The 144,179-nt window shown below is 41.3% G+C and overlaps 1 long non-coding RNA gene across 1 annotated transcript; it reads right to left on the bottom strand.

The window, feature by feature from the left end:
• Positions 1–65,183: 65,183 nt before the first annotated feature.
• Positions 65,184–124,605, bottom strand: LOC122553232 (uncharacterized). The gene is made up of 3 exons (XR_006312656.2): positions 124,501–124,605; positions 72,300–72,357; positions 65,184–66,784 (listed from the first exon to the last, which is right to left on the bottom strand). It is a non-coding gene; the product is annotated as an uncharacterized LOC122553232 (long non-coding RNA).
• Between the last annotated feature and the right edge of the window lie 19,574 nt (positions 124,606–144,179).

Genomic DNA, 144,179 nt, shown 5'->3' with positions numbered 1-144,179 from the left:
TTACTGAGACAGGAAGTTTAAGTTTTAGGGAGAGCCGAATAGGCTGGAACTTACTTTTTACTGGCGCACAGGAGATTCAGCAGTGATCTTATAGAGGTTTATAAAAGTATATGGGATATAGACAAGGTGAATAGCAAAGATCTTTCTCCTGGGGTGAGGATGTTCAAATTTAAGAGGCATATTTTTAAGATGAGAAGAGAAAGATTTAAAAAGGACCTGAGGGGCACCATTTCACACAAAGGTTGGTCTCTGGAATGAATTGCCAGAGGAAGTGGTAGACGCAGGTACAGTTACAACATTTAAAAGAATTTGGATAGAAACTGATTTGAATTGGCAAGGTTTAGAAGGATATGGGCCAAATTCAGTCAAATGGGCCTAGTTTACTCCAGACCATGCTTGATTGATATGGACAGGTTGGACCGAAATGAATGTTTCTGTTCTGTATGACTCTATAACTGGCCATCCTGGAACTCTCTCTCTGTGATTTCAACAATCTCTGGATTTTTGCTTACATGGTCTTTCCCCTCAACGACCATCTCCCATTACTCAATCCCGATCTGATTCTACACCCATCACTGTTCATAATCTCTTCCTTTCTGCCTACACTTTCTTTGTTGATATCCTGTCTAACAGACAGCCACTTGGTTAATTAGGTCAGTTGTTAGATGCGTAAAACTATTAAAAGACTTTCTTCTGAGTCGTCCATCCAGAAACCCTCCCTCAACCTTGTAGAAAGCATACCTCAGGGCCATACCGATAGACAAATCTCATCTAAGGTAAGAATTCAAACGTAGGCAACCAGCCCCAATTGTATAACCCAAATTATTCATTCAAATAAATATTTCAATAAAGTATTACGTAAGTTGAAGTGACAAAGAACTATTGCCTGCTTTCGATCATAATATGAAGTTTGACTCAGATCTAACATTTCCAGCAATTAACTGTGCAAGAAAACTCATTAAAGAAATTAGTAAATGTTCTGAGCTTGAAAGTTTCTAACATTCACAGCTTGCATTTCTGACAGTAATCAGTCTGAGTCTCAGTTGTGGGCAAGCATGAAGTTGAGATGAGTAAAGTTGTCTCCCCATTACATAGAAGCTTTAACAGTAACTGCAATATCGATCATCATGCGAATTAATCGCCTTCCCACTTCAAATCTCAGCAAGCAAGTAACTTATTAGTTGGTTTGGAGACTGTTACTAATGAGGAAATGTCCAATGTTTCCAGTTTTAATGAAGCCTGAAGGGACTCATAACTACAATGACCCTGTCTGTACATCATTTTGTCAGTAATTGAGACTAATAAGAGGCATAATATATTCCCTATATGGATGGTATTCAGTAGTACTTTGTTAGGGTGACAATAAATTAATCCAATAATCAAAATGATCAATAGTTGACTTTAAGACTAAACAAGCATTTTAAAATGATCCCACTGAAAGGGGTAACGGTGGTTTTGGAGAGCTTTGCAGGTGTGTGGTATCTTAGTATGTTACTGAACTAATAGTTCAGAGTCCTCAATTAATGATTGATCCATGTGTTCAAATGTTATCATTGTAACTGGAAATTTAAAAGCAATTAATTAAATGTATAATGGAATAAAAGACTGATATCAATAATGATGACAATGCATGTATTGGATTATTGTAAAAGCCCATCTAGTTCACAAATATCTGTCAGTTACTTACATACCCTGGCCTACAAGTGACTCCAGAACACAGTAACTTGGTTAAATCTTATCTGCCCTTTGAAATTTATTGAGTTGTATTCAAGAAGGCAATTCATCACCATCACCATATCCTAAGAACAGTCAGGCCTATACACTGCCATGACATCATGATGTTATGTTTCACCATCTTCAGTAATTCTATCAGTCGAATGGAATGACTGCAGTCTTCAGTGAGACAGTTATATATGTGCAAAAATACTTTAGCGTCAGTAAGCACAAGACTCAGACTGTTTGTGTGCATATTGTAGCCTTGCTAGTAGTTAGTGTTGTAAAAATAAACTTCAAGATTTCTGACTCAAGAAAACACAAGTTTATGTCATGTAGATTACCATATATTAAACCACAAATGGAATTAATCAATACATGCTGATTTTTCTGATGACACCATGTCCCATGAATAAACAGACTTTTCATCTCTAATCATTCTTTCATGGAAGATAATGTTATTTTTAATAATAGAAGTACAGTGTCACAAGTTTGACTATCTGAAAACTGGAGTTAGCTAAACATTCATATAAGTTCCATCCTCCAATGTGAATTGATATCAAATGACAAAAATAATTTGCTGGAGCAATTCTTGTCAGGTGTTGCCATTGGCATGGTGGCGTGCCGGATGAGTCAGTGAGTTTGCGGGCCAGCATTTTCACATGCATCCAGTGGTGTGAACAATCCTTGACGCTGCTTAGAACATCCATGCTTTGAATCTAGCGCAGACTGGGAAACCATGTGCTTTCCTTGTCACGTTGTTTGTATTTTTAAAAGTGTTATTCCTTTTCTATTATGTATTTTTTTTGCAATCTTTAATACAAATAAACTGATTCAGGTGATTTTATGTAATTCCTATTAATCTAGTAAAAGTTTCATTTTCTTACCCTCAAAACTGGAAAGATCTAAAATCCAACCCTGACTTGGTCCTAGTGATGCTAGTTTTGAGACACTGTACCTGTAATTTCAGTGTTGTAGACATGTCATTTCTAGTCACTACTGACCTTTCGACTTGTTCAAGTTTGAGCTGAAAAATGTGTTGCTGAAAAAGCGCAGCAAGTCAGGCAGCATCCAAGGAGCAGGAGAATTGACGTTTCGGACATAAGCCCTTCGGCAGCATCCAAGGAGCAGGAGAATCGACGTTTCGGGCATAGGCCCTCCCTCCATTTTTCAGCTCTGATCTCCAGCATCTGCAGTCCTCACTTTCTCCTACTTGTTCAAGTTTGGCAGGTTACAGGGTGACTTCAGTGATTTTAATAGAATCTGATTATTTGGACTGACCCAGCGATTGATCTGGAGTCTCTCAGCCCTAAGCAAAATCATTACAGATCAATGATAGTACCCACCAGCGATGTGCACAAAGATTACCTTCTAATGCTAAGGTTTTATTTGATAGAATTGTATTTTGTTCTCTGCTACAGCCAGAAAAATTTTACAAATGCATCATATATCCATTGATATCATATTTGCATATATGCGCAATCAACAATAAAAAAAGTTAATTCAGGCATTTGATTTGTCTTATAAAGTAATAAAGTTTGTGGGCGAAAAGTCCAAGTTTTACTTTTGAAAACCTTGCCAGAGAGATTCCCATATCTTTAATGCCTGGGTTGTGTCTAAAACATGGGGTGGTGTGTAGTAGGATTAAAATGAATTAACGTACTGAGCAACAAATTTCCACATGAACCAAGTTCTCAGCGGCTCTATCCTGGTAGCTAAAAGTCGAGGTGGAGCCATAAATACCTCACGTCTCTCCATTAATCGGGGTCAGAGGATTCCAATCCTGACCCCATCAACCCAAGATGTTTTTGTCCTTGACAACTGGTTTCTGTTCTCACCCACCCAACATGGTTTATAGAAACTGAGTATACGTTAAAGAATTCCTTAGCTGCAGTCAGGAAAGGTGAAAGTAAGTATTTCAGCACCCACTTAACAATGGTCAATTTCAGTTCTCAGCCTTAAACATTTCAATATTTAAAAAATTAATATAACCTGATAATTGCAATTTGCAATGTTATCAACACATTTGACATTTATCAAAAATTTTCTCTTGTTGTTTTATCAGTTGCTAATGCCCTTTGCAAAGTTTATCATTGAAATTTCTTATCAACTTAAGACTCTTGCTCATGAAAGGAGAGAATAAACTGGAAGCCTGTATGTATTATGTATTATTATGCATTGGTTTACTAACAATTGGTTTATTGATGGATTTACTGGTATATTTTGTGAAGACTGGACTCCATCTTTGACAATGCAGTATTTTGAGAAATTCTAAAATTCATACTGTAATTTTGAACAGATGTCTCTACATAATCAAAATGTTTGGATTAGATGCTTAGATGACTAGTGTTTCGATTCATGAAGGAAGAATTGTGAATACTCCGATACAGAAACCCACATGAAAACATCTGTGTAATGAAGTTGATCATAGATACACCCTCTGAGTCAAGAAAGCATCCAGGTTCTATGAAAGATTATGAATGGCAGTTCATTCAACTCGTTTTAAAATAACAAGACAACCAAGACAAAACTCAGTCAGTGACTGAGCTGTAAGCTGTAGCAGTGATATATCATTTTTTATTTGTCTCGGCTACATGAACAACGAAGGACATTGAAATCAAGTCTAAGTCTTTAAACTCTTTACAGCAGTTAGGGTAATGCCATTGGTGGAAAATGTTATGCGAGTTCTTGCAGCAGGTGCCTAATATACCTTTAAGGAAAAAGCTTGTGAAACCAACACCATACCATAGCATGTGACCTAATGCTATAAATGATGTGGAGGTACCGTTGTTGGACTGGGTTGGACAAAGTTAAAAATCACACAACACCAGGTTATAGTTCAACAGGTTTATTTGATAGTGCCAGCTTTTAGAGCACTACTCCTTCATCAGGTAGCTGTGGAGCAGGATCATAGGACACAAAATTTATAGCAAAAGATCCCAGTGTCATGCAATTGAAACGATATGTTGAACAAACCTAAATTGCTGTTAAGTCTTTCATCTTTTAGAATGGGTTGCAGATTTTGATTCATTAATATGTAAATCTCAGAACTTCTTTCAAGTCACATTCCAGAGAAAACTTAAGGTTTTATAAAAAAAGGTGGCATCTCAGCTCAGACAATGCATTGAAGTTGTGAGGTTAGAGTCTGTATGTATTCCAATCTTGAGTCAGACTGGTTCTAGTTCCAAAGTAGGAATCTATAAAATTCATATGGATTGACTCCCAACAGATCGTGTGCTTTTTGAACAAAGTATAATGTATTTGCAACTACAATTCTACAAATCAAATTCACCCCATAGACTTGTATGTGTGCGCGTGTGTATGTCAGGGAGAGAGAGAGAGAGAGAGTGTGTGTGTTTGTGTGTGTGCGCGCGTGCGTTTGTGTGTGTGTGCGCACACGTACACACGCAGCCCATTCTAAAAGATGCAAGACAACAGCAATCTAGGTTTGTCCAATATATCACATCAGTTGTATGACACTATGATCTTTTGCTATAACTCATGTATCCGGTGATCCTGCTCCACTAGCTACTTCATGAAGGAGCAGTGCTCCAAAAGCTGGTACTACCAAATAAACCTGTTGGACTATAACCTGGTGTTGTGTGATTTTGAACCAACTGCCATACATCCAATTTGCTTGAGCTCAGATATGCAATTGCCTGAGATTGTGGTTTGCATATATCAATATCAGTGTAATAAAACTTCATTGAATTCTTCAAAACAATGAGACCCACATCCCGTCCTTATTATGAGAAGTAATACAAGTATCATGGTGTGATAGTCACAGATCATCAATAAATCATACCCCACTTCATGTCAGGAAGCTCTTAGTGGGGGATTTTTGGGCTATCCCTCGACATTGCAAAGGCAGTGCAAGCCTGAACTGAAAGATTTGTGGATCACCAGGATTTGGAAGTTGAACCCTATCACATTTTCAGGATGAGCTACCAACACATTCATAGGCACAACTAGAGGAAACTGGAGGCTGAAGCTTTTTTCATTTCCATTCATTGCTTGGTCAGCAGTAAATTCAAATTTTGTCTTTAGATTATTTGTTTTGCAATCTACATCCAACTATACCAGAATAGACTGCAAGATATTTTGAACACTAAATTCTCTAAGAGTTGCAGAACAGGAAGATCCTACCGCATGAACACTCAACACCCAAAACAGAAATTGCTGGAGAAACCCAACAGTTCTAGCAGCTCCTGTGGAAAGAAAACAGAGGTAATATTTTGGATCCAGTAACCCTTTGTCAGTGCTGTTTCTTGCGCTGATATTAAAGGAAATGATTGTTTTTAAAACATAGGCTGTTGTAGGGCTAGGAGAAAGTGACGACTGCAGATGCTGGAGATCAGAGTCGAGAGTGTGGTGCTGGAAAAGCACAGCAAGTCAGGCAGCATCCGAGGAGCAGGTGAATTGACGTTTCAGGCATAAGCCCTTTATCAGGAATGAGTCCTTCTCTGTTGTAGGATTAGTAGAAAGAGTAGCATTTGATAATTGGTTAAGTTTAGCTGTAAACACAGAAAGCATATGCACTGATTAATCTAATGTTGTATTATTCTGCTTAGCTGTAACCAACGCAGATTTTAGTTTGTTAATATCATGTGACTTTGCTTAGCCTCACTTGACAAAGAAATGCATCATGGGAAGAGAGTGAAGACAAAACACTGACGTTTTGGGAAGATAGCTACAAGGTCAAGGGGCCTTATTTGCATTTAACATTCAGGCTTCAAAGTTGCCTAAAGCAGTGTTGAGATTTCCTTAGCTCATTAGGAGCCCTTATCAAGAAATTGTGGTCACACCTGTACGATTGCCCTGGTATTACTTTAATTTGTCTTAGAAGTGAAGCAAGTGACTAAATGTAACTTTTGCATAGAGATAACATTGTAGAGTTTGTAATTGTATAATCGTGTTGTCCATGCTTTGGATACTTCAACCAGTTTATATATTAAAAACAATTTACTCAAATGCTTTTGTTGGTGACCTGGATAACGGGACATAGAATTTGAAGTTCAACTTGATTTTATTAACAAAATATTCCTTATTAAAACACTATCGGGGGCACTTCTGAAATTGCCACAATATTTACTCTCTGTCTAGCTCTATTCATTTGGGAAAGGATATAACCCAATGATTTACGTGTTTGAGCTGGACTGTTGGAATCTCCTTTTCTGATGTAGGGCAGGCTCTCTTCCATGAAGGTGGGTCAGGGCATACCTTCTCCTAGGTGTCCTTGGGTTGCCATATAGTCTTCTGCGAGGTAAAAACAATGACTGCAGATGCTGGAAACCAGATTCTGGATTAGTGGTGCTGGAAGAGCACAGCAGTTCAGGCCACATCCAAGGAGCAGCGAAATCGACGTTTCAGGCAAAACCCTTCATTAGGAATAAAGACAGTGAGCCTGAAGCATGGAGAGATAAGCTAGAGCTTATCAGGGCTCTAGCTTATCTCTCCATGCTTCAGACTCACTGCCTTTATTCCTGATGAAGGGCTTTTGCCTGAAACGTCGATTTCACTGCTCCTTGGATGCTGCCTGAACTGCTGTGCTCTTCCAGCACCACTGATCCAGAATATAGTCTTCTGCAACAAGTGTTGCTGTAAGTCTTTGCTGCAAATCTTCACTGATGCTTCACTGCCTCTTCAATAAGGGGCTGGCTTCCAGGTATGTGTGCTTTAATGCCCTTCACACTCATCATTCTAGAATGTTCTATGGTCTTTGGCCAATGAGGTCATGATCTACAGTTGACATAAATGATTCAAAGTTAAAAGCTGTTGCTACACAATGGGATACAAATGGTGACTGTCCACACCTACTTGTGATAAACTGGTTTCTCTGTGCTCCTCTTTGATAAGTGTATTATTTGCAGACATTGAACTATTGATTTTGAGTTTCAGTAAATATCCAGTCAGTAGGAGGTGTAAATTAGCTAGTAGTTTCATATCTTGAGTGGGAGGGTGGTGCAGACATGGCTATGTACATGCAAAGAACAACCCAGAGTCCTGAATTTTGTTTAAGTAGAAATCACAAAGGGACACTTAAACCTTAGCATGTGTGTAGGCATACATTTCAGAAGTCCATTTTGCACAAAATCTTTACCTTGAAAGTCAGGAATATGATACAAAGTTAAAAATCACACAACACCAGGTCACAGTCCCAAGAGGTTTATTTGGAAACACGAGCTTTCGGAGCGCTGCTCCTTCATCAGGTGACAACCAGCTGATGAAGGAGCGGCGCTCCAAAAGCTAGTGCTTCCAAATAAACCTGTTGGACTATAACCTGGTGTTGTGTGATTTTAACTTTGTACACCCCTCTACAACACCAGCATCTCCAAATCAGGAATATCATATAATTCCTGGATATGACATGCCCTTGACATCTGATTGTGTTACTATCACTGAATCCCCCACTACCAAATCATGGAGGTTGCAATTGACCAGAAAGGTAACTGCAGGAGCAGGTCAGGGGCTGGCAATTCTGTGCTGAGTAACTTATTTCCTGAAGCAAACAAAGGCAGAAATTTCTGGAGAAACTCAACAGATCTGGTCAGCATCCATGGAGAGAAAGCAGGGTTAATGTTTTGAGTCCAATGACCCTTCTTCGGAACTGAAGGTTTATTTTTAGATTCCTGTCCACCAATTGCAAGACACAAGTCAGAAATGTGATGAAATCCTCTCCACCTGCCTAAATGCTCAAGAGGTTGCAAGGCAAACTTCATCACTTGGTTGTCAGCCCATCCAGATATCACAGGACTGTTAGAAATTACTCTGAGTTTATGAGGTCAAATTCCTAAAAACTTGGTCGACAAGTTATGGTTTAAGGACTATCTTAAAAGGCGGAACGTGAGTTAGGGAGGCAGAGGTATACAAGGGAATTCAAGAGGTTGGCAAAGGAAGATATGGCCATCAGCAGTGGGGTGACCAAAACCAGACTTGCTTCATAAGTCAGAATTCTATGAATGCAGATATCTCAGAAAGTTGAGAGGTTAGAAGAGATTACAGAAACAGGGAGGATAAAGTGGTGGAGAGATTTGAAAGCAATTCTGAGAATTTTCAAACCAAGACACTTGTTTGACCACGAGAACCAATGTAGGTAAGCAGGTAAAAGGCTGATAGGGGAACAGGACTTGCTGCAATTTAAGACATAGGCATCAGAAATTGAGACAAACTCCAGTTTACAGTGGATAATATGTGGGAGAACAGCCAGGAGTACAGGTATGAATGACAGTTTCAGTGGCAGATGAGCTGAGACACAATGGAATCAGGTAATATTATCGAAGATGATCTTTGTGATGGCAAGAATAATATCAATATACTCCACCACACTCTCAGTTATTGTTAGTGTCACACTCAGCCCTCAGTCCCTCCACATACTTGGTTATGGAAGGTACATCACCCAAATACAGTGCTAATAATTACAAACATCCCACCCTCCCTCTTTCAGGATAATAGAAAAGTGAAGATCAGGACTCGCAGAGAATAAGGACACTTCCATCTCCAAAGCCCAATGTAGGAAGTGTTCGGATACATCATGGTTGGCTACCAATCTTCCACAGGGCCCATTGCATCTGACGAAGGTGTGATACCTTGCTTTATGCCTCTTATAAAGACATAATCAGAGCTGGATTAAACAGGAAAGTAATTCTGAATGATTGTAATTGACTCATAAAAACCAAAATTATTAAAAATTTGAAATGAAAATAGAAAGTAGGAGAATGCTATAGTCATAGAATCATACAGAACGGAAACAGACCCTTCAGTCTAACCCATCCATTCTGAGTAGGTTTCCTCTACTGATGAAGTCCCATTTGTAGGGGAGAACAGCAGGGTGTATGAAATTGCCTTATTTAGTGCCAAATATAACCATGTTCCAGAAGACTTGTGTCCCTTTGCTCCTGTGACCCAGATGCTCCAACACACATTTATTCAACATTGTTGAACCAGCTCAGTTCAACCCATTGAGGTGATGTGAGGAAGCCAAATGAGGGCATTGCATGTCAAGTTTTCCTTTTTATTAAAACTGAATGATAAGACAAACTGCAAAATTGGCTCTGCAACAATGTTATTCATGTGATGATTCAAGCTAAATGCTGGCCTCCAAGGTAAGTGCATTAACAGTATCTGAAAGTGAATATTCACAGAATCATAGCAGTGTTACAGTACAAAGAAACCATTCTACCCATTATACCTGAATCTGACCTTTAAGTGAGCACCAGTACCCCGTGCCAATCTCCTGCTTTCTCCCCATTCTGCTTCTGATGAGCGACTTGGTGAAGGTACCAAACTTACGTGCTCAGTCTAATCCAATCAGTACTCAGTCCACTTTTGTTTATCATTGAAATAAATGACTTAGATGCAAATATAGAAGCATGGTTAGTAAGTTTGTGGATGACACCAAGATTGGTTGGATAGTGGACAGTGAAGAAGGTTATCTAAGATTACAAAGAGATCTTGATCAGTTGGGTCAATGGGCTGTAGAATGGCAGATGGAGTTCAATTGGTTGCATGCAAAGTATTGAATTTTAGTAAAACAAAGAAAGGCAAGACTTATACAATTAAAAGTGGGGCCTTCTGTATTGCAGTACAGAAAAGACCTAGGGATTCAGGTACATAGTTTTTTTGAAGTTTGTATCACATATAGATAAGATGGTTAAGATGATGCATCTCACACCTGCCTTTATTGCTCAGACCTTTGAGTAAAGGAGTTGGGGCATCATTTTGAGATTGTAGAGGACGTTAGGGTGGCCTCTTTTGGAGTACTATGTTAAGTTCTGGTCTCCCTGTTAGAGAAATGATATTATTAAGCTGGCGAGGGGTCAGAAGAGATTTATCGGGATGTTTAAAGGGAATAGAGAGTTTGAGTTATAAAGAGATGCTGTATAGGCTGGGACATTTTTCACTGGAGTGTAGGAGTTTGAGAGGTGACTTTATCGAACTTTATAAATCTTGAGGAGTATGGATAAGGTGAATGACAGGTGTCTTTTCACTAGAGTGAGGGTTTTCATGACTAGAGGCATATTTTTAAAGTGAGAAAGAAAAAGCTTTAAAAAGCCATGAGAGAATGGTTAGACAGAGAATGGTTCAGTGTTGAATGAACTTCCAGAGGAAGTGGTGGAAGGGGGTACAGTTACAAATGTTAAAAGACATTTAGACAATGACACGAATAAGAAATGTTTGAAAGGATATGGGCCAAGCGCAGGCAGGTGGGACTAGTTTAGCTTGGGATTATGGTCAGCACACTGCTTGGACCATAATGTCTGTTTACGTGTTGTATGACTTTATGACTCTATAACAAAACCCTCCAAGGTGTCTCTGAGTTGGTGTGGGTTGCAGGAGACATTTCTTCTGAGACATCAGTGCTTTTTTGCTCAGTACTGGTGGTGGAGATGGTTTGTATGGAAGGTCTCTTCATGAGGCACGGATATCTCACTTGTCCCTGCAAGAGTCGGAAGTGAGAATGTTGTGAGCAGAGGGCAGATGTTGTTTCATGCTAGCATTAAAAACACACAGCCACAGAACGGGAGATATGTATACAGCAATCAACAGTTCTTACATGGTTACAGAGACATGAATATTGCTGGAATGGTCTCAGTCTTCACTAGCAAGGGCTGAACTCCTCTCCTTGTATGGAGCAATGAGCTGAATGTCAGGCACCCTACCACCCATCCTGGCCCTTTCTGCACTCTTATGGGTCATTTTCTCCTGGGATAGAATAAAGGGAAGGATTGAAGGAGATGAAAGTGGGTGGTGTAGGCATTAACACTGATGTAGATGGGGGTGTGAAGGTGTTTATGAGTGCTGAGTGGGTCAGTGGGCAGTGCAGGGTTGATACATGGTTGGTAAGAAGGGGCTCTGTGTAGGAGGTGGCATAGGTAGTCAAAACGAGTGAGGGAAGATGTTGCAGGCAACAGTGAGAAAGGTAGACCATATGCCTTGGTGAAAGCTGTGGGCAACATATTGAGTGAGTAGGAAGAAAAAAGATGCTGGTTTTTCAACTGGTAATTGACTTCATTCCGACACTGCTATGTGTTCTTCTGGACTGTGGAGACTTTGGTCTGAGCTGACAGAGTCCTTGAGGGGAGATGACAGCCCTCCTTTGTGTGACCCTATTCACCAGGATCTCGAGGTATCTGCCAAGTGGGATACCAATTTCCCTTTGTCTGCCATAATATCTAAGAGACTGCATGCAGGAAAGTTCCAGAATGCCAGTACTTGCTTGGCTGTCTTTTGAATATGGTACTAGCACGAAAGATGCCAGGGTATCCCACTGGTGAATATTTCCAGCTGTGGTGAGTGGGAGAATTGGACAAGAGGGTGCAGTGTGAATTAATGGAGTGAGCATGGGTTGATTGGATGAGAAAACTCTCTAGATCTTGTGGTGAGAAACTCTGTGAAATTTGATATAAATGGCACTTAACCAAGCCATGCTAAGATTCAGCCCATAATCTGGATTAACTATATAGTTTGCTTCAGTTAAAAATTGTGATTTTATGAATATTTAAAGTATTCCATTTTGTAATCTGAAGCTGAGTTCAACTATGAATATATAATTGAATTGACAATATTTATTGGTAGCTCTCCAAAGAAATACGTTTATTCATTATTGTTGTGGAATGATGAGGTAGCCATAGAGTCATAGAGATGTACTGCACGGAAACAGACCTTTTGGTCCAACCTGTCCATGCCGACCAGATATCCCAACCTGATCTAGTCCCACCTGCCAGCACCCGGCCTATATCCCTTCAAACCCTTCCTATTCATATACCCATCCAGATGCCTTTCAAATGTTGCAATTGTATCAGTCTCCATCACTTCCTCTGGCAGCTCATTCCATACATGTACCACCCTCTGTGTGAAAAAATTACCCCTTAGGTCTCTTTTATATCTTTCCCCTCTCACCCTAAACCTATGCCCTCTAGTTCTGGACTCCCCGACCCCAGGGAAAAGACTTTGCCTATTTATCCTATCCATGCCCCTCATAATTTTGTAAACCTCTATAAGGTCACCCCTCAGCCTCCCACGCTCCAGGAAAAACAGCCCCAGCCTGTTCAGCCTCTCCCTAAATCTCAAATCCTCCAACCCTGGCAACATCCTCGTAAATCTTTTCTGAACCCTTTCAAGTTTTACAACATCTTTTTGATAGGAAGGAGACCAGAATTGCACGCAATATTCCAACAGTGATCTAACCAATGTCCTGTACAGCCGCAACATGACCTCCCAACTCCTGTACTCAATACTCTGACCAATGAAGGAAAGCATACCAACCACCTTCTTCACTATCCTATCTACCTGTGACTCTACTTTCAAGGACTCTACTTTCTACTGCAAGGTCTTTTTGTTCAGCAACACTCCTGAGCTAGCTCATATTAAAAGGACATGGCTATATTCTATGACTTTCTCTGTGGGCAGTTAATTTGGCTTCTTCATGCTGAGGTATTCAACATCTCCCAGCCTGGTGACATCATGAGAATCAACATTTTAAAAAAAAACATAAAAGAGATCCACTAAAAGAGACAGAACAACACTAACAATCCACAATTTTCTATAACTTTTGAGGAGGCATGTTGATTTTGCATAAAACTTAATTCAGTACAAATATGAGTTCAATGCAAATTTTGAGTTGGTTATTCAATATGTGTTTACCATCAATATCATAATTGTATGAGAGATGCTGATTAAATGAATACTATTGTCGGTAAGGCATTTACATAAGCATGTTTCTCATTTGATTGCTGTTGAAATTGTAAGGATGCTAGTCAAGCAATTCAGGGCACCCAACACCATAGAAGGCATGATTTTGGCTGCAAATTTCTGATAATTGTATTTTCAAGTAGGTTTCCTGAAAATCTTAGGAAACTTCACTTTTCAGCAGGAATAAAATTAAAGATCACATAACATCAGGTTATAGTCCAACAGGTTTATTTGGAAGCACGAGCATCCTGGTGAAGGAGCAGTGTTCCAAAAGCTAGTGCTCCCAATAAAACCTGGTGGACTATAACCTGGTGTTGTGCGATTTTTAACTTTGTCCACCCCAATCCAACACCAACTCCTCCACATCATTTTGGCAGGGACTGAGAGCTAAACATTGCCAAACTGCATCTTACTTTTAAGAATGGCGACTATCTTTGAACATCCCTTCCCCCAGATATTGGTACAGTATATGGAATTCACTATATAGCGAATTGAAGATGAGCTCATTCAACATTGCATTCTGTATGTAATCCTCTGAAAATATTCCATGCAAAAGTCCTCAAAAAGGAAGACAAAACAGTCCCAGTGAACCAAGTAAAGGGAATCTTGGTAGAAGATCATTCCTAAGAGAGCTACAGTGATCTCTAAATGACTATCTGAGAGGAAATGCATAATTTAATTAAAACAGTTTTGCATAAAATTCTCAATAACTGTGTTGGATTCCATGTGAGATTGTGTCCATTTTAATTCCCAGTTTCTGAACTTTAGAGGTAAAGTTGCATAAAGATCACAGAGGAAGTGAAAAACAAATTAGAGGCAAGCAGAAAATCTGAGAAGAGACTCGTAGGTAATATAAAATTGAACCTAGAAGTCTTCAAAGGATGCAGTAATAGTAAAAGGGGAGTGAAAGAGGTGTGGGTATGAATAGGGTCCAAAAAGCGATGATATCAATACGGGATAAAATGATTACTTTTCATCCGTCCTTACCAAACAAAATGATCTGTAACTGTCATTATAAACGAGGAGGTAGCTTTATTATTATTAGTTTTGTTATTGTCATTATTTTTATTCATTTATTTATTCATGGAATGCAGTCGTCACTAACTAGGCTAATATTTATTTCCCATCCCTAATTGCCCAGTGCGCAGTTAGGAGACAACGATATTGCTGTGTATCTGGAGTCACATGAAGGCCAGTCCATAATGAATGGCAGATTTCCATTTGTAAAGGACATTAGTGAACCCGATAGGTTCTTACAACAATCAATCATGGTTGGATGATTACCTTTAGCCTGGTTTTTATTTTATTCCAGAGTTTTATTGATTTCAAATTTCACCTTCTGTGATAGGATAATTCAATCCCTCATGCCCAGAACATTAGCCTGGGTCACCTGCTTACAGTTGAGACAGTAGATGGTTTTAAAAAATAATAAAGAGGACTCTGAACAAAGGTTGACGATAATTAAATCACCAGGACTGCATAGGATGCTGAAAGCATTAAAATGGAACTTGTGAAGGTACTGAAATGATGTAGGCGCAACATATTATTCATATTATTTGGAAATTTGGATTGTAAAGTGGAGACCAATGAATCCTTGGTTTGAATTTTGCAAAGGTGACTGTTTTTTCAAGCAGTCAGAAAGTAATTTGAAACAGTGAACTGAATATATAACTTCTAAGGAAGCACGCAAGTTAAATTCCCAACAAGATACCTGCAAAGTTAGTTGATGAAATGTTCATAATGCTGAGTTTTATAATAAAAATAATTGGTTCAGAACACTAGTTGTTAGAGTTCAGTTCAGAAGTGTCAGGTTTCAGTTCAGTATAGCAGTTTCAGTCTAGCAGAAAGGCAGTTTGTTAATTTTGTAGGAATATCCTTGCTATCAGAACCAGAGGAATTCAGACCATAGAACTGGGAAAATTATCTGAGAATCAGATAAGTAAGAGGCAAGATAAAACTGACACTTCACTGTGCATGAGTTTCTGTGGAATGTTGTTGGGAAAAGGGATGACATTTTTTGCTGTTTATATTAAGATATTTTCAAATTGTCTTCTACAGCTTTTTAAAGCTGCAATGAACCTTTGTTGCTTTGTTAACAGAGCATTGTCTGTCTCATGTCAATATACTCAGTGACAAAGCACCACGTAAGCAAACCATGTAGAAGTAAAACTTGATTTATCAAGCCAGATTATGCTCTGGGATCTAACTTGCCCACTACCACCATCAACTGGGTCCATCACACTGATCATCATTTCCCAAGATCCTCCTTAGATACAGGCTTGGCCAGTGGATTGAAAGATTGCAAATGTAGCAACTTTGTTCAAAAAAAGTGTATGAATAAAACCAGGCTAGTCAGTTTAACCTTGGCCCAGGCTTTAGAAATATTAATCTAAGAGAAGATTGTCAGACCACAAGTGTGAACTAAAGAAAATCAGCATGAATTTGATAAAGGAAAAAAGTGTTTAATGAACAAATAACTTAATATTTTGATGAGGAAATGGAGAGAGTATTTGAGAGTGACACGGTTGATTTGGTGCACATGAACTCCCAAAAGGTAGACTTGTCAGCAAACTTGAAGCATATGGAATGAAAGTGACAAACGCAGTTTGAAGATAAAGATGTCTAACTGAGAGGAAACAGAGTGGTGGTGAATGGCTGGATGGTCAGTTGGCTGGAGTGAAGCAGGAGCAGCCTGAAACCTGAGCAGGGGTGACCAGTGGGCTGCAGTGAAGATTACCGCTGAGGTTTGGAAACCGCTGGAGTGCAGTCAGACCATGTGGAAGCCCTTATAGAAAGATTGTAATGTCTAACTTTTAGCTTTATTTCTTGTTTTCCTACCTTGTACTTATACTATGTATATCTATAATGTAGTGTAACTTTTTCTTTATTTTCTCGATTGTTTTGGACTTAAGATTTGTACCTCGGGACTCTGTACTTAAGATGGTGCTGTGTTGGCTACATTGTAGACTTTTCATTGTATTCCTGTTCTTTTATAACTTTAGTACACGTGATAATAAACCTAATTCTAATTCATACTGAAGGAAGCTATGCAGTGGAGTTCTCCAGGAGTTGGGAATAATGCCACTGCTTTCTTGATATATATTAATGACCTAGACATGGCTACATAGGACACAAGTTTAAAGCTTGCAGATGGCACATAGTTCGGAATTTCAGCAGTGATTCATGGTTTACTCCTTACAATAGTGTTCAGAGGGTTTGGAGGATGCTTATGGTTTTTGAAGTTGTGTTCAGTTGTTTGAAACAAAAGAGGATGCCAAGTTGCAAAATGGTACCTATGACATTAACATAGTAAATTTATCTTTGAAACCGAGATTAATCTGTCGCCATCACACTGTAAGGCAGTATATTCTATCTCTTAACTATTCACTACATTAAAAACATTTTCCTTTGTACTTATGTTGGTTCATTTGATATTTATCTTAAATCACTGCCCTCTGGTTTGGCTACTGGAAGTGCATTTCAGGGCTATACAACAGAGTGCAGGCGTAGGACTAATCAAGCTGCTCTTCCAGTGAGCTAATGCAAACTTAACAGGACAAATTATTTCCTGCCATTTCCTGCCATTTGGGGACGGCACGGTGGTTCAGTGGTTAGCACTGCTGCCTCACAGCTCCAGGGACCCGGGTTCAATTCCCACCTCGGGCAACTGTCTGTGTGGAGTTTGCACATTCTCCCCGTGTCTGTGTGGGTTTCCCCTGAGTGCTCTGGTTTCCTACTACAGTCCAAAGATGTGCAGGTTAGGTGAATTGGCCATGCTAAATTGCCCGTAGTGTTAGGTGGATTAGTCAGGGGTAAATATAGGGGGGTGGGTTTCTCTTCGGAGGGTCAGTGTGGACTTGTTGGACCGAAGGGCTTGTTTCCACACTGTAGGTAATCTAATCCTATGATTCCATTATAGGAACCAGAATTTTTGGCATTGGCCTGCATAATTCACTGCTGATGGGGATACATGAGCTGAAAGTTGTAGAACTGGAATGTTGTCCGGTTCCTGCATAAGGCTACATTAAAATATATGATGCTTGTATCATGAAGTTTGAAATCTTATGAAAACTTCATGCTCACTTTTTTTTTAAGTCCTTGAAGACTAAACACAATGTCGGTCCTTCTTTTACAACAATGGGTGGCAAACTATGAGATGTTGCAAACATTTCTAGCTTCTGGCTGGAAGGAGCTAAACCCATAAGGTTTTTGGCTATGATCACCTTCAAGAGCACAGGGAGTTCCAACCTTGTCATATTCTCTGTTTCCCATTGTATGTTGCAACTGGTAGCAGATTACCTTTCTGAAGTGCACAACATACAGTGTTCTTCACAGACATGCAGGCCGGGAATTGCTTTCTAGGCAACCTAAGTGGATACAGTCTACTTGCTAAGAAATAGCTCCCTGTCCTTCTTCTCCCCCTTCAGCAGCTTATCTAACTCTCGCAATCTCTATTCAGTGTCCAAGCCCTGCTACATCCCAAGATAAACTCCTGTTAGTTTGCCCATGTCTGAGAGCAGCTGACTTGTGCAAGATCCTTAAAGTCAGAAAAACCTCTTTCTGCACCTGCAATGCCACTACCTGTAGAATTTTGCAACCTTAAACAACTAGAGGAAGCAACAAAATGTGTTGAATGATAGCAATAGGTGAAATAAGTCAAACAGTAATCAATCTCTATGTAGTTGATGATTTCTTTAAATAGCATTAGAAGAGGGTGGAGGATTCTTATATCCATTGACGTTTGCACATTTTGCAAGCTTAAGACAGGGTGCTGAGTTGCAAAGTTGCATGGGTTGCATCAAAAGGCCATAACACGTCGAATTTTCTCTCTGATCTGTCTGCAATACACGTTTCTGGCGTGTGCTCGTGCCCTCACCATTATGGCATTTGGAGTAATTTCCACATAGTCCTACAGATGCCAAGTTGGAGCTCCAGTGGGCACTCATAACACCCAAACAGCATGTGCCAATGTGTCTAATTTCATGTCAATATCTGTATCTATGGTGACGAGAAGATGGATTGTAATTAAAGTACCACACATATTCTTGCTTGTTGCTACCCAACTCATAAAAATAGAGTGGTTAGAGTGCTGGCTATGACATTGAAAAGTGCAAACTTGCACTGCATCATATTACATAGATAACCTTTATTTATCCTTCTATAAAGCAGCACAACTATTATATATACTAATGTAAGGTAACATTAAATTTTTGCACAAAACTTTCTCTATTTTGCACTGATAAAAATTGTGAAGACAATACAAAGTAATAAAATGTCTTCACACTCAGAAGTTTACTGTTGATGTTTTTTTTCTAGCCCTCTGGTCTGCTCACCATTTCCCCCTTCTTCTGAAGGATTACAATTCCACTGACTATATTGGCTCTCTGCTACCTCCCTGAGTCAGTTATCTATCATGTGTCAACCAAGTAATGAGAGTTGGCACAGAGCTTCAATATGGAGGTAGAAGGGACATCAAAGCTGTCCTCATTCAATATCTGCAAGTACACTTTGCAGCAGCTACTGTGATGTTGTGAGCCTTGGCTGACTTTTCCCTCTAAAACTGAAGGATACTGAACCCACTTGTTATGTCTCCATTGCTGCTTTGTTTAAAATAAGATAAGTAAACACATAGATGAATTCCATTTAGTTTGTATGGACAGTCCATTTATCCAGCGGGCCAGTGGATGGAACTTTCAAATTATTTCTAAATGACATTTGTAATAAATAAAATTTTAAAGCATGGATTTTATCATCACACAGGAGGTGCAGTTTAACTAAATATACTGTAAAATGGAAAGTGAGCATGGAGTTGGTGTATTTCATAATAAAACTACAGTTTAATCATTAACTCTATCATTATGTTGAATATATTTATTAGATCAGGGAACAATTTTTGGATGCAATTTTTGAGCATTTTTAACTCTATGAAATCATCTGCTTTACAGTAGCTAATGCAGCACTGTGACTTCTCATTTGTAAAAGTTTGTTTTCACGCCAGGGAAGCTGGGTGGAATTTTACTAGCTTTGAAAGTTCTCAGGAGCCAGACCAATTGCAGTTGACCCCATTGCTCACTTCTGCAGTGCACCATTTGTTGTAATATTATAGTTTGGTAGTCAATTCAAAGATTATCTCTGTATTCACCATTTAACCAATGTGGAATGGTATGTTCCCAAGGTAGGAGAACTACTGGGAGGGGCTGCAGCACTGAGTGGATGGCAGCTCCATTGGGAAACAAGAACAAGTGCAACATGAGGGCAACCAACAGAGGAGTTACTAGTGAAGGTATATAGAATACAGTGGTGTGTATTCTTTATAATAGAATAAAGAATATTCTGTTTCACAGCTGTTAGCACCATCAGAGTGGAGGACAATTTTGTGTTTTATACCTAACACAAAAATGCCAACTACACAAAGAAGATTTCTAACTCAATTACTTGGGTTACTTCATTTGAAGAGACAAAACTACATACATCAAAATCTGGGAGGTTAGCTAACAAAGTTAATCTTTATGACTGCTCTTATCTTCTGCCCAATGACCACATGATTATATATCACATCTCGTCTGGTGATGTACACTAGCATGATTTATGCCCCTTAAATGTGCTCCTATATATTTCAGTTATGAGTATTAAGTATAATTTCTGGAGGAAAGGGTAGTTCAGACAGCAACTTATTGCTTTAAAGTGCACAAGTGTAGTCTGCAGATGTTGCTGTCTGATTTTCAGCTGAATAATGTTAAGACCTGCTTGGTTCCCTATTATTTAAATGGCAAAGTGTGGGGCTGTATGTTAAAGCTGATAAAGTAAGCATTGTCATTTGAATGAATATTTTGAAAATAACAAGTGGATCTGTCATCACCATATTGACCACTTGCAAGGCACATAGGAATGTCTAGATATACTGTGCTAACTCACACCATTGCAGTCAATCTAGCTAGTCCCAAAGTTTGAAAGATTCCATAATCTAATATGTTTCATGCCCTTCAATTGTTTTTCTGCTAAATATCAGTCCAATTTTCACTTGAATTTGCCAACAATATCCACTTTCACTGCCTCTTCATGCAGTCTGTTTTATCTGTATTTAAAACATTATATAAGTTCTAAATTATTTGTTGATCTTCCCTTTTCTGAGTTTGAGTCTTTTTTTTCTGTGTAGAGCTGTGATATTGTCAATCATATTATTGCAATCTTGAACACCTTAATAGGATTTCCTTAAAGAAGCATTTTCTCCCATGCCCATGTAAACATTCCGAGATACTTTAGCTTCTCCATGAAGTGCCCAATTCAAAGTTTCAATTTAGTTACCTTCATTGTAACCTCCCTAATTTCCGCTGTGTCCTTTATAAAACTACAGGATGTAATGTTCGATCCCACTACAGATTGGAGATGCATAGTATGCAAGAATTGCCATGATCAAATTAGCTGTATTTGTGTTTTTATGCTTTTTAATAGATTTTCATTAAACCTTTGAATACTGAACCTATGTTTCAGGTTGTCGTTCAAACATAGTATGGAAATAAATAAAAAACAATTCTATCAACATAAACATGTATCACTTATTTTAGTAGCCCATGGAAAACTTTAGCTCCATGGCTTAGAAAATGATATAGCTTTTAGTGGCATTCCAACAGAGGTAGTCACCAATAATTTTGGATGTGACTCAAGTATGGGAATGTCAATCACAGGAATTGTTACAAGCAAATGCATGTCTTCCTGTTGGTCCCAAGAATAAACAAGTCCATGGCATGCTGTGGGTTAAAGGATATATCGTTCTCACTTCGGCTTTCATGTCTTATAAGTTGCTCGTGTCATGAGCTAGCAATTACACAATGACAATCCAATGGAATTTTAATAACCTACATAACTGGGGATCTCAGCACAGTAATATATCAGAAAAGTCTCTTTATTTACTTGTGTGCACTCTTCAGGTGATGACAACTCTTACAATATCAATGTCCACAAAAGCTTCATGGTGAAACTGACTTTGAATATTAGATAGATTTTGTCACTAAACAAGCATTATGGAACCAGCTGCTATTGACTGCTCATGAACTGGAAGAGTCATGGTTCGTAAGTTTGCAGATGACAGTAAAATTTGTGGTAGAGTGGACAGTGAAGATTATCTAAGATTAAAAAGAGATTTTGATCAATTGGGTCAATAGGCTGAGGAGAGGCAAATGGAGTTTAATTTGGATAACTATAAGGTTTTGCATTTTGGTAATACAAACCAGGGCGTGACTTGTACAATTAATGGTAGGGCCTTGGATAATGTTGCAAAACCTTGGGTTTCTGGTGCATAGTTCTTTGAAATTTGTGTCATGGTTGGACAGGGTGGTTAAGAAGGCGTATAGCAGGATTGTTTTCATTGCTCAGATCTTTGAGTATAGGAGTTGGGATGTAGTGTTGACATTGTGCAGACACTGGTGAGGTCTCTTCTGGAGTACATGTACAGTTGTGGTTATCCTGTTACAGGAAGGATATTATTAAACTGGAGAGGATTTACAAAAGATTTATACCAGGATGTTGCCTGAAATAGACTGTTTGTGATATAAAAATAGATTGGAAAGACTGGGACTTTTTCCACTGGAGCCTTGGAAGTTGAGGGCTATCCTTATTGAGATGTATAAGATCATAAGGGGCATAGATAAACTAAATGATAAAAGTCTTTTCCCTAGGGAGGAGGAGTTCAAAAGTAGGGAGCATATTTTTGAGGTGAGAAGAGAAAGATTAAAAAAAGGACAATTTTTTTTTACATAGAGTCATTCATGTGTGGAAAGAACTGCTGGAGAATGTGATGGACGCGGGTATAGTTACAACATTTAAGACATTTGGATAAGTTCATGAATAGGAAAAGTTTGGAGGGATATGGGCCAAATGCAGGCAAGTGGGACTAGCTTAGTTTCGTAACACGGTATGACTCAAGACTCTATGACTCTATAACTTTTGTGGCAAAGCAGTAATGTTAATCCAATCATTGACATCAGTCAATGGAAACGTTTTTGAAAAGCATTGATTACCTAATTTTGCAAAAGAAGGAGACTGAATAACAGTAGTGAAAACACTTCAAAGTACTTCATTAGTAATGAAATAGTTTGGGACATTGAGATCATTTAGAAACTACATAAATAGCAATTTTGTTTTTCATTTATGTGACAACATTATGCAGAATACAAGTAACAACAATGAGTCTAGATTTCTTCTTCGAATATTGTACAAGGTTCCACAAGATTTATGTAGATGGCTCAAACATAAATTCCAAGTGCTTATAGTATATTTTTTCTAAAATTCATGCCTCATTATAATTGTTTTTCCTTACTACCTGCAGATAGCTTACTGTCGTCAGGAGCTATGACCACAGGGAAGTCCATAATAGTCAATTAGATGTTTCTGTTAGAGCAATCGTATGATGTTTCTATGGACTGGCTTGTTAAACTTAAAGGATAAGTTGCCAGAGTGTGGTATGTCGGTGGGGCGGGATGATCAACAATCCAGAATTCAGTCTGATTTCCTTTTGGGGAAATGCAAGATATAAACCCAGACTCAGAGAGCAGAAAGGATGGGACTGTCCAATCTTATAACAATATTTGCTAACAATAGGGAAGTGTTCAATCTCTTGGTAATCCAATCCCTATTCTCACTGTGCACTTGATTCCAGACTCTAGACCCCTTTCTATTTTGGGGATGGTTCTAATAAGAGAGCTTGGGGGAAATGGAGAAAGGACCCTGCTACTGTTGACTCACCAGAAGTACTATAAAAGTGCTCACCTTTTTCCTATATCTGTCTTCTTGAATACTACTGAGTAGCTTGCCAGATCCTCTTTGAAGGCAAGTAGGAGCCATTCCGTTTGCTGTGACTTATAGCTTCATTATCATCATTATTGATATTAGCTTTTATTCTAGATTTTAAGCAACTAAATTTAAGTTTTGTATCTACCATGGTGGGATTTTAATTTGCTCTCAGGTCATTAATTGCTTTCTTTACCCGCTCCCAAATCACCCATTTTTGTTTGCTAACGTTCCCCCTTTAAATCAAAATGAGAACATCTGTTCCTAAATCTTCTTCAAATAGTTAGCTGATAAACTTTAATTTCCTTTGCATATGACATTTAAATTACCAATGAACTGAATACAACTTTCTTCTTAAAAACTGAAACAAAACATTTTTTAATTGACTCATGAGGTATGAACATTGCTGGTTGGGCCAATATGTCTTGCTGGTCCCTAGTTGCTCTTGGGAAGGGGTGTGCTGCCTTCCTGAACAGCCATTGGCACAATGCCATTAGGGAGAGAATTTCAGGATTTTGACCCAATGACATGGAAGGAAATGTGATATACTTCTAAGTTGGCATGATGAGTAACTTGGAAGGGATCTTGCAGACGTAAATCTGGACACCCAAATGGGGCCTTTCGATTCCGTGCTCGGTCAAATAAACACTAGCAGCTTGGTCTCTTTTAGCAAGCTTTTTATGAGGCTGGGCATAGGTTGTCCAGAACAAAGCTGGGCAATTTTTCACATTGTCAAGTAGATGCCACTGTTGCAGCTGTACTGGAACTGCTTGGCTGTCGATGCAGCATGTCATGGAGCACAAGTGCCCAGTACTATTACCAGAATGTTTATTGTATCCGTTGCTCCCAATGTGGTCTCCTCTATATTGTGGAGACTGGGCGCCTTCCCACAGAGTGCTTCAGAGAACATCTCAGGGACACCTGCACCAATTAACCCCACTCCCCGTGGCTGGATATTTCAACTTCCCCTCCCACTCTGCTGAGGACATGCAGGTTAAACACCTCTGTGTACTCTGGAAAAGCTGCACACAATCTTAAAACACAGACAACTTTTTATAGGTCTCTTAAGAAACAGAAGTCCTAATTGCAAAATTAATCCAATAATAAGAAATGATGTGACAAATAGACATAAAATTAAGCTGAAAATGTGTTGCTGGAAAAGCGCACCAGGTCAGGCAGCATCCAAGGAGCAGGAGAATCGACGTTTTGGGCATGAGCCCTTCTTCAGGAGCCTTTTTCAGCTCTGATCTCCAGCATCTGCAGTCCTCACTTTCTCCTAGAAGACACAAAATTAAGCCAATGATATTTCTTGGGAACTAACTTGGTTTCGCGTCTTCATCCCTTGTCACCTGGTTTCCAATGCCAATTTGAATACTTTAATAATGTCCTATCTTGCTTAGTTAATTTATACTATGAACAGGGCATTGTTTGTTAATCTCTTTCAGTTAGTTCAGGAATGCAGTTTTCAGCGAAGTTAGATGCCATTGCTCCTAGAAGCCATTTTGTTATGTTATTTTACGTTACTTGCATTAAGAAACCATTTTGTAATTAGTAAAAGCATGCATTAAATGGTTGCTCCTGACAACAGCCTAAATCCAGATTTTAGATCCTCACAGATAGTGGTGGTATTCCTATGCATCTGCTGCTCAAGTCCTTCTATACGGAAGTGATGATTGCTTTAAAACGTGCTGACTGAGGATCTTTAGTAAATTTCTGCAGTGCATCTCGTAGATGGTATACACTGCTGTGATTAAGCATCGATGATGGAGAGGGTGGATGTTTGTGGATGTTCTGCTAACCACGTCAGCTTTTGACCTGGATGACAGCAAACTTCTTGAATGTTTTCTGATCTGTACTCATTCAGGTAAGTGGGAAGTATTCCATTCCATTCCTGACTTGTGTCTTATAGGAGGTCAGAAAGTAGTTATTCACTGTAAGATTCCTAACCTCTGGCCTGCTCTTACTGTCGCTAACTTTACATGGCTGGTCCAGTTGAGTTTCTGGTCAGTGACAATCCACAGAATGTTAATAGTGAGGGATTGGAGATAGCTATTGTGCAGCATGAGTGTTAGTTACCAGTTTTCATCTCAAGTCTGAATATTGTCCAGGGTCTTGTTGCATTTGAACATGGGCTGCTTGAGTATCTGAAGCATTGTAAATGATGCTGAACATTGTGCAATTATCAATGAACATCCAACTTCTGACCTTATGATGGAAGGATGTTCATTGATGAAGCAGGTGAAGATGTTTCAGCCAAGGAAACTAACCTGAGGAACTCCTGCAGAGATATCCTGGCAATGACTTGCTGGACCTCCAACCAACCGTAATGACCTTCCTATATGTCAGCTATGATTTTAACCAGCAAAACGTTTTCCCACATTTGCTATTGACTCCAGTTTTGCAAATGCTATTTGATGCCACACTCAGTCAATTGTGGCACTGATGTCAAGGGCTGTCACTCTCACCTTACCTCTGGAATTCAGCTCTGTTATCTCTGTTTGAACCAAGGCTGCATTCAGGCCAGAAGCTGAATGAACCCTGTCAGAACACCAACTGGGCATCACTAAACCAGTTATTGCTCAGCATGTGCTACAACATAGCACTGTTGATGACAACTTCCTTCATTTTACTGATGATTAAAAGTAGACTGTTGGGACAGTAATTGGTTAGGTTAGATTTATCATTTCTGTGTCCAGAACAAAGCTGGGCAATTTTTCACATTGTCAAGTAGATGCCACTGTTGCTGCTGTACTGGAACTGCTTGGCTGTCGATGCAGCATGTCATGGAGCACAAGTGCCCAGTACTATTACCAGAATGTTTATTGTATCCGTTGCTCCCAATGTGGTCTCCTCTATATTGGGGAGACTGGACGACTTCCTGCAGAGTGCTTCAGAGAACATCTTAGGGACACCCGCACCAATTAACCCCACTCCCCGTGGCCGGACATTTCAACTTCCCCTCCCACTCTGCCAAGGACATGCTGGTCCTGGGCCTGGTCCACTGCCACTTCCTTGCTACCCGACGCCTGGAACACTTCAACTCCATGACATCAATGTGGACTTCACCAGTTTCCTCATTTCCCCTCCCGCCACCTTACCCCAGTTCCAACCTTCCAGCTCAGCACCATCCTCATGACCTATCCCACCTGTCAATCTTCCTTCCCACCAATCCACTCCACCCTTCTCTCTCCAACCTATCACCTTTTCCCCCACCTTTATCCACCTATTGCACCTATCACCTACTTTCTCCCCAGGCCCACCCCCTCCCATTTATCTCTCCACCCCTGAGGCTCCCAGTCTCATTCCTGATGAAGGGCTTTTGCATGCAACATCAATTTTTCCTGCTTCTCGGATGCTGCCTGACCTGCTGTGCTTTTCCAGCACCACTCTAATCTTGACTCTGATTTCCAGCATCTGCAGTACCCACTTCCGCCTATTACCAGAATGTTGTCAGGGCCCATAGGCTTTACAATAACCAGTGCCTCACCATTTCTTGATATCACATGGAGTGACATGAATTGACTGAAATCTAGCATCTTTACTGGTTGACCTCAGGAGCTGGTCAAAATCGATCAGCCACTTGACATTTCTGACTGAAGATTTTTGCAAATGCTTCGGCCTTTTTATTTGCAATGGTCTATTGATCTCCCCCATTATTGAGGAAGGGGATATTTGTGGAGCCTCCATGACCATTCATGAACTGGATGTGGCTGGACTGCAGAGCTTAAATCTGGTCCATTAGCTCTGTCTATCACTTGCTACTTATGCCATTTAGCATGCGCATAGTTCTGTTTTGCAGCTCTAGCAGGTTGACACTTCATTTTTAGATATGCCCCATCCCCCTCCTGGCATGTCCTCCTGCACTCTCCATTGAGCCAGGGTTGATCCCCAAGTTTGATGGTAATCACAGAGCGATGGTTATGCCAGGCCTTTAGGTTGCAGATTGTGCTGGTGTAAAATTCTGTTGCGGCTGATAGCCCACAACACCTCATGGATGCCCAGTCTTGAGTTGCAAGCTCTGTTTGAAGTCTGTCTCATTTAGCCTTTGTGATGGACCAGGCCAGACCCTCTCAAAACATTTCAAGGAGTGGCCCGGACCCTAACTTTGCTAGTCGTTTAAGTAGGTGTAATGTGGATATTCCAGGAGGGATGCAGCTGGTCAAACCATTTAGTTTCAAACAAAACAGAATTTATTTGCAAGATAACTGAATGTAACACAAACAAAAGAGAACAGAGTATAGAACAACTTAACCTGTCTGAAAACCCAGCAAATTATCCCAACTTAATGATGCTTGCAACAATCTCCATAAACACCCCTTGGCACAAAAGGTAAAATCAAACACAGGGTTGTACAGGAGAGAGAGAGCTGGCAGCATGGAACACCCTCTTCCATGTAACTGTTTCATGGATCAGTGGCATCAAACTGAACTGACTGCTTTCAGACTGCTAAAATTGAACCAAATCAGACGAGAGAAAAATTGAGCTGGCAGAACTGGCCATTTCCCTTTCATTATGCAAGTGTTTCTTTTAAACTTGAAAACATTCTCAAGTAGATCAACCCCAGACATTCCTGAAAAAAAACCAAGGACAACCTAACCTTGTTAAAGGAGTAGCATCATCACACATGGTGATAGTGTTATACAACACAATGGAGGTTATTCTCAATGTGAAGATGAGACTTCGTCTCCACGAGGACTGTTTGCCGTTCACTCTTAATGATACTGTCATGGACAGATGCAAACTGTAACAGATAATTACCAAGAACATTTTTCCCTCTTGTTGTTCCCTCTTCACCATCTGCTACGGACCTCGTCTTGCAGCTATGGCCTTTAGGACCTGACCTCTATCAGTAGTGTTCCTGCTGAGCCACTCTTGATGTTGGACATTGAACCCTCTACTCAAAGTGCATTATGTGCCCTTGACACCCTCACGCTTTCTTCAAATGTGATTCAGCACTGAGGAGCAATGATTCATTCACTGACGGAGGATGGCTATATGGTAATTAGCAGCATGTTTCTTTGTCCACGTTTGACCTGGTACCATGAGACTCCCAGGGAAACCCACTCTGGAATGAATGCCACTGTGCTGCCACCTCTGCTGGGTCTGTACTGCCTGTGGGGCAGGGCATACCCAGGGATAAAGATGTTGGGGCTCTGGGACATTGTGATGTATAATTTCATGAGTATAACTATGTCAGGTTGTATCTTAACTAGTATGTGAGACAGGTTTTTGACTTTTGGCACTATCTCCTAGAAAGGAGGATTTTGAGGAATTGAAAGGGCTTTTTTTGTAATTGGATGTTCAATACCTAAATCAATGCCAGGTGATCCATCTGGTTTCCTTTCTTTTCTGAGACTTTCTCATGATTTTTCCAAATGAATGACATTTCAAAGGACAGTTATGATTGAACTATATTGCTGTGCATCTGGAATCCCATGGAGGCCAGACCAGGTAAGGATGGCAGTTTTCTTCGCTACAGGACATTCATGAACCTGAGGCTTTTTCCTGCGATCAGCAATGGTTTCCTGATCACTATGGGATTGTTAATTCCAGATTTTCATTGAATTGAAATTCCACTATCTGCCATAGTGCGATTCAAATCCAGGTCTCCCAACATTCCCTTGATGTCTGGATTAATTGTCTAGTGATAATGCCACTAGGCATCTCCAGTTTGAAGAACTAATAATAACTATATAGCTTACATATAACTGTACACTATTATAAATTTTAAATATCAAATGTTTTGCTATAAACTATAATAATTTATTAAAACCATACTTTGAATAGCACAGGAACAATACCACAATTTCATCATTCTAAAACAATTGACTTATATGATACAATACATATCAGTATTAAAATTGATGCAATTTTCAGTTCAGGAAGTTAATCCATATCAAGTACCATGGCAATTAATATTAAATGACCCAGCCAAGCTCCTTACCGTTCCAACAACTAATCAACTCTTAGCTATTCATTTACAATATTAAAGTTCCTTTGTGGAGCTGCAGCACAGAATATCTTAGTTTGCAGCTTCTGAGTTTGTTCAGTACATGGAAATAACATAATATTCAGTGTATTTCATATCATTGATATATAACACACGTCATGCAAAATGTAATGCTTTACTTGTGGTGGTTGAGTTTGCTGCATTAACTATGTTATACTTTATGAATTTCTCACCATTCTGTGGAAGATTTTGTTTTAAAATCTTCCAAACTAAAAGGTTGCACCTTCTCCATCTTGCAAATCTGTTCTCCTTTTCATTGCTCTCCTTTCCAAAGTAGTGTTATGATCCCTGCAAACTGTATAATAAGGCAAGTCAGATTTTTTAAGGAAACCCAGCTTGATCGATCATATATTGAATTGTTTAACATGGTCAGCCATTGAAATATAGTCATATGTGGCTGCACGTGTTCTTTAGCAACAGAACATAAGTTTATTTTACAATGGAAAAAATATTGAGTATAAAAAATCGAAGCCATTTAGAAATATCTTAACAAAAACACAACTTAAAATTTCGACGTGTTTTTCAACTGTCAGTTTACAAATACTCAATCCCAGAGAAACTTCAATTGTATTTTCATTTCTTATGCTTTACTTAACTGATTTCTCCCAGAAATGTTTGCAACTCTGATGACCTAAATGTTTTTAAATTGAAAACCTTGAAGAGTTTTATTCAAACTCTCCTGACTTGGAACTTCATGAATGAAAACACTTGGCTATACTGAACCTTGAAAGTTGATTCTTCCCATTATGAGAAACTTTTCTTCTCTCTGAAGTGAACAATTGCAGTCAGTTCTCATGTGCTGCATACTTCAGTGCATAAGCAAACTAATACTCACATTAGTTTATTAACAGGCTTAATTTTCTGTCTCGTAAGTTACTGAGGAAGAGAAATTAGGCAGTTTTAAACAAGACTTCCAAAATTGATAAGATTGATTTGATAACAGCTCTTGGGAAGTACCTTGAGATATTTTACTCTCTGAAAGGTGTTATATAAATACAAGACTCTGTTGATAGAATGGTTTCTTACAATAGCTATTCAGTGGATAGTGGCACATACATATATGTATTTCATGTAGGTAATTGGTCTGTCTTATTGCTGGATAGCTCTTCTTGGTGATACTGTAGTGTGGCACTCCTAACAGGTACCAGCACTTCCAGGAAGTCCATAACAGTAAAGCAGCAGCATTTTTTCCTGTGACTTTCAACCATGAAATTTAATGGATGGAAAATCATGGGCAACATGCCTGCAATTTCCCAAGAATCATGTCATGCTGTGAACACCAGATTGTGGATTTACTACTAACTGTTACCTATTTCAGCAATTAAATTTAATTTGACATATATGTTCTGTTTGAGAGCAGTTTTTCTTTTCAATTCATGCTCTTGGTACAGAATTTTGAACACCTGAAATCTCTATGTGGAATTTAAGGACTAAGTTTATGTGTGTGCACGACATAAGTCTATTATGATCCTTAATCCTATAGGCCCCACTGGATTCCTTGCCCAAATTTCCATTATACATTCCTGGCATTGGAAGATCTGTGAATTAGTAATTTTTTTTTCAAAAACTTAACACCGTGAGCTTATTTTTTTTTCAAAACTGAATTATGAAGATTACTTAAGCAACTTACATAGCCTACCTAAAAATTAATCAAAGATTAGTGATAAACCAGAGGTTTGGGAAAATTGTAAAACCTAACAAAGTAGAACATTAAAATTGAAAGGGAAGAAATAAACTATGAGGGCAAACTAGAAAATAATATAAAAATGGACAGTAAAAGCTTCTTTAAATACAGAAAATAGAAAATAGAAGTCAAAGTGAGCGTAGGCTCCTTAGAGATCATGGCTGGGGAAAGAGCAATGAGGAATAAGGAAATGGCTGAGCGGTTGAAGTTTAAAAATGCATTAGTTTTAACAGTAGAGAATATGAATAGCATTCCAAGCATATTACATAGTGAAGGATCCAAGGTTGTGAGCATAACGCTATAATTTGAGAAAAAGTACAAGGTAAACTAATAGAGCTAAAGGCTGATATGTTTCCTGGACCTGATAGGTGGTATCTCAGGGTTCTAAAAGGCGAAGCTTCAGAGATCATGAGAGGAAATGGGAAAGAGTTCCCCAAAAGGCTACATTAATTATTAAAGGAATACATAATGACAAGCAGCTTAGATGCCATCCATGCTACAATGCCTCGTCCCCTTCTGTCTACACATTATGCCAATGAATGTGTAAAGACATGTAGATGTGCGTCTGACAAAAAAAAAACACTTGCATGCGCAGAGGAGACGGCTGTGAAATTGTTCAGAGAGGAAGATAGCACAATAGTTGGCTATGAGGCTGGACTGTGAAAAGAGAGTGAGGAGGCCTCGAGCTTGGTACCAACTATTGAACAGAAAGAAGGTATGTGTCAGAGGGATATGAAGAGAGATTGTGATCAATATGCATGAGCAGGTCCTTAACTTCTGAAGGGATGGCCAAATTCATCAGGGCTTTACCCTGCAGTCCATCTCTGAGGATGAGGATATGGATGCCTCTGAGGGCATACTGTCACATCGCTTCTGTAACCATCCACCAGTGCAGATATCGTCATCTTGATGGGGATATGATTGTGACTTGAGCCAGGATCATGAATCTGTTAGAACATCAGACACCAGAGCAGCTAACAGAGGCTGTGACAGTAATAGACCAAGCCAATCAAACAATTGTTAGAGGTCAGTCCCATGCTGAGCCTTGAATTGATTATTAGCCTTTGTTCATCTACATAAAAAAACTTTCTGGAGATGAAGAGCCAGACAGTGGACTGTATGGTGGATGTAGCAGAAACATTGTGAAGATAGGATACGGATGATTCAAGAATTCATCCAAACTAAAGGTTCTGCCATGTCTCTGGTAGGCAAGCTCATTGATTTCCTTCATGGAGAGGTTGGTAAGTGCTGTGACAGCTGAGTCCACAAGTCCAGTTAACAGCTGCTGAGTTTGTGCTTGGACCTTATAGACCATCACTCTCTGGACATGAGCCATAGTGATCAAGAAAGAGGGGCTGAGACCCCTGGACCACCCTCCTTTATTAATCTCCTTCACTGGTGTGGAGATGCTGGCATTGGACTAGGAAGGCCAAAAGTCACACAACATCAGGTTATAGTCCAGCAGGTTTATTTGAAATCACTTGACGAAGGTGCAGTACTCTGAAAGCTTGTGATTTGAAATAAACTTGTTCAACTATAACCTAGTGTCATGTGACTTCTGACCTTGCCCTGTTTTGGTTGTCAGGGAGACTCCATCACAATGAAGGGAGAAGAGTGCAAGGCTCCTTCTTCTAGGAGTCTCCCTACCTGTGCTTCGAGTAACCAAGGTCAAAGGTGATGCACCTGGACATAGACAGGAACCTATCAGGGCCCTCCAAGGTTTACTAAACAACAACCAAGGGGGCTGTCTCAGGCAGTACATCATTACACTGAGCAGCCTGTCTCCCTTTTAGCTCCAAACGTTGGGCTATCACTCTGGATTAACCAAAAACAAATGCAAGAACATGTGGCTGCATGATAGTTTAAATGTTACATTTCAGTTTGTCAGTGTGTGGTCAAACAGTCTTGTTCATTTTATTCATGTGCAGTTATGGCCTGTCTGTTCAGATGTGGTTAGCAGCTGGATTACATACAGAAGAAGTTGCAAGTCTGTATGGGTGAAAGGGGAGGACTGACAATATTTTGGATGACAAGGACGGAGTGGCTTATTGGAAGGTAGTGGTGCACTGTCCGATGGAGATGCAGACATCCTATTGGTGTACCCCAAGATCAAGCTGTCGGCTTCTCGGAGGCTTCATGTTTGCTCGAACTTGTTGAACAAAGGGACTAAGGACCCTCCCTCATGAATGTCTCTGTAGCCCCGATGTCTAGTAATACAACCCCAACTTGCAGACTGGCTGGTTCTGACACGTACTCCTTATTAGCTGAGGAGTGTGGTTCCTCTATGTCTGTCACTGGCAAGGTCTTCCCTTTCACTGCACAAGAGTATAGCATATGACAATCAACATTGGAAGTGCATGTTGAGTTACAAGGACAGCCGAATAAACTCGAGCATAGGAGACTGAGAGGTGACATTAAGAGGTCAATAAAATAATGAGAGGTTTCTTAATGTAAATAGACAACAGCTTTTCTCCATGGTAGGAGATTCTAAAACTCGAGAGACACAAACATGTATGTCCTTATGGAAGGACCCATAGCAATGTGGGTGACTCTCACCTGCCCTCTGGGCATTTATAGAAGGACGATGAATGCTGGTCTGGCCTTCATCCCATGAATGATTAATAGAAAAAAGACTAATGGGTGTGATCTTTCTCAATTAAAGTTCAGAAGATTGAGACATGATCTTAGAGAAACATATAAGATTCTGAGGGGGCTTGATGGGATAGATTCAGAGAAGATGTTTCCACTTGTGGAGGATGTTAGAGTCATAGAGTTATTGAGATGTCTAGCGCAGAAACAAACCCTTTGGTCCATGTTGACCAGAAATCCAAAACTAATCTAGTCCCATTCGCACACATCCCTCTGAACACTTCCGATTCATGAACCGAAACAGATACTTTTTAAATGTTGGAATTGTACCAGCCACCACAATTTCCTCTGGCAGGTCCTTCCATATAAACCCCACCCTCTGACAGCTCACTCGATACACACACCACTCTCTGGCAGCTCACTCCATACAGACACCTCCCTCTGGCAGCTCACTCCATACACATACCAACCTCTGGCAACTCACTGTATTCACACACCACTCTCTGGCAGCTCACTCCATACAGACACCTCCCTCTGGCAGCTCACTCCATACACATACCAACCTCTGGCAACTCACTGTATTCACACACCACTATCTGGCAGCTCACTGCGTACACACACCACCATCAGGCAGCTCACTCCATACACACACCACCTTCTGATAGCTCACTCAATACACACACCACCATCTGGCAGCTCAATCCAGACACACGTACCACCCTCGAGCAGCTCCATCCATACATGCACCACCCTCTGACCGCTCACAACACACACACACCACCCTCTGACAGCTCAGTCCATACACTCACCACACACTGACAGCTCATACCATACATACACCAACCTCTGACAGCTCACTTCATACACACAACACCATCTCACGGCTCACTACATACACACACCACCATCTGGCAGCTCACACCATACACACACCACAAAATGGCAGCTCACTCCATACACTCAACACCCTCTGGCAACTCACTCCATACACACACCACCATCTGGCAGCTCACTCCATACACACACCACCTTCTGAAAGCTCACTCCATACACACACTAACATCTGGCAGCTCACACCATACACACACCACAAAATGGCAGCTCACTCCATACACTCTGACAGCTCACTCCATACACACACCACCTTCTGACAGCTCACTCCATACACACACCAACTTCTGACAGCTCACTCCATTTACACACCACCATCTGGCAGCACACTCCATAAACTCGCCAACATCTGGCAGCTCACTCCATACACACACCACCTTCTGACAGCTCACTCCATACATACACCACACTCTGACAGCTCACTCTATACTCACACCACACTCTGGCAGCTCACTCCATACACACACCACACTCTGACAGCTCACCCCATACACACACCACCTTCTGACAGCTCACTCCATACACACACCAACTTCTGACAGCTCACTCCATACACACACCACCGTCTGGCAGCACACTCCATACACACACCAACTTCTGGCAGCTCACTCCATACACACACTACTCTCTGACAGCACACTCCATACACACACCACTCTCTGACAACTCAGTCCACACACACACCACCATCTGGCAGCACACTCCATAAACTCACCATCATCTGGCAGCTCACTCCATATACTCGCCACCATCTGGCTGTTCACTCCATAAACACACCACCCTCAGACAGCTCACACTATACATACACCACTCTCTGGCAGCTCACTCCATACACACACCACACTCTGACAGCTCACTCCATATACACACACCTCACTCAGACAGCTCACTACATACACACACCACCCTGTGACAACTCACTGCATATACACACCACCATCTAGCAGCACACTACATAAACTCGCCAACATCTGGCAGCTCACTCCATACACACACCACCTTCTGACAGCTCACTCCATACATACACCACACTCTGACAGCTCACTCCATACATACACCACCTTCTGACAGCTCACTCCATACGTACACCACCCTCTATCAGCTCACCCCATACACACATCACCCTCTGACAGTCCACTCCATACACACACCAACCTCTGGCAGCTCACTCCATACATACACCACCGTCTTACAGCTCACATCATACACTCACCACCTCTGGCAGCTCACTCCATACACATACCACCCTCTGACATCTCACACCATATACATACCACCCTCTGACATCTCACACCATACACACACCACACTCTGACAGCTCACTCCATACACACACCACCCACTGAGAGCTCATTCCCTACACACACCACCCTCTGGCAGCTTACTCCATGCACACACCACACTCTGGCAGCTCACTCCATACACACACCACCTTCTGACAGCTCACTCCATACACACACCACCATCAGGCAGCTCACTCCATAAACACACCACCGTTTGGCAGCACACTCCATACATACACTAACTTCTGGCAGCTCACTCCATACACAGACAACCCTCTGACAGCTCGCTCCGTACACACACCACTTTGTGATAGCTCTCTCCATACACACACCACCTTTCGACAGCTCAGTCCATACACACACCTCCCTCTGACAGCTCACTCCATACACACACCACCATCTGACAGCTTCCTCCATACACACATACCACCCACGAGCAGCTATTTCCATACATGCACCACCCTCTGACAGCTCACTCCATACACACACCACCCTCTGACAGCTCACTCCATAAGTACACCACCCTCTATCAGCTCACCCCATACACACATCACCCTCTGACAGTCCACTCCACACACACACAACCCTCTGACAGCTCACTCCATACACACACCAACCTCTGGCAGCTCACTCCATACACACACCACCTTCTGACAGCTCGCTCCGTACACACACCACTTTGTGATAGCTCTCTCCATACACACACCACCTTTCGACAGCTCAGTCCATACACACACCTCCCTCTGACAGCTCACTCCATACACACACCGCCATCTGACAGCTTCCTCCATACACACATACCACCCACTAGCAGCTATTTCCATACATGCACCACCCTCTGACAGCTCACTCCATACACACACCACCCTCTGACAGCTCACTCCATACGTACACCACCCTCTATCAGCTCACCCCATACACACATCACCCTCTGACAGTCCACTCCACACACACACAACCCTCTGACAGCTCACTCCATGCACACACCAACCTCTGGCAGCTCACTGCATACATACACCACCGTCTTACAGCTCACATCATACACTCACCACCTCTGGCAGCTCACACCATACACACACCACCCTCTGACATCTCACACCATATACATACCACCCTCTGACATCTCACACCATACACACACCACATTCTGACAGCTCACTCCATACACACACCACCCTCTGAGAGCTCATTCCCTACACACACCACCCTCTGGAAGCTTACTCCATGCACACACCACACTCTGGCAGCTCACTCCATACACACACCACCTTCTGACAGCTCACTCCATACACACACCACCATCAGGCAGCTCACTCCATAAACACACCACCGTCTGGCAGCACACTCCATACATATACCAACTTCTGGCAGCTCACTCCATATACACACAACCCTCTGACAGCTCACTCCGTACACACACCACTCTGTGATAGCTCTCTCCATACACACACCACCTTTCGACAGCTCAGTCCATACACACACCTCCCTCTGACAGCTCACTCCATACACACACCACCATCTGACAGCTTCCTCCATACACACATACCACCCACTAGCAGCTATTTCCGTACATGCACCACCCTCTGACAGCCCACTCCATGCACGCACCACAATCTGGCAGCTCACTACATGCACACACCACCCTCTGACAGCTCTCTGCATACACCCACCACCCTCTGATAGCTTCCTCCATACACACGTACCACCCTTAACAGCTCCCTCTGACAGCTCACTCCATATACACACCACCCTCTGACAGCTCACTCCATACAATTACCACCCTCTCACATGTCACTCCATACACACGCCACCCTCTGACAGCTCACTCCATACACACACCACCATATGACAGCTTCCTCCATACACACGTTCCCGCATCTAGCAGCTCATTTCATACATGCACTACCCTCTGACAGCTCACTCCATACACACACCACTCTCTGGCACCTCACTCCATACACACACCACACTCTGACAGCTCCCTCCATACACACACCTCACTCAGACAGCTCACTACATACACACACCACACTCTGGCAGCTCACTCCATACACACACCACACTCTGACAGCTCACTCCATACACACACCACCTTCTGACAGCTCACTCCATACACACACCAACTTCTGACAGCTCACTCCATATACACACCACCATCTGGCAGCACACTCCATAAACTCGCCAACATCTGGCAGCTCACTCCATACACACACCACCTTCTGACAGCTCACTCCATACATACACCACACTCTGACAGCTCACTCTATACTCACACCACACTCTGGCAGCTCACTCCACACACACACCACAGTCTGACAGCTCACCCCATACATACACCACCTTCTGACAGCTCACTCCATACACACACCAACTTCTGACAGCTCACTCCATACACACACCACCGTCTGGCAGCACACTCCATACACACACCAACTTCTGGCAGCTCACTCCATACACACACTACCCTCTGACAGCACACTCCATACACACACCACTCTCTGACAACTCAGTCCACACACACACCACCATCTGGCAGCACACTCCATAAACTCACCATCATCTGGCAGCTCACTCCATATACTCGCCACCATCTGGCTGTTCACTCCATAAACACACCACCCTCAGACAGCTCACACTATACATACACCACTCTCTGGCAGCTCACTCCATACACACACCACACTCTGACAGCTCACTCCATATACACACACCTCACTCAGACAGCTCACTACATACACACACCACCCTGTGACAACTCACTGCATATACACACCACCATCTAGCAGCACACTACATAAACTCGCCAACATCTAGCAGCTCACTCCATACACACACCACCTTCTGACAGCTCACTCCATACATACACCACCCTCTGGCAGCTTACTCCATGCACACACCACACTCTGGCAGCTCACTCCATACACACACCACCTTCTGACAGCTCACTCCATACACACACCACCATCAGGCAGCTCACTCCATAAACACACCACCGTTTGGCAGCACACTCCATACATACACCAACTTCTGGCAGCTCACTCCATACACACACCACCTTCTGACAGCTCACTCCATACATACACCACCCTCTGGCAGCTTACTCCATGCACACACCACACTCTGGCAGCTCACTCCATACACACACCACCTTCTGACAGCTCACTCCATACACACACCACCATCAGGCAGCTCACTCCATAAACACACCACCGTTTGGCAGCACACTCCATACATACACCAACTTCTGGCAGCTCACTCCATACACAGACAACCCTCTGACAGCTCACTCCATACACACACCACCCTCTGACAGCTCACTCCATACGTACACCACCCTCTATCAGCTCACCCCATACACACATCACCCTCTGACAGTCCACTCCACACACACACAACCCTCTGACAGCTCACTCCATGCACACACCAACCTCTGGCAGCTCACTGCATACATACACCACCGTCTTACAGCTCACTTCATACACTCACCACCTCTGGCAGCTCACACCATACACACACCACCCTCTGACATCTCACACCATATACATACCACCCTCTGACATCTCACACCATACACACACCACATTCTGACAGCTCACTCCATACACACACCACCCTCTGAGAGCTCATTCCCTACACACACCACCCTCTGGAAGCTTACTCCATGCACACACCACACTCTGGCAGCTCACTCCATACACACACCACCTTCTGACAGCTCACTCCATACACACACCACCATCAGGCAGCTCACTCCATAAACACACCACCGTCTGGCAGCACACTCCATACATATACCAACTTCTGGCAGCTCACTCCATACACACACAACCCTCTGACAGCTCACTCCGTACACACACCACTCTGTGATAGCTCTCTCCATACACACACCACCTTTCGACAGCTCAGTCCATACACACACCTCCCTCTGACAGCTCACTCCATACACACACCACCATCTGACAGCTTCCTCCATACACACATACCACCCACTAGCAGCTATTTCCGTACATGCACCACCCTCTGACAGCCCACTCCATACACACACCACCATCTGACAGCTCACTCCATGCACGCACCACAATCTGGCAGCTCACTACATGCACACACCACCCTCTGACAGCTCTCTGCATACACCCACCACCCTCTGATAGCTTCCTCCATACACACGTACCACCCTTAACAGCTCCCTCTGACAGCTCACTCCATATACACACCACCCTCTGACAGCTCACTCCATACAATCACCACCCTCTCACATGTCACTCCATACACACGCCACCCTCTGACAGCTCACTCCATACACACACCACCATATGACAGCTTCCTCCATACACACGTTCCCGCCTCTAGCAGCTCATTTCATACATGCACTACCCTCTGACAGCTCACTCCATACACACACCACTCTCTGGCACCTCACTCCATACACACACCACACTCTGACAGCTCACTCCATACACACACCTCACTCAGACAGCTCACTACATACACACACCACACTCTGGCAGCTCACTCCGTACACACACCACACTCTGACAGCTCACTCCATACACACACCACCTTCTGACAGCTCACTCCATACACACACCAACTTCTGACAGCTCACTCCATATACACACCACTATCTGGCAGCACACTCCATAAACTCGCCAACATCTGGCAGCTCACTCCATACACACACCACCTTCTGACAGCTCACTCCATACATACACCACACTCTGACAGCTCACTCTATACTCACACCACACTCTGGCAGCTCACTCCATACACACACCACAGTCTGACAGCTCACCCCATACATACACCACCTTCTGACAGCTCACTCCATACACACACCAACTTCTGACAGCTCACTCCATACACACACCACCGTCTGGCAGCACACTCCATACACACACTACCCTCTGACAGCACACTCCATACACACACCACTCTCTGACAACTCAGTCCACACACACACCACCATCTGGCAGCACACTCCATAAACTCACCATCATCTGGCAGCTCACTCCATATACTCGCCACCATCTGGCTGTTCACTCCATAAACACACCACCCTCAGACAGCTCACACTATACATACACCACTCTCTGGCAGCTCACTCCATACACACACCACACTCTGACAGCTCACTCCATATACACACACCTCACTCAGACAGCTCACTACATACACACACCACCCTGTGACAACTCACTGCATATACACACCACCATCTAGCAGCACACTACATAAACTCGCCAACATCTAGCAGCTCACTCCATACACACACCACCTTCTGACAGCTCACTCCATACATACACCACACTCTGACAGCTCACTCCATACATACACCACCTTCTGACAGCTCACTCCATACATACACCACCCTCTGGCAGCTTACTCCATGCACACACCACACTCTGGCAGCTCACTCCATACACACACCACCTTCTGACAGCTCACTCCATACATACACCACCTTCTGACAGCTCACTCCATACATACACCACCCTCTGGCAGCTTACTCCATGCACACACCACACTCTGGCAGCTCACTCCATACACACACCACCTTCTGACAGCTCACTCCATACACACACCACCATCAGGCAGCTCACTCCATAAACACACCACCGTTTGGCAGCACACTCCATACATACACCAACTTCTGGCAGCTCACTCCATACACAGACAACCCTCTGACAGCTCACTCCGTACACACACCACTTTGTGATAGCTCTCTCCATACACACACCACCTTTCGACAGCTCAGTCCATACACATACCTCCCTCTGACAGCTCACTCCATACACACACCACCATCTGACAGCTTCCTCCATACACACATACCACCCACGAGCAGCTATTTCCATACATGCACCACCCTCTGACAGCTCACTCCATACACACACCACCCTCTGACAGCTCACTCCATACGTACACCACCCTCTATCAGCTCACCCCATACACACATCACCCTCTGACAGTCCACTCCACACACACACAACCCTCTGACAGCTCACTCCATACACACACCAACCTCTGGCAGCTCACTCCATACACACAACACCTTCTGACAGCTCACTCCATACATACACCACACTCTGACAGCTCACTCTATACTCACACCACACTCTGGCAGCTCACTCCATACACACACCACACTCTGACAGCTCACCCCATACACACACCACCTTCTGACAGCTCACTCCATACACACACCAACTTCTGACAGCTCACTCCATACACACACCACCGTCTGGCAGCACACTCCATACACACACCACTCTCTGACAACTCAGTCCACACACACACCACCATCTGGCAGCACACTCCATAAACTCACCATCATCTGGCAGCTCACTCCATATACTCGCCACCATCTGGCTGTTCACTCCATAAACACACCACCCTCAGACAGCTCACACTATACATACACCACTCTCTGGCAGCTCACTCCATACACACACCACACTCTGACAGCTCACTCCATATACACACACCTCACTCAGACAGCTCACTACATACACACACCACCCTGTGACAACTCACTGCATATACACACCACCATCTAGCAGCACACTACATAAACTCGCCAACATCTAGCAGCTCACTCCATACACACACCACCTTCTGACAGCTCACTCCATACATACACCACACTCTGACAGCTCACTCCATACATACACCACCTTCTGACAGCTCACTCCATACATACACCACACTCTGACAGCTCACTCCATACACACACCACACTCTGGCAGCTCACTACATACACACACCACCCTGTGACAACTCACTGCATATACATACCACCATCTAGCAGCACACTACATAAACTCGCCAACATCTGGCAGCTCACTCCATACACACACCACCTTCTGACAGCTCACTCCATACACACACCACACTCTGACAGCTCACTCCATACACACGCCACCTTCTGACAGCACACTCCATACACACATTAACTTCTGATAACTTAGTCCACTCACACACCACCATCTGGCAGCACACTCCATAAACTCACCATCATCTGGCAGCTCACTCCATATACTCGCCACCCTCTGGCTGTTCACTCCATAAACACACCACCCTCAGACAGCTCACACTATACATACACCACTCTCTGACAGCTCACTGCATACACACACCACCGTCTGACAGCTTCCTCCATATACACATACCACACTCTAGCAGCTCTTTCCATACAGGCACCACGCTCTGACAGCTCACTCAATACACACACCACCGTCTGACAGATCAATCCATACACACACCACCCTCTGGCAGCTCAATGCATACACACACCCACCTCTGACAGCTCACTCCATACACACACCACCTTCTGACAGCTCACTCCATACACACGCCACATTCTGACCGCTCACTCCATACACACACCACCTTCTGACAGCTCACTCCATACACACACCACCATCTGACAGCTTCCTCCATACTCACGTACCACCCACTAGCAGCTATTTCCATACATACACCAACTTCTGACAGCTCACTCTATACACACACCACACTCTGACAGCTCAATCCATACACACACCACCCTCTGGCAGCTCACTCCATACACACACCACCCTCTGACAGCTCACTTCGTACACTCACCTCCCTCTGACAGCTCACTGCATACACACACCACTCTCTGGCAGCTCACTCCATACACATACCACCCTCTGCCAGCTCACTCCATACACACACCACCCTCTGACAGCTCACTCCATACTCACACCACTCTGTAACAGCTCACTACATACACACACCAGCCTGTGACAACTCACTCCATACACACACCACCATCTGGCAGCATAGTCCACACACACACCAACATCTGACAGCTCACTCAATGCACACACCACACTCTGACAGCTCACTCCATACATACACCAGCCTCTGACAGCTCACTCCATACACACACCACCCTCTGACAGCCCACTCCATACACACACCACCATCTGACAGCTCACTCCATGCACGCACCACAATCTGGCAGCTCACTACATGCACACACCACCCTCTGACAGCTCACTCCATAAACACACCACCCTCTGACAGCTCACTTCAGATACACACCACCCTCTTTCAGCTCACGCAATACACACACTACCCTCTGACAGCTCACTTCATAAACACACCACGCTCTGACAGCTCACTCAATACATACACCACCGTCAGACAGCTCACTCCATACACGCACCACCATCTAGCTGCACAATCCATAAACCCGTCACTATCTGGCTGCTCACTCCATACACTGACCACCCTCTGACAGCTCACTCCATACGCCCACAACCCTCTGGCAGCTCACTCCATACACACACAACCCTCTGACAGCACACTCCGTACACACACCACTTTCTGATAGCTCTCTCCATACACACACCACCTTCTAAAAGCTCACTCCATTCACACACAACCCACTGTCAGCTCACTCCATACACACCCCACCCTCTGAGAGCTCATTCCCTACACACACCACCCTCTGGAAGCTTACTCCATGCACACACCACACTCTGGCAGCTCACTCCATACACACACCACCTTCTGACAGCTCACTCCATACACACACCACCATCAGGCAGCTCACTCCATAAACACACAACCCTCTGACAGCTCACTCCGTACACACACCACTCTGTGATAGCTCTCTCCATACACACACCACCTTTCGACAGCTCAGTCCATACACACACCTCTTTCTGACAGCTCACTCCATACACACATACCACCCACGAGCAGTTATTTCCATACATGCACCACCCTCTGACAGCTCACTCCATACACTCACCAACGTCTGACAGCTCACTCCATACACACACCACCCTCTGACAGCTCTCTGCATGCACACACCACCCTCTGATAGCTTCCTCCTTACACACGTACCACCCTTAACAGCTCACCCCATACATGCATCTCCCTCTGACAGCTCACTCCATACACACACCACCCTCTGACAGCTCACTCCATACAATCACCACCCTCTCACATGTCACTCCATACACATGCAACCCTCTGACAGCTCACTCCATACACACACCACCATATGACAGCTTCCTCCATACACACGTTCCGCCTCTAGCAGCTCGTTTCATACATGCACTACCCTCTGACAGCTCACTCCATACACACACCACTCTCTGACAGCTCACTCCATACTCACACCACCCTCTGACAGCTCACTCCATACAATCACCACCCTCTCACATGTCACTCCATACACATGCCACCCTCTGACAGCTCACTCCATACACACACCACCATATGACAGCTTCCTCCATACACACGTTCCCGCCTCTAGCAGCTCGTTTCATACATGCACTACCCTCTGACAGCTCACTCCATACACACACCACTCTCTGGCAGCTCACTCCATACACACACCACACTCTGACAGCTCACTTCTACACACACCTCACTCAGACAGACAGCTCACTACATACACACACCACACTCTGACAGCTCACTCCATACACACGCCACCTTCTGACAGCTCACTCTATACACACACCACACTCTGACAGCTCACTCCATACACACGCCACCTTCTGACAGCTCACTCCATACACACACCTCCCTCTGAGAGTTCACTCCATACACACACCACCATCTGACAGCTTCCTCCATACACACGTACCACCCACTAGCAGCTATTTCCATACATGCACCAACTTCTGACAGCGCACTCCATACACACACCACTCTCTGACAGCTAACTCCATACACACACCACCCTCTGGCAACTCCCTCCAGACACTCAATACCGTCTGGCAACTCACTCCATACTCTAACCACCGACTGACAGCTCACTCTATACACACACCACACTCTGACAGCTCAATCCATACACACACCACCCTCTGGCAGCTCGCTCCATACACACACCACCCTCTGACAGCTCACTTTGTACACTCACCTCCCTCTGGCAGCTCACTGCATACACACACCACTCTCTGGCAGCTCACTCCATACACATACCACCCTCTGCCAGCTCACTCCATACACACACCACCCTCTGACAGCTCACTCCATACACACACCACCCTCTGACAGCTCAATCCATACACTCAACACCCTCTGGCAACTCACTCCATACACACACCACCCTCTGACAGCTCAATCCATACACACACCACCCTCAGACAGCTCACTCCATACACACACCACCCTCAGACAGCTCACTCCATACACACACCACCCTCTGACAGCTCAATCCATACACTCAACACCCTCTGGCAACTCACTCCATACACACACCACCTTCTGGCAACTCCCTCCAGACACTCAATACCCTCTGGCAACTCACTCCATACTCTAACCACCCACTGACAGCTCACTCTATACACACACCACACTCAGACCGCTCACTCCATACACACACCACACTCTGACATCTCACTCCATACAAACACCACTCTGTAACAGCTCACTACATACACACACCAGCCTGTGACAGCTCACTACATACACACACCAGCCTGTGACAACTACTCCATACACACACCACCATCTGGCAGCACAGTCCACACACACACCAACATCTGACAGCTCTCTCCATGCACACACCACCCTCTGACAGCTCACTCCATACATACACCAGCCTCTGACAGCTCACTCCATACACACACCTCCCTCTGACAGCCCACTCCATACACATACCACCATCTGACAGCTCACTCCATGCACGCACCACAATCTGGCAGCTCACTCCATGCACACACCACCCTCTGACAGCTCACTCCATAAACACACCACCCTCTGACAGCTTACTTCAGATACACACCACCCTCTGACAGCTCACGCAATACACACATCACCCTCTGACAGCTCACTCCATAAACACACCACCCTCTGACAGCTCACTTCATATATACACCACCCTCTGACAGCTCACGCAATACACACACCACCCTCTGACAGCTCACTTCATAAACACACCACCCTCTGACAGCTCACTCAATACATACACCACCGTCAGACAGCTCACTCCATACACGCACCACCATCTGGCAGCACAATCCATAAACCCGTCACTATCTGGCTGCTCACTCCATACACTAACCACCCTCTGACAGCTCACTCCATACATCCACAACCCTCTGGCAGCTCACTCCATACACACACAACCCTCTGACAGCACACTCCGTACACACACGACTTTCTGATAGCTCTCTCCATACACACACCACCTTCTGACAGCTCACTCCATTCACACACAACCCACTGTCAGCTCACACCATACACACACCTCCCTCTGACAGCTCACTCCATACACACACCACCATCTGACAGCTTCCTCCATACACACGTACCACCCACTAGCAGCTATTTCCATACATGCACCACCCTCTGACAGCTCACTCCATACACACACCACTCTCCGACAGCTAACTCCATAGACAAACCACCCTCTGACAGCTCACTCCATAAACACACCACCCTCTGACAGCTCTCTGTATACACACACCACCCTCTGACAGCTTCCTCCATACACACGTACCACTCTTAACAGCCCTTTCCATACATGCACCTCCCTCTGACAGCCCTCTCGATACAATCTCCACCCTCTGACATCTCACTCCATACACACACCGCAGTCTGACAGCTCATTCCTTACACACACCACCTTCTGGCAGCTCACGCCATACACTCACCACAGTCTGACAGCTCAATCCACACACACATCACCTTCTGACAGCTCACTCCATACACTCAACACCCTCTGGCAACTCACTCCGTACAATCAACACCCTCTGACAGCTCACTCTATACACACACACACCTCTGGCAGCTCACTCAATACATACACTACACTCTGACAGCTCACTCCATAAACACACCACTCTCTGTCATCTCACACTATACACACACCACCCTCTGACAGCTCACTCCATACACACACCACAATCTAGCAGCTCACTCCAAACGCACACCACCCTCTGGCAGCTCACTCCATGCACACACCACACTCTTATAGCTCACTCCATACACACACCATCCTCTGACAGCTCACTCCATACACACACCACCCTCTGACAGCTCCTTCCAGACACACACCAACCTCTGACAGCCCACTCCATATACTCACCACCCTCTGACAGCTCACTCCATACATTCACCACCCTCTGACAGCTCACTCCATACACACACCACCTTCTGACAGCTCTTTGCATACACACACCACCCTCTGAAAGCATCCTCCATACACACGTACCACTCTTAACAGCTCTTTCCATACATGCACCTCCCTCTGACTGCTCACTCCATACAATCACCACCCTCTCACATCTCACTTCATTCACACGCCACCCTCTGACCGCTCACTCCATTCACATGTCACCGTCTCACAGCTCACTCCATACACACACCACACTCTGACAGCTCACTCCATACATACACCAGTCTCTGCCAGCTCACTCCATACACACACCACCCTCTGACAGCTCACTCCATACACTTAACACCCTCTGGCAACTCACTCCATACACAAACCATCCTCCGGCAACTCAATCCATACTCTAACCACCATCTGACAGAATACTCTATACACACACAACCCTCTGGCAGCTCACTCTGAACATACACCACACTATGACAGCTCACTCCGTACACACACCACCCTCTGGCAGCTCACTCCATACACAAACCACACTCTAACAGCTCACTCCGTACACACATCTCCCTCTGGCAGCTCACTCCATACACACACAACAATCTGGCAGCTCACTCCAAACGCACAACACCCTCTGGCAGCTCACTCCATACACACACCACACTCTGACAGCTCACTCCGTACACACATCTCCCTCTGGCAGCTCACTCCATACACACACCACACTCTGACAACTCACTCCATACACACAGCACCCTCTGACAGCTCTTTCCAGACACACACCACCCTCTGACAGCACACTCCATACACTCACCACCCTCTGACAGCTCACTGCATACACACACCACCATCTGGCATTTCACTGCATACACACACCACCCTCAGACAGCTCACTCCATACACACACCACCCTCTGACAGCACACTCCATACACACACCACCCTGTGACAGCTCACTCCATACACACCCCACCATCTGGCAGCACAATCCATAAATTCGTCACTATCTGGCAGCTCACTCCATAGACACACCACACTCTGACAGCTCACTCCATACACATACCACCCTCTGACATCTCACACCATACACACACCACCCTCTGACAGCCTACTCCATACACACACCACAATCTGGCAATTCTCTTCATACTCTAACCACCTTCAGACAGCTCACTCTATACATACACCACACTCTGTCATCTCACACCATACACACACCACAATCTGGCTGTTCACTCCAAACGCACACCACTCTCTGGCAGCTCACTCCATACACACACCACCCTCTGACAGCTCACTCCATACACTCACCATCCTCTGGCAACTCACTCCATACACTCACCATCCTCTGGCAACTCACTCCATACTCTAACCACCCTCTGACAGCTCACTCTATACACACACCCACCTCTGGCAGCTCATTCCATACGTGCACCACACTCTGACAGCTCATTCCATACACACACCAGCCTATGCTAGCTCACGCCATACACACACCAGCCTCTGACAGCTCACTCTACACAAACACCCACCTCTGGCAGCTCACTCCATACATACAACATACTCTGACAGCTCACTCCATACACACACCTCCCTCTGGCAGCTCATTCCTTACGCACACCACACTCTGACAGCTCACTCCATACACAGACAACCCTCTGTCATCTCACACTATGTACACACCACCCTCGGACAGCTCACTCCATACACACACCACAATCTGACAGCTCCCTCCATACACACACCACCCTCTGACAGCTCACTCCATACACTCAACACCCTCTGGCAACTCAATCCATACTCTAACCACCCTCTGACAGCTCACTCCATACACACACCTGTCTCTGCCAGCTTACCCATACACTCAACACCCTCTGGCAACTCACTCCATACACAAACCACCCTCTGGCAACTCAATCCATACTCTAACCACCATCTGACAGATCACTCTATACACACACCCAACTCTGGCAGCTCACTCTGTACATACACCACACTCTGACAGCTCACTCTGTACACACACCTCCCCCTGGCAGCTCACTCCATAAACACACCACACTCTGACAGCTCACTCCGTACACACATCTCCCTCTGGCAGCTCACTCCTTACACACACCACACTCTGACAGCTCACTCCATACACACACACCACCCTCTGTCATCTCACACCATACACACACAACAATCTGGCAGCTCACTCCATACACACACCACACTCTGACAGCTCACTCCATACACACACCACCCTCTGACAGCTCTTTCCAGACACACACCACTCTCTGACAGCCCACTCCATACACACACCACCATCTGGCATTTCACTGCAAACACACACCACCCTCAGACAGCTCACTCCATACACACACCACCCTCTGACAGCACACTCCATACACACACCACCCTGTGACAGCTCACTCCATACACACACCACCCTCTAACAGCTCACTCCATACACACACCACCATCTGACAGCACAATCCATAAATTCGTCACTATCTGGCAGCTCACTCCATATACACACCACACTCTGACAGCTCACTCCATACACATACCACCCTCTGACATCTCACACCATACACACACCACCCTCTCACAGCTCACTCCAAACACACACCACAATCTGGCAGCTCACTCCGTACACACAACTCCCTCTGGCAGCTCACTCCGTACACACACCACACTCTGACAGCTCACTCCGTACACACACCTCCCTCTGGCAGCTCACTCCATACACACACCACTTTCTGACAGCTCACTCCATACACACACCACCCTCTGTCATCTCACACCAGACACACAGAACAATCTGGCAGCACACTCCAAACGCACACCACCCTCTGACAGCCTACTCCATACACACTCCACACTCTGACAGCTCACTCCATACACACACCACCCTCTGACAGCCCACTCCATACACTCACCACCCTCTGTTAGCTCACTCCATACACACACCTCCCTCTGACAGGTCACTCCATACACACGCCCCCTCTGACAGCTTACTCCATACACACACCTCCCTCTGACAGCTCACTCCATACACACGCCCCCTCTGGCAGCTCACTCCATACACACACCTCCCTCTGACAGGTCACTCCATACACACGCCCCCTCTGACAGCTCACTCCATACACACATACCACCCTCTCGCAGCTATTTCCATACATGTACCACCCTCTGACAGCTCATCCATACATACACCACCCTCTGGCAACTCTCTTCATACTCTAACCACCTTCTGACAGCTCACTCTATACACACAGCCGCCTCTGGCAGCTCACTCCATACATACACCACACTCTGACAGCTCACTCCGTACACACACCTCCCTCTGGCAGCTCACTCTAAACACACACCACACTCTGACAGCTCACTCCATATACACGCCACCCTCTGTCATCTCACACCATACACACACCACAATCTGGCAGCTCACTCCAAACGCACACCACCCTCTGGCTGCTCACTCCATACAGACACCACCCTCTGACAGCTCACTCCATACACACCACCCTCTGACAGTTCCTTCCAGACACATGCCACCCTCTGACAGCCCACTCATACACTCACCACCCTCTGACAGCTCACTCCATACCCACACCACCAACTGGCATTTCACTGCATACACACACCACCCTCAGACATCTCACTCCATACACACACCACCATATGACAGCTCACTCCATACACACACCACCCTCTGACAGCTCACTCCATACACTCACCACCATATGACAGCTCACTCCATACACACACCACCATATGACAGCTCGCTCCATACACACACCACCCTCTGGTAGCTCACTCCATACACACACCACCCTCTGGCAGCTCACTCCACACACACATCACCATCTGGCAGCTCACTCCATACACACACCACCATATGACAGCTCATTCCATACACACACCACCCTCTGACAGCTCACTCCATACACACACCACCCTCTGGCAGCTCACTCCGTACACACAACTCCCTCTAGCAGCTCACTCCGTACACACACCACACTCTGACAGCTCACTCCGTACACACACCTCCCTCTGGCAGCTCACTCCATACACACACCACTTTCTGACAGCTCACTCCATACACACACCACCCTCTGGCAGCTCACTCCACTCACACATCACCATCTGGCAGCTCACTCCATACACACACCACCATATGACAGCTCATTCCATACACACACCACCCTCTGACAGCTCACTCCATACACACACCACCCTCTGACAGCTCATTCCATACGCACACCTCTCTCTGGCAGCTCACTCCATACAAACACCACCCTCTGACAGCTCACTCCATACACACACCACCCTCTGGCAGCTCACTCCATACACACACCACCCTCTGGCAGCTCACTCCGTACACACACCACTGTCTGGCAATTCAATCCATACACCACCCTCTGGCAGCTCACTCCATACACTCTCCACCCTCTGACAGCCCACTCTATGCATACACCACCATCTGGCAGCTCACTCCATACTGATACCACCCTCTGGCAGCTCACTCCACACACACATCACCATCTGGCAGCTCACTCCATACACATACCACATCTGGCAGCATACTCCATACACTCACCATCCTCTGGCAACTCACTCCATACACTCACCACCCTCTGGCAGCTCCATCCACACACGCAACACCCTCTCGTAGCTCCTTCCATACACACACAACCCTCTGACAGCTCCTTCCATACACACACAACCCTCTGACAGCTCCTTCCATAAACACTCAATCCTCTGACAGCTCCTTCTATGCACACACCTCCCTCTAGCAGCTCCTCCCACACATGCACCACCCTCTGGCATCTCCTTCCATACATGCACCACCCTCTGGCAGCTCCTTCCATACACACCGGTCGCTCTTTCCACACACGGAGCACCCTCTGGCAGCTCCTTCCAGACGCGCACCAGCCCTTGCATGAAAAATTTGCCTTTTTGGTCCCTTTATGTATTTTCCCCTCTCTGCCTAACCCGATGCCCTCTAGTTCTGCACTCCCCAATCGCAGGGAAAAGACCTTGTCTATATATCCTATCCAATCCCCTCATGATTTTATAAACCTCTATAAGGTCACCCCTCAGCCTCGGACGCTCCATGGAAAACAGCCCCAGCCTATTCAGCCTCTCCCTTTCGCTCAAATCCTCCAACCTTGGCACTATTCTTGTAAATCTTTCTTTTTCCAAGGTTCTATTATCTCAGCTTTTGTCGCTCTTGAAGGATTTTCACCTGACATAATTACAGAATGATGAGAGACTCATTTAAAACAGAGAAGCAGTAGAATTGTTTTTCTCCCAGACCATAGTGAATTTCTGGAATCCTCGACTCCAGAAAGTCATGGAGGCTAGATCACTGAGAGTATTTAAAGTTGTAGCCCCCAGACACTGGGTGTCTTCTGGGTCTGCTGTATTGCAAGCTGAGACATTAACCATTGAGCAGAGATGACAATGCAAGTTTTTTTTCAGCTACTCTAGAGGAATGGACACTAAGCTTTCGGCAAAGCATTCTGCCAAAATACCATTGAACTCCTTCACATGTATTGACATTGAATGTAAACTTTCTGACAAGGATTTGACTGTTACATTGTGTAAATCCCTCAGGAGTTTTCATTATGTTGCTTCATTACCATGGTTATCTGAGTCCTCCACAGCACAATCCATTAGAAATCTCATCCATTGGTGAGTAGCTACCTGTCTTATCCTTTCCCAGTTCCCCAGCTGCAGTCCTCATGTGCAGGGCCTGGGACTGGGAGATACAGGGGCATCTCCTTGTGCTCAGATAAGGGGTGGCGCCACTATGCTTGGTCAGTGTCATGTCCCAGGGACCTAGCTGTGAACCAGGGCCTAGAATTTCAGTCCTTGCACTGTCCATGTGTCTCCGCACATGCAGCTTCAATCTCCTCGAAAGATTGTGCATTTGGCGTTAAGGGCTTGAGGGCTGAAGGAAGAGGTGCATGCAGTTTCTAAACCAGAATAGATCATGGGATGAAGGGAAAGTAGGATATGAGAAGTAAGGTTCAGTTGGAATGTGCTGTCATCTTTAATGGTTTCAGTGAGAGTTTGTCTGGTTTCTGTGGACAGATGACATTGCTTCACCTCCAAGCCTTATCAGCCTAGACTACCAGAGTATCAACCAAGGCTTCCAGGGCAGCTTCAGAAACACAATGGCATCCACAATGCATCCTTATTGTAAGATATGCAAACTGCATTTATGCAGTGCAGGCTTGCTGGAACTCATAAATAACCAAAAATGGAAAATGCTGAAGAAGCTCAGCAGGTCTGGCAACAGCTGTAGAGAGAAAAAAACCCAACAGAGTTAATGTTTTGAGTGCAATCATGCTGGTCCCAGGATTTTGCACCATTGTTTTTGATGCAGCTACTCAACACCATACTTTTATGACTGGCTGAACACTTCAACCATTCCATTGAACACGCTGTCTGAAATTTGCTTGGAATCAAAGGGCACGGGTTAATCACGCATTGCGATCTTTGCACCCGTTTTCATGTTTTATCGAAACCCACAGCCCATGCCTCTTATCATCCTTGCCACAATGTGCTAGGCCATGTAACTGCTCCCCATTTTCTCTGCTGAAAGCAGTCATGCCAATTTAGGTGAGAAATGTACTCATTATTGGCTCCATGGTCCTTATGCCTTACACTGAATATTGAATTGCAAGCTGGGGCCAGATTGAAAGCTTTGGCAGGATGCCTAGGAGTTGAGAGTTTCCAGGACTGGAATCATAATTCAATACAACAAAATCTGCCATATGATTTTCATTGGATGCTCCACACATTTGGTTTTCCGCTTTGAAACTGAAAATTGTAAATAAAAAATGAAATGATTTGCAATTTATTAGATCTGGTGGAAGCCAAGAACTACTTTGCTTCAGCAGGAACATTATGCAATGCATGAAATAGGCTGAGCTGGTACACCCTTTGGGCTGCTTGTAGAGCAAAATGCGCAAGTGGGACAAGAACCATTCACAAAATATAAATCATATTTAGGAAGATGTACTTGGTTGGTAACCAGGCTCGGTAACTTCCCCAAATCCATCCCAAACAACCCTGAGTAATCTGTCAGTCAGCAATGGTGATTATGGTTATTTCCAAGAGACTATTCAAGAGTTCAACAGAGGGTCACTCACATAATGGAATCAAAACATTGATTGATCAAATGGAAAAAAAAATACATGGGACAGATGAACACAATTTGCTGGAACTAATTTACAAACTTTAATCAATCAGTAGTTTTATGAGGAAAAATTACTTGCTATTCACCCCTTTATATGTACAGCGGCTATTTCTATTGGTTATTCCTTGTGTAATTAGAACAGGAGTGGAAATTAGTATTCAGTCATCTAAGTGACTAGATTTGGGCCATTTTAGTTTTATTTCTGAATTCCTTAATTCATTTTTGATTCACAATGATCACCTGCTAACCACAGAATAGCCTGTTTCTTACATTCCATTGCCCCATAGTTAGTGATCACATCAAACACTTCATTCGCATTGCTGGAACTAATTGGTCAAATTCAAGTTACTAACTTGTATTTGACTTACAAAAGGCACTGTATGTGAATTTCCTTGCTATTTCCTGCATATTAACATGTGCATACAAGACCAGACATTTTTTGGACAAAAAAATTGGATAGGAGCCATTTCTGTCTCCTTTACATCATTAAATCATATTCCTAGAGTTTCTTCATACTTTTCACCACCCCCACTGTCACCCCTCTCTGATCCTCCCACAAGATCCAAGTGCTTTCACTTCAATACCTGCAGCATCCAGTTTCTTTCCTGCAACATTCCCAATATGCTCAGTGTGACTCAGGCTATGATTTATGAGATACAGCTGCAGCCCGGATTAGCTGGTACAAGCCCAAGTGAGGAGTTTCTGAAACTGAAGAATCTGGAGAGTTTGAGTACCAGTTAATCTTAGCATTCCTTAAATCAATCTTTTTAGTGGATTGACTTACTCTCACTGCACCTTTCTCAAACCTGGCTTGGATCCAATGCAGTCCAACAGAATGATGCTTCTTCCTCCTGACAGCTCATCAAGTTCTAACTCAAATACGTTTGGGCAACCTCAGCCCAGTTTAGCTTGGCACAAGTCCACACAGAAAATCCTGTAATTGAGTACAAATTGGCATGAAAAATCATTATCTTAGTCAGGTTGGCAATGAGGGCAGCTGGACAAGTTTATGCTTAACCCACAGGGGGATACTCATTTGAGATTTGCCCATTGACGAGTTGGAGTAAAAGGAATTTTGTTGTGTGGCTGGCCTTCCTGAGCCTGTTCTGGGAATGTCTGATGCTGACAATGAATATGAAAAGAAGTCCCTTATGCATTTATAACCAAGCAATATATTTTCCCTAAACCACATAATCGTAGCTGGTCCATAATCCGTTTAAAGGCTGTGTTATTTTGTTACAAACCAGATTCTGTTCCAAAATGTTCAATATATATTGACCACCTGAAGCAAAGGGTTTAAGAAAATAAATTTTTTAGTATTTAAACAACAGTCTTTCTGAGAGATTAATAAATGCCTATGCAGCAACTGTATGATGAAAAAATGTTGAAATAATCTCAAACCCAATACCACAGCATATGAAAACATTGTATACAGAGATATAGATTTTCTTTTCAAAGTTTAATTTTTCCATTTACTGAACAGATATATTTACTTTTCAAGGGTACAATGCTAAAACATGTTTTCCATGACCAATGCACTTCAAGAAATAATAGCATATTATATATATAGTATTTAAATAAAAGAGTTCATTTTTGTCTCACTTGTCTCACAGCAGGTATCCTGAGCCAATTTTTTTGCCCAAAGCAATATCAGTAAAAACAATCACCTGCAAATGGCACTCCTCTTTCAGGCTCTACACAATGCACCTATTATTTATGGCAATTTCCTAGCTACACACTATTCAGAAAACAATGTGGCCATTTTGCAAGCCAGTTACTTCCAATCAGCCCTTTTCTGGTGAATGGCGATCTCTTTTTCCCTGTCTTCCCTCCCTGCTGTTAAAATTTGAAACCATCTGTATTATGAAAAATGTGATAGTAATTTGAAAGTGTTTTGAAGTAACTACCATAAAAGTAAGCACTGAGATATAATAAGGCATAGGGAGTCCATCATGTTTTCACAGCAATGTTAAAAAGGCTGGACTGGTTTTAACTCCTCTGTGGTACAGGTCAAATCTGCATGTGATAACAGAGATTGCTTGCAGATCGTCAGCTCAAAATGTTTGACTGAACCGAAGAAAGTGCAAGGTGCAAGAAAAATCTAAGGCAGAATCTTCTCATGCCCTGGGTGAAGTGGGCAATGCCGAGTAAATTGGGAAAATATGGTGAGATTGGCAGGAATGTAATTCTCGATACTAAGATAAAATAGTCTGACGCTGAAACCAATATTTGAACAGCAAGTGAAGATCTTGCTAGTGAGTAGTGCTTGTCCAACTGGCATTCATTTGCATGCTGTTTATACATAAAACACCTCCTTTATGTATACATTCCAATTATCCCATGCACTAAAGACAAACCAGAGGGCAATGCTTCCCTGATACAAACATCAGAACAGATACTGGAGTGGGGGTGGGGGGGTGCTCCAGCTCACTGTTTGCTCCATTGGGCCTTCACCTTGGCAAATAGGCTTCAAACTTCAGGACAGGATGGATGGCCGGTGCTGGTGCATAATACCCCCCGATTTGGATGCACACAGCATCTCTACCTTGCCTTGCCATTGTGTGCTTTATTCCCTCAGCCAGAGCTTAAAGACTCATAGTACTTCTGTCTTGCCTTGCCTTTTAATACAGACTCAAAGCTAGGCAGCTTTTCATACTTGTAGGCAGTGTTAAATTAGGGATTATAGACAAGTTTCTGGATGAAACTGTGTCATATCTATGTCACACCTTCCACAAGAATCAGTTGACAACATGAATGTGCTTCAAACAAATGGCAACATCTCAAAGACCAAATGGGTAATCATTGAGCAAGGGGCAAAGTCTTCTGTCAGTGGTCCTGGCACAGCAATTAAGGGCATTTTCCAATTTTATTCCAAGGGCTTAGACACACAGTTGGTTCACCGCTAGGGGTTGTCATGATGAAGAAGTCTGTTTGCTACAGTCCAGGGAGTGTCAGACCGTTCTCGGTAAGCCGTGCAGTTCCAGTTTAATAAGTCTGGAATTCATGGTTTTTCAGCCAGGGAGCTATAAACAGACCCAATAATAGATTAGTTTGGGCTGTCAGTCCACATGGATCAGGAGGTTGAGCCACAGTGAGTCCTAGCAGGCATGTCAATGGAGGGCCACTGGGAGGGCCACTGCTCAGATAAGGAGGTTGCAAAGTTGCATGCTGGGATGCAGAGGGACCAATAATTGTGAAGGAGAGAAACTTAATACATAAGCAGGGGAGATCCTTAGACAGCACCTTTGAAAACTAAGACCAGTTCTATCTAGAAAGACAAGAGTAGGCGACACATGGGAACACCACCATCTGTAAGTTCCCCTTCAAGACACCACCACCCCATTTTGAAAATACATCATCTCTCCTCTATTGTGGTTGGGTCAAAATGATGCATTGGTTACTGTAGGATGGAGAGTCATCAATGGTCAAAGCCATCTTTGCTCTGATGGGAGGACAGTGCAGCATGATGGTTAGCATGACTAAGCTCAAGGGTCAGCACTTCAGACTAATTTTGGGAGATAAAGACTTAAATGACAGAGTTGTTTGAGAATATATAGAAGCTTAGAACTGATGGGATTGGCAAGGAGTGGAAAGAAGAGTACATTTATTTTTCTTTATTATGAATGAAAGGGGGATATTTGGAGGAATGTGATTGTACATTACTGTCCTGGCTGTCTTGTTGTTGTCATGTAACCTCCACCTTGGCTGTAAGTGTCTGTGTGCATTTTGTGGCTGCTATTACACATATTACTTGTAATATTTCAGACATATCCTTACTATAGTCAGATATAAAGATGACATTTAAGAGTAATTTTCTGAGAAACTACCATTTGCATCCTTGAAAATATAAAGGAGAGTTTGCATCAAATTGTTAGACAATTGTGGTTTCCTCATTAACACAACAGCAGAACTATTCACTACTTCTTTGTACTTTTATGTTTCTTGTATTTGTACCCTTGATACTGACATTACATGTGAGCGAGGAGAGGTGTACACCATTTCTGCAAAGGATAAGTAGGCATTTTATACAAACAAATATTGTACTTATGCTCCTCAGCAGCTTGCCCACGATCAGGTAATGGATCCTCTGCTTAAATAAACGCACAATTTCCATACATGCATATTAATACATTAGTACATTGGTGAGACATGTATCTATAGGAAGTAAAAGCTTTCCTTTGCACAACATCTCAGAAACATTCCACGATGTTTATATAAAATTAATGCATTGTGCAGTTGCTTCCTATGTCGGTAAACACTGCTGTGATTACCACACAGTTCCTCAATTCACAATGTTGTAAATGACCTGTCTATCCGTTCTTGGTGTAGTTGGTTTTTTAAGCAGAATACCAGGAGAACTTCTCTTTCTTTCATTATTACATGGTATGTTAGTGTCACTAGCAAAGCTGCTATTTGTTACCCAGCCCTATTACTAAGTCACTAGTTAGACTACAGTTGGAACCTGTGAACAGTTTAGGAAACAGTTTTCCCTTTGTTTAAGGATAGATATACTAGCATTGGGGGCAGTCCAGAGAAGTTCACTGGATGATTCTAAAAGAGAGACACTATCTTATGAGGTGAGGTTGAGAATGGAATGTAGAAGAGTGAGATGCAACCTAATTAAATGTACAATTACTCAGAGAGTAGTTAATTTTTGGAATTCTTTACCACAGATGTCTGTTGAGACTGGGTCATTAAGTCTATTGAAAGCTGAGATAGACAGATTTTTATTCAATAAGGGAATCAAAGGTTATAGGAAAAAGGCAGGAAAGTGAAGATGAAGAATATCAAAGCAACCATGATTTCATTGAATGGTACAGCAGACTCGATGGGTCGAATAGCCTATCTGTGCTCCTACATTTTCTGATCTTATAGTCTAATTGCTCTTAAGCTCATTGGCTCTCGAGGCTATTCCAGAATCAACCACATTTCTGCGCATCTGGAGTCATGGGTAAAAATGACAGACTTTCTTCCTAAAAGGAGAATTGTGAACCTGATTAATTTATATGAAAACTGATAATGGTTACATGGGTCTTGGGAACTGGTTAGTTCAGTTAGCTGAACAACTATTCTGCAATTCAGAATGATGCCAACGGCGTGGATTCAAATCGTGCACCAGCTGAGGTTACCATGAAGAGCTGTCCCCTCATCTGAGGTGCGGTGATCCTGACGTTAAATCACCATAAATCATCTCTGTCTAATGAAAGAGAAGACTTATGCTCTAGTAGACCTATGGTGCCTTTACATTGGGCTAAATTTTCCATTAGTGATCAGCTAATCCATATTACAGAGGAGGAAGTGCTGGATGTCTTGAAATGCATAAAAGTAGATAAATCCCCAGGAACTGATCAGGTGTACCCTAAAACTCTGTGGGAAGCTAGGGAAGTGATTGCTGGGCCTCTTGCTGAGATATTTGTATCATTGATAGTCACAAGTGAGTTGCCGGAAGACTGGAGGTTGGCTAACGTGATGCCACTATATAAGAAAGGTGGTAAGGACAAGCCAAGGAAATATAGACCAGTGAGCCTGACATTGGTGGTGGGCAGGTTGTTGGAGGGAATCCTGAGGGACAGGATTTACATGTATTTGGAAAGGCAAGGTCTGATTAGGGATAGTCAACATGGCTTTGTGCATGGGAAATCATGTCTCACAAACTTGATTGAGTTTTTTGAAGAAGTAGCAAAGAGGATTGATGAGGCAGAGTGGTAGATGTGATCTATATGGACTTCAGTAACGCGTTCAACAAGGTTCCCCATGGAAATTTGGTTAGCAAGGTTAAATCTTATGGAATACAGGGAGAACTAGCCATTGGATACAGAACTGGCTCAAAGATAGAAGACAGAAAGTGGTGATGGAGGGTTGTTTTTCAGATTGGAGGCCTGTGACCAGTGGAGTTTCACAAGGATCAGTACTGGGTCCATTACTTTTCAAAATTTATATAAATGATTTGGATGTGAGCTTAAGAAGCATAGTTAGTAAGTTTGCAGATGACACCAAAATTGGAGGTGTAGTGGACAGCGAAGAGGGTTACCTCAGATTATAATGGGATCTTGTTCAAATGGCCAATGGGCTGAGAAGTGGAGATGGAGTTTAATTTAGATAAATGCGAGGTGCTGCATTTTAGGAAAGCAAATCTTAGCAGGACTTATACCCTTAATGGTAAGGTCCTAGGGAATGTTGCTGAACAAAGAGACCTTGGAGTGCAGGTTCATAGCTCTTTGAAAGTAGAGTTGCAGGTAGATAGGATAGTGAAGGCGGTGTTTGGTATGCTTTCATTTACTGGCCAGAGTATTGAGTACAGGAGTTGGGAGGACATGTTGCGGCTGTACAGGACATTGGTCAGACCACTGTTGGAATATTGCGTGCAATTCTCGTCTCCTTCCTACCAGAAGAATGTTGTGAAACTTGAAAGGGTTCAGAAAAGGTTTACAAGGATGTTGCCAGGGTTGGAGGGTTTGAGCTATAAGGAGCCATTGAATAGGCAAGGGCTGTTTTCCCTGGAGTGTCGGAGGCTGAGGGGTGACCTTATAGAGACTTATAAAATCATGAGGGGCATGGATAGGATAAATAGACAAGGGAGAGGGGAGTTCAGAACTAGTGGGCATAGGTTTGGGGTGAGTGGGGTAAGATATAAAGGAGACCTAAGGAGCAACTTTTTCACGGAGAGGGTGGTACGTGTATGGAATGAACTGCCAGAGGAAGTGGTGGAGGCTGGTACAATTACTACATTTAAAAGACATCTGAATGGGTATATGAATAGGAAGGGTTTGGAGGGATATGGGCTGGGTGCTGACAGTGCGACTAGATTGGTTTGGGATATCTGTTCGGCATGGACGAGTTGGACCATGCTATACATCACTATGACTCTATGACTTTAAGTGTAAATTCTGGTGAGTTTCATGGAGGATATCCCTCCGTGAGTCCTATTAACATTTATATGCAAATTTATGCTGGTCACCTCATTAAATATGCACCACACTGACAGAAGACTCTCATGTCGCATTGTGCTCAGAAGCACTGGAAAGCTTGTCAGCTGACCATTTTTGGTTCGTGTTGCATCTCGCATATTTAAACCTCAGCTGCACACAATGTCAAAAGGTGCTGTCCTGGTCTGGAGTTGTCCTCCTGCATTAGCATGGCTTCCATGGTCTAAAGGAATACACAGCAGTACCACAGGAATATTGATGACCTCGTTTGCTCTGCACAAATTAGCAGCACCTACCTTCTCTACAACCTCACACTCACCCTAAGTCTGTTATTACATCCACCTCCCACCAAGACTCAGAGTCTGCCACTCTCAATATTACATGCAGCACAGTCCCTCAATGGTTCCCTTCAATCTTCTAACCCTTTCTGCCCTGTGTTTTCTACTGTCTGCTCAGGCCACTTACTAGCTTTACCAACTGATCATAGTCCACCTTGATTGTCCATTGCTGCCAAACATGATATGCTGCCTGCTTATCTGACTGCGCTAAATGTCAAGACAAGGCAGAGTAGAGATGCTCTGGGCCACGAAGACAGCACAAAGTGAGTGAGCGCTGAGAGAGGAAGCTAGGAGCCCTGAGACACAGCCTGTCCTGATGCATGGTCTCAGTCCTTTGAGTATAAGAATTGAAAATTCATGTTCAGATTGTACAGGCCATTGGTGAGTCCTATTCTGGAGAACTGCTTTCGGTTCTGATCGTGTTGTTATAGGAAGCATATTATTAAGCTGGAGTGTGTTCAGAAGAGGTTTACCAGCTTGTTGCTGGCTCGGGAGGGTTTGAGTCATAAAGAAAGGCTGGATAGACTGGGACCTGTTTTCACTGGAGTGTGGAAGTTTGAGAGGTGACCATATAGTGGTTTATATTAATATAAGGAATATAGATAGGGTTAATGGGAGGTATCTTTTCCCTGAGATGTGGGATTTTAAGACTAGAGGGCATAATTTTAAGGTGAGAGGAGGAAGATTTAAAAATGACGTGAGAGGAAAATTTTTTCCACGAAGTATAAAGTTCATGTGTGGAATGAACTTCCTGAGGAAGTATGAATATGGGCACAGTTACAACATTTAAAAGATTTTGGATGCGTACATGAATAGGAAAGATTTGTGGGATATGGGCCAAGAGCAGGCAGGTGGGACTAGTTTATTTTGGGTTATGTTTGGCATGAACTAATTTGGATAGGACTGCCTGTTTCCGTGATGTGTGACTCTATGACTTATGATTCCATGAGATTGGTGCTTGTTTTTGTGTGCAAAGATGGCTGGTAGTATATCAAAATGAAAGGTTCTGGTGAGTTCCAAAGTGCAATATTGAAGTGCTGAAGTGTATTATAAATGAGTCTGAGATAATCCATGATGATGTTGGTGATGCTGGTGTTTGTCCTACACCAAACCCCATGGACAGAGAGCACCCATCCTGAAGCATTGGGAAATGCTGGCCAAGATGGACGCTCAGTGAAGACTCTAGTACCTGTGGCTGCCAGGTACCTCCTCAGACTGTCAGATCATATTAAAATGAGGATATCTGACATAATGATGGGATTTTAAAGCATGCATGTTGTCCCCTTGCAAGCGAGATTTTAAACTTGCCGCTAAAATCTTGGTGGAAAATCAGACTTTATTTCCTCGGTGTTGAGACTGTAATTTTTCCAATACCACCATATTTTCCCAACTGACTTGCCATTGCCCACATCATTAACAGCCTGGGAAAATTCGCAAAATGGTCATTGCAGACTAGCCGTCTCAAATTCCTGATTTTATTGAATTCAAATTATTGAGACAAATGCCTTCACAGTATTCGTCTGGAGCTCTAGATTCATAGTCCAGTGACAATACCACGATGCCACCACTGCCTCAATGTGTTCTTCTTTAAATAATATTTAGCATCCACATGAACCATCAAAACAGGCAAAAACAAACACCTGGGTGAATATCTTGTCCAAAGAATGAGATGTAATGGACCGCATTGTGTCCGAATCTGAAGTATAGCTTGAACTCAGAGGTCAGAGTGCGATTAACCATGAAGCGGATGCTTTTAATCACATTTTACCCTGTCTCTCAAAAACATCTCACAACACTCCAGATACAATAAGTGACCTGTAGATACTAACTCACTGTTGCTAAAAGCTGCATCACATAGCAGCCATTTTATGCACAGTTCGATCTCACAGAATAATCAGTGATTATACACTGAACCACACAGAGCCAGCCTGACAGATATGAATTGTTACCTTTCACCCAGTGTTTACCACAGGCTTCAACGAAAATTAGAGAGTGCTCAAATCCAAGCTGGACAGACCTGTTTTTTGCCTTGGCAACATATGTGCTCTTTATTAATCCTTCAGATACATTTCAATTAAAAGCTTTCAGTGGAACTCTCCAGATGCTGTTTGAAAATGTGCATCGATAAAAATGATCAAGGGTAAAACAGTCTTCTATTACTCTGCATCTTCGACCATTCCAATTAATTACAGTTTTACTAAATGGGGCAAAATAGAGGATGGTCTGGAATTTCCCTAGTAAGTCAGCCATTATTTTTATAGTATTATTTTGAATGGGGGCACCCAGCCGTGAAACAATCTATACAGTACATGTTCCAGGCCTCGCTGGCATATGGAAGCATTTAACAGAGCCACATCAAAACAATATGCTAATTCCTCTCCTTCAGTCTGGAACAGACTTATCAACTGCCACCAATATAAAGTTTAAATGGAATAATGTCTAATTGTCCGCATACACCACACTAAAGGATCCTTCAGGGCGTATGGTCTCTTGTGACATTCATGGAGCACTTTAGCCTTCAGTACGAATTAGTGTGTGGCCTAGTAATGTACCTTTAAGTATGTGAGGCATTTAAAGGCAGCTAGAGGTCAAGTCTGTAGCTATATAAATGACAACCTTTGAACATTTATTTTCACTTGCCACTCTGGTGGGTAAATTGGCATGCAAGAGTGGTGTATAGTTTCACTGTGGCTGTGCAGCTTTGAAATGACTGGGGTCATCAACTTACTCAATAGCACAAAATGTTTCCCATAAGGTAATCAAGTAGAGTAATATTATTCACAAAGTGATGATTTTATTTGAATCTGGCTGTCTCTGAGACAAACTGCGAAACTGAGGTGTGAACAGCTTTCTGTACCACTTTTAATATGCTATAATGCAGCAAGCATAAGACACAGTGCACTGTGTTTCTCAGAGCTCAGAATCAGATATCCATTCCCATACTATATACAGCAGGCATGGTGCTGACATCTATGTGTACACTGGAATTTCAGGCACGCAAGAATGGCAAGGAACCAGAAAATCCTGTTTAATGGAAAAGAAGCAATGCATGAACAGGTTCCTCAGCCCTGCACATATGTGTCGCAAACTCAAGTAACACATACATAATCATAGATAGATCAACACTGATGAAATAGTATACAACAGAAGACAAAGCTATTTTCTTTGGAGCTAAAAGCTGTCATAACAGGCTAGTATCAACATGTCCTTAACACAGGTCAGTACATCACTTGCCAATTTACAGTTCTGCCTGTCTAATAGTGGGGAAGAATTTCTAGCTGGGTCAGAATGAATGTGTCTGCTTAGTCCAGACATGTCATACTGTTAGACACAACTGACAGAGTCCTTGACTTTTCTGACTGACTTGCTTAATAAAGTGACCATCTCTGGTTACAGATAAAAATACTTTCTGCCCATTCCCAGTTTCCCCTCTTGGGTCTCAGCAACCAGATGTGTGTCTCTATCATTGGAATGTGAAGATAAAGAGGACAGTGCAAGGAACATGCCCTTCTAAAGAGCTTGGCCAGCTGGCAGTGACCAAGGTCATGTTAAATGTATTGCCTGCGGTGTAGTTGCTACTATTTGAAGGCATTTTTAGATTGATGGGCCTTCTTTTACTGAAGATAAATAAACCAAAGATGATAAGTTTTATACCTGTTCAGTAGCAACCTATTAATCCCACAAACTGTTGGAGAGAACCCATATTATTTACTACTTGCGTTGCAGCTGTTTTGACCAGACTATGACAAGTTTCCGAGTGTTTCATTTCATAATGTAAAAATGCTTTATTATGCATCTCATTTTTTGTGAATTAATTACATTTATTTTGTTCACAAATATTACACAATTGACAAAAAATTACATTTTGTAAGGAATTTGAAACCACAGGATTGCCATTATTTGGAGTTGTTTGTATATTTGTGCAGTGCCACATGTGTTGCACTGCTGAACTACAAAGAGTGGCAGGTAAAACAACAAAATACAATCAAGACAGCAAATGCTGAGCAATCCCTTTTTTAAGTGTTTTTATCCTTAACTCCTGTTGTTTTAAAATTATGATTGAGAGATTTGCTTTCACGTCCTACCATTGTTCACCTTCATCTTTTAAAGTAGCAAGGGATTCATTTTTAATCTAGAAAAGAAAAAATGATTTTGGTTGCAGACTTCTCTGGAAGAACTATTAGTGCTGCTTTCTGATTAACTGGTAATTTAAGTGAGACAAACACAGGCTAAGTGTTTTTTTTGTCTGAGTTAGCTACCATCTAGTGGCTTGGATGATAACATTCTGAGACCAGGCGTTTTCAAGTGATGAACAATTCTAGCATTTAAATCAATAACTGTTATATGGAGGGAGCAAAAGTCTAACAAAAGAATAATGCTTTTGCACATTTAGTTTCAGACAGAGTGGAGCAGTGGAGTAAGGCATTACCACATGCACAGAGAGGAAAATCCAAAGATGCAAGCTCTCTCGGTTGCTTCCATTCATCTTCAAGTGGCAGGCTATAACACAGGTTGATGAAGATCTGGCTATAATTCTATCATCCAAATGGTATGTGTAGAGTCTTACAGTCTGAAATGGAAAAGAACAGAAATAAATCTTAAAAAGGGAAACTAACAATTGAAAAAGTATGATGTTGAAGAAAAGAATAAAAGATCCCACTACCGAATGTAGGTGTGCTGTTCAAAAAATAAGGAAAGGAAAGTGCCATCCTTACCTGGTCTGGCTATATGTGACTCCAGGCCCAAAGCAATGTGGTTGATTCTTAACTGCACTCTGACCTGGACAATCAGTGCTGGCCCAGTTAATAATGCCCTCATCCTGTGAATGATTATTAAAAACATTTGCCCCACACAAGCATAAGTGGGCCCCTTTAGGAAGTAATCAGGTGGTGATCGAGTCCACTAGACTCACTATAAAACGTGTAACGAAGACTGATGGTGACAATTATCTAAACCTTTCATAAAACAGCCTTTGATTCTCTTCAATGGAATTTTTGAGTTTGTCTTGGTGGGAAGGTAGTATCACTAGTATTTTGTTGCCCAGCCCTAACCTTCTTGAAATTACCAAAGCTTTGCTGAGTAACAGCCCGCAATGCTGCTGTCTGTTTTGCTGCCCCACTCTTGAAAATGCCCCATTATCAGGACTTGGGATAATCTCATGGCAAGTGGCAGATTTGTAGAACCAGGAAAAGTTCCATTATACAGTTAGAATTCCTACTCTGTTGACACTCTGTGAAAGATTGTTCTCGACAGCACTAATCACCCTCCACTATATTATCCAAACAGCTATGACATATCTATGAACATAGACAGCATGTTTGTAAGCTATTCAATTATAGATAGCGTGATGGCTGAATCAGATATTTTTTGATTAGGTTAGATTCCCTACAGTGTGGAAACAGGCCCTTCGGCCCAACCAGTCCATACCGACCCTCCGAAGAGTAACCCACCCAGACCCATTTCCCTCTGACTAACGCACCCAGCGCTATGGGCAACTTAGCATGGCCAATTCACCTGACCTGCATATCTTTGGACTGTGGGAGGAAACCCAAGCACCCAGAGGAAACCCACGCAGACACGGGAGAATGTGCAAACTCCACACAGTCGTCTGAGGCTGGGATCGAACCTGGGACCTTGGTGCTGTGAGGCAGCAGTGCTAACCACTGAGCCACCATGCCACCCCAAATGCAGGAAATTGAGCTTCAGTGAGCCTAACATGATTTGAACACGCAACCTTCCAATCTGTAGTCAGACACACTGCAGTTGCACCACAAGCCCACACAGATTTTGCTCTCATCCAGTCTTTATCCAGGCACACTTGCCATTTGTAATCAGCGACAGTTCTTGTTGGTTTGGAAAGGGTAATAAGGCCAATTGGAGCAGTCCTTGATGGAAATCAGTTTTTAAAAAATACACACATCAAGAAGTGAACCCCTGGCCCTTCATGGTGCACTCAGCTCACCTCCCCATCCATTTAATCAGCTAAGCTATGAGGGAACCTACATTATATTTTGTTCACTGCAGGAGGAAGCTGTCTTGTGAACTCTTCTTCACCATTTGTTGCAATGGAAACCTGGTAAAATTGAAATGAATTGCTTTATTTGGGTAATATGGTTACAGACCCCAACACCTCCCATGGCATCCAGCACCACCCTGTCACCCCCAACCCTAGCCTCTCCACCTGGAATATTTTGTTTTCCAGTAATCAATTGGCAGAAAGAAAATTATGTGACTGAACAAAATAAACAGGCAGTTCCTCCCCCTGAGAAATAACCTAAGTTATCAAATCTATTGATTAGCACCAGAACCAATCTTTGAAACACTCGCATTGATGCTTGGAATTTTGCATTGAATGCTCAAAACAGCAATCTTCTTTTTCTTCAAAATTAAGGTTTTCATTTCAGATAACAACATTACTTTGTAGGATTTTCATCAAGGCACTTCTGTTCACAAGAAATTAGTTCTTCAATTCATTCAAAGGAAAGCTGGATAAAACTGGTATAGAAAATAAATCACTGTGGAACTGCTTACAAAAAGCAAGATTTCTTTCAGATCAAACAGTTAAAAGAAAATGTGATAGGTTGTTCAGTGGAAGGATTAGGTGAGCCTTCCTTATTGCCCAATTGTTCATAGTTAGCAGCAAATTTTTTTTAGAGATTTTACCTCAGAAAATGTATTCTGACTGAACAAAAGAGATTATTTGCATTTGAGAAAGTGAAAGAAAATTGTGTCACATTTTGGGACACCAATCACCTACTACACTCCTGTCCCATCCGTATTACACTTCTACGGAACCACAATGTGTAACAGGCATTTAGACAGACACATGAACAGGCAAGGAATAAAGGGATATGAACCACATACAGACAAATGTGATTAGTTTAGAATTGCATCATGATTGGCACAGACATGGTGGGCCAAAGGGCCTGTTTCTTTGCTGTACTGTTCCATGTTCTATATAACATCTGCCCTTTTACCTTCTCTCCCCTCAACTCCATTGACCCAAACACTGTTTCCAGGTGAAGCAGCAATTTACATTCAATTCTTTAAATATAATATACTCTGTTTACTGCTTACTTTGGTTTCCTCCCCATTGTGGAATTTGTATTCAATTTTTAAAAATCTGGAATTAAGAGTCTAATCATGACCATGAATCCATTGTTGATTGTCAGAAAAACCCATCCGGTTAACTTCCCTGATCTGGCCTACATATGACTGCAGACCCACAGCAATATGGTTGACTGTTAACTGCCCTCTGAGCAATTTGGAGTGGGGAATAAATGATCATCCTGTGAATAAATTCTAAAAATGCAGATTCAACTATTGCTTTGCGGAACATGGCCGCTCTGTCCCTAAGCATGGCCCCTAGCTTTCAATGGACTAGTAAAAAACCTTTTTCTTCCTATAGTGAGGGGCATTCATTGAGAAAGGCTGAGTCTGCAATAAACTTGGTGGCAACCTCAAACCACACTGGATTTCTACGATATCATAGCCTGCTCTGCTGGTGCCTGTGCATCCAGCAGGATCTCCAGGGTCTTACCAATATGCAAAGTATCAAATTTCTCTTGTTTGCCATGTCTGAGACAAATATCAGGAGCTGTGCAGCACAGCTCTAGCCGGACATGCTTGTCCAACTGCACAACAGACTTTTAAAGATGTTGCTACCCCAGGAGCTGTGTTCAATTCCAGGATAACTTGGCAGTGGTGAGTTGTTCTGGGAATGGTGCATGGTAAAATGGGACTAAAATTAAACAATATGGATGACTTGGCGGCATGGTAAGTAATTGATACAATGCATTTGGTAAGATATGACAAGAAAACTTACCATAAAATAACTCTAAAAGTGCAATTCAACTACTGTTTAACCAAAAAAAAAGCTTAAGATAAAACCTTTTGTTGTATTACCCATCACCGTTCTCTTTGGCTTGAGGAGAATAACTATTCTGAAATTTCATCTTTCCTCTCATTCATCAAATCAAAGAAGTTCAATCATTTTTTCACTGCACCTCACTGATTTTCAATATTTTAAAGTGGATTCAGGCAAGGTCCAGTCCTGATCATGGTAAATTATGGACTATCAATTTTCAACCTCTTTCATTTGATTTTAAAACCTCCATGGATTGGAATTGTTTTAAAAAGGAAGAATCATAGACCCAATATGATTGCAACAATCATCTGACCACAGGTTGCTGCAAGGTCAGGATACCATTATGGAATAAATGAAATTATCTGAACTGAAATTAACATTTTATCTACAGTAAGTTAAACCAATTAACTGAGTCAGGCATTGAGAATGACCCTGTTCTAATTTACACTTGTATGAGAAGTTGCATATATTAGACATGAAAAGGTTCCCTGCCAGTATCCAGCTTGGAAAGACAGTTGAGCCAGACTTGAGAATGCACAAATGAACTACATTTTAGTAGCTGTCTGTCAGAATAGCAGAGAGAAAGAAAATGGACCAGTAAAATTGGGGACTAGAAGACTCTATTTTTCTTTACTTCCTCACCATCAACTCAAAAACTAGCACTGGTGACAAAAATAATCAGAGAAACATCTATTTACAGAGAACTCAAGGACTCTATAAATTTCCCTACGGCTGTGGATTTGCGACATCATTTAAACAACCATGGTTTCAGGTTCAACCATAACAACTCAAGGACTCCAGGAACCTTTTCAAAATTCCTGTTCTTAATCTTCCTTTGTGTATTAGCCACTCTCCCTTTCTTACATTTTACACCATTTTAATTAAAATGTGATATAGCTTCATTCTAAAAGAATTTCTTTAAAAATCTTTGTTGTGCCCAACCAGGGGAATTGCAAAGATGGGAATCAGTTCACCCTTCCTAATGTTGTTGTAGTACTCCTTCTAGCATCATGTGCTGATGCAAATAGGAATTTAGATTTTACTGAGTTAGACTACTATGCCGTGTATAAATCTGCATGGCTGATTTTGCTCACAGACTACTTCAAATTCATACAACAAAAGTCAAATGACTTCCTGCAAAGGAATACATGGAGTAAATTCTCTTCTTCATTTTACAGGTGGTAATCTGGCTGAGAGAACTGCCTGTATTTTGGTTTGCAATGGAATGAAAGTGGGGAAGGGTTCTACAACAGATGGGCTACTTCAAACCCGCAGTTGCCTTCATTACAATTGCTCCCAGTCTGTTTCCATTCTCTGTTTCCCTGTTTCCAACACATCTGTTTCAAAGATGTTACAGTTCACACCTGTGCTTCAATATGCCTCCCTTCTCCTGTAACTGGGGATTTCCGTCTGCAGTGATTGATAGATATCATGTCATTGCAGCTATTACACATTAGCCCTTCCACATCTCCCAAAATCAAAACTGGTTACCTCTTGTCCACATCTTCCACTAGTCTACATACTCTCTGCACCATCTTGGCCATCCTAACATGAGCTCTCATCACCAAACACGTCCTCCCTCCCTCCTCCACTGCCTTCCCTTTATCAGCTTTCTAAAGGTGCCCCTCCTTCAGCCACATCCCATCTTGGTCCCCTCAACACTTCAACCCTTTTCAATGTAGTGTGCAACACAAAGATGCAACACCATTCTATTTTCTACTTGCAACCCACTCAAGACCCCAAGCACCTCTTTCAATTTATGACGGATTTGCTGTGCTGGGTTATTGTCCATGTGATAAAAGTGGAAATTGCTCCCCATTAAACCAAAATTGTCTCCATTTATTTAAGAATAAGAAGGCTATCTTCAGTGGACTCACTCTCGAACACCAAATGGTTTTGTGTATGGAACCATGATAAAAAACATTCTGGGGAAAACAACTGGGAGAACACCCTTTCTACAATCTGGGAGTGCAAAAGAAACAAAACATTCCAAAGGAGCTAGTGAAAATCTGTCACCAATCGGTCTGGGAAGTATGCCTGGACTAGTGAGCGAAAATTCACTTATCTTAAGTCCACAAAAATTCAGAATCAAGAAAAACATGGAGTGATCCAGCCAAAAAGAATAATACAGTTTTTTAAAAATATGTTTACTTGATCTCAAAATCGTAAATCCAATTCTTCACTGATCAAATGTAAAGGAAGATTTTCCATATCACACCTCAGCTCATGCTAGAAATCTTTTAGTTCTTCCACTTGAACTGAACAGACCAGAGAACCTGTGAGGAACAAAACATCGAGATCAGTTTGGAATGGACTCAGTGTTATATTGTCATATAATTATATATTCTGTGAATGTGAAAAGCCACACTATTTACGGGGGAATTAGCATTATATCTTAGAGAGCATCTAAGTCAGATCCAAACTCGTAAAATAAACACTGAAAATATGGGAAATAATCAGCAGGTCTGACAACATCTGATTTGATTTGATTTGATTTGACTTAAACAGTGTGAACGTTTCAAGCTGATGACCTTGAATTCGAACTATGAGAAGAGGTTTCTGCCAGATCTGTGGAATATTTCTGATCATCTCAGTTTTAATTCAGATTTCCAGCACCTGCAGTATTTAGCCCTTGTATTGGTTTTCTTGTGGCAGTTAGAAATATTCTGAAATGTTTGAATTTTGACCACTTACATCAACAATTTGTTAATGGAGCTAGGCTCACAAAAACTAATGTTAAGATTTTTTAAAAGTAAATTTTAAAAATGAATTAGGAGCTGAGTCCTGTTTGCTGACATCACCGATACCACATGGGCATGATAACTGTCTTCTTCTTGCACTCAGCATCATCCCACTCTTCCCTTCATGCCTCATTGTCATCCTCTGTCCCCATCACTAATTCTCTCTCCTCATCACCAACTGCTTCTCCCCACCAACAAACCCCTCTCCCCCATCATTGTCACACCCTCCCTATCACTGGCCTCTTCTCTGCCATCTCCCTCTTTCCCATCACCAGCTCCCTCTGTCCCATCACTGTTACCTACTTCTCCATCACCACCCTCCTCGCCCCATCACCATGCCCCTCTCTCCATCACTATCACCCTCTTCCCCATCATTGCTACCCTCTCCCCATCACAATCCCTTTCTGCCCATCATCATCACACTCCCCCAAACCCCCGTCACCGTCTCCCTCTCCCTTAAGTTCTATGAGGGTAAAGATGTACATGAATTGCCCTGCAGGGGAATTAAGCAAGCACTTTGACGGGACATAAAAAGGCTGATTAATTCGCTGCTCAATGTCAAGAAGGATGTCAGAGTTTAGCGCAAACTTGACACAGAGATTTTTGTGCAGAGTATGAAACCCATCCTTCCCAGCATGGAATTGGTGGCCAAGTCAATTCAATCATTTGCAGATCCACCCGTAATGTAGCATCTAATGGCTGAAGTCTCCACTCTGCAAAGGCTGTATCTTTTTATTTTACTTTTAATTTGATTGTAGACTGAATTGAGAAAAGGTCTGATTCACACCAAACATTGGGGAAGGAATTGCTGTACTTGTCAAAGCAAATTACTGGAACTCATTTTAAGTTGTATTTGCACTGTATCTTCATAAGTAATGGGGAAGGGTGCAAGAGGAGCAGCCTACACTGAGCTATGTATTCAGCTGGTAAGATATTGCTGATTGGTTTGTGGAATTGTGACCAATTGGTGTCAAAGATCATCAACCTGATGACAAATCTCTGTTTAGTTCCTGGGTAGCTGAGCAGTTTGTAGGTGTGAGAAGCTCTTGGACCTTTGGAATTGTTGGGTCTCTCACCTTCTCCAGTAAAATATCCAAAGTTAAAGAAAGCCGGTCATTTTCTCCCACCAGTTACTACATGCTATTGCTTTTAATCCCTAATTCATTTTATTATTTGTGAGTTGCTCACTGCTTCCTGTAAAGAAGATAGAAGTGAAAGCACCTGATGGAAAAGCTTAGGAAAGTAAAGAACTTGGGGAAATGAAAAGAAACCCTTTGTTGAATCCTGAGAACTGGCTCCACTAAACTGTTTCTCCAGGATTTTGTTCCTTCCATCCATAACACCAGTTTATTTGTCTTTATGTGAGTGTAGGAAGGTTTTAGGAAGGGGTTAGTTTTTCAAATGGTAGAGTTAAATGTTGACAGCTCATAATTATTTAACTCTGGTTAAATCTACTTATTTATAATAAATGGCAGTTCTTGTAAAATGTAGAAACAAGGCCCGTGCTTTCCGTTATACTGAGTCTATCTGACAGGTAAATTGAACACTGTGAACTTTGATAAAATTATTTAGAACAATTTTATGACAACTCTCGGACTAACAGTCTTGATATCCAGTGAAACAGAAAAGCTTCCATTACAGCATGAATAAGCAGCAACTCCACACTGTTTGAATGCTGCAGAGGAAGCTCAGCTTGTTGTCTTCTTCGACAGGATCTGCAGGTCCAACAATCTATTCTAATGTATCTTCAGGGATCTTGAGGTGCTGATCCTGTGAAAGTGGCAACATGGTACACCACTCTGTCATCGTCTCTTGGGATGATAGCATTCATTCCCTGAGAACCATCAGTCTACCAGTATATGCATGCCATCCCAGGCCCCTGGACACTTATGCAATTCAAAATTGGACCTTCTAGGGGCAGAGCCTGTCCTGGTATGAGTATTCCACAATCTCTTGAATGGAAGGTCAGTGTCTTTTCAACAACCATATTGCATTCAGTGAATTAGCTCTGTGTAATAGCATTAGGCCATGGATAAACACCTGTTTGGTTCCCCAGGTCAGTGCTTCTGGAGGTAGTATTAGTTGGAAAATAGGCAGGGCAAGACAACCTCATAGTTTCCTTATGCCAACCCAAACAACAGTCCTGCTCCTCTTGGTTCATAATCATGTGCTCCCTCCTCAGTTCTCAGGTTGAAATGGTGCTTTGGGTCTCAAAGACAGCAGCGGAGACCAATCTGCCCAATCCTCCCCTACCCCAGGATAAGTAGGTTGGTGTCCCTGTTGCCTGCAATTTAAAGTTGTACTCAAACAGGTTGGAGCATGGTGGGATGCTCTTTGCTCCATTTGAACAGCCCACGCTCTCCACCCTTTAGCCCCAGGGGGAGCCAAAGTCAAGCCTACAAGCCTTGACAGCCCCATTGAACAAAAACACAAATAAATTATGATTCACATGATCCTAAAAAATATCCTTCAAAAAGATATATTACTACTTTTTTTAGATGTGTGATTTTTAGATCCAGCATTGTTGCAGTTGCATTTTACTTTACGAATGGGCCTTGAACATTCTGAATCAGATTTCACTGAGTTAATATTAATTCATTTAGTTGTAGTGTAAAGCAAAGATGTTGAATTTCTATGCAATGCTCCATTACATGAGGATAAAGGAACAAAGGGGTGAAGGGCAGCAGCAGCACAGTGTCTTAATCAGATGCAGATGAGTCTAAGAGCATCAGAGCATCAAATCCCTGCTCTATAGCATTGTACATTTTTTAGTCAGCTGCAGAAACAGTGCAGATAGATTTGGGGCTTTATTGAAAGATCATATGGGATGACTGCAAAATCCCATTACTTGTTGATTAAGTATTGATCCTCTCAGTATTAACAAGATAGCTAATATGGTCTGACCTCTGAGACCAGTGGTTGAGAAAAAGGTAATTTACTAAAATAGGCAGGCAGATGAATAGAGCAAGGCTGGAGCTGTCCTGGCTCCTAGTTCGGTTAAAATGTCACACTCAATACTGCGATCAATGCCCACTTTATTTCCCTGCAACCACCTTATTACCATCATGAAGCTGCCTCCTTTGATGGTTTTTAATGACCCTCTGATCCGCGTGCTCCACGTCGTCAGTGGTTTCGACTTAGAGAAAGGAAGGCTGTTTTTGTGATGGAGTGCTTGAAAACGTGACACTTTGCCAGTGTGAGTGCAGCACTGAGATTCTTCAGGTCAGTGTGCTGCTACTCTGCACTTTCCCTTCATAGAATTACTCCATGAGCTTGAGTACCACAGGATACAGCCTTGCGATTTTTTCTTTGTTTATTTAATTTATTTTAAAAAACCTTTAATCCTTTGCAGATTTGTTGTGCGGTAAAGAATTAATAAATAAATTGAAGAACTCAATGAAGAAAGGGACCACACAGTGATAAATAGAATGTAATAGTTTTCCTTTGTAACATAAAGCAAACAGGTGCAATTAATGTTAAGCTTCACACAGTGTGAAGGATGGGCTGATTACTTAGCACTGGCTAATTTGCAGGATCTATTTTTTTCTCAGGAAAAGTCTACTTCGAACACTGACTACAAATAGAGAGATTTGGAAAGGGGATAGAAAGCCATAGCTAGGATGAATTCATAAAGCATATTTTGCATATTAACAAATGGTTTTGCTGGCTGATCTCCTTAGGTCCCAAGGGTTAATCTACAAGACTGTTGTAAGTCAAGAATGGGAGGCACATAAATCTGTCTGCTGTACTGGAGCATACTGGTACTGAATACAACTCAAACTGTGCTCAAGACATGAAAGACAATTTTTTTGGAAAAAAATGAACGAAATGTATAATCAGGATAATAAAAACCAAAGGAAAGGGGTGCTGTAGTGTGCCTTTCCAGGTTCTTGTATATATACTGTTATCCATAAAAAATTGCAAAGATGTTATCTCCCTCCTTGTTGATAGCCCTGGGAATGAATGTCCTTTTCAGTTTCTGGAATCTCATGGTTTAACAGAGAGAGTCAATAAATGCATGGTCAGTCCAGCCATGGAATCTGAATTAACCACTCCCCTTCACTTGTTGCATCTGTACGTTCTGCAAAAATGTTGCATGCATTTAACTATCGCTGCCAGTGGGGCAAGACACTGAAAGTAGAGAGATAAATTTAAATGACAAGCCATGTTTTATTTCACAATTTTATTTGCATTAACAACAATAATATAAATATAAACCTGATTACCATCGTCAACCTGATGCAGAAATACTGCCGTGGAGTTCAAATGGTTCATGAATTTCAAAGAGAGATGACATATCTTTTAATTTCAGAGTTTAAGATCCAAGCTACATATTTACATACTCTAGCTCTGAACAGAAAGCATGCAGCATTCTGACAAATATAAAACAAAAAACACTTCAAAATACTGAAGCTGTGAGCTTTTAAATAGTGTACAACTGAAACATGAAGATATATGAAAAATAAATCAATTAAAAAGCAAAATGCATTAATGTAAAGTGTTACTTGATCTTTAGTTCTTTGAAATTTCAGTGTAATGATTAGACTGAGGATTTTTCAGTACTGCATGTGGATTTCCACAAGATTCAAAATTCGAGAACAGAAAAGAAATTCTTCATCTCAATAAACTGCCTGTTACGTTCCCACAGTGGTATGTTTGAAATATTAAATACAGAGACGATCCTAGAGACTGGAACATCCTGTGATGCCACAATCAAAGAATGCCTAAAATCCTCTCAATGATTAACTTCAATTCATGGTCAGTTAAAATCAAATTAGATTCTGTTCTTTCCATCCCATTGCCTGTTAAATCATTGAGTGAAAAGGGCAAATCAGTACAAATCAAGTCTTATCATCTCTAATCAGTTTACATTAGCAATACAAGTTTCCAATCATTCTTCTTATAATCCAAAATAAGTAGACCATGTTGCAAAAAAATTTTCTTTTGCTTGTAAAACAGTAACAATGAAAATTAAGGAGATCTATTATGACTAATGATTCAACTATCAAATATGAGTTGTGCCAAAGAAGACTATTTTGCTTATAATCATGTGGATTTAGGTTTAATTTAGATTTATAATTTAACATGTTTTAAATGTCTATGACTTGATTTTAGGTGTTGAGTATATTTAAGAGTTTAATGTGCTTCTATTGCAGGAGGGAGTGGGCAAGGAGAAATTAACTGCGGAGATTGTGGAGTACAAGATAGCCTTGTGTGCAACAATGATCTTATAGCCTCTTAGAGAGCCCTCTTTACTTTAATTGCATGTTAGCTAGTGATTGGTTTAGTAATAAATGTGCAACAATTCTTTTTTCTTAAATAAATATGCTGAGTGGTAACTTACAAAGTTGGCTGCACTGAGCTAATGTTAGACATTAAAGTGCAAAATTGAAACATGAACCAAATCCACTTGACCCGACTTGTCAGCTTTAGATTTAAATAAGGCAGCTCCAAGGACAGATAACAAGCTGGACTGCAGGAAGTGGGCTGGTCTTTTAAGTGTCATAGGGTTTTCATTTTAATGTGCATTCCGTTCTTGACCACATTAGGTTGGGTTTTCCGGGCCTTGGCATCTCAGCAACTTAAAGAAGGCCAGAAGGGTTGAATCCATGGGCCTAGAGTTTACAGGAACCATGGTCCCTGCACCCTACCTAAGCAGTTGACAGGGAGCCCACAATGAACCTTATGACCATCTTGAAGCAGTTTAATACTGGCAGCAACTTTACTTATTTTAAGGTGAGTCTTCTAACTCTCTCTTCACAGTACTGCAGATAGCTGAGGAGCCCAGCTAAGTTTAGGGTCAGGAAGCATTGGGCTCTGCCAAAGTAGCCCAATGAATGGGGAGAGGCAGGAGTGAGGAGGGCTGGAGTCAAGAAAGGGCTAGAGAAGTTTAAAGGGGATTGGGGATTGCCTCTGATGGGCTGGAGGACCTCCTTACCTTACACAGCTAAAGCTTCCATGCTTGTCACATGAGGTAGTTCCCCTTCCAAAGGCAGGTAGGCCTTTTTTTAAATATTGCATACAGGGATGGTGTGGACTTCTAAATGGGCAGACAGTCACCAATCTGTTTTTAAATGTAGACCTTCATCTTTGAACCCAGCAGCGAGCGAGAATAAAATCTAACATGGCAGATAAAACTGCTCAGTTCCAATATTGCTTGTGGACCATGAGGAGTTGCAGTGCGTCCTCCAAGCACAACAGGTGACACTGCCAACTCACTACTCTGATTGATCTGCTCTCTCTGCCAACCACCACTTGCTACACCCACCAGTGCCACACCCCTTGACAAATATCAGGCCCATACACATGATTGGCAGCCGCTGCAACATCATTGGAGTTCTTATCTGAAAATTCAATCTCCAGATCATTCAAATCATCTGTGGAATCAGGATGTTCCTTTGATCTATACTTCTCTCCTCAAAAGTCCCGACTCAATCCTTCAAAGGTCTACACTCCACTCTTCAAAGATTCAGACTCCACTCTTCAGAGATTCAGACTGAATCCTGAAAGATCCAGATGCCACTATTGAAAGATCCAGATGCTATTACTGAAAGATCTAGATTCCCTATAAACAATTATCAATAAGCTCTAAGGTCACCTGACTTCGTATCTGCTTATGTGGATCAGCATTAAATTTTGCCTGGCAACACTCCTGAGAAGTGCCCTGGTAAAGGAGCTAAGCAGATGCAATTGTTAGCAAGAAACATTTTGGACTTCAAATCCTCTACCCTGAAGTGGAACAATTGCAGTAAGATGGAACAATTCTGTGGAAAGGTACCTGAGAAGCAGTTGCTTTTGGGTAGGGTTAAATTTTGAAAGCACTGAGTTGTATTGTTGATTTTATGCTCATTCACCAGGTGTTGGCCAGCTTCATTGTGTCTTATTGTCAATGAAACCTCAAATATTAGTAATGAGCCAAGGAAACAGATAGCCCCCTCACTAGCATTAAATTTTAAATGTCATTCAGAAAATTATTGGAATTATTTCAAAGCGTTAATTCCAAACTTAAAAAGTCATTTCATAGTTCAGGTGTGATTATACTGATATGATTGTGAATTCCTCATGGTCAAATCTTAAATTCACAGCACTTTTTGTTTGACTTTCCGGTATACAGCATTGCAGTTTCCCTCATTTCCAACCCAGATCCCAAAATATGTTAACTTGTTCACATGTAATTTGCCATTAGAAATTAAGTGACTCCACAGACACCTCTTTCAGGCTGAATCAGACTCCAAAATCTTGGAGTTCTGTTCTCTTTAATCTCCATATTCTATTTATCACTAAATCATTTCCACAACATTGGTCCTTCTGCTCTTTACTGTCTCTACCCGTGCTGATGAGACACTTATCCTGTTGTCATGATTTTCAAACCTCAGCACCCTAAAGCTCTACTTTCCTCACTGCCATTTCTTGTCCTTCATAAATTTCAAGTTGTCAGATTATGTTTTGTAACCTTTATTTGGAATGAGGTAGCCATGCTGTTTGACTTGACTAGAATCAGTTAACAATTGAAGTCAATTAACAATTGATTTTTCTGTGGTAAATATAAAATAGAATATTGGAACAACTGTTGAGAGTGTAGTGTTGGAAAAGCACAGCAGGTCAGGCAGCATCCAAGGAGCGGGAGAATCGGCGTTTCAGGCATAAGCCAGCCCTTCATCAGGGTCTGACCTGCTGTGTTTTTCCAGCACTACACTCTTGACTCTGAGCTCCAGCATCTATAGTCCTCACTTTCTTCAATTGAAACAGCTGTAATTGTATTGAAGCTTTATTCTTTGCAAACAATTTCACAATAGTTAACAATCAGAGTTTGTGAGCATGTTTCTGAATCTTTTTTCTTCATCTGAGTGCTGTATATAGTCCCCTTACTTAATGTGAAGAATGCTTTAGTCCATCATCTGATTGTTGAGATGGCCTTCTTTCTGCCACAGCACATCAGCCCCAAGGTGGCCATTGCGTAAGATCTTCATTAGTTTAAAAGAAAGTGTTATAATTATATCTGATGTCATCAGTTGAATTTATGTGCTGTGGCATCAAGGTTTGGCAGAGATATGAATCTCACAGGAATGAGACTGCCTTAAAATGTGAATCAAAATCTTAATAACTGAAGTGGGACACAATAATGTTTATTTGGAAGGCCAGTCTGCAATATTTATAATAGCAAATCTTATAAGCAGCCAATTAAGTAGATATTGCTTCACAATTCTATCTTCTATTTTAAACATTTATGGGGTGAAAACCTGCTGTGCAGCATTAGTATGAACAGTTAAATGCAGCACTATGAAATTCCTTTGTCTGTTTTTCATTACCAAAAACAATAAGCTATTTATTTTGAGAATTGGGAACAAAGAGAGGATCATAGAAGCAGGTGTCGGCCATTCAAACCCTCATGTCTGTACTGCCATTATGTTAGATCCTGGCTGATCAGTATCTTAAATCCCTCTGTTGCCTTGGTTGTATATCCTTTAATACCCATCCGTAACAAAAATACATCAATCTATATTCTGAACAGATAAATTGACCTTAACTCAACAGTTTTTTTTCGTGGAAGAAGTGCTTCCTGATAATATTGCTGAACTGCCTAGTTCTACCTTTAAACTTATTCCTCCATGTTCTGGAATTGCTTCTCTTTAACTCCTTTACCTTTAATCATCTTAAAGAAAGGTATCAATTAGATCAGTGCCTCATCTTGTATACTTGAAGCAATACAAGCCTAGTTCAGGCAACCTAGGGTTCAGATAATAATCTAGTGAAGCTTTATTGCACCCCCTCCAACATATTATATCCTTCTTAAGACTTAGTGCTGAGAACAAAACACCTAGAAGTGGTAAAAAAAAATCAAAGATGAGTAAAAAGCTAAGTCTGGCTGTTAGATTTTAGTTGTATTCTCAAAGCTAATGGTGCATCTATGACAAGATGTGTATATCATAGAAACATAGAAAAGTTATAGTTTATGGGATAAAGTAATTGGATTCTCCATAAGGCCTGGTTATCCTCTTCAGATACTTATCCAAATGTTTTTTGAAAACCACAATCAGATCCGCCTCCAACACAATTTCAGTCAGTGCATTCCCGATCCTAACTATTCACTGTGTGAAAACATAGATGGTAAGGTCATTTCGACATTAATGTGAGTGAGCATTAATGAGTGAGAATGATTGAATATTGAATTATATAGAAGCTGGCAAGGTAGGACATCATTATGGACCTACTGATGGAGGACCCAGTTTCACGTGATCTGACATCACGATGACATTGTTCCTTTTGGGGGCTCATGTTCAGTAGCTGTTCTGAGTCTAAAGGTATTAAGCCAGTACTCCACAACTCCATGTCTTGTATGATTATGAAGGATCTGGCAATGGCAATGCCATTGAACATCAAGGAGAGATGGCTATATTTCATCTTGTTGGTGGTTATTGTTTTACAGTTGTCCATCATTAATGATATTTGCCACAATGAGCCCTATACTGAATGTTATCCAGGTCTTTCTGTGCAATCATCAGTCAGCATCCCTATCTGTCATCTTATGTTGGAGAAAAGATCATTGATGAAGCAACTAAATGTGTTTAGCTCAGTACCTGACAAACCCCTGCAGTGATGTTCTGTAGTTCAGGTGATGAACCTCTAACAAACATGTTCAACTTCCTTTGAGCAAAGTATAACTTAAACCATGGAGTTAATACAATACACATAAAAGGAATGCAGCTTTTGAGACCATGTTAAATCTCTGTAAAGCAATCCAATCAATCCTATCCCTCTGATAAATGCTCCTAATCTTATGTGTTAACTTTCCTCATGTCTATGCAATTTATCTTTGAATCATTGATCAATTCTACTTCTACCATGCTCAGAGCCAGTAAGTTCCAGATCATTACAACTCATTGCAGAAAAACTAATCTTGCTCACATCTTCCATCTACCTCTTGCCCAAAACCTTCAATCTGTGCTGCCTTGTAGCATCAGGCAATAGAAAGACATTACTTAAGCTTGTCATAACCTGATGCATCTCTATCAGATCTCCATCACAATCTTCTTGGCTCTGAGGAATCATAGCTTCTCCAAACTAACATGGTAGCCAAAATCCATCACCTCAGAAACCAGTCAAATCTCCTCATCACCCTCTCAAAGACCCTCCTTTCTGAAGTGGTAAAGTGACTTGGTCCTGATTATTGCATCCCAGGTCTCTAAAGGAAGTGGGATGGAGATAATAGAAGGATTTCCATAATTATCCACTGATTCCTAGATACATGGGAGATAGAATAATAATCTTAGTCAAGAGTATGGTGCTGGAAAAGCTCATCAGGTCAGGCAGCATCCGGAGAGCAGGAGAATCAATATTTCGGGCAAAAGCCTTCATCAGGAACTCTTGTTGAAGGGCTTATGCCCAAAACATCGATTTTCCTGCTCCTCAGATGCTGCTTGACCTTCTGTGCTTTTTAAGCACCACACTCTCGACTCTGATCTCCAGCATCTGCAGTCCTCATTTTCTCCTAGAATAATAGCCTTGGCCTAGCTAGAGAATTGCGAAGATACAATATAACTGCTCTGCTTTGTCCAAATGCTTCTATTTATCAGACTATTTATTCTCTCAAATCATTCCGCTGCCTGTGAAAATCTATTCACATGAACCACGAATCCCTTTGTCCTGCATTCTCTTCTGAACCAGCAGTTTTCTTCACTCACTCCTGCCTAAATGCAACACCTCACATCCATCTTCATTAAATCCAATTTGCCCCTTGGCTGCTTGTTCTGAAAGCCAATTGATGTCCTTTTGCAGTCAATTTGTATTATTTTTGCTATTTGCCATTCAACCAATTTGTTATCATCAGAAAAGTTTGAAATTTTATTCCATATTCAAATTGTCAACTCATTCAAATGAATCAAACCAAAAAGTGATCCCAGTTTCTGACCCTTGGAGAATTCCACAATCTACTATCCTTCATTCCAAAACTTAAACACAGATCACAGCTTGCTATTTCCTGGGGACAGCATTCCCTCTTCACCTAACTTGACCAGCTCAGTCACTATTTTAAAGAGCAAATTAGGTCACCTCCAAGTCTTCTCTCATCTATAGATAAAATGCTCTAACCTTTCAAATCTTTCCTGATCATTGTAATCTCTTAGCTCTGGTGCTATCCTTAAAAATCTTATTTGCACTTCCATCAGTATTTATTTGGCAGTTTTGTAGAATGGAGACCAGAACTGTGCACTGTATTCTTAAGAAATAAAGCTGGAGGTGAGAAATATTATTTGATCTGGCCTGTGTTTCTATTGAAGCTACGGATTCTCTGTAAAACTTTGAAATTTCCAGTTAATTGCTAAATGGTGAGCCCCAACAATGTCTGACCATTTTCATTCTTCCTGGCTTTTGTGCCCCAGGATTGAGGGAAAATGATAATATTTTACAACAGTAATTGTCCTGTTAGTGACTGTATTTCAGTAGTTATCTTGATCTTCACTAAAAATTTGTGACCCTGCGGTTAAAGGTATTTCACAGTATATAGCCAGTCTGACACTCTGGATTACTCGTCTCAGCACTTACAAGAATGGGCAAAATAAAATCTTTAATTCTCCAGTTGCTCTTTTGTCATTCCTTCCACAACAATTAACACCCAAAAGGTGAAAATATTTTGCACATCTTGAACTCTCGTCAACTGCAGAGAAACCATTCATAACAGAGTCACAATGTTATCTTGCCAAAATGTTCATCTTTAAGGGATAACGTATGTAAGTTATTTCCAGACCAAGTGTCTTTGCATGAGGTTCAAATGCTATATTTTTAGCATGTAGACAATGTGAGCAAAAATTGTTATTCAAATCTTACTCGTGATTCACTAATGCATCTTCAATATAACTTAAAAATTTCCCGATAGAATATATTAATCAGTCTGCCAGACACCATTGGTGGAAATCTATTTAAGAACACTATTCTAAATGATAATTGTCATTAACACAATAAAAGATATGCAAGGAAATATCTTCTGTCTGTCTGACCAAAAAGTATAAATATTTTAATTGATGAATTGATAATTATATGAGCAGGTGCTGCTTACATTCATGGATTGATTTAAACACTTAGACACTAGCGAATGTTCAGCTTTTCAGTCCCTGGGATTTATCCAAATCTTTTCCATTCTCTTCATGACCTCCTGACTATAATTACAATTTAGCACTTTCTCATAAACAGCAATTGATATTAATTGTACAGATCCAACATGTGCTACTTTATATTACATTTGAGAACCTCAGGCTGGTGTCAGCACTGAGTACATCTGAAAGCCGACTGACCTACAGAAATATCTCCATCAGTGGTAGAGATTGAAATCATGTGCACCTATAGCAATCGCATGATATAGTTCTCACTGTCATAATCTAAAACCAAAGTGCTTTGCTTATTTTTACCATGTCAAGATAATTATGATTAATTCATTCATTCATCGTAAGTAATCAATCATATTATTTTAACAGTGGAGAAAGAGGCCATTTGAGTCATCGTGTCAGTACTGGCTCTTGAAAGAGTTACCTACCTAATCACATTCTTCAGCCCTATCTCCATAGCCCCCCTAAATTAATCACTTTCATATATATATATCCAACTCTCTTTTGAAACCTCCCATGGAATCTGTCCCCATCCCTCTCCCAGGCAGTGCATTCCAAATCCTAATAACTCTCTCAGTATTGTGGTTTCTCCTCATCTCACTCTTAGCTCTCTCGCTGACTATCTTGAAATTGTGACCCCTAATTACTGACCATTTAATCAGCAGATTATAGCTCCGATCTCAAAACATTTCAGGGTAGGCCATATTTTGACCAAGCAGAGTCAGTGCTGCGCATAGTTCCAGCATGCAGTGTATATGTGAGCTCATTGATCACTTGGAATTTATTGTGCCTTCTTCGTAACACACTGGAAACTATGTCTCATTATTTTTGGCATCATCAAAAAGTAAAAGATTTCAGAATAGACCTCACAATTCCCAAATTTCCCTTGTCTTTCAGAGCCAAGTTGACAGAAGGCCGAGATCAGGTTTCTCTATGTAACAATGACTGTTATTTATTACAAATAAATAGATTCTTGCTACAAATGAGCAATTATTAACCATTGACATTTTACTAAGAGTTAAAACTTCCACATGATGAAACTCTCTCACCACACACATACACGCAGAGACAAAACTACATGAATGGTATGGATGGAAAGAAAGACTGGGAAGGTGGTCTCCGTCCACAGGATTCACTGACCTAGAGTCATAGAGTTATACAGCATGGAAACAGACCATTCAGTCCAATCAGGCCATGCCTAACATAATCCCAAACTAAACTAGCTCCATCTGCCTGCCCCTGGCCCATATCCCTCAAAATCTTTCCCATTCATGTATTTACCAAATGTCTTTTAAATGTTGTAACTATGCCCACATCCAGCACATCTTCAGGAAGTTCTTTCTCCATGCGAGGCACCGTCTATGTAAAAGATTTGTGCCTCATGTTTGTTTTTAAATATTTCTCCTCTCACCTCAATAATGTTGTGCTTAGTCTTGAAATCACCCAACTAGGGAAAAGACACCTACCATTTACCCTATCTTAACCTCCTGTATTTTATAAACCTCTATAAGGTCAGCCATCAACCTCCTACTCTCCAACGAACAGAATAGAAATGGACTACTATGTTCATCCATCATCTCAGTATTCACTCTGACACTTCTATGACCACTGGGGTCAAGAGACAAAATCTCCCCAAGACCTCCAACTAAAGAAATCAGACTACCTTTGATTAAAAACAAAACACAGAGAATGCTGGAGAAACTCAATGTGCCTGGCAGTATCTGTGGAGAGAGAGAAAAGCAGAGTACAGGTTGAGATCAGTACGAGTGTTTTTCAGAACTGACTTAGCAGCACCCAGCGAACCTCCATCCCAAAGTAGCTGAAGACCCTCTGATCCATCTCTGAAGTAGAAGCCATTAGTATTCACCTGCACCTCTCATCAGTTCAAAACTTCCACCTCAGTGGATGCTCTTTGTGTAGCTCACAATCTGGTGAGCGCTTCACCAACATGTCTCTGTGCTTGGAGAAAGTGAGGACTGCAGATGGTGGAGACCAGAGTTGAAAAATGTAGTGCTGGAAAAACACCAACATGTCTCTGTGCTTGTCGAGAAAGAAAGTCCCCAGGTCTCCAGCATTCAGAGAATGGCCAAAATCACAGGTTAGTCCCTGGCAGAAGTTGTTTACATGGTCTCACCATTTAATGATTTTGCCAAAATGCACAGATACTCACAGGAATATCAGGCAGTCAGTAAGACGAATGAGACAGTCCACAATGAGAGGCTCTGAACTGAATGCATCTGGCTGTGTCTATGAAGAGGTTGGCAATCGTCATGGAGACTCAGGTTCAGCACTCTCTTAGAATTAGTGGTAAGGCAAGAAGAAGATGAGACACCTCTACTTCATGCCAGGGAAACAGGGTGATCCCAGCAGGCACTCTTAGGAAAGAGGAGCCCCAAACAGGATCCCCGAACTTTCTTCTTGGGACACTGCAGAGAAACCAGGCTTCATGATCTTTTTGAATTGCTGCTCCTCATTCTTCTTTCTTCAGTTACTTTTGTTTGTTTTCATGAGGCACAGAATAACTAGTTCACACTTATGAAGTGTCTGACTTGTTGATTAAGAATCACAGCTCACTGCAACTGATACAGGTAAACTAATTGGCTTTTTTCAGGTTTGAGGTTTCTTTTTACTGTGGAAGTATGATAGCTTCTGGCCAAACTGTCATACCCTCAAGCAGTTTTGTTACCTAGCAGCCAATCATACAGTTGCTATCCTTCCAAACATAGTATAAACTGTTTGAAGGGCATCTTTACACATGCAGCAAACTTTTCCAGGGTCTCCGAGAAAGTTCTGACAGGCAGGCAGGGGAATGTTATGAGGCAGTAAGGTAAAACTTCACTTGTCCAACAGCAGATTATAATTTTGCTTTTAAATTCTCAGAAACTTTCAGACTGGTTGACTTTACCAATCCTCATGGTCCAGGCAGCTCTTTAACATTTATCAGCATGGCATGAGTATTCATTAACAACATAACTTGCTTGAATTACATTCACTGACACAACTTTGTTATTCAAAAATGGGAACCATATGTGTTCCAAAATCCAAACATGACGACATGTATTATTTCTTGCACCACAGAAACTAGGAGCTAGTTTATGTACAAACATTACATTAGCAAGCACACAGTTCATAAGATCAGTTCTGAAGAATAGCCATATCAAACTTGAAATATTAACTCTGTTTTTCTCTCTCTCTACAGATGCTGCCAAACCTGCTGAGTTTCTCCAGTGCTTTCTGTCATTTATTTTGTAAATATACAGCTTGGGAGGCAGCACAACTGTTTGCAGCACTGAAGATCACAGCAGCACTGTAATGCTTTTGTATGAAGGACATTAGTGAACTCATGAATGCACATTTGGGAGGGCAATTTGTCCAATTCAGCATAGGCCAAGACAGTGAACTTCCCTGAGCTGTGGGATTAGCAGCCATCACTGGTTTCCCTCAGGTACAAGGGGCCAGCAGTGACACATATGGTGCACTCAAACTCTACAGCATCATTACGCATGAACGGAGAGGGATTTCACTCCTCAAGGTCCAGCTCATTTATGACCACAAGCAATAATTTCTATCGGTGTGCACTCTACTATCTAGGTTACTGTGATGATATTTACATTTTGCACAACTAATTGATTTATTGATTGACTTACTGTGGTCACATGTATTGACATACAGTGAGAAGTGTTGTTTTGTGTGTTATACAGACAGACTGTAATAAAGTGCATCAGGGTAGCAGAACAGAGTATAGAATACAGTGTTACAACCACAGCAAAGATGCAGAAAGAAAGATCTGCATTAACTGAGAGGTCCGTTCAAGAATCTGACAACAATGAAGCTGTTCTTGAATCTATTCATATGCGTAGACAAACCTCCAACAAAACAGGATGGAAGACAGTATAACCAGGGTGAGAGGGGTCTTTGATTATATCGGTCACTTTCCTGAGGTGGCAGGAAGTATTGATAGAGTTAATGGATGTAAAGCTGGTTTGTGTGATGGACTGGGCTATCTTCATGACTCTCTGTAGTTTCTAGTGGTCTTGGAAAGAGCAGTTGTCAAACCACACTGTTATCCATTCAGAAAGGATGCTTTCTGTGGTGCACCTATAAAAATTGATCAGAATCCTTGTGGATGTGTCAAATTTCCTGAGCCTCCTGAGGTTCCTAACTGCCAGACTCCTGCATGTTTACAATTCTGCATCATCTCCAAGATTGACTTATGAGTGACAAGGAATACTCCAGAATCATGCTTAATGAGCCCTGTGTACAACCCTCAGACTGCGATACACCCACCAAGGCAATCACTGAACAGACAATTTGTCTTCTGAAGATATGCTTCTGGTATCTGAAATGCTCAGGGGAAAGCTCTTTAGCACTTGGTGGACAGGGTAGTGATTGTTTGCTGCATCCCACACAACTTAATTCAATTGGCAAGATTGAGAACTTAGAAGATGAGGAAGCTGGACCAGCCGTATGCCTCCTCAGATAAGGAAGAGGGGAGATCAACGGAAATGCTGAGGAAACCAATGCAATACTGAAATGAAGCAGACAGGCTCGTGATAGCCTGACAGCAGCTTGATTTGAGGCAAATTTCTTTGCATTAACATATGTGGACAATCAGAGGCATTAACTAATTGTGGTACAGAGCTGTTTCTTCCCTCAAGGAAAGGCTTGCTTTGTAAATGTCAAACATTAAGATACTGTGATTGTCAATGATTGTAATTGAATTGGCTCCCTTTGCACCAACAATCTCTTGTTCAGCTTCCTGGCCAGGGGATCAGAACGGCAATCTGCAAACTTAAATGAAGACCATGCTTCAAGCCTGTATTTGAAAGGGGTATCAACACTCATGGAGTGGTAGAAAAATGCTAACTGACTGTCACAACATGAAGCATGTATCTTTAACTTCCCACTTTTCGGAAGTTATGTTTCTCTCAGAGGATAGCAATGAATGAGAGATTCAAAGCTCTTTACACTGCTGCTCACACAAGTATCCAGGGTCATTATTGCCCCTCAAAGCATTCTACAAGGAAAACATGAACAGTCAGATATATTAACAGATTAAAATGGACTAAAGTAATATAGTACTGAGGGTTGTTTAGTAGGACAATAGCCAAGAAGGACTTCAATGTTGTTTTCATTTACTGCCACTGCATCGTGATTGGACCTTGGTGTTGCAGGGCACTTCAGAAGGGTCCTGACATGAGTCCCTGGTGCCAATGTTCCATTCCCTCACAGTCAGTGCCTAATGGTATCTCCCTCACCCCTTTGGAAGATGGGGGCATGATGAAAAAGCTGACGATGCCTGGGACAATAAGCTTCTTTGGCGAAAGTGAGGCCTGCAGATGCTGGAGATTAGAGTCGAGAATGTGATTATGGAAAAGCACAGCAGGTCAGGCAGCATCCAAGGAGCAGGAGAATTGATGTTTCAGGCAAAAGCACTTAATCAGGAACGATCGCTGAAGGGCTTTTGCCCGAAATGTCAATTCTCCTGCTCCTCAGATGCTGCCTGACCTCCTGTGCTTTTTCAGCACCACACTCTCAACAATAAACCTCTTTGTCTGGGTTTGGGGAATGGGATCTGGAGGCTGAAAAGTAAAATGAGAAGATTTAGTCCTATCAGAAACCATGAACCATCCAAGGTTGCTGCTGCATATGCAACTGGGAATAACTGAAGGTTTTCACACTAGCTGGCTGTTGATATCCAATCTCCCTATATCCCCATATATGCCCTCACATATCCCTACATATCCCCATCAGTACGGCACGGTGGCACAGTGGTTAGCACTGCTGCCTCACAGCACCAGAGACCTGGGTTCAATTCCCGACTCAGGCGACTGACTGTGTGGAGTTTGCACATTCTCCCTGTGTCTGCGTGGGTTTCCTCCGGGTGCTCTGGTTTCCTCCCACAGTCCAAAGATGTGCAGGTCAGGTGAATTAGCCATGCCAAATTGCCCGTAGTGTTAGGTAGGTGGGTAAATGTAGGGGTATGGGTGGGTTGCGCTTAGGCGGGTTGGTGTGGACTTGTAATCTAATCACATATCCCCCTTCGTCTCCTGCCAGCTCTGTGGTCTGTTGTTTGAAGTGGATGAGAAGCCTTATGTAGTCACCACCCTTTCGATCCACAAATGGACACGTCTGTATTTATTTTGCCTATTCTCCTCCAGCAGGAGAGAAGAATTCAGAGACAGTAGCACAGTACATGAGTACCTGGTGTGCACTGTAAGATACAGATGGAGATGTGAATTCCCCAGAGCTGAGATTGCCTGCATTACTTCCAAGTATAATGTGAGGAATGTTAAGGGTTAAATGGTTCTCTCAAAAGAACATTCCATCTATGGAGTTAATGAACCTATTGCTGTATGTGATTTTTGGACCTGTTCAAAGCCATGTCCTCTTCTGAACTGCTTAAACGTTGTGTTGTTTTTTTTGGTGAGGACCTGTTTCACAAATAGAAAACAAAATAAAGACTTAACATTCACTTATTGTAGTAATTGCTGAGTTGTAATGTTATTATCATTGAAACATCCCTCTCCTATTCCAATTGCATCTTTCTGCAGAATCTATTAACTTGAGAGTATGACGCCCAAAGGCCTGGATCTAGACATTGGATCAAACCTGAATGGGGATGGTTGGATTAAGGACCAACCAGCAAGCTCTGCTAACCGATGACCTAAAAGTCTGAATAGTGCTACAACGTGGATCTCAATAGCATCTAAAAAGTCATTCCCTTTACTGTTGTACTGGTTACATGTTTCCCAATCTATGTGAAAGTGAAATTCTCTCATGATGAACATAGCTTTGCATTAACATTCTTCTCTGTTTTCTGTACATATAAACATCACCATGACTGTCAGGAGTTGTGAAGAACAACCAGTATCTTCCAATGTCTGCTGTGCCCTAACTCTATCCATCTACTATCTCATCATCTTTATTAGAAATCTTCCTACTGTGTTTAAATGGCAAAGCACCTGTCTACATCAACTTCTTTGTCCTTTCTAAAGATCCCTTACTCTGGAATGGATAGTTCCCAATCATGTAAAGCATGCATCAGGATCTTTGTCCTGTAACTGGGCTGGACAGGAGAGCATTGGGGTAATAGGATCTTAAAGTGACAGAAATATTGATGAGGATTGCAATGGTGAAGCAGAAGCAAGTGACCTTACAAAGTTAGAAGTGGGTAGTCTTTTTCATACAGAGCATATAGGATCAGAAGTTTAGCTTATAGCCAGAAAAATGCACTGAGCTATGAACAGTCTGATTTAAGTTGAAACTGTGACATGAAAGGCAAATTGATCTGTTGGTAGGGGAGAGAATTCTTGTTGGGGATCAAAAGAAACAGGTTTAGTCTTTTCAAAAGCTTTGCTGAAGAATATTGTGACTTGTGCAAGAATGAATATGTGAGAGACGGTCTGACAGTACAGATGCATTTGATTAATCCTGAAAAATGGCAGAGAATTAGAGCTGGGTGTCAATAGTTTGCCACATGGAAGGTTGCTCCATGCTCGTGGATAATGCTGCTGAGAGACAGTAAATAAATAAGGGAAAGGAGGGACTAAGGATAGATCTGGCAATGCTGGTGTAAATATGGGAAGAGCAGTTATTGCTGCAAATTCTGTAGCTATGATCATGAAGACAAGATACTGCATTCTGATGACAAGGTAGTTGTAATGTAATCATGGAAAGTGATTTATGCTGGATGATTTATAGATTGAAAAGAATGCTTATGCTTTTCAAATGTTAATGCTCCCAGAGAAAATAGCTTTTCACTTGTGATAGCTCACCTTCATTCAAAGGCTCTGAATATACAAAGCATCAGAGAACATCAGCAATGCTGACAAGCTTCTATTAACAGTGCGTGTGTCATGTGTACCAGGAAGGAAGCTGTAGTGAACATTTTTAACTGATAGAATCTTCTGAGCCAAGTTCAATTTACCTCAAAAGTAGATCTTTAGCATTTGACTTTAAGAGCTTGGTTTAGTCGTAATAATCTCCGAATACTGTTGATGTAAAATTTAGGACTAATTTTTTTGGGGCAAATAACCAAAAGTTCCTGACTCACAAAATAATTAATGGCCCAACTGATTAATTCCAGGTGAAGACAAAAACTGCTGATTTCCATGACCTGCGAGTCAATGCTACTATGCTTTTGTTTCATCCTTTTTGGGTGGCATGGTGACTCGCATTGCTAGGGACCCAAGTTCAATTCCTGCCTTGGGTGATTGTCTGTGAGGTGTTTGCAAGTTCTCCTTGTGATCCTTTGGATTTCCTTTGGATGGTCTGGTTTCCTCCTGCAATGTGACAATGTGCAGACCAGGTGCATTAGAGGTTGGTCTTCAGAAGGTCAGTGTGGACTTGATGGGCCGAAGGGCCTGTTTCCATATTGTAGGGTATTTAATCTGATCAAACAGCAGCTTGCCTTCAACCTCCCTGTTACTTATAAGAACTTATTGGATCTACATGTGAATATTCTCCATTTAACTGTCTGCAGTAAGTTAGGATTCATATTCACCATGTAAATACCTTTCTCACAAAGCGATAATTGGATAATTGTACCTGCCATGCCAACTTACACCAGCCTAGAAAGGGAACTATTTAAGCTGTTGGGTTTCATGCCTGCATGCAGTCAATTCTTACAAGTTAAAACTATTAAACAACTAAGAATGTTGCAAGTTTTTATCTATTTTCCAAAACTTTTGTGGTTCTCTCCTATTCAATGTTTCTTGCCCTTACGTTTTGTGTTGTTATGCATCTGATTCAACTCAAATTTGTTGTCTCCAAGTAAACCTTCTCTGTGAATTCTCTGTTTCATTCATAATTCTTAAATTTCTTCAGTTAAGGAGATAAGGTACTGTATTGTCCTCACTGTGCTATTATCAGCTCACTTCCAGTAATTTCCTGTTAGAATCAAGAGATGAGCGTAGTCCAAGTAGCCAAGTGCTGAAATGTGGCAATAATGGAGCTACATTCTCTTTTTCTTTATCGACTGAAGACACATTCATTTAATTTCTGTCTTTGGTAATTGAACTGCAGAGTTTTTAAATAGATTTGTAATCCTAGACAAGACTCACTTCCTCTATTCCCTCTTCCTCGACAATGCACGGTCCCCCACACTGCCCACAATGCCTACCCTCAGTAATGTTCATTTGTTCACTCTTGACACTGCTCAACCCCCCAATTTGCTCATCCCTGACATTGCATATTCCCTCACATCTCCAACAGTACTCATTGACCTTTGCTCCCTTATGCCCTGACTGTAATCACCCACACTTATCCCTGACTGTAATCACCCACACTTATCCCTGACTGTAATCACCCTCCTAGGCGAAAGCGAGGACTGCAGATGCTGAAGATCAGAGTCTAGATTAGGGTGGTGCTGGAAGAGCATAGCAAGTCAGGCAGCATCCGAGGAGCAGGAAAATCGATGTTTTGGGCAAAAGCCCTTCATAATGGCCTCATTCCTGATGTACGGCTTTTGCCCGAAAAGTCAATTTTTCTGCTCCTCGGATGCTGCCTGACCTGCGGTGCTTTTTCAGCACCACTCTAGTCTGTACTCACCCTCCTTTAACCCTGAACAATTCACACTTCCTCACCCTGAACATTGCTCATTATCTCCTGCCAAGGCCACTCCCAGAGGGTAAAAACAGTAAACTGGGTGAATGACTCAGATTGATCTTGCATAACTCAACATGAAGCTGCAACATGACCAGTATACTCATTCCAATTATTTTTATTCTACACAGGTTTAACCTTCTGGGCTGACAATTCTCACCATTCACAACCCAAGCAGTGCTCATTTTCCCTCCCTCCAAACAACACCCCAAATGTTGATCCTGCCAAGAGGGAGATGATGAACATTGCCTGGGGAGGATGAATATTGATGGGAGGGAGATGAATATTGTGGGTGGGGAGGGAGCTAAGTGGGTGACCAGTGTTCAAAGGGAGGTTGGACACCATCAGGAGAGGAAAGTGAATATTATCAGAGGGAGATTAACATTCTGAGGGTGTGGGTGATGGTGATGAACAGCTTTGGGGATGTGCATTGTCAAGAAGGTGCTAAGCTTTAACAAAGGTGATTTACTTTGACTATAATCCTGAGCAGACTTTAAACCTTCTAGGCCAAGGTCATAGACTCACTGGCATTTGCAGTGCAGAAGGTGGTTAATTAACCCATCATATCAACGCTGGACAGAAAAATATGACAATACTGTAACATTTTCTAGCTCTTTGTCCCTAACCCTGGAGGCGATGGTAATGCAAGTGAATATCTAAACTCTGCTTAAATATTTCTGCCTCAAACACACTTTCAGGCAATGAATTCTAGACTCTTTACACCCTCTGTGTGAAAAAAATCTCCCATAATTCTCCTCTTAGTTTTCTATCACTTATCTGAAATCTATGTGTCCTGGTTATGGTCCTCTCTGCTAATGCATTAAAATCTTTGCCTTTTATAATTTTATACAGCTCTGTCAGGGCTATGACTAACCTTCATTGCTCCAAGGAAAACAACCCCAGCCTATCCAAACTTTACTTATAGCTCAGACCCTCCAGCCCACTCAACATCTTGTGAAATCTCCTCTTCACCCTCTAGAGTGCAATTGCATCCTCTCTGTAATGTGATACCCAGCACGGCTTACAGTACTCCAGCTGTGACTTAACAAGCATTTTATAAAATTCCAACACAATCTCTGTCTTGGATCACAGAGTATGTCCAAACAGTTCTTTTCAGATCTGTTTAATGTAGTTAAGAGATGACTCAGCAATAGCAATTTGCTTAAATATGAACATTTATTAAGCAATAAATAAAGACAATAAGGAAGGAAAAGAAAGCGATTAGCCTGTCTGTTAGAGACCTGTCAATCGAAGGTTGCTCTGGAGGCTTCGGCTTGTTCCTGACACCGCTCACGATCCCGAGCTGAGGTGAAGTCCAAAACCTCAGAACGAAACTCTCTCTCTTATACAGTGTAACAAGCAGCCAGTTACACTGAAAGCCAGCTGAGCAAGTACAGAAAGCAACATTGATTATGCCATCTTTGGCACGGACAGGAATGTTCACAGGATTAGTTCAAGGTCATATAGCTGTTGAATATCATTAGCAGTGGTAGCACTTCAGCCCATTCAATACACCCTCCCTGCTTTTATGTTCTACATCTCAGCTATTACAGGTAGATATCCCATTTGCCTTCTTAACAGCCTTACATACCTGCCCTGCTATCTTCCAGGATCAGTAGATATCCACAGCAAGGTCCCTTTGATGTTTTGTACTTTCCAGGGGAACACAATTCATCGTATATTCCTTTGTCTTGTTACTGCTCCTTAAGTGTATTACCTCACACTTTTCCCAGATGGATTCCATTTGCCACTCCTAATAGGTCTGTTGATATCCTCCTTCAATTTACAGCTATCCTAATTCCTTACCAACCCACAATTTTCATGTCATTCACAAATATTTCGATTATACGCCCTGTATTCAAGTCCAAATTACTACTGTACAACATGAACAGCAAGAGCCCCAGCACTGAGCCCTGCAGAAACCCACTGGAAACAGACTTCCAGTCACAGAAACATTCCTGAAAAACCACCTTCTGCTTCCTGCCTCTCAACCACCTTTGGATCCAATGTGCCACTTTTCCTTGATTCCCATGGGCTCTTGCTGATCTGGTTAATCTGCAACTTGACCAAAAGCCTTGCTAAAGTCCACGTATACCATAGCAAATGCATTACTCGCAAGAATACTTCAAATTCCTCTACTAATGATTTGCCTTCTATCTTTTTTGGCTCATATGCAAATATTAGGTCCAGAACCGTTCCTCCCTTATTGGGAATTGTATATACTGGATTAAAAAGTTATTCTGGATGTCTTTTAAGTATTTTGCTGCTATGATCGATTCCATAATCAATATTGTGACCACCCACCTTGCTTTAACCCCCCGCCTTGATCTTACCTGAATATCTTATGATCAGGAATGTTGAGCTGCCAACCTTGCGCATCTTTCAGCCAAACATCTGTCATAGTTATCATAATCCCACATGCCTAACATGCATCCTCAGCTTCTCTGTCTTATTTGTTAGACTCTTTACAATTGTATTCCATTTACCTTTGCTAAACTCACTTCTTTCTTATCTAGTCTATGTTTCCTCTAGTTTTGGACTCACCTTCTTCGAGTTCCATTGCAGCTTCTCTCCGCTCTGAATTGTTTGTCAGAATCCTAGTCTAATTCAGGTTAAATCAACACCAAGAGCATTAGCTAGCAAGCCACTTTGCAAGGATGTTGGTTCCATTCCTGTCCAGATGGAAGCCATCCATCTTGTATACATCCTACCTCTCAGTAACACTCCCAGTGCCTCAGGAATCTAAAGTCCACCCTCCTCCACCATCTCTCCAGCTACACATTCAGTTGCTCTGTCCTACTCAAGGATCCTTAAGAGTCATAATCTTTGGATTACTGCCTGAGCCATGTGCAAATTGACTTAGGGACAAGAAAATTAAGAAAGTAAACATGTAGGGAATGATGTTGGAAAGAGGGGTTCCATTTCATGGGGCATTGGCATCAGTTTTGGAACGGGAGATCTATACTGATAAGATTGTCTCCACCTGAACCAATCTGGAACTAGTGTTCTAGCGAAAAGGATAAATAAGGTGGTCACCAGGACTTTAAACTTGTGAGTCAGGGGGAGAGGGAAGGGAAAGGGAAAGCAACAGAAACTATGGTGATAAATGAAAAGGTAAGCAGCAGGTTAGTATGTATGCAGGATGGTTTAAGTTCAGGGCAGACTATGAAAGAACCAAAAATGAAGGATAACTCAGGAGATGTTAGAGATGTTGTGAATCATGATGGTAAGAAAATTAAAAGAAAGGCACTTTACCTGAATACTTGTAGCATTCGTAACAAAGTTGATGAGTTAACGGCATAAATCATTGTGAATGAATATGATTTGGTAACCATCATGGATACATGGTTGCAGAATGGTCATGACTGAGAATTAAGTATCCAGGTGTACCAGACTATTTGGAAGGACAGACAGCAAGGTAAGGGAGGTGGTGTAGCTCTGATATTCAAGGACGACTTCAGAGCAGTGCTGAGAGCTGACATCGGTTCCATGGAGCATGAGGTCGAATCGATTTGGGTGGAAATTAGGAATTCAAAGAATAAAGATTCACTGATAGGTATAGTCTATAGGCCACCAAATAATCACATTACATTGAAGTGGGCAATAACCAAAGAAATAACTAATGCCTGCAAAAATGGTATGGCTATTATCATGGGGGATTTTAATCTGCATGTAGATTAGTTGAATCAGTTCGGTCAGGGTAGCCTTGAGGAGGAGACCGTTGAGTGTATCCATGATAGCTTTCTAACAGTATGTAATGGAACCGATGAGGGAGCAAGCTATCTGAGATCTGATCTTGTGTAATGAGACAGGAATAATTAATGACATCATAGTCAGGGATCCTCTTGGAAGGAGTGATCATAATATGGTTGAATTTAAAATCCAGCTGGATAGTGTGAAGATAAAATCCAATACCAGGGTCCTGTGCTTGAATAAGGAGGATTATGATAGAATGAGGGAGGACCTGGCTAATGTAGACTGGAAAGAGAGACTTTATGGTGCGACAGTTGACAAGCAGTGGAGTACCTTCAAAGAAATGTTTCAAAGAGTTCAGCAAAAATATATTCCAGTGAGAAGGAAGGACTGTAGGAAATGGGGTAATCTGCCATGGGTGTGTAAGGAAATAAGGCAGGCTACCAAAGTGAAAGAGAACCATTCAAAGTGGCCAAAAACAGCAGGAACCTATAACAATGGGAAAAGTTTAAATGTCAATAGAAAGCCACAAAAAAAAGCTATAAAGAAAAGTAAGATAGAGTACGAGAAAAAATGTAGCACAGAATATAAAGACAAATAGCAAAAGTTTCTACAAATATATAAAATGAAAAAGAGTGGCTAAAGTAAATGTTGGTCCTTTAGAGGATGAGAAGGGGCATTTAGTTATGATGAAATGGCTGAAGCATTGAGCAGGTACTCTGCATCAGTCTTCACAGTGGAGGATACTAATAACATGCCAGTAAGTGACAAAGAGACGAAGGTAGATGAGGAACTGGAAACAATTATTATTATAGAAGAGTTAGTGTTGGGTAAGATAATGGAGCTAAGGATAGATAAGACTCTTGGCTCAAATTGGAATGAATCCCTGGGGACTAAAAGAGATAGCTGGAGAAATAGCAGGTGGGTGATAATTTTTCAAAATTTGCTGGACTCTGGGGCAGTCCCAGCAGATTGGAAAACAGTAAATGTGGCACCACTGTTTAAAAAGGGAAGTAGACAAAAGATGGGGAATTATAGACCAGTGCACTTAATCTCTGTAGTGGGGAAAATGCTTGAGTTTATTATCAAGGAAGAAATAGGGCAATCTGAAAGAAATTGTCCCATTGTACAAACACAGCATGGGTTCATGAAGGGCAGGTCATGCTTCACAAATCTTTTGGAATTCTATGAAGACATTTCAAACAAGGTGGACAACGGGGACCCAGTGGATGTAGTGTACCTAGATTTCCAAAAGGCCTTTGACAATGTGCCGCACATGAGGTTGCTGCATAAGATAAGGCTGCATGGTGTTAGGGGTAGAGCATTAGCATGGATAGAGGATTGGTTGACTGACAGGAAGAGGAGACCGGGGACAAATGAGTGCTACTCTGGCTGGCAATCAGTGACTAATGGTGTGCCTCAGGGATCAGTGTTAGGACTGTAATAATTCACAATTTATTTAGATGATTTGGAGTTGGGGCCACGTGTACAGTGTCAAAATTTTCTGATGACACTAAGATGAGTGGCAGAGCAAAGTCTGCAGAGGACTGTGAAACTTTGCAGCGGAACATTGAGTGAGTGGGTAAAGGTCTGGTTAATGAATACAGTGTTAGTAAATGTGAAGTCATGCATTTTGGTAGGAGTAACAGCAAAGGAGATTATTTCTTGAATGGGAAAATGTTGCAGCATGCTGATTTGCAGAGGGACCTGGGTGTCCTTGTGCATGAATCACAGAAGGTTGGTCTGCAGGTACAACAAGTAACTTGGAAGGCAAATGGAATTTTGTCCTTCGTTGCTAAAGGGTTGAGTTTAAAAGCAGAGAGGTAATGTTACAGTTGTACAAGATGCTAGTGAGGCCACACCTGGAATACTGCATGCAGTTTTGGTTTCCTTACTTGAGAAAAGATGCATTGGCACTGGAGGAGGTGTAGAGGAGGTTCACTAGATTGATTCCAGAGTTGGCTTATGAGGAAAGACTGAGTAGACTGGGATTATATTCATTGGAATTCAGAAGAATGAGGGGGGATCTTATTGAAACATATAAAATTATGAAGGGAATCGATAAAATTGAAATAGGTAGGATGTTTCCACTGGTCGGTGAGACAAGGACAAGAGGGCATGGCCTCAAGATTAGAGGAAGCAGGTTTAGAACTGAACTGAGAAGGAACTTCTTCACCCAGAGGGTTGTTAATCTGTGGAATTCCCTGCCCAGAGAAGTAATTGACGCTATTTCAGGAATCGCTTTTAAAGCTAAGGTAGATACTTTTTTGAAAAATAAAGGAATTAAGAGATTTGGTGAAAATGCGAGTAAGTGGAGCTGAGTCCACAAAAAGATCAGCCATAATTTTATTGAGTGGTGGAGCAGGCTCGAAGGGCCGGAGGGCCTACTCCTGCTCCCAGCCCTTATGTTCTTATGTTCTATTGTACTCATGACTGTGAGTCACCGGGAGTAATCTGGAGATTACTAACCTTGAAATCTTGCTCAACAATTTCCAACTTCAGTCTCTAAAGTCAGCTTGCTGGACCCCATCTCTTTCTTCCTCTGTCACTGGCCTCACTACAGACCATAACCCCTGGCTCTTCCTTCCGAACGCTCTGAAGAGCTCTAAATAAATCTGTATTTAAAAACAGGATGAATATATTTCAGATCAAATCTGCACGATTATCATAACCTCTTACCACTATCATAGGGTATCGTGTTGCATCCCAGGCAAGGTGAAATCGACAAGTAGTTATCTAAACTTCCCACTTATATCTGCAACATATGAGTATGTTGGAACATTCTCAAGGTCTTGAGGCACATTGGCAACTTGATTTTTAGTCAGTCACCAATACCTTGTTAGAAGAAACAATTCAAGAAACAGAACAAGTTTGCATGATGTTCCACTGTTTATTAATTCAGCAGAAATATTAGTCCATTTAACTTAAATGATTTAAATCTGCAATAATCTGACACACATAGGATTGTTATATGAATGCATTAAGTGTTTGCTAATAGCAACAGAGATAATTTCTGCATCTTTAAACACATGACATCAATTAAAGAGTAAACTTCAATTCATGCCTTGTGCTTTTCTTGCCTCAGTTAACATCTTTCCAAAATCGCTATCATTATGCTCTCCTTGAATAATCTAACTTTCACGCTAATTTTTGTAAAATTGAAGCATTCTGCACCTTGGTCTAAATGATGTCTGAACTCAGGATCCACCATTTTCACTGATGTTGGGGAAAGACAAAAAGCTGAATGTGTTCATACATCTACAGTTCTCAAGGCAGAAGCATAGTGCAACATTCCAACAGCCTTCAAACAGAAGCAGTGAAGGCAACTTATATTCCTGAAAATGAAATGGTGGACTTGGACATATGAGGGAAAGGTCTCAATTCACTGTAATTATTGGAATGAAATCCGATAGCCCAGAAGGAATGGTTAAGTTTTGAAATTAATTAGCCTGTCTATAGTTGAAAAAAGAAAGCTCTTGCATTTTCAATAGATGTTTGTTGACCTATGTGCTAGTTGGCTGCTACCACACCGTATCATTATCACAGCAGGTTGGTTTTTAAGTTTATGAATTAGTTAACAACTCACAAAAGTTATAAAGAAATGATCTGCTTCTGATGTGGGGCTATGAATGCAATTTTTGTTAAAGGACTGAATACTGTAAATTAGTATTGGTTTTTGTAATGACTAAGTAATTGAAGGAAATGTTTGTTTATACAAAGAACTAATACTTGAAAATCTATCCTTTCTGTCTTAAAGCTATTCAAGGACTCTGCTTCCACCATCTTCTCAAGAAGATACTTCCAAAGACTCATGGCCATCTGAGAGAGAGAGAAAAAAACTGCCTTATCTCAATTTTAAATGAGAAACACTTGATTTTTAAACAGTGATCCCTAATCGTAGATTCTCCCTCAAAAGGGAACATCTTCTTCACATCTACTTTGTCAAGGTCCCTCTGTATTTAATATAGAATCATAGAGTCGTCCATCATAGAAACAGACTGTTCAGTCCAACTAGTCCCTGTTGAACATGTTCCCAAACTAAACTAGTCCCACTTGTCTGTGTTAGGCCCATATCCCACCAAAGCTTTCCTATTCATGTACTTATCATATCTTTTAAACGTTATGATTGTACCTGCATCCATCACTCATCTGGCAGGTCATTCTACACATGAGCCACTCTCTGTGTAAAAAAGTTGACCTTCAGATGCTTTTTAAACCTTTCTCCTCTTATCTTAAAAACATGCTCCCTAGTTTTGAACTCCCCCACCCTCGGGAAAACACCTTTGCTATTCATGTTATTTGTACCCCTCATAATTCTATAAACTTCTCTAAGGTCACCCCTCAACCTCCTATGCTCCTGTGGAAAAAGGTCCCCGCCTACCCAGACTATTTTTATATCTCAAACCCTCCATTCCTGGCAACATTCTGCTATTTGCTGCACTATGAGTTTTATTTTCCATAATAACCTATGATGTGGCACCTTTTCAAATGCCTTCTAGAAATCTAAGTCCAGCACATTCACTAGTTCCCCTTTAACTATAGCAGGAATTACCTCTTTAAAGAACTCTAAGAGATAAGAACTCTAAAACATGATTGCCTTTTCAAAAACACATTACACGATTATCTTGTACTTATCCAAGTGCTCTGTTTCAGTTATCTGCAATAATAGTTTTTAACATTTTCCTCCTATAACAGATGTTAAGCTGTAGTTCTCTGCTTTTTTCCCTCTCTCTGTTCTTGGAGAAAGGAGTTATACTTGTCGCATTCCAATCCATTGAGACTACCTCCAATTCAAGGGAGTTTTGGATAATTAAAGTGAATGCTTTAACTAACTCACTAGCCAATTTTTAAAAGACCCTATGGTAAAGTCTATCAGGACTCAGCCATGTTATTTTTAAGCCATGCCTTCAGCTCGCTAATTCATTTTATCCAACAGCAATTTGCACATGGCATGCATAAAGCTGTAGAGACTATGATCATTGAGGTTTTGTTTCTTAATTTGGTATCTTGATCCTCAACCTAATAAGTAGAACCTCCTTCCTTGTCATGTCTTTGTTGTTAGTATCCACACAGCCAACAATCACTGGAATCTCCCACCCACACTGCAAGTTCTTCTCTAGCCTTGAGCAGATGTCCTGACCAGGCAAAAGTGAGGACTTGAGATGCTGGAGATCAGAGTCTACCTTAGAATGGTGCTGGAAAAGCACAGCAGGTCAGGCAGCATCCAAGGAGCAGGAAAATCGACATTTTGGGCAAAGGCCTTGACCCCTCAAACTGGGCGAACAACAAACTATGTGGACTCATGCTCTTTGCTGCAGAGAAAAGTGTCAATCCATCCTATACTGTCCGCTACTAGCACTGCATTCCCTCTTAGTACTTAGTCTTGAATGGCTTCCTGTACCATGGTGTCATGTCAGTTTGCTCAACCCCACTGCAGCTCTCACTCTCATCCAGACAAGGCAAAATAACTTCAAACATGTTGGATAATTGTAAAGACTACCATGTTCTCTGGATTTTCTCAGTTGTCTCATATACAGTCATATTCTCATGTCCCTGAACACTGACCAAACTTGAGCAATCCAGTTCCAAGAGGTATGATTGCCAATTGGTACAAAGAATCAGGATAACTTTGCCCTCCCTGATGCATCATACTGTCTGTGGTTCGGCCTGCAGCTCGTGGACTCTGAGACATAACTATTTGAACTCCAACATTTACAACGAACATGTTTGCATAAAACTAATAGTTAGGAACTCCCACATACTGAAACTTTGAAATATCATCTGTCCTGCCAGCCTTAATGTGTTCTCATAAACTACTTCATTATTGTAGTCAAATTTTCTATCTTTTTAAAAATGTCATATTTGCCTTACCATAATTATTAAACTTACTAAGCTGCTGTATTATTATAAAACCCCTACAGAGTTGAAACAATTTATTCAGCCAATCAAATCTACACTAAACCACTGAAGAGTATCCCATCCATGCACATGATCCTTACCCTATCCCTGCATTCCCCATGGCCAATCCTAATAGCCTACATATCCCTGGACACAATGGGCAACTCAGCAGTCCAATCCACTAAACCTGTACACCTTTGGCCTGTGAGAAGAAGCCAGATGGCCCGGAGGAAACCCACAGGGAGTATATGCAAACTCCACACAGACAGTCGCCCAAGCTTGGAAATGAACCTGGATCCCTAGTGCTATGGGGCAGCAGTGCTAATCATTGAGCCACCATGTTGCCTCACTAATTTGAACATTAAGAAAAGAAAAATCTTAATAACTTCCCAGATACTCAACTAACCAGCTTCTTCTTTTGAGCAGTGTAAGAACCAAAAAGCTGAAAAGGTTTAGGAAATACAATAGGAATGGAACACAGTCCCTCAGTCAGTCTCTCTTGTACGTTGCAACTTGATTACTAAGACTGTGGAAGGGCGATTGGACCTGAAACACTAATTCTGTTTTCTCTCCATAGATGCTGCCAGACCTGCTGAGTTTTCCCAGCATTTCCTGTTTTTGTTTCTGATTTCCTGGGTGAGGTTCCCAATTTGTTATAGTTCCAGATTGGATATTCCAAAATGTTAAACTCTCTGATGAGGTAGGATTTTACTGGTGCAGGTTCTTTTTTCTCCCACCCCTGTCAGTTGACCACAACAAGGTTAATTTAACCACAGATCACTTCCCTTATGGATACCCTTCTTCCAGCCTCAAATTAACTTATGCTTTGTTGTTACAAGAGATCACAATCCAAACTGATTGATTTAACGCTTCCTTCTTTGAAGGGCTATTGTCTAAAGTTCCCATTGACCCGGCGTGACATTCTATGTGTATGCCTCTCTCTCCCCAGGCAACCTGTTAAATAACATTTTTGACTGTACCAGTCCTCTTTTAATAAACACATTTTGCAATTTAAAGTTAAAAATATCCGTAGTGTTTTGGGTGTATGACCTGTGATCATGGCATATGGACAGTATAAATTCAAAGTATGGTCAGTGGGGGCATGAGTTGGCAAAGGTTTTGGCACTTAATAAGCATAGGGGCTGCAAGGGCCTTGGGATATATGAGGCTTCATCTGTCTGCATTAGTTGGCACTGCATTGATATGAAGAGTATGGAGGGGTCATGAAAAGTGAATGGAGGTGATGTTTGTGGGGGTACAAGATTAGATTAGATTAGATTACATGATTAGATTACAGTGTGGAAACAGGCCCTTCGGCCCAACAAGTCCACACCGACCCGCCACCCACCCATACCCCTAACCTAACACTACGGGCAATTTAGCATGGCCAATTCACCTGACCTGCACATCTTTGGACTGTGGGAGGAAACCGGAGCACCCGGAGGAAACCCACGCAGACACAGGGCGAACGTGCAAACTCCACACAGTCAGTCGCCTGAGGCGGGAATTGAACCCGGGTCTCCGGCGCTGTGAGGCAGCAGTGCTAACCACTGTGCCACCGTGCCGCCCACAAGGGATGCTTTTTTTAAAATGCCTTTTTAATAAACAAAATTCTTTCTGGCAGGGATTGACTCCATTTAGCAACCACTCCCCAGAATACAAATCTGACCATTCAGGGCACTTTCACCCACATTTACTCTGTGTTACTGACTCAGAATAAAAATTTAATCCCTTGACTATTGTCCTTACAAATTACTGTCTGAATTCCAATGTCAATTTCTTCTTCAAATTTCTTGAGAGTTTGGGAGAGGCTGCAGAAGAGGCCTTGATGACTTGGCTCTGTGTATTCTGTAGAGAGTATTGCTATGATTCCAACTAACATCGCTACTGGACAAGTCAGATCCCAGCCTGATAGAGCATATTTTGGTCCTTGTAACTTAATGTGGTGGTCTTTTACTGGAACATAAGCATGAGGCTGCAAATATCATTTTAACGTTAAGACACAAGTTCATTACATAAAAGAAATAGAAACAAAACAAAATAAACCAACCTATTTATGTACAATACAGTTTGAAAGATTTCAGAACAAAAACTCATCTATTCCCCAATACCTGGATCAGTGGTGCTGGAAGAGCACAGCAGTTCAGGCAGCATCCGAGGAGCTTCGAAATCGACGTTTTGGGCAAAAGCCCTTCATCAGGAATAAAGCTTTATTCCTGATGAAGGGTTTTTGCACGAAACATCGATTTCGAAGCTCCTCGGATGCTGCCTGAATTGCTGTGCTCTTCCAGCACCACTGATCCAGAGTCTGGCTTCCAGCATCTGCAGTTATTGTTTTTACCTCGTTTTATTCCCCAATACCATCCCTTCAAAATTCCAAACAAATTCCTTCTCTATCGAATGTGTAGGTCTGACTTAACTGCCTCTTCTCATTTCCAATCCTGTCAGCTGTAAGACCTATTCCCTTAGCTACTCACAAAAGTGGCAGCTTAGACCTTCTCAATCTTTTCATACACTGTCGAGTTCCAACCAAACCCTCATGGTCTGTAGGTTTCCCAAATTACACTTTTCAAGAAAGTAATGTGTTTTCTTTGCTGGTTGAAACATTCTCCTTTTCCTATATTTGCTTCTGACTTCAGTCAAGTCTCCTTTGAACTATCCAAAAGCTTTTGAACTAAATTCAAATGAAAAGCTCATCCCCAATTCTGCTAAGCAATTAGCTTGATGCGTTTTCTCTCCAGTTGGAAGCACTCCTAGTATAAATAAAAGTCTATGAAAACTCCAGGAGGACTATGTAAGTTTCAAATCATGGTTCCAGAAAGATCTGGTTAATGTTTAAACCCCTTCATCAAAGAAGGACTACACCCATATGCAATTCTTCTAAAATTCAAACTTTAAAAAAAAGATGCTAAAATATATATAAACCATATGCTTAACAGCATGGTGTAAAGGTAACAATCTCTCCATTAATGTTAGCGAACAAAGAAGCTGGTCATTGACTTCAGGAAGTGGAGTTGAGATCACACGTGGTGGTGGAGGGTTGTTTTTCAGACTGGAGGCCTATGACCAGTGGAGAGCCACAAGGATCGGTGCTGGGTTCTCTACTTTTTGTCATTTATATAAATGATTTGGATGCGAGCAGAAGAGGTACAGTTAGTAAGTTTGCAGATGACACCAAAATTGGAAGTGTGGTGGACAGAGAAGAAGGTTACCTGGGATTACAATGGGACTTTGACCAGATGGGCCAATGGACTGAGAAGTGGCAGGTGGAGTTTAATTCAGATAAATGCAAGGTGCTGCATTTTGGGAAAGCAAATCTTAGCAGGACTTACACACTTAATGGTAAGGTCCTAGGGAGTGTTGCTGAACAAAGAGACCTTGGAGTGCAGGTTCATAGCTTCTTGAAAGTGGAGTCGCAGGTAGATACGATAGCGAAGAAGGTGGTTGGTATGCTTTCCTTTATTGGTCAGAGTATTGAGTACAGGAGTTGGGAGGTCTTGTTGTGCTGTACAGGACATTGGTTAGGCCACTGTTGGAATATTGTGTGCAATTCTGGTCTCCTTCCTATAGGAAAGATGTTGTGAAACTTAAAGGGATCCAGAAAAGATTTACAAGGATGGAGAATTTGAGATTTAGGGAGAGGCTGAACAGGCTGAGTTTGTTTTCCCTGGAGCGTCGGAAGCTGAGGGGTGACCTTATAGAGGTTTACAAAATTATGAGGGGCATGGATAGGGTAAGTAGGCAAAGTCTTTTCCCTGGGGTCAGGGAGTCCAGAACTAGAGGGCATAGCTTTAGGGTGAGAGGGGAAAGATATAAAAGAGACCTAAGGGGCAACTTTTTCACACAGAGGGTAGTATGTGTATGGAATGAGCTACCAGAGGAAGTGGTGGAGGCTGGTACAATTGCAACATTTAAGAGGCATTTAGATGGGTATATGAATAGGAAGGGCTTGGAGGGATATGGGCTGGGTGCTGGCATGTGGGTCTAGATTGGGTTGGGATATCTGGTCGGCATGGATAAGTCGGACCAAAGGGTCTGTTTCCATGCTGTACCTCTCCATGACACACCTCCACACCCCCCCCCTCCCAATCAATAGTGTTGAAGTGGAAATGGTGAAGACCATCAAGTTCCAGGAAGTGATGATAATCCTGGACCTCCCACGTTAACATGACAATCAACAAACCACAACAACATTTCTACTCGCTCAAGAGGCTAATGGAATTCAACATGTCCACAATGACTCTTCCCAATTTTTATGGAAAGCATCCTATCTGGATGCCTCACAGCATGGTATGGTAACTACTCTTCCCAAGGCATCAAGAAACGACAGAGAGTCGAGAACACAGCCTAGTCCATCACACAATCCAGTCTTCCATCCATTGACTCCAGCTGTACTTTCCACTGCCTCGGGAAAGCAATCAACATGATCAAAGATACCTCCCATCCTGGTCATATTCTTCCACCCTCTTACATCAGACAGAAGATATAAATTTATGAATGCATGTCCAAATAGATTCAAGAACAGCTTCTTCCCTACTGCTATTAGACTTTTGAACGGTCCTCTCAAATGTTAATTTTGATATCTCTCTCTCTCTCTCTGCACCTTCTGTATGGTTGTAACACTGTACTTTACACCCTGTTCTGATTTCTTGATGCATTTTGTATGGTATGATCTGCCCGTATTGCAAGCAAAACAGCACTTTTCACTGTATCTTGACGTAGGTCACCATAATGAATCCATTAAACAGCAATATCTTTTGTTACACCTTCTCCCAAAGATGAATGAAATTGTATCTTTAGGAGGCATTTCCATTTCCCTATAAAAGTCCTTTACAGTGCTATTGCTAAGTCATATTAACAGTATTAAAATAAATATTAAACATATAATGACGTATATGGCAACCAGACTTTGCATGAGTCAATATGCATCATATAACCTAGTGTCTTTCAGATGTGCTCTTGATAAACTATTCACTATAATATTTTGTTTTCCAGGCATATGAATAGTTTTCAATTGTAATCAGATGTTCAAATTCCACTGAAAAAAAATTGTAAGTTTTTTGCCTGGAAATTATTCCAAAACTATTAAATTATTGTGACCTGAATAATAACAATTTCTTTCACAAGGTGGGAGATGTATATTTCAAAATGATGGAAAATCAACACAAGACCAAATACCTCCTTCTTCACATCAATGACCTTATTTGTAATCATATCTAGTCAGTTCCTTCGAAAAATAACTTACAAACTATTTAATCTCCATCTCTTAATTTTGTGGTAAAACAGAGCTACATTGATGTCACTGGTAGCAACAGCTAGTTTAAATGGCTTCTCATGACGTGGCACTTCTAAAATTGAAAGTGCACATTCAAGTTGTTAAATACATTCTTGCATCTATTCAAATATCCTGCCGTTCTTGAGCAAATTTGTTAAAGGAGCCAACACAGTACAGAAGTTCAGAATAAATTCTGATAAACCTACTCATGTAAACAATGTTGCAAAGTTTTGCATTTTGTGCTCTGGATGGGAAAATCCAAAAGAGCCCTTCCTTTCACTTTATTATGTATTATGTGGCAATTATCCATTGTGTGGCCCAAATAATTCACTTCAGCATTGGCAAATTCACTTTTGGCCAGATTTACAATCAAATTGTTTATTTTTTGAAGTTGATCAACTAATCCAGTCAAGTGGCACAAATGTGCTTTCTAACCTTTTTGGAAACAATCATGTCATTGAAGTAAACCAGGCAGCAACATAACCCTTCAAGGATTGTTTGAGTCACTCATTGGAACGCTGTTTTTTTCCATTCCAAACAAATGCATATCTTTGCATTGATAAAGTCAGCCTAGTGTTACAAAAGCTGATATTTCATTGCTAGTACCAGAACTTTAATTTGTCTCCCATTAAAAGTCTAATGGGTTTTGGTATGTCCAGTCCTATTAAAGTGGCAGCATTTTCTTTTGTTCTAGCCATTTCTCCTTTACTACTTCATATCCATCTGTCTGATCTCTAAAGCTAGTGTCTCATTCAACTTCCTTTTGTAATGTAATGATTTTATCACTTGTGACAGTCTTTAAGGGATATCACAGTTATCTGCCAGAACCTCTGCTGGACACACAAATAAATTATTTTTATAGGTTTGTCAGAATTCTATTTCAGAATCCTTTCACAATACATTTTCTCTTATATTATCTTATTGAAACCACTAATCCTCCAAAATTGTGTTTTGCCTTATGAGTTCTACAAATGTCTGGTTAGGCTCCTTTCTTGATGTTCTAAATTTTAATTGATAAGCTTCAGGGACAAAGCTCAGAAATATTGAGGATTGTCTTTTCAACAGTTTCATAAACTTCAGATCATTCTTCTGACAAATTGGTATACACAGTCATGGTTTTGCTTGTCATAGCAATCTATACCCGAAGGTCTAACGTCTTTTAGCCACTTCATTGGTCTAACTACATTCTCAACTGAGGTGAAATAACTTTGTTATGGGTCATGAGCTATTTTCTGAAATGTTTGCATTGATCCTCAACTGTCTTCACTGCTAAGCTCTATTCCCAGTCCATTCCAGCAACCTCTGCCTGCATTCCTTTCCAATTGCCCTTATTTCGTTTAACTGCTGTTCCTGGCCCAAGTTTCTCTTTCTCAAACTGAATGCTAAATTCTATTATGTTATGATCACTGTTTGCATGGGGATATTTTATTCCGATATCTTTTTTTATTAAACTTAACTCATTACACAGTACCAGATGTAAAATAGCCTTACCCCTGCTTAGATCCACAAAATATCGTTTGAGGAGAATGTTCCATATATATTCTGTGAATGTTTCCTCATTGTACATCTGTCAATCAAATTTTTGTGATCTACATGAAGAGTAAAGTCACTCATGATTAAAGTACTACCCTTTTTACATGTTTTCATTAATTCCTGGTTTATTCCCTGTTGTAGTGTAAGGAAACAAACAAACTCTAACCTCACAACTTTAATGCATTGTCTGAGTTGTCACCTTTCTGTCTAAAACCTTAAGTTAACTCAAGAATGTGTCTCAAAAGAAGTTCTGGGATTTACATATTAATGAACTGAAACCTGCAACCCATTTTAAAAGATGAAAGACTTAACAGCAATCTAGAGTTGTTCAATATATTGTTTCAGTTGCATGACACTGTAATCTTTTGCTATAAATACTGTGTCTTATGATCCTGCTCCACAGCTACCTGGAAGGAGCAGCGCTCTGAAAGCTAGTACTTCCAAATAAATCTGTTGGATTATAATCTGGTGTTTTGTGATTGTTAACTTAGTCTACCCCAGTCCAACATCGGCACCTCCACATCATTTATAGAAACTGTGAGGGGGGGGCCTTTAGACTACTGACATTGTCTCTTTCCCTTGTTATTTCTTACCTCTACCCATCTAGATACTACAAATTCCAATCCAATATTATTTTTTGCTATCATACTTATTCTACCCCACACTATCAAAGTACCATCACCATTTCTTTCTTGCTTGTTCTTTAGAAAAGTTACATACCCAGAAATATTTAGTTCTCAGCTTTGATATTCTTGTAACTATGTCTCTGAAATAGGAATAAGAAAATGCCCATTAATTACTATTTGAGCCATTAATTTGATAATATTATTCCAAAAACCACGTACATTCAAGTAAAGAGTCATTCATTTTATCTTTTAACCATTTTCCCCTCCTTTGACACCATTTACTGCTGTTTTTTCTATGTTTGAGCACTCTGCACATCTCTGTCCCATTCTGGTTATCATCTTCCATACAGCCAACCTGAAATGCTGCCATATCCGTTGCTTTATAAGCGCACAAATCCCATCTCTCCAATACATGGGAAATACACTGGGGATGGTTTTCATCTGAGGATGCGTGAGGCGTCGATCAAGCAGGTTCCATTCCCAAGTCCGGCCACCAGGTATTACTATTGTTGATGGAGACTGAAGTCCCCCATTAAGGGTATGTTCTGTTCCATCACTAACATTATTGTCTAAATCAGGTTGTATTCAACTTGGAGAAATATCAATCCATCAATTGAGATTGAAGAATGACAGTAAATAGTAATCAGGAGAGCAATTTTTCACACATTTAAAATTCTCAACTTCAATTTAAATCTCATCAAATACTCGGCTCTCCCTATTTCTGTATGTCTTTCTATCTCTATAATTCTTCTGCCTCTGGCTGACTTCTGTGTATTGTGCACACTTTTGACAGCCATTGTCTCAGCCCTTATCAGGAAATTCCTTACCTTCCCATTGCTCCAGCACCCTACCTTCCTCTAACACTGTCTTTGAACTGCGGTTCCTTGACCGTCCTCCTCCTCTCCAAATATCATTGTTCATTTTTGCCTCATCATGCCTCTGTAAAACTTAACCGGATTTTGTTTTCATGGTAACATGCTGCATAAATATAAATGTTTGCAATGAGAATTAATTATTAAAATTTCCACTAACCTAAACAAAGCAACAGCCCATGCCGATTGTTTTGTGCTGATGCAAACTGATTAGAAGAGATAAACACTTGGCTTCCAGTAATAACAATATTTACATACGTATTTGACTAGCAAGTTATTTTACATGCAAGTGTACAAAATCATTTTTACACTTATGGCCCATAAACTAATTTAATCTAACATGGCATTCTTGATTTGTCAGAATAGCTTCGAATTATATGGAAATGTGTCTTGGCTCATTAGTCTAGAAACAGTTTGAATGGGTTGATCAGTTCACTCGACACATCACCTGATGATGTTTGATATTCAGGTATTCTGAAACCACTTTGTGGCTCTTGTGTAGTATAGTCTCCCTACCTCTGGGTCAGACTGCCTGAGTTCAAGCCCCACCTGCTCTAGAGACATCTTATAACATATCTGAAGAAGTTGATTGATAATATAACAGGAGCTACTTGGTGGATAGGGACATTGGCAACCAACTCCATTGAAAATCAAAGATTGCTGTTGTATAAATGTCTGTAGAAATTACTAATCTAAACCATGTTACTTTATATTCAAATGAATGTAATGATTATGTATCAGGTCTTAAAACTGGAATCACAATTTTCTGAACTTTTAAGGTCATTTTTTTAAAGAAACAGACTCACAAATTTATAGATTTTGTTTGCTTCATAATGATTTTATGAGAAATTGTGAAGGGATGTCAAAAAAAAGCCACAAGTATTTCTACATGGATATTTCTAATTGCAGGCTAATTGATGAAGCATATCAGAAAATACCCTGACTAATTGCACGTATTTTAAGCAGTGGCCAGCAATATCATTACACTACTGCTGTGTGATCATATATTCCAAGATAACCCCATGAAACACTATGTAACTAAAACTTGGTACTGAAAATTGTTACGACATTGGTTTTCTGGACTATCAAATTTTATCATCCATCATTTAATTCTGATATCTGAGATGTTTTACAGATGAAAATGGATATTAAAAAAGAAGAAACATGGACCTAAAATTGCTGTCATTGTCAGCTGACCACAGAGAGAGTCAAGATTCATCAGGACCATATGAAATGACAAGATAGTCTGCATGTAAGTTACATGTTTTTTATTTAAGTTATCAAAACAAGGCAACTGAGTCAATGTAAACAATTTCACATCTATGTTTTTTCACACCTTTGTTTAGATATACTTCATACATTCAGAGATCAAAACTTTGTCTGCTAGTTAGTCAATTTGGAAAGGCAATGGAGCCAGACTTAGGAATATGCACAGAACTATATTTTCACTGTTGTTTTTGAACAGCTGAGCCAGGGGGAAGAAAAGAATATGAATTGGTAACAACTGGATTAAAAGACATCTCTCTCTATAATTTCTCATCATCCTTGAAAACAATGCCTGATGATAAAGTAAATTGGAGCAGCAAGCATTCACTGAGAATGCAAGATATGGAGATGCCGGTGTTGGACTGGAGTGTACATAGTTTAAAAATCACACAACACCAGGTTATAGTCCACAGGTTTAATTGGAAATACTAGCTTTCGGAGTGCTGCTCTTTCATCAGGTGGTTGTGAAGTATAAGATTGTAAGACACAGAATTTATAGCAAAAGTTTACAGTATGATGTAACTGAAATTATACATTGAAAAATACCTTGATTGTTTGTTAAGTCTCTCATCTGTTAGAATGACCATGTTAGTTTCACTTCTTTCATATGTAACTCACTAAACATTTTTTTAAAAGTTACATTCTCAAATGAACTTTAACAATTGGTGTTAGCCCAGACAATGCATTGGGAATTAGCACCCCTCTGTGCTGCTGTCTGTGCCATAATGTTTAAACTGATTCTAATCTAAAAAAATGAATAAACAGAATCTTACATAGATTCAAGCAGATGAGAGACTTAACAAACAATCAAGGTATTTTTCAATATATTATTTCAGTTACATCATACTGTAAACCTTTGCTATAAATTCTGTCTTACAATCTTATACTCCACAACCACCTGATGAAAGAGCAGCGCTCCGAAAGCCAGTGCTTCCAAAAACATCTATAAATGTCACCACTGCTGAGAAGACCAGTCTACAATTAAAGCAATTGGTCTTTGTTTAGAAGTCTTATCCCTCAAGGGCCCTAAGAACTTTTAAACTGCATTATTTTTACTCTCTCTGTCAGTACCAAACATTGTTGCCAATGTTTGCGGTGTGTGTTTGATGCTGTATCATTATTATTTTTTTCTTGTGTAATTAGGTAATAACATTTTTTTTCCTTCTGTCACTTGAGTGACATAGCTGCATATTAAAAAAAAAATGTTGTTGCAACCAACCAAAAAGGAATTAAAAAGTGGGGAGATGAATTACTGCTCCTCACCTGGTCATGGCAAATGTTCAGGCTCAGCCAATGTACTGTCATAGACAAACAATAGAATTGTAATGGAGGAAATAAATTGTTTCTTTGAAGGCTTTTTTTGTAAGCAAGAAACTGAGTCTGTAACATTAAATATGCTGAATGTACACAGTTGATGTTAGTACTTTCATACAGGACAAAGAAAGTGGAAAAGTTAAAGGCTTTGCCCTTTGCGGAATTAAAAAGCATAGCTTGGCAGTTAGAGGTGGAGTTCAGAGATAAAGCTAGGAATCACTCAGAATGCAACATGGTGATGAAGCTACGAGAGGTGGAAACAGAGGATAGTGACACAGATAACTTAGAAATGGAACAGCTAGGATTAGAACTGGAATTTCAGGAGCAGGGAATAGAGGGAGAGAGACAGGAAGCGAAAGGGAGAATTTTAGTTGAGAAGGGAGAACAGGGAGGAAATCACACCGAACTGATTTAATGGCCAAAATATTTAGATTTGTCCATTTAATCCATAAATTTGATGTGTAAGAGGTAGATGCATTATTTAGCTACTTTGAAAGATAAGCACATTAGTGAAAGTGGTTAGTCTGCAATGGACACTGCTGTTTGCAGAATAGGTTGACATGGAAAACTCACAGAGCTGACTTTGTCAAGCCTAAGGAGCATGTCAATGACAACGAAGGAGTCAGAGTTGAAAAGTGTGATCTGGAAAAGCAATCCAGGTCAGGAGAGTTGTCATTTCAGGCATAAGCCCTTCATCAGGAATGGGAGTAAATCGGGAATAAAATAGGCAATTTTAAGTGGGCATCAATTAGTGCCAGATGTTCTGTATCCTTAAGAAATAGGCTGACCAGACATAGTTTGAACCTGAAAGCTTGAACAGCTCACTTTTGACCAGCGACTGCAGGTACTTAAATCTGTCACCACTACAAGAAAGGTTGTGAGGCAATTCTCCTCAAAGAGTTCAAATTCTTTCCAATCCAGATACATACAGAAGAAAAGTCTAGCACAGTGCAAATAGTAGTTCTGGCTGACAACTATAAGTGATCACACAGTCACACAGACTTAGGAAAGTCACAGACTAAAGAGACACAAGGAGAGATCAAAGGATAAAGTGATGTAGTTTGGAAGAAGAAACAAGGTGAGGGAGTATTTAATGAATGACAGGACACAGGGTAGCTTAGGGCAGTAGATGGACCTTTGGGTAATTATTTACAAATCTCTGAAATCAGCAGAGCATGTGAATAGAATATTTAAGAAGGCATTTGGGACACTTGCTTTCATCAGTCATAGCATAGATTATAAGAGCAAGGAGAAAATCTTGAAGTTATACAGAACACTGGTTAGGTCACAACTGGAGTACTGTGTGTAGTACTGGTTACCTTACTACAGGAAGGGTGTAATAGCATTCCAGAGAGCTCAGAGGAAGTTCACCACATGTTGCCTGGGATGGTGAAATTGAGCTATGAGTAGAGACTAGACAGGCTTGGCTTGTTTCCTTTAGTGCAGAGAAGGCTGATGGAGGACATGGTTAAAGTGAATAAGATTATGAGGCATATGGACAGTGTGAATAGAGAGCTGCTGTTCCCCTTAGTTGAGGAGTCAATCACGAGGGGACATAGTTTTGGGAAAAGGGACAGGAGATTCAGAGGGGATTTGGGAAAAAAAATGTTTTCTCTCAGTGCGTAGTAGAAATCTGGGATGTATTGTCTGGGAAGGTAGTAGAAGCTGGAAATCTTACAACCTTTAAAAAATATTTAGATGAGTACTCTAAATATCTTGACATTCAATGATATGGGACAAGTGCAGGAAATTGGGATTAGCACACTTTTAGTGGTAGCTATATTGATACAGATTTGATAAGCCTAAAAGTCTTTTCTGTGCCGAATGAATCTACGAATCGAGAAGAAATTCCTCCTCATGTCAGTCTTAAATTTTCACCCCTTTATTCTGAGACTATGCTCTTTGATCATAGACTCTCCCATGAGAGGAGACATCCTTTCAGCTGAGAGAAATTCAGAAGCATTACTAGGAGCAGTAAAGCTTGCATGGTTTGGTATAACTCAGGAATGGACACTTCAGTTAAATAAAGTTGAGGACAGGCCAGCATGATCAAAAAGAGACAGAACCAAAGCCAGAGAAATTGAGCAAATAAAAATAAAAGGCAAGGGCCAAAGAAAGTGAGAATAGATGACAGGCTAGAGCCTGAGATCAGATTGATAGATATCTTCATGGTTAACTTAGAGAGGGACCTGAGGAGTTCTCAGACAGGCCCGGAGATACTGAAGGTGAATCATCACTTAATGGAAGAGTCACTGGGAACAATAGCAGAAGATGAACATCCAGCCAGTGGTGGGAGTGTTCCACGTAAAATAGGATAGGTTGGGGGAAGATCCAAGCCCAAGACAAATGGGAACGTAGAAGGTAAGATGCCCACAATAGACACTATGGTTGGAGCACACCATGAGCTAAAACGTAGTTACCCAGAAGGGAACCCAGGGAACAGAAACACATCTCAAAATCAAACTGGTCTAATCATGATGATGTAATGCTGCATGGGAATGAGGTTCAGGATGAAAGCCCAGACAGGAGGCAATCCTCTGTTTATCACCCATCTTGAGGTCAAGTTTGTAACCATGACTGATTTTGGTATTGGGATTACAGAAGTGGGTAAGTGAAGGGTTAATACTTGAGAAGATAGCATAACACAGGGAACAAATGCAGCTCCTTACTCCAAAGCAGATTTTGAGGCCAGATCAGGACAAAGAGTGAATGTAGGCTGCCTGTGTGTTATCGTTCCAGTTTTTGTACTGTAATTGCGCATTGACCTTGTAATGGAATGCTCAGCATGAACAAAAAGAAAGAAATATTGTTCAGGTTTGTTCTATTGTGGTGGGGTGATGTTACAATAGTGGTAAAATGAACTTTTGAATTTTGATTTTTATCATGAGGTTGTTCTGCCTAAGACCTTTCTGTTGCATTATTGCAGAGATTCCAGACCACACAGGCAGTAACACGTGATGCTCTCGCATAAAGTTCTTCATTTTCAATCTTTCCCTGCACAATGAAATGGAGACAGTATAATGTGTTCGATCTGTAAGTAATGTATATGTAATGAAGCAGTAATAAAGGCACAAAACCTGGACTTCAGGCTGAATCTTGAATAAACAACTGAGAGAGGTGTGCTTGGCGAGATGAGTGGTAGAATTGGGCAAGATGGTAGTCATGATCTCAAGATAATCTTGCTGTAGCTTCCCCGCTCTGTTCAAGTGGTAAGATTCTTCGAGGGAATGTGAGATTCCCAATTGTTGCTCATCATTGCTTGTTGACAGGTTTGTTAACTAGCTTATTAACCAGTTTGTTAACGGGCTTGTTAACAGATGACCTACCACAGGCAGCACTTTACAAACTACCTATCGGGTAAAAACGGAGTGGGTACCTGCGGGGTATAGCTCACTGCTTACTCCAAGAGATCTCCACGTTGCTCATGGCAAAATACAGAGCAGGGCACCATCCAAGAGAACCAGCCACATACACCCTTGAACCACAGACATTAGCAGCTGCCATTCAAGGAGCTGTCACTACATCCTGACATCTAGGAAATGCCCCGACATTGTGCTCTGCACATTCACACTTGTTTAGCGGACCATGCCAGCAAGCAGGCATGCATAGCTGCATCAGCTTTTCTCTAAGGGAGAGGCATCTAGGCCTGGCAGTGGTAATTCTTACAGTTGCACCATCAAGTAGGTGGCTGTGTTATGCAACAGTTCTCAGGTGAGGCTGCCTACATCTTTGTGTATGTCACTGCGCAATGTCAGGCTGGGAACTGTACCATGTGATGGCAGCATCCACTCCCAATTCCAGTCAGTTCGAGGGGCTCCTAGAGTGGCTAGTCAAGGACAGTCTCCCTTGCCGGTCCTGGGCTTGGCCACAGTCAGGCATCTGGCCAGCGAAGCTTTGCAGAAGAGGTCTGTACTTTTACGCTTTATGGAGTGGGTCATGGTCAGTCCTTTGACTCTGGAAGTGCCATGCCAGTGGTGAGGCAAGTTTAAATGCTTTTCTTCGGCTGTGGGATATGAAGCTGGTAGGGTTTGGGAACCTATGGAAGAAAGGATGATATTGGGGAGTGAGGTATGAGTTTTGGGGATTGCATCAACAACAGGTCACTGGATGTTCACAGGGGCTGAATGTAGGTATTGCACATGGACATGGTCACAACACCAGCGTGCAGGCTGTGTACTTCCTGACCATCATGCAGCATTGACCCTCATTGTGTGTTGTACGTTCCTTGCACTGTCGTTACTGGGGAACTGCCTGTGCTTGATACTCCCATGCATATAGCCAGCTGAACAGTGTGCAATGGGAGGTCTTTGGTTTCAGAATGAGTCAATGCCATGTACAAGCTTTGCCAATCCTGATCTCACATGATATAATTGGCATTCATTGTATACCCCATCACTGGAAGGACACAGACTTTTTTGTTTGGTACTGCTGCCAGGTCCTCTGAACCCTCGACTGGGCACTGACCCTGGTAGTGATTTCCAGCCATGCTGACATTGTACAGTGGCAGTGTTTCCTCTGTCTGTCCTCTGGGATGCGATAGCCTTACTATGCATTGTCCCAATAACCAGTCCCTTCAGGTTCCTGTCGGAGACTCTGTGCTAATTTGCCCTTGTCAGCCATGTCTGTCCAGTGACCAGTCATGGGTAGGGCAGATGCCAGTGCTTCTCTAAGGAGCACTATAGACTCTTGAAGATGGTCTTCAAGATGTAAGGGGTGCTGGCCTTCAGGTGGATATCTGATGAGTTCCCTGTGGAATGACATGTGGAGTGTTGGAATGGAGATAGGATGTAATGCTTGCCATTGTGTCAGCAACAGCAATTAAAACATTTGGTAATATTTTATGGGAAAATCAGTGAGTGACAAGCATCTCAACTGCATAACAACTTTGTTTTGATGTCATGATGTACAATATCACAATGGCGTTCCAGAACCGGAAAGAATTGTTTCGTACATTAGCTAATCCCTCAGAAGAGTTCAAGCAATGTTTGCACATGAACATATATTTGAGCTGCAGTTTGCTCCTAAGCTCCTTAGGTATATAGATGTGATCCACACTGATTTTCAGAATCTGTCACATGCCAGTAGGCAATCCATGTAATATATCTAAAGATGACACATTAATCCCTGTACTAAATGTCCCTTCCTTTCCCATTAAATATGATGTTTCACATTGTAACTGTTGATAGGGAATTATATTTCATTTAAATAGAGAAATTTCACAATTAAGCACCTGTCTCTGCCAAGAGCCGAGTGACAGGCAGCTGTTAAGAAAATGACCAATGTTCATAACAAGACCAGAATGCAATACTCCTGTACCTGCTGGGACATCTCCATTTTGTGTTAATGTCCATGACTGTAGGCAATCCATAAATAGTAATATTTCAGTGTTAGCTCACCTCATTATGAATGATTCTGTATGCATAAGGTTAATTCTGAATTCTGTGCAATGGTCGACGTCAACCAGAACCTATATTTTGCATTATTTCATTCAATTTATGATCACATACACAAATCTAAGGATAGGACCTGCACACAGTGGCTGCAAAATCAGGTATGGTGAGGAAATGAACACTGGATCAGAGTGTAGGTTTAGCCCACCATCCATTGCAAACAGTATACACACAGCCAATTTAAATGGCTCCTGAACGCTGCTATGTGGTTGCATATGTGAAATACCATGAGGGACCAGTGAATATGCACTATTTAAAGCTGGAATACACCTATTAAAGTGGAGCTATGTTCTGGCTGGTTCAAATACTGATACACATTGCAGAATAAAGTGCGTGCTACAAGAAAACTAAATGTCCGTGCAATACAGCAAGAAGTGAGTTCCAAGATTTTCCAATTGTGACAGTGAAAACCTCAGAAAGAAGGTGCAGAGGAGGAGAGGTATCTATTCTTAGGGAACCCGGAAGTCCTATAGATAAACACGCGGCCAACATTTGGAGTGGGCAACTGTAGCCCTGAACTTCTGATTTCATACTCCACGAAATGACTTATTCAGCTCACTCTCTCTAATACAAAGTTTTACCTGTCCAGAATGTTGGGGTATGTCAATGTAAGGGTATGTCTGTTGGTTTCGGACCTTCTGTCTTTATCCCTGATGCTTTCTATCAAACAGCTCAAAAATTATTAGTCAATACACTCCTTGATGTTGCAAAGACTTCAGCATGCAAATGACTAAACACTTCTACACAGTCTACAGCAACCAGTAAAAATCAATCAGCAACTAATCTAAGCACATTTGATAATTCCTTTAAGTAGCATTGGTTGCAAATGGAAGTTACATGAGGCTTGTAGATAGGGCATTTGTTGGAGTACTTACATTAGAAGTAGCAGCACTCACATCAATTCACAATTTACTGACATCAAGTTTTTCCTGTTCTGCGTGCTTCTGACTAATACTCCCTGTAGCTGCACCAACCTCCTTACCAAAATGATGGTCAAAAATCCATGAGGACACAACATTAAAACTTCACAAATGACACAAATTGTCTTATACACCTTAATTTGGAGTTTCCTTCCAATGACACGGTCATTTCCAAGTATTAATGTTCTGTTTTTCTGTATTTTCTCTCCAGGTGTGGTGATGAAGATGTCATTTTATACCAGGAAGATCACCTGTGCAGCACACCGCAAGTATGATTAATAATGTAATCCGATTTAGTGGTCAGTATTGCTCCAGTGAATAAACTCATAAGCACTGATTTTGGTACAGGGCCTAATCACTCTCTTACACTGAACACTGAAATCAGGTCACATCAATGCACAGTGTCACTTTATTGAATATGGGTTAAACATATTGATGTCAGAGTAGAAGTGATACACAATACTACCCTAATGAACATGCATCCATTAAACCATTGCAAGAAAATGGAGTCCAATGAAATACCACCGTTAAATCTACCCTAAAAGCATGCTTTGTTCCATCACAGTCAAGGATGCTTCACTGTTCAACTTAGCATTTCTATAAAATACTAGTCACGTGTTTTCCAGCTAAAGAAACCTAATGTAAGCTTCTTATCAGAAAATATTACATTACATTTGAAAGGTGAAACATTCTGTCAGTTGCATGGGTCATTTGAAATTCTTGCATTGTTATGATAGGTCAATGCACAATCCATGCTTGCAGCCTATAAGGTCAAATCACACATGAGCTAGATCCTTCAGTTATATGTGACTGAGTTCTGACACATAGCAAGTTTTCTTCAGGCTGTCTATCAAATACCATTTTGTTTGTTGCTCCATTGTATGATTAATAAGTGTGGACATTTTACATAATATCACAAATGGAATAATGAATAAAGTGAGTGTGGTCAGTGGAGCTGCTACAAGATGAATATTTAGTCTTTGAATATAAAATACTGGAAAATTTTACTATGTTACTATGATTACTTTACATCTCCTCGAACTGGTGTGTGTTTATTTACCTAAAAGATATTCTACGTATTATAAGTTCAGTGAGATAGTGTGCAGAATATTACTTGATTAATACTGATTAGTGCAACATTTTAACCACTATGAAAGACAAACAAATTTCAATAACCTCAACTAATGTATAATTTACAATTTTCAAAACAAATTGTTTGTTATCACATAGTCACGGGAATATGGGACTATCTATTCAGCACTGACTTAGATATTTAAAAATAAAAATTAATAAAATAAAAATAATTTTGTACACCTCCAGAAGGTTTTTCGTTAAGGTTTTTCTTGTACCTGCATTTTATTGTATAGGCATCTTTCTGATAGAATTTTCAATATTCTGCAATAAATGATACATTGAGGACATTTCCTGATGTACTCTAATCTAAAGATAGCACAGTGATTATATTTTGTAAAATCATACCCAACGTTATAAATATATGAGATGCTAGTTCTCATGCATGTTTGGTAGTAGCAGTGCAAACCGACAGTATTTCTTGTGATGCTCCCAGTTCAATTCATTATTAAACATTTACTGGCTTTTAAGTTACCATAATACTATGAAAAGCACTGTTATATTGCTGCGTCTCATTGTTTTTAAGTGATGTGATGAGCAAGTCTGCATTAGTTGACTAGATGAATGTATATAGCAATGTGCTCACTAACCAGTTCAGGCTGACTTTAGCACACGTGGGCACATGTTCTTTCCCTCTGAAATATCCATTACCAACCTTTCTTGACGTCAGCATTAATAAGATTCTAAAAGGTTAAATGTTTAATTTCATTTTGTATAATATATGTTTTATCACAACTATATCATGCCATCAGATCCAGGAAATTCAATAAACATGTTTCAGGATGAATTATCTTACATGGTTTTGAAAAATCATTCCTGTCAACATGTTCACATTCACACACACAAATAATAAAATGTCTTACCACTTCATCAGTTTTATAATATATAAGGCCAATGATAATACTCACTCCGCAATTTAACAGTCCTGGTATTACTAGTTAGAATATAATTTTTAATATGGAAATACTTATATTTGAGCTATTTAAAATACATAAACTATAATTCAATAAACTTTGAGTAGACCAAAATGGACATGTCCTCTTTGCTTTCAAATGATTAAAGGACTAATGCACCAGTTTGTTATATTTTCCTTTGTTGATTATTAAATCAAATAATTTGCTTTTGGAAAAGTGCATGAAAATGTATGAAAAGAATTAATTGTCAGTGTTGACAGCAAATGACAGGCTTTGATAGGATTGTCCTTCCATTGCCGGCTGTGCCTCTCTACAGTAACATCTCATTATTTTGTTAATATGGAATGTCTAAAATTAATTTTCACAGCTATTTTACTCCAGGTATTGAAAGCATGAGTGATTTGAATGAAGTTCTTTAACGTTAATACTTTGGTACAAAAAAAGATCACGTCTATTGCTTGAATATAAAATTTAATATTCATGTGCAATACAGCAGCTCCACATCTCATATTTAAGCATTATACACAAAGGGCCAAGTCTTCTTGACAATGCAGGATTTTGATAGAGCATATCTGAAATATATTTACTCATACTTTCACTATCTGTTCCTTAAACCTGCTTTCATTAGTTATATCCATGGTAACCTATTTTCACATGAAGTATGAATCCTGTCTTGAATTGCTTAAAAATCACTGGGCACAATGTAATGGCTATATGGAGTTGTCCCACTCACAATATGCAAAAAGCCTTCAAATCAGTTAAATGCAGAGAGTGATAAAGTTTCAAATTGAAATTATCTCACGGTACTGATAAATAAAGCTTCTCTGGTATCTAAATCATGACACTAACTATACATTTCGATTTTTTAAGTAGTGATTAGGTGGGTACTCAGGGGAAAATGCTAGTCCATGCAGAGATAACAGACTCAATATCAAGTAAAAAGAGACTGGAATTCTAACCAATCTCATGTAATGAATTGAAATACTCCAGCTTTCAACAAAGAGAAAAAAAAACAAGCTGTGCCGTACCATCGGCTAACCACTGTCAGGAAATATAATTTGTATAGTCCGTGATTCACCTACCTCATATTCAGCATGCAAATTTATTTCACCAATAATCAGACCTGAAGATTGCCCAAGAGAATTAATAGCATCATTCCTTATGCACTGGCTGGTACAAACTGCGAGGATATAATGCCCCTCTGACATGGAAATACTGTGTTGGTTTGATGGAGAAAACCCAAGTATATTTGTCCTGTTAGATAAAAATAGGCTTGTGCACATCAACATATTACAATGTCATTTCAAAAACCTGGATGTACAAATATCATCTATCACTGAATTGATTTTCTCAAGCTTGAATTGTTTTGAAACAACAGACTGTTGTTACAAAAACAGACTGTTTAATAAAGTTATTTTGAAAATAGAAGATTCTCTCTACCTGCCAGTAGCCAACTTGCAGTTTTCTTCTGGCTGCTATTAACCCTAATGTTACAAAAATTCTCAACATTTTCATAGAGTAGAATCCCTGCAGTGTGGAAGCAGGACATTTGGCCCATCAAGTCCACACCAACTCTCTGAAGACCATCTCACCCAGATCCATCTCCCTACCCTATCCTTGTAACACTGCATTTCCCATAGCTAATCCACCTAGCCTGCACATTATGGGCCATTTGGTTGGCAAATCCATCACCCTGCACATCTTTTGACTATGGGAGGAAAGCAGAGCACCCAGAGGAAACCCATACAAATGCAGGGAGAATCTGTCCACACAGACAGTCACCGAAGGGTAGAATTGAACCTGGGTTCCTGGTACATGAGAGTGCAGTGCTAACCACCAAGCCACTGTTTGCCCCTTAAGTCCCTGTTGGGTGTTTTTCCTTCTACAAAGACTGCAGTTGATTGTTTCTTTTAACCTGGATCAAAAAATCAGTAAGAAAAAAAGTGTAAAATATTAAGTCATTCACTTCCCAACTTATCAGCCCTGCCCCACATAAACTTAATTAATTCATTGGCTTTGAAATTAATTAATTTCAGTCCAGTCCAAATCACTTGCTACATCCACACCTACCACGCTTATTGTGCAGCTAGAACAATTACACTATTTGCTGTCAATTTGTGAACAGTGACTGCAATGGGAATAGCAGTGAACAATGGCTTTGGCATTACATTGTGTGTAATTGTGCAATGTCATGTTTGTGCACAAATGCTTTACATACAAGTGTGTTAAACCTTCTCATGTTATTTAAGCAGCGAGAGAAGCTGCCTGTATTAATTGAATAATACTGCACATGGAGAAAGTGAGGACTGCAGATGCTGGAGATCAGAGCTGAAAAATGTGGTGCTGGAAAAGCGCAGCAGGTCAGGCAGCATCCAAGGAGCAGGAGAATCGACATTTCGGGCATAAGCCCTTCTTCAGGAATCCTTCAGGAAGAAGAGCTTATGCCCGAAACGTCGATTCTCCTGCTCCTTGGATGCTGCCTGACCTGCTGCGCTTTTCCAGCGCAACATTTTTCAGCTCTAATACTGCACATGGTAAATTTCAAAGCCAATGAATTAATTAAGTTTATGTGGGGCAGGGCTGATAAGTTGGGAAGGAGGAGATTCAAAATCCATGAGAATAACTCACTGAAGCCCAAAGATTGTCTGTTTACAGGTTCTGTTTTATTTGTGGTGGAACTCCCCCCAGTTTTGATATTTACAAACCTGAACGGACAATTTTAGCACATTTGCACAACAATATGTGTTATCTTAGAAAGACTGCTGTTGCAAGGAAAGATCAACAACTCAACTATATAGCAATACCTAAAATTAATCCTTGGTCATACATTAATAAACAAAAGTCATGCCATGAATTAAGATAATCTAGGCAGGATTTCAAGAAAACAGATGATTGTACAGCTATAAAATTGTCATTGACTACTGTCACTGTATTTAATCTGATAATCAACTGTTTTACCTGTGGATGCCCCACTCATGTAACAAAGTGCTTCCACCCTGACATCACTGACCTTTCCTATTACTTTGACTTTAAGATTGTGAAATATAACATAAAATTAGAAATAAAGAACTATACCTTCTACACAGACCTGCAGCAATTCCACTGTTGCTGCTATAGAGCTGGCTATGGAATGTGGATTTAGAGCACACACTCTGGGACCTATCCCTTTTGGAATGAGAGTTGGGAATTCTCTCATAAAACCAGGTCCAGAGCTAATTAATGGGACAACATCTGCTTAAACACATTCTGTGGCAGCAAGCACCGCCAACTTCAGTGCCAATATATTGAGGAAACAATTGAAAGGAAAAAATCTTCACAGTGAGCAAATAAAACTACCCTAAACCTTCTGTGGATTTTTACAGGCTGCATTATAAACTATGTGCAGCAATTATCTGGAAGAGTTGTACTATAGACTCCTAATTATTACATGCACCTTAAATTGAGTAGTGGTCAGATTTTCCACAATTCAGTCTATGGCAATCAATCTGAACTTTGTCAATATGAGTGGTTAGCTGTGATAAGTGAAAACTCATGAGATTTTTGAGCAAAACTATAGTGCCTCAATGTCCCTGAAATTGTGCGAATGAAAACAGGTTAAGGAATTCCAAGCCACTGAGCGCTCTGAATCTACAGTGCAGTTTACGCTTCTAAGGCACCAGATGGGGCCATATTTGCATCAATGCAACATAGATGCTTGATGAAGCAAGCAACATAAAATGGTGATGAAAGGCAAATGAGGTCATTTTTATTAATGCACAATATTAATCCCCTTTTATTCATTTTGTTGAAACATGGATTGGATTGCACATCTTAGTACTTAAACTATTTGTATTATAATGGTTTTATTCTAAGTTGAAACCTTACATTCATTTACAGTAACTCTGTATACTTATTTTGCATATTTTAAGCCAACCTTCTAGTAGACATCTAATTTCAGCCTTAACTTCTGTTGCTCTTTTTTTAGGCAGACAGTTTTCTGTTGGATTAATTATAATATATCATTGGATGATGTTGTGGGACAACTTTATGGTCCATTGCACCTTACCACTGTCTACAGCTTGTGGAGGCCATAGGTCAGAAGAGGAAAGTAAAGTAAGATCTAAAAATATTGTTATTATCACATCCTTGGAAGACCTTGGGAATTAAATGCTGAATAACATTTTAGCTTTTAAAAAAAACAGGCTTTTCTGTTGTTGACCTATCAATGCAAATGCAACAATTCGCCACTTACTATTGAAATGTTTGATATATGAGCAAATTATTTTGCAAATGGTTCTTACAGAGTGCTACTTATATAAAAAATAAGATACAGCCTATGAAAATAAAGTGTTTACATTATGAAATATGCAAATATAGGTGTTATGGCTTGGTCCAGTCGACACTCATTTGGTTAAGAAGTATTTGCCACCAGATTACTTCATTTGAGAAAAGGCAGCTTTATGACTAGCTGTCATTCAGCTTTATTTATGGAATGTTACTGACAAGATATAAAGTCTCTGTAAGTACATTGTTAATATTTTCAAGCATAGTAATACAGATGGTTCTAAAGGAAGTCTGTGACCTTGCCCTGTATCTTCCATTTAAATGCTGATAGTTTTTTGCACTGACTTAATTCTGTTTCTATGCAGAGCATGATGACAACCAACATTCTTTCCCATGTCATTCTTCAAGTTAATTGTTGCAGTAGCTTGTTCTGTGTGAACCACTTTTTTATTTCTTTTCTTGAACTTGAATTTTCATGTTTCATTGCATCTTTAAGCAACTTGTTTCTGTTTTTTCAACCTGAGAGAAAAGTTTCTGAGCTACAGGGCTTTTGACAAAGAAGCCTTTAGTAAATTCAGGTTTGAAGTTTGGCTTCAGTTCGAGAATCTCACACCTGTGAGTGAAGAAATATCCTTCGCTTTCTTCTCAATCACTTTGTTCCCAAGTGCGAATCCCAAGTGTTTCTTATTCCCTGGGCATGTATGAAAAGATTGAATTGACTCACTTACACTCATGATCATGGCTAGGAACATTGGGTTTTCATACTAAATATTTAGCCAAATCTTTGGTTACTTGAACATGGTAAACATGCATCTTTCTTCCAAGGGAGGCATTTTCATAGCATGTCTCATATAGATAAAGCAACTCAAATCCATATTCATTAATCCATCACCAACAGAGTGGTGAATGTATAACTATTAATCAGCCTTCACATGTCCTTATCATTGACTGTCAGAAATTGAATGGGAAATTCCAAGCACCATTAAACATACACCTCTTTCAGATTAAATGCAGACATTTAATAGAACTGACCTTCCTTTAAAATGTTGGTGGTGCACAGATATAAGGGCATGTAATTTTGTTGGTTTAAAAACCAAAGTAATCTAGTTACATGAATTTAGCATGAGTACAATTGAATCTTCATTTTATTTAAAATGACAATGACCTCAGAATTCTGCTGACCCAAATTCAAGTTTTTCCAAGTGTATCTCAATTTAATGCTCATCCCTAACCATTTCTATTCCACAAGCAATGTTGACAGGTCGGGGCAGGGTAATTTATTTTACACAACAATAGAACCTTTAACATAGTAAAACACCCCACAGCACTTTACTGGATTATTATCAATCAACATTTGATAACAAGCCACATAAAGAGATAATGCAGAGAGATGACAATAAACTTGGGCATATAGATAGATTTTAAGGAGCACATTAAGGAGCAAAGGGAGGTAGAGAAAGGACAGGAATTCCAGAATAATAAAACAAAGCCAATTCTGATGAAAAGTCATTGGACTCAAAATGTTAACTCTGCTTTTTTTCCTCACAGATGCTGCCAGATCTGCTGACTCAGGAAGACTTGAGTTTCTCCAGCAATTTCTGTCTCTGTTGCAGAAATTCCAGAGTTTTGAGCTTTGGCAGGTGACGATGTGAATGATGGAGCAATTCAAATCAGGGACTTCAGAAAGTCAGAACTGGAGGAGCACAGACACCTCGGTAGATGGAAGAGTTGGAGGAGATTGAGAGAGTTGAAGCCAGGGAGAGATTTGAACACAAGGAAGAGGATTTTAAAAGCTTGGTGTTGCTGAATAGGAGAAAATTTATGCCAGCCAACAGGGATGATGAGTGAATTTTATAGCACAGACATTAGCCTCAGATTTATAGTGGATAAAATGTGGGAGACCAGCCAGGATTGTGTTGGAATATCAATTTGTAGATATACCAAGGCATGAGCTGAGACATGAGCTGCATTGGGTGATCATACAGAGGTGGAAACACACAGTCTTAGTGTTGGAATGCATTTCTGTGGTCAGGAGCTCAACTTGTCACCCAATACATGGTAGTAAAGTTACAAATAATCTGGTTTCATCTTAGACAAGACAGGGAAAAGAATAGTGTCAGTCACAAAGGAATGGAGTTGGTGGCAGAGGGCTAATACATCAGGTGGAGTTCTTCCAACATTTAGTTGGAGGAAATCTATGCTCACCTGATAAGCAATCTGAGAAGATAGAGACCGTGAAGGAGTTGTGGTGGGGCAAAGGGGTGGCTCATCACTGTCCATGAGGATGCCAATGCTATGGATATTAGTGGTATCACAAAATGGCAGCACGTGGATGATAAATAGAAGGGAACAAACATTAAACTGTAGGAAAACATCTGAGATAACAGCATGGAAACAGAAGGCGATGCCATTGAAGGTGATTCTTTGGCTACACCTGCATAGATGAAAATGGAACTAAATGAGTACAATCTCACCCAGTTAGATAACAAGCGGAAAGGCATTGGAGAAGGATGGCCAATCGACAATGTCCAAAGCTGCAGACAGATTGAAAAAGGTGAGATGGGAACATTCACATCCATTGCACTCAGACGATGTTGTTCAACTCAGTTGACTGGATGGCTGGTTTGTAATGCAGAGCAAGCCAGCAGAACAGGTTCAACTCCTGCACCAGTTGAGGTTACCATGCAGGCTGCCCTTTCCCATCTCACTCCTTGCCAGAGGTTAAACCATCCTAAGTTGTTTCGTTCTAATGGAAGAGGAGGACTTGGGTGACTCTTTATTTTCTTGAGAGAGGAAAACAAAAATAACAGCTTTGAAAGGGACATAGATGGCACAGATGATGCATCACTACAAATAGATGATCTTGTTCTAATTGTATTGTTATTTTGCATCATCACTATCTGATTAACTGTCATCATGGCTGCAACTACAAAACCAAGTTCTGCAGGTTAACTGTCATTAGTGATATGCCATGCTAGAACCCTGCCTAAGAGAGTGTTACTCCTTCCCTAAGGCCCAGTTTGGCATAACATCTTTTCTTTCTTTAGTATGGGAGCATCCCAAATTGAAAAACCCTAAAACATTTGAAAATGTTGTCTTTTATTGAAGAATAGGAAAAGCAAAGAAAATAAAAACAAGCTGCATCTGATTTTATGAATGTACAAAGGCTGGTTATCTTTTGAACAGCAACAAATGTACAGTCAATGAGTGATCGCTTCATCTAATCCAAATCTATTGAAAGCAGCTGTCAGTAAAGTCCTGCCTGATGCTGTGCTCTATCATGGTGAAGGTGATGTTCCTCCAGTTTAATGTCCTCAGCTTCCTCCTTGGAAGATGGATGCTGCCTCCCTAGCTCTTCAATTTCCATCAAATCCCCTGTTTGCCTGCTCCAGCTTTGCTAAGCTCTGCGTGCAAGGATTCGGTTGCACATTCTGTCTGGGCTGGATGACAAGGCCAGGCCAATTCAAACATTGGAATGTCATCTTTAGGAGGCCTGTCATCTGCTCCACCGTGGCCCTGGCTGAAGAATGGGCTGCAATATGGCCACATGCCCTTAGTCAGGGGTTATGTAGCAAAGTCATCAGCCATGATTGCAGAAGATAGCCATTGTCTCTCAGTTACTATCATTATAAATGCTCTGGCCTTCAAATAAAGCAGGGACCTGGAGTTGTAAAGGATAAAGATGTCACAGCAGCTTCTAGGCAACCTGATGCATTTTTCGAAAATGGTTACAGATGATTTGTATTTTGATGGAATGGAACTATTTTCTGTTGATAAAGTCTGCTTTGGTATGATATGGTGCTTTCAAAGCAATGCGTGTCCAATCTATAGTGCCCTGTACCTGGCTGAAACCAGCTGTGTTGGTAAAGCCTAGTGCTCAGACTGTAGCACTGACCTCAACACGGGGAAGTACAATTCATCGGTAATAATCTTGAGAGATTTGTGGATTGAAATATGCCACAAATACCCTCAGGGATTCCTTAGAAGCAGCCAGTAACCAAAGAATTTAACACAACTATCACTTCAATGGTCACTGGGGTAAGATGGTCACCCTCACTTTCAGGTCACATGTCCCATTCCAGCAGATGACATGAGATGGTGCTCTGGGATATCTTCTGTCTGTGGTGACATTGCACCTTGCGCAGTAGGCAGAAGTTTTATTGAGCCTCCTGCACGTCTCTGCAATCTGAGGGAATCTTTACCTATGATTTCTTCACATGGAAACTGTGTGGCTGCTGCTGGAGCTTGATGCTGGTCCTGGGCTTGCTGCTGCATTTATTCCTCCTCCGTTTCTCTGCACCGTCAATGTACCACAATCACGATGATGAATCCCCTGCTTTTTGCGGATGCCAAGAACCTGTGTGGGAAATATCAGGAACAGAGCAGGTCTTTAGTAATTTGAGCAGTCAGCATTCACATCATACACAAATAATGTTATTCCTCAATACGATAGGACATGGAGAACTCTGAAAATTAGGACCAGGGGAAGTCTGTATCTAGATTTTTGACATAGAGACATTATTCTGATTATGCGGCATAAATCATGCCATATAAATACACTCAGCGATTGTAAGTGCAGGAGGATCATCCACATCACCCAAAAAAGGTGACACCTGAGTATCATCTGGCAGTGAGCAGCACAGCCTACAGCAGCACTTTGAGAAATACTCACAGTTCAAAGTGAGAGGAGAACAGCTCTATGCCTTTATGTAGCCTATGAAACCTTGGATGGCATTTAAATTGTAGCCTGCAGGTGAAACTTTTAAGGATGCCTGTGATTTTATCTGCTTCACAAAGCTTAATAGCATGGTGCAGATTTCTTGTTTCCCATAAGTTGCTCACTTGTAAGTGTTTCTTATGTATAGTACTATGGTTGCAGATGTCTTTAACCTAGACTGAATAAGGCCCTGATTAATGAACTTGCTTCTTGAAGACACTCGTTAAGTTCACAAGATGTGCCTCCGTGCTCAGAAGAAATCCTTACTCCATATTTGGGGCAGTAATTTCTTATTTCCATTGAGCACTTGTGATTTGGATGAGGAATAAGGCAACATAAGTGGTGCTTTGAAAAGTGAGTCATAGGCTCAGCCTTTGTCGAGATGACCTAGAGGAGCCTTCCACATCCATCAAAGTTTTACCTGCCCATCCACCAATATCATTTATTGTATTCATTGCTCCCGAAGCGGTTTCCTCTACATTGGGGAGACTGGACGCCTCCTAGCAGAGCGTTTTAGGGAAAATCTCTGGGACACCCGCACCAATCAACCACACCACCCTGTGGCCCAGCATTTCAACTCCCCCTCCCACTCAGCCGAGGACATGGAGGTCCTGGGCCTCCTTCACCACCACTCCCTCGCCATCCGATGCCTGGAGGCAGAACGTCTCATCTTCCGCCTCGGAACACTTCAACCCCAGGGCATCAATGTGGACTTCACCAGTTTCCTCATTTCCCCTTCCCCCACCTCACCCCAGTTCCAAACTTCCAGCTCAGCACTGTCCCCATGACTTGTCCTACCTACCTATCTTCCTTTCCACTTATCCACTCCACCCTCCTCTCTGACCTATCACCTTCATCTCCACCCCCATCCAACCATTGTACTCTTTGCTACCTTCACCCACCCTCCTCCCTGGCCTATCACCTTCATCCCCACCCCCACTCACCTATTGTACTCTATGCTACTTTCTCCTCACTCCCACCCTCCTCTCATTTATCTCTCCACCCTTCAGACACTGCCTGTATTCCAGATGAAGAGCTTTTGCCTGAAATATCGATTTTCCTGCTCCTTGGATGCTGTCTGAACCGCTGTGCTTTTCGAGCACCACTCTAATCCAGAATCTGGTTTCCAGCATCTGCAGCTCTTGTTTTTACCTTGTCGAGATGACAACCCAAACCTTCGTGTTCCTTTTTTCCTCGTTGTCCTGTCAACCTCAACAGTTCTGAACTGCCGCACATTCTCACCCAACCCTTTCATTTCCTTCATCTCCTACCACTTTCGCTAAACTTTGGTCTTACAGCTTAGTCATGTTAACCATCATGAGACTCTGTCCCCACTGGAGCCAGGACAGTGGTTACTATCAACGATATCCCCCCTATTTATTCCTGCAGAAACTTAAGCAACGTAACTTCTCACCCTTATATATTGAGTAGCCCCATTCCAATTATTATTCCTCTGTATCCCAACATATTGCCTCCCCACAACTGATTTCCCCAACTTCCCTATCCCAGCAGTATCTCTGATAGCTCCCTTTGACTTTCAACGAGTAGATTTACTGAATCGACTGTGGCTGACATGCCAGACCAAGCTGGAAGGACAGCCCTGACTGTGGAGTGACTGGACTGCTGGCTGATCTGTGTGAAGCTTCTTCATTAACTTACATCTAATGCATGGACTGGCTATGCTGGACCTGAAGGACTATCTATGTCCCAGACCTGCGATGTTGTGATACAGAGCACCTGACACAGATTGCTCAACACCCTGGACTGAGATCAAGGATTGCCCTTGACTGACTGCAGAGGGACCCCTGACTGATAATAGCCCCCTTGACTCAACCTAGGACTCTTTCTGGACATATCCATTTGGAAGCACATGCAGTGAATTTGCTATATAAACTGATGGCACATACCGGAGGTGTGACATTGATGCAGCTTTGTGTCATAGAAGACCGTGTCTATTCCCTTAACTGATCACTATTGGTAACCATGACAAGTGCCTAGCTCTGAGTCTGTGCTAAATAGCAAGGAAAGACATTCAAAGCGGAGTTAAAGTTGCAATGTAGGAAATGTGCCAGCAAATTTGTGCACAGGTAGCTCCCACAAAGAGTAAAGTGACAACACCCACAGAACTAGGTGTTGTGATGTGGATTGAAGGATAAACATTAGCCTGGGAATAACTCATCTTCTTTTCTTCAGAATAGTGGAGGTCTCTTATGTTCACTAGAGAAGGCAGATGGTTTAAGAACTCATTTGAAATGTGGCACCACTGACAGTGCAGTACTCCCTCAGTACTACACTGAAACTTCAGCCTTAACGTTTGGGTTCAAGTGCTGCAGTGGAACTTTTTGCCTTAAACGAGAGGATGGCACCAAACGAGCGATACATAACACACAGTTTTCAAAAAACAATGAAAGCATGCCAGTTACATCAGGCTACATGACAGATATTTTATGTTGGCCCTGGACATCAGCATTGACAGATAGAAGTTAACATACAGTACCTTACTTTGGTACATGAGTAGGAATAGAGAATCCTATTCCCAAAGGAGGCTGCAACAGCAGCAGTGATGGCATTGTTAAGGGTTGTTAACAATTGACTAACTGCAATGTTGAATACTTATATGGTGCTGTCCATTCACAATGTGTCTTTTTTTTAACAGGCATGACATGATTATCAACATCGAGTTTACACTGGTAGCTTCTCAGTAAGTGAGACCAAATGTAAGCAATGGTGACATGTGGAAAAAACATTTTTTATGAAGTCAGTGATTAGAATCTGAAAGGTGTATGGCAATAGACTGAAGTGAGACTGTTAGAAGGATGTTGGAAGATTATCTAACGATATAAAAATTACAGGGCTCTTTTAGAAATTGGAGGAATCGGACTATGAATTCTTCCTGTAAACAGTCATCACAGACAGGCAAAATGGCCTGCTTCTGTGTTAAATTCTATTCTATGATTATCTGAATCTAAACAATGTCAGTTATCTTTCATGATCTCAGTCTTATAATAATCATCGTAACACTCAGCTTGAAATTAGGACGACAATAGTGGGTTATGTATGTCTCTGCATAACTTAACGCAAATTTAATTGAAACCACCAAGAACTTTCTGCTTAGCACATTAGTACAGCACATTGAGAAGACATTAATTCAATCAAATTTGTTCCATTGCTTGTTTTATTTTTAAAAGCATATACCATTTCTGATAGCGCTAAATTAAAGTTAAAATTATAGTTGGTAAATAATAATGACAGATTGTTCTGATTCTTCAGTTCACATTGTACCCAGCATTCTACATGCTGGCACCTGACTATTATGTGGCAGTGAGCAATGTTAATAATCCTGATTAAAAAATTATTCAGTTGTGAATGGTTTGCACAGAGGAAGACACTTCTTCTTTCTATCCTAATTTATCCAGAAAGTAATATATTTTAATTGCTGCCAGAATGAATTGCCATTCTGTATATATCCTGCTTTACTTTTTTCCTTATCGCAAGGCTCATAAGGATGTAATACTATTCTGCCCCTATCCATCTGTCTGTATATTGTTGTCTGTCATCAACACTGAATGTCATGTTACATCATTAAATCAGTTTGCCAACTCGGTTCATTTTGATGAAATAAAAAAAATTATATCATCTTTTCTAATCAATTTTAATTTTGATAAAATAAGGAATACTTCTTATTTCTACATGATATGATACAATATTTCTGAGCCAATTAAATCTTGCATAATTGTAAGTGGTGGAATGCAATTGTGATCTCCTGCTTATCCTCCACTATGGCATTGGCAATGTTAGCTTGCTTTTGTTTCCAATTCACTCAGGAACAACATAATGTAGATTTAGTGAAGGCTCATTTCAAAAATAAAGAAAACGTTGGCCCTGTTTAGAACAGTCTGTTGGTAACTCAGGTGTTGTGCTAAAAATTGGAAACGTGCAGAAAAGGCACATCTTTGACTGACTCATTGCATTTTTCTCATTCATTCGATATCTTTTTCGAGAACAGTTAGTTTATATAATTGTTTGTATAGATACATTCATTGTTTGCGAATAAATTTACATATTTTCAATACCATTTGCTTTATATGTGTACAGTTGTATGCTGACAAAAGGGAAAACATATCCATTTTGCAAATAGCATTTATGGGAAGTCCAGCTTCTTTCAACTGCTGTTCCATTTGGTTGTAGATAATGCACAAATAATGCAAACACTGAGGGCTACTTTTCTGGGGGGTTTTCTGCATGCTGTTAGGAATGCACAACTTCATTTTGCTTTCTGGAAGCTCTGATATATTGAGTGCATTAATATTAAACAGCTAATTGAATATATCATAACAATTTTCATCAGCTATGGCTACCATATGTACTTTGTAACGAAAGTTGATCCGTGTTCAAAATGGGCAAAGAATCTTATAAAATGACTACAGATATCACATAACTATCCTTTTGGATTCAGCTGGTATTATTTTATTTTATTCATTCATGGGATGAGCGTATTACTGGCTAGACAAACATTTATTACCCATTCCCAATTGCTGAGAGCGCAGTTAAGAGACAACCACATAGCTGTGAGTCTGCAGTCACATGCAGGCCAGACCAGGTAACGACTGAAATTGTTTCCTTGAAGAACGTCAGTGTAGCAGATGGACTTTCCCAATATTTGAAAATTGTCTCAATTTATTGGTCATCATTACACCTTTATCCAGATTTTTGTTGAATTCAAATTCATTTAATTAGGTCCACAGTATATTACCTGGGTCTTTGGACTAATAGTCTTGTGAGAATATCACTAGGCAATCACACTTGAATAATAATTACAAAACTACAATTTTCTCAAGAAAAAGTCACAAAAACTTCTTTAATTCAATGAACACTTCCAAGGATAAATATGAACACTTGTTTTCCTGAGAGGTATGAATAGATCTTCATAGGTCATGAAACACTTGACAGAATGATAATTGTCCAAACTAATGGCTGAAACAGTTCAAAAATTAATTAGCTAGTCCAAAAATCTAGTCAATGGATGGGTCAGTGCCCAGACTTCAGATAACCCAATATATTTTATGGAAGCATAATAAATAGCATTGTAGACCATGTCAATGATAGCATAACACTACAAAGGGATTTTGATAAACAAAGTGATTGACAAAACAGTGGCAGATGGAGTTCAATGTAAACAACTGTGAGGTTGTCCATTTTGGACTGAAAAAGGACAGATTAGGGTCTGATAAATGATAGATCAGGATACTTTTAAGATAGTATGCAGTTAAATATAATGGACGTCCAAAGAGACTTGGGGGTTCAGGTACGTAGCTGTTCAAAATGTCACAAGCAGGTGCAGAAAATAATTAAGAAAACTAATGGAATGCTAGCCTTTATATCTCCAAGTCCGAAATCAAATGATACCAGGTTATAGTCCAACATGTTGATTTAAAATAACAAGCCTTTGGAGCACTTCTCTTTCATCAGGTGAAGTGGACTGAAGCTCACGTTTCAGATAAACCTGTTGGACTATAAGCTGGTATTGTATGACCTCTGACTTTGTCCACTCCAGTCCAACACCTCCACATTATTTAAATCTCAAAAGCTGGAGTACAAAGATATAGAAGTTATGCTGCAGTTATACGAAACCCTGCTTGGACCCCACTTGGAGTATCTGGGCACCACACCTCAGAAAGGCGAGATTGGTTTTGGAGGTAGTACAATGTAGGTTTGCAAGAATGATATCTGCACATTTTGGATTAAATTATGAGGAGGGATTATACAAATTAAGCCTGTTTTCCCTGGAATTTAGAAGGTTAAGAAGTCAAAGTCTTCAAAATATTAATAGGAAAAGACAAAGTAGATAACATTAAACTATTTCACTAGTTTGAGTTTCTAGAACCAGGGGCATTGTCTGAGAATTAGGACCAAATCATTCAGGAGAGAGGCTACAGTGCAGCTCATAGAACCTCGATATTGCAGAAAGAGACCATTCAGCCCATCCAATCTGCATCAACCTGTTGAACAGCATCCCACCCAGACCCACCCTATCACCATAACCCCCATTTCCCATGGCTAATCCATCTAGCTTGCACATCCCTGGATACTACAGGTTAATTATCAGGGTTAATCCATCTAACTTGTACATCTTTAGTCTATGGGAGGAAGCCTACAAAGACACAGGGAGAACGTGGAACCTCCTCAGACAGGCAGTCACCCAAGGCTGGAATTGAACCTGGGTCCCTGGTGCTGTGAGGCAGAGTGCTAACCACTGTGCCATTGTACTCTACACACAAAGTATTAAATATTTGGAACTGTCTTCCACAATTGGCAGTGGATGTTGGCTCAGTATAACTTTAAATCTGAGATAGATAAATGTTTGCTAAGCAAAGGTATGAAGGGATATGGGCCATGGGCAGGTATATAGAGTTAGTCCACAGATCAGCCACAATCTCATTGAATGGTGGAAAAGCCTTCAGCGGCTGAATGGCATACTCCTGTTCCTATGCTCCCATAATTCAACAGTTTTGCGAGAGCAGTAATTTTAAGTCTTGATCTGTATATAAATCTGGCTGCAAGCAATCATGTTGGTGGAGATCTCGAGCGAAACAAATTGAAGCAGTCCCTGTTCCTCTAGAAGGGCACAAGAGTTTATGAGAAGATTTGTAGCTTGGGTGCTCGTTGTTGTGGTTCTGTTCGCCGAGCTGTGAATTTGTGTTGCAGACGTTTCGTCCCCTGTCTAGGTGACATCCTCAGTGCTTGGGAGCCTCCTGTGAAGTGCTTCTGTGATGTTTCCTCCGGCATTTGTAGTGGTTTGTCTCTGCCACCTCCGGTTGTCAGTTCGGAACTGACAGCCAGACTACTGCGACCACTAGGACTCATAACAGCACACAAACCAACAGCCACTCTCAGACAACAACTCACCAGAACGAAGGACCCGATACCCAGCATGAGCAAAACCAACGTAGTGTACAAAATCCCATGCAAGGACTGCACAAAACACTACATAGAACAAACAGGAAGACAGCTAACGATCCTTATCCATGAACACCAACTAGCCACGAAATGACACGACCAGCTATCCTTAGTAGCCACACACGCATATGACAAGCAACATGAGTTCGACTGGGACAACATTACTATTATAGGACAAGCCAAACAGAGAACAGCCAGGGAATTCCTAGAGGCATGGCACTCATCCACAGATTCAACCAATAAGTACATTGACCTGGACCCAATATACCGACCACTGCAACGGACAGCTGGAACTGACAACTGGAAGCGGCAGAGACAAACCACTATAAATGCCAGAGGAAACATCACAGAAGTGCTTCGCAGGAGGCTCCCAAACACTAAGGATGTCACCTAGACAGGGGACGAAACGTCTGCAACACAAATTCCCAGCTCGGCGAACAGAACCACAACAACGGGCACATGAGTGTTCAGGACTTCCCTGTTAAACAAGAGCCACAACCTATAAGAGAAAAACAGAGGAGTCTTCACTTGTTTCCTGAACCTGTTCTGCTCAATATACCTGTGGGGGAGCAACTATTTAGCCACTGAAGACATCACAACTACTGAATCTGACTTCAACCTCTCATTAGTTTCACTTCAAAAGTAACCTTTAAGCAAGGCAGACCTGCAATGACACCAGAGACTGATCTCATTTCAATCTTCATGCATGACTTTTGATCTTATTTGAATTCTTAATCACCGCACTTTAATGATTATTTTTATCATATTGTACTTAAATAATTGTAACAATAGTCAAGTAATAAACAAAACTTCTGTCTTGATAAAGCATAAAGCTGTCATGTTTAGATTTTAAATTGACACATTCAAAAACTGAAAGAAGCCAAGAGATGAGCTTATACAATTTCATAATGCAGAGACTATTGTGGGGATGTAACTGCTGTGACGCAGTGCTGGTCAAATATCATTAAACCCACATAAAAGTACATTCTGACCCAGCTCATCTGCCTGCTATTCAATTTCTGTGTGAAGTAGAGTGATAGTGCTGTGAAGCAAACACAGTTACTCATGATCTTGCAATAGCAGCAGGGACAAGTGGGCTGTGCTTTCTGTGCTATTTTCCAATATCACCTTCTTTTAAAAATTGAAAACCAACATTCTTGAGGCACCAACAAAAAGGTCAGCAAAAAGTAGTTGATAACATTCAGAATTTAATTCTTAAAAGTTTGCATATTACAAATCGATACCATTTTAAAAAATGGAAATCAGTGCTTTAAGATACTTTGCAAAATGTTATAATTTCCTGAAATCAATTAGATCTCAGCCAAGGTCACCAAATTGCCTGGTGACAGAAGACTTCGTGAAAGCTCTCTCCCCTCCTCATGGAACCTTTGCAGTCAGCCCCTCTCACCCTACTTACACTTACGTTCACATATCTGCACACAGGTACCGATCTTCCCAACATCCTTCCTCTTCTGATACACTCATTCACCATCTCTTTCTCCCAGCTCTTCTCCCACACACACACTCAATCAAAAATCTCTCTCCCAATGTCCCTTTTTGGTCTAATTGCTGGTTGTCTATGCAACAGAGTTGCAGTCGTGGATAATGAACCACTACAACAGACTACAGTAACAACATAATGAAGTCTGATGCCACCACTCACAGTTCTGGCTCCACAACATGGCCTCCCAGATTTTCCTGTACAAATGACCAAATTGTACTTTCAGGCCTGCAGCTGCATTGAGCTGGCACACAAACATCCAGGGTCCACTCAAATGTGGTGCTTCATGCATTTTCTAAAGTTAAGATACTTACAGCTCACTGCACATTCTGTGCTGTTTGACTGAATTGTTCCAGTGTCAAGAGATGTTCCTCTGCAGTGTCATAATTGTGTAATCTACTTTCCACAGTCATCATTGCTGCCCAGAAGAGGGGCAGTTCATAACACCAAATATGTCCTCTGTGACACCATCAGCAGTAAGGAAATTTAAGAACTTATGACCAATCTATGGTGCATACTAATAACCGGCGTACAATTCTAGAATTGAAAACTAAAGCATGAGAGGTGAATAATGATTCACATACTTGGGAGGAATGGAAGATTATAAGCAAAAGATATCCAATTTCAGCTGCTCTGATTCCATTTGATATTAGCACTGGACAATTCAGATTCCAGAAGAACTCTGAAATGATAAATCATTGTTTTGTTTTTGATTAATTTAACATGGTACTTTTTCACTGAAACATTATCTTGCTTAATGCATAAAGCTGTGGTACTTATTTTTGTTTAAATGACACATTCAAAAACTGAAAGAAGGCAAGATAGAAGCTTATACAATTCCATATTGCAGAGACTATTGTGGGGATGTGGCTGGTTTGAAACAGTGTTGGTCAAATATCATTATACTCACTTAAAAACTACATTCTGACCCAAAGCATCCACCTGTTATTCAATTTCTGGATGATGTAGAGTGACAGCACTATGAAACAAACACATTTACTCATGATCTTGCAAAGAGGCAGGGATAAGTGGGTAGTACTTTTTATACTATTTTCCAATGCTACCCTATTATAAAAATTGAAAACTAATATTCTCGAGGCAGCAACAAGAAGGTCAGCAACAAGTAGCACAGTAACATTCAGAATTTAATTCTTCAAGTTTGTATATTTGGGATCAACACTGTAAAAATATGAAAATCTGTGCTGATTTGGTTTTGACAATAAAACAAAAGTTTATTACACTACTAAAATGAAACAAGCCAAACTATCTACAGATAACACAGTTGAAAGACTTAAAACAGACAAAAAAACAAACTCTTAACTATTCCCAAACACAATTATCTTACAGTGAATTAAAATCCAGTGAAACTTTCCTTCCCAAATAGAACCGAAGCTTGACATAACTGTTTATTTTCAATTTTGATTCTCTGAACTTTGAAGTGTTTTCTTTGACTCTCACAACTGAGATCTTAGACTTTTTCAGTTTTGATTAACACACAGATTTCTAAACAAATATGCCCAGTTTTCACAAACTGAATCCTTACACAAAGGTAACCTAATTCTTTAACAATTCAAGCAAGCTATTTTTTTGAAGAGAAACTATTCTTACAACTAACTTCAGTCAGGTCTCTTTTGATATAAATTCAAAGGCTTTTAACTAACTTTTGGCAAAAGGACTTGTTCTAGCTTCTGCTAAGCTCATGGCTTAATATTTCTTTGTGTCTTGCTGGAAACACCATATTATACGCAAACTTCCATCAACACTCCAAGAGGCCTTCAGTCATCTGAACTTGAGCACAAGCTAGTTTAAAATTATGGTTCTAAAATATATTCATCCTGAGTAACTTATTAAATCCTTTTGCACAAATAAACTAAATTCATATGTCAGTAGCTTAAAATCTTATTCAAAAACTGTTGTTGATTATTTACATATATAAATCAAACACCTTTCATCACAAGGCAAAATTCCACATTGAAGAAAATACGTATATTTTCAGAACCATTACAGAGTCATAGCTACATTATGATGGGAATGTATCCTGAATAATATGGGGTACATGACAGTTAAGAAAAATAATAAGGTTGGTAAAAGTGGAGGGCTGAACTATTAAGTAAGGATGGCATTTGTGCAGTAGTTAGAGGTGATCTTGATTCAGGAGGTCAAGATGAGGAATAGGGTTGGGTGAAGGTGAGGGACAGAGAAAGAGGTTGTTTGTGGGAATGATCCACATTTTGTGTGACAAAGTACATGAGAAGAAATATTGGCTGCTTGTGATAAAGAGATAGCAATAATCACAGGTGGCTTTAATCTAAATAGAAACTTGAAAAATTAGATTGGCTGCAGTAGCATGCATGGGGAGTTCATAAAATACATTTGAGAGAGTTTCTTGGAGCAGTAAGCTCTGGAACTGACGACAGAGCAGTCTAATTAGACGAGGCATGTAATGGGACAGAATTTACTTAATGACCTCAGAATTAAGGTATGTTAAGCAGTAGTAACCATGATATAAATGAATTTAACATCCAGTTTGAAAAGGAAATGAGGTGTTTAGGACAATTGAATTGAATTGAATTTATTATCACATGTACCAAGGCACAGTGAGAAGGTTTGTCTTGCGAGCAATACAAGCAGATCACAGAGATAAGTCAGTAATAGGTAAACAGCGGCAAAAACAAAAACACAGGTACAGGCAAATGTTAAGAATTTGTGAGTCCATTCAGTATTCTAACAACAGTAAGGTAGAAACTGTTTCAAAACTGGTTGGTGCATGTGTTCAGGCTTTTGTACCTTCTCCCTGATGGTAGAGGTTGTGGAAAACATTGCCAGGGTGGGATGGATCTTTCAGAATGCTGGCAGCCTTTCCTTGACAGCAGGCCTGGTAAACGGATTCTATAGATGAAAGGTTCGCCTTTATGATTGTCTCAGCTGAGTTCACCACTCTCCACAATGATTTTAATGGTACAGTTGCGATACCTGGTAGTGATACATCCAGACAGAATGCCCTCGATGGCACACCTATAAAATTTGGCAAAGGTATTCGCCTGAGGAAGAAGAGACGTTGTTGGGCCTTTGTAACTAGTGTGTCCACATGAAGAGTCCAAGAAAGCTTGTTGTGGATGACCACTCCCAGGAGCTTGGCACTCTCCATTCGTTCCACTTCTGTGCTGTTAATGTGTAGGGGGGCATGAGTAACATCCCACCGAAAATCAATAATGAGTTCCTTGGTTTTGCCAGCATTGAGAGTTAGGTTGTTCTCAGTGCACTACTTTTCCAGGTCTTCCACCTCTCGTCTGTAGTTTTATTGCCATCTGAGAGTCAATTGA

This window comes from Chiloscyllium plagiosum, unplaced genomic scaffold (genome assembly GCF_037043375.1).
Source record: "Chiloscyllium plagiosum isolate Xiang-an unplaced genomic scaffold, Cpla_swu_hap1 HiC_scaffold_10, whole genome shotgun sequence".
NCBI classification, from domain to species: domain Eukaryota; kingdom Metazoa; phylum Chordata; class Chondrichthyes; order Orectolobiformes; family Hemiscylliidae; genus Chiloscyllium; species Chiloscyllium plagiosum.
Note: the sequence above shows the minus strand (reverse complement) of the source record. Positions and strands in the feature narration are given on the sequence as shown.